At 42.0% G+C, this 141,635-nt stretch overlaps 6 protein-coding genes across 10 annotated transcripts; 2 read left to right on the forward strand and 4 right to left on the reverse strand.

Moving 5' to 3' along the window:
- Nucleotides 1–3,742: 3,742 nt before the first annotated feature.
- Nucleotides 3,743–8,275, reverse strand: cfl2 (cofilin 2 (muscle)). The gene is made up of 4 exons (XM_046367240.1): nucleotides 8,118–8,275; nucleotides 5,832–6,139; nucleotides 5,412–5,488; nucleotides 3,743–5,017 (listed from the first exon to the last, which is right to left on the reverse strand). Exons 1-4 carry the CDS (start codon nucleotides 8,118–8,120, stop codon nucleotides 4,905–4,907), a joined length of 501 nt encoding a protein of 166 aa, XP_046223196.1. The 5' UTR covers nucleotides 8,121–8,275; the 3' UTR covers nucleotides 3,743–4,904.
- A 257-nt stretch (nucleotides 8,276–8,532) lies between these two features.
- Nucleotides 8,533–50,556, reverse strand: LOC124046636 (bromodomain adjacent to zinc finger domain protein 1A-like). 5 transcript variants are annotated; one of them, XM_046367246.1, is made up of 26 exons: nucleotides 50,432–50,556; nucleotides 49,954–50,104; nucleotides 48,319–48,597; nucleotides 39,210–39,359; nucleotides 38,925–39,023; nucleotides 38,710–38,797; nucleotides 36,055–36,189; nucleotides 35,728–35,782; nucleotides 35,364–35,524; nucleotides 35,142–35,237; nucleotides 34,728–34,866; nucleotides 34,382–34,528; nucleotides 34,077–34,172; nucleotides 33,746–33,970; nucleotides 32,926–33,288; nucleotides 32,153–32,710; nucleotides 31,724–31,899; nucleotides 29,816–29,958; nucleotides 26,472–26,641; nucleotides 20,081–20,152; nucleotides 17,688–17,935; nucleotides 17,266–17,414; nucleotides 11,241–11,593; nucleotides 10,789–10,964; nucleotides 9,633–9,720; nucleotides 8,533–9,530 (listed from the first exon to the last, which is right to left on the reverse strand). In XM_046367246.1, the coding sequence occupies exons 2-26, from the start codon at nucleotides 50,064–50,066 to the stop codon at nucleotides 9,358–9,360; spliced, it is 4,452 nt and encodes a 1,483-aa protein (XP_046223202.1). In that variant the 5' UTR covers nucleotides 50,067–50,104; nucleotides 50,432–50,556; the 3' UTR covers nucleotides 8,533–9,357. The 5 variants fall into 5 exon arrangements, with proteins under 5 accessions (XP_046223202.1, XP_046223197.1, XP_046223201.1 ...); XM_046367241.1 differs by having other exon boundaries at nucleotides 10,789–10,967; XM_046367245.1 differs by having other exon boundaries at nucleotides 10,789–10,967; nucleotides 49,954–50,097; nucleotides 50,432–50,547.
- A 797-nt stretch (nucleotides 50,557–51,353) lies between these two features.
- Nucleotides 51,354–56,304, reverse strand: zgc:109986 (uncharacterized protein LOC553566 homolog). Its single transcript, XM_046364625.1, has 8 exons — nucleotides 56,138–56,304; nucleotides 55,902–56,023; nucleotides 55,133–55,271; nucleotides 53,248–53,369; nucleotides 52,989–53,099; nucleotides 52,773–52,879; nucleotides 52,104–52,194; nucleotides 51,354–51,978 (listed from the first exon to the last, which is right to left on the reverse strand). Exons 1-8 carry the CDS (start codon nucleotides 56,232–56,234, stop codon nucleotides 51,862–51,864), a joined length of 906 nt encoding a protein of 301 aa, XP_046220581.1. The 5' UTR covers nucleotides 56,235–56,304; the 3' UTR covers nucleotides 51,354–51,861.
- A 244-nt stretch (nucleotides 56,305–56,548) lies between these two features.
- Nucleotides 56,549–64,959, forward strand: LOC124046637 (signal recognition particle 54 kDa protein-like). Its single transcript, XM_046367247.1, has 17 exons — nucleotides 56,549–56,634; nucleotides 57,033–57,146; nucleotides 57,246–57,343; nucleotides 57,494–57,585; nucleotides 57,673–57,757; nucleotides 60,039–60,143; nucleotides 60,252–60,318; nucleotides 60,420–60,477; nucleotides 60,655–60,805; nucleotides 62,351–62,499; nucleotides 62,639–62,739; nucleotides 62,835–62,921; nucleotides 63,063–63,136; nucleotides 63,383–63,491; nucleotides 63,604–63,774; nucleotides 64,065–64,160; nucleotides 64,403–64,959. Exons 3-17 carry the CDS (start codon nucleotides 57,266–57,268, stop codon nucleotides 64,492–64,494), a joined length of 1,515 nt encoding a protein of 504 aa, XP_046223203.1. The 5' UTR covers nucleotides 56,549–56,634; nucleotides 57,033–57,146; nucleotides 57,246–57,265; the 3' UTR covers nucleotides 64,495–64,959.
- Nucleotides 64,960–65,100: 141 nt separating this feature from the next.
- On the forward strand, nucleotides 65,101–106,864 carry LOC124046639 (protein transport protein Sec23A). The gene is made up of 18 exons (XM_046367249.1): nucleotides 65,101–65,231; nucleotides 68,227–68,460; nucleotides 77,492–77,636; nucleotides 78,020–78,330; nucleotides 79,630–79,780; nucleotides 80,237–80,395; nucleotides 81,618–81,733; nucleotides 82,070–82,193; nucleotides 82,505–82,585; nucleotides 82,862–82,951; nucleotides 90,426–90,532; nucleotides 91,774–91,927; nucleotides 92,321–92,398; nucleotides 92,607–92,768; nucleotides 94,551–94,637; nucleotides 103,246–103,401; nucleotides 103,490–103,555; nucleotides 105,390–106,864. The coding sequence occupies exons 2-18, from the start codon at nucleotides 68,240–68,242 to the stop codon at nucleotides 105,477–105,479; spliced, it is 2,298 nt and encodes a 765-aa protein (XP_046223205.1). The 5' UTR covers nucleotides 65,101–65,231; nucleotides 68,227–68,239; the 3' UTR covers nucleotides 105,480–106,864.
- Nucleotides 83,211–90,687, reverse strand: LOC124046638 (adenosine receptor A3). The gene is made up of 2 exons (XM_046367248.1): nucleotides 88,398–90,687; nucleotides 83,211–84,187 (listed from the first exon to the last, which is right to left on the reverse strand). The coding sequence occupies exon 1, from the start codon at nucleotides 89,676–89,678 to the stop codon at nucleotides 88,959–88,961; it is 720 nt and encodes a 239-aa protein (XP_046223204.1). The 5' UTR covers nucleotides 89,679–90,687; the 3' UTR covers nucleotides 83,211–84,187; nucleotides 88,398–88,958.
- Nucleotides 106,865–141,635: the final 34,771 nt, after the last annotated feature.

A 141,635-nucleotide genomic window follows, 5' to 3' on the forward strand; every position in this document is an offset into this window, starting at 1 on the left:
GAAATTTCTCCCAAGGATGAACCAGACTTGTGAAGGTCTACAATTTTTCTCTGAGGTCTTGGCTGATTTATTTGTATTTTCCCATGATGTCAAGCACAGAGGCACTGAGTTTGAAGGTAGGCCTTGAAATATATCCACAGGTATACCTCCAATTGACTCAAATTATGTCAATTAGCCTATCAGAAGCTTCTAAATCCATGACATCATTTTCTGGAATTTTCCACGCTGTTTAAAGGCACAGTCAACTTAGTGTATGTAAACTTCTGACCCACTGGAATTGTGATAGGGTGAATTTTAAGTGAAATAATCTGTTTGCAAACAATTGTTGGAAAAATAACTTGTGTCATGCACAAAGTAGATGTCCTAATCGACTTGCCAAAACTATAGTTGTTAACAAGAAATTTGTGGAGTGGTTGAAAACTGAGTTTTAATGACTCCAACCTAAGTGTATGTAAACTTCCGACTTCAACTGTATATAGTTCCCATAAGCAGGGTTTACATCTTATAATTCTTCAAGGATGTTTTCAATGTTTTTCCATTCCTTTCTTTCCTCTCCTATTCTGTTCCTTGAGTGTGAAACACATTCTTGGTAGGGGCAGTGGGCGTGTGTACTCTAACTGCCTGCTCTCCTCCTCTAACAGGGCTTCCCTTTCATTGCTCTTTGGAAACTTGTCCGTTTTGCCATTTGTGGACAACGACACACAAAAGCATGTGTTGGCCATAAATAGCTCTGACCAGCAGAGGATTGCTCACTGCCTGCAGATCAAATTCTCCACAGGGAACAAGCAGCAGGCCTGGCCCCCAGCCCAGTTGCAGTAGAAGACACACCGGTCTGCTCTCTCTGCTAGAAACACTTGGCCCTGCTCAAATGAAGGGACCTGGAACAACCGGACTGGCTGTTCGTTGAAACTTAGAGCTTACGAAAAGCTGGCTACATTAATTCGGGAAGCTGCAGTACTATTAGTGTTAAGGTTGAAAGATCGCTGTATAAAATAAATTACAAATATGAGTTAATAGATGTTCAAATTACAGTTGGCTCCAGAGTGGCACAGCAGTCTAAGGCACTGCATCTAAGTGCTAGAGGCGTCAGTAGAGACCCTGGTTCAATTCCGGGCTGTATCACAACCGGCCATTATTGGGAGTCCCATAGGGCGGCGCACAATTTTCCCAGCGTTGTCCGGGTTAGGGGAGGGTTTGTCCGGGTTAAACCGTCATTGTAAAATAAGAATTTGTTCTTAATTGACTAGCTGGTCAGTTAAACAATATTTATTGGTCTGGTGTGATTAATGAGGAGCATCCAGACTCTGCACTTGATGAATTTATGAAATTGCTTCTTCCAATTATTGATAAACATGCACCTGTTAAGAAACTGTTAGAACTGTTAAGGCTCCATGGATTGATGAGGAGTTGAAAAACTGTATGGTTGAAAGAGATGGGGCGAAAGGAGTGGCTAATAAGTCTGGCTGTACATCTGACTGGCTTATTTACTGCAAATTGAGAAATGATGTGACTAAACTCAACAAAAGAAGAAGAAACTTTATTTTGAGGCCAAGATCAATGATATAAAGAATGATGTAAAAAATACTTTGGAGTACTTTCAATAACATTATGGGCAGAAAGACAAATTCAACTCCATCTTTCATCGAATCAGATGGCTTATTCATCACAAAACCATTTAATGTTGCCAATTATTTTTATGATTATTTCATTGGCAAAGTGGGCAAACTTATATTCATGCATAAAAAAACAAATCATGAAAGAAAAGCTGTGTAAATTTGAATTTTGTAAAGTTAGTGTGGGAGAGGTGGAAAAATAGCTAACAATCAATAATGACAAACCTCCTGGCATTGACAATTTAGATGTAAAGCTACTGAGGATGGTGGCCTACTCTACAGCCACTCCTATCTGTCATATTTTTAATCTGAGCCTAGAGGAGTCTTTGTCCTCAGGTCTGGAGGGAAGACAAAGTAATTCTGTCTCCAAGAGTGGTAAAGCAGCCTTTACTGGTTCTAACAGCAGACCTATAAGATTGTCAGCTCTTAGCAAACTGTTGGAAAAAATTGTGTTTGACCAAAAACAATGCTATTTCTCTGTAAACAAATTAACAAAAGATGTTCAGCATGCTTATAGAGAAGGGCACTCAACATGTACTGCACTGACACAAATGATGTCAGTGCAGTACAATCAATGATTGGTTGAAAGAAATTGATAATAATAAGATTGTGGGAGCTGTACTGTTATATTTCAGTGCAACCTTTGATATTATTGACCATAACCTGTTGTTGAAAAGACTTAAGTGCTATGGCTTTTCAACCTCTGTCATATCGTGGATTCAGAGCTATCTATCTAATAGAACTCAAATAGTTTCTTTAATGGAGGCATCTCTAATGTCAAACATGTAAAGTGTGGTGTACTGCAAGGCAGCTCTCTAGGCCCTCTACACTTTTCTATTTTTACCAATGACCTGCCACTGGCATTAAACAAAGAATGTGTGTCCATGTATGCTGATGATTCAACCATATACGCATCAACAACCACAGCTAAGGAAGTCACTGAAACCCTTAAAGAGTTGCACTCTGTTTTGCAATGGGTGGCCAGTAATACACTGGTCCTGAACATCTCTAAAACTAAGAGCATTGTATTTGGTACAAATCATTCCTTAAGTTCTAGACCTCAGCTGAATCTGGTAATGAATGGTGTGGCTGTTGAACAAGTTGAGGAGACTACATTATTTGGCATTACCTTAGACTGTAAACTGTCATGGTCAAAACATATAGATTCAATGGTTGCAAAGATGGGGAGAGGTCTAGCCATAATAAAGAGATGCTCTGCTTTTGACACCACATTCCAAAAAGTAAGTTCTGCAGGCTCTAGTTTTGTTGAATCTTGGTTATTGTCCAGTCGTGTGGTCCAGTGCAGCAAGGAAAGACCTAGTTAAGCTGCAGCTGGCCCAGAACAGAGCGGCACGTTTTGCTCTTATTGTAATGAGGGCTGATATAAATGCTATGCTGCCAGTCTTTCTTGGCTAAGAGTTGAGAGACTGACTGCATCACTTCTTTTTATAAGAAACGTTGGGTTGAAAGTCCCAAATTGTTTGCATAGTCAACTTACAGACAGCTCTGACACACACACATCCCACCAGACGTCTTTTCATAGTCTCCAAATCCAGAACAAATTCAATAAAATGTACAGTATTATATAGAGCCCTTATTGCATGGAACTTCCTACCATCTTATATTGCTCTAATAAACAGCAAACATGGTTTCAAAAAACATAAACACCTCGCGGCACCACGCCTCTCCCCTATTTGACCTAGATGATTTGTATGCATTGATATGTAGGCTACATGTGGTATTTAAAAAATGTATGTAGTTCTGTCCTTGAGCTGTTCTTGTCTAATGATGTTCTGTATTATGTTTCATATTTTGTGTGGACCCCAGGACGAGTAGCTGCTGCTTTTGCAATAATAAAATACCAAATGCCTAGTTAAATCAAATAAAAACAGTTGACAGTACTCCAATTCACCATGACATACAGTATGATCGGTCATGAATGATTTACTGTACTCCTACAGAAATAGCCTTAATAGCTTGGCTTCCCTTATAAGACTGTAGACATTACATATAAAAAGCATCAGAGAAACCACCTTACACAGAAATTATAGAACTGAAATGATTCCCTCTTTTTTTCCTGTAACATTGTACTGTTCTGAACTGAGCCAAGAAAATCGTCACCCACTGCAAAATCAAATCAAATCTATTTATATAGCCCTTCGTACATCAGCTGATATCTCAAAGTGCTGTACAGAAACCCAGCCTAAAACCCCAAACAGCAAACAATGCTGCATCCGGTTTAATTGAATAAAACATTAACCAATACATTGTAGCAGAACACAGCATGTAGACCAGATATTTTCTGTTAGAGTAAATCAGTCACGTATCTCTTTATTGTTGCCCAGCCCTCCTGACGAACAGATGCACACAGAACAAAAGACACTTATTTCTGTTATCTGCCACAAGGTTTTATTGTAAAGTGGCAACCTCCTCGCCCAATCTCAAAAACAATGTTCCACTTAAGGCTCCAAATGCACATATTGCCATCTTTATTGATATATTTGAAATATCTTTATTTTAGTGTTAAAAAAACTGCAAGCACCAACCCCCCTTTTTACTGTGGTGTCCTGTACATTCAAATGAAAGGCGGCAATTGAACAGTCAAATACTGATCTGTTCTTGTCCATATGCATAAAAGGAATGAAAACTGGTAACATCTCTATCTAGTTAACATAAATACAGATATTCTTTAGTTATTCTTGACCTTTTTGCCTCAACTTTTGTAGTGTATAAACAAAGTGCTTAGTATATGCATAGTCTATTACGTGTTTTGCCATGTCAAATAACATATTGGATAAAATAGAACATTGTAAATAAATAAGTCAGCCATATGAAAACCTCATGAGTGCAAAATACTTGCCATTAGCTGTAACCTAGGCAGTGAATATGACTGTCAAGGCATTATAGAAAGCATTCACATTTTCCTATACTACTGAGCATTTAGTCATCATTGTTTAAGTGGCGAAGAACGCAAAAACAGTGCTAATCTTAATGTTTTTATTGTGGGAGTGTTATTAATCTCAGGTAGTGTGGCGTTGCTGTTCCTATTTGTTTTGGAAAAACCTGTGATGTGTGATCATTCCTTGAAGGTAAAATGAAAAAAAAAGAAGTTGAAGTTTTCTGGCAAAATAACTTGTCGGCTTTCGCATATGTTAATGAGATCTCCTTCCATTGTGTGGAAAAAAATACAGACCAAAAAAGCCTAAAGCTATTCCTTTAGATTCAAATGCTATAGATACAGCTGCTAAGATGAAAGCGTCTGGAATCCAGATGGCACGTAGTATTTTCCATTTACAATGGTAACCCTTCGAGTGACACCACCACGTTTCCTCCCAACTTGTCAGCCAGGGTGGCGCGGTCCTGGATGTCGTCTAATCCGTTGACTTGCCATTCGTGTTTGATACCTGAAAAACAAAGGGGAGTATATCAAGTTAATTCCCATCTGTTTTATACTGTTGTGTTGAATACTAAGGAAGCACTATCAAAAATTACAGGGGTGTCTGGGGGAATTTCGTTTGATCCCACACATTCTTCTCTAAACTTTCAATGGATCAACGGGGTAGAAATTAAATGGTATTTTGAAAAATGTGAAACGCCAACACCGACATTCATGACACTTTCATAGAACATGAATACAAAAAGAAAATAACTTGTAGTTATTTATACTTGATAGTGTTGATACTATGCAAATTCTCTGACATCACCTGAATAAATTACTCAATATGATATTCAATAAATCATTGAATATCAGGTCAAACAGAACAGAAATAGTGATTGTATATAGCAATTTTCACTTACCTGTGAACTTCTTTTTAATGGCATCTTTAGAGCTAGCATAGATCATCTTGCTTTTCAAGGGCGCACCCTCAGGTGCCCTGGAATGAGGTGGGAAACTCAATGACTTTATAAGCCTAGCGAATAACGGCTTTATTCCATAGTAATCCATACCACACAAATGAAAGCAGCAGTAATGTTTCTGTTTCTCAAACTTTTTATAGCAGGGACCACCAAGCTATGGTCCTCCTGCACAACACTTAATATGAATTGACTAATTCAGTGTCAGATCCCAGCGATTGAACCAGTGGTTGACACAGCTACTGGTCTAGGGTACCTACCAAATGACACCCCAGCCAAGCTAGGGAATATAGGCTTTTAAGAAACATTATTGACAGCAGCTTTGCACCTTTCAAACTAACAAAGGGCAACGTACACACTTACCAAAATATGAATACCAGGTCTTCTTTCTTGGATTCTTTTGTTTCGTATGTGGCATCGTATAAGCCGTATCTGCAATCGTTGAGTGGTAAAAGCTTGACGAAACATGCGTATGGATCGTCCACCGACTCCCCGATGTCACCAACGAGGATCCACTTGCCCTCCTCTACGATGATCTTCTTCTTGTCATCGCTGAGGCAAAACAGCACAGCCTTTTTACGCTTTTTTACATCTTCGGTAGAGGATGACTTCCTGACCTTCATGTCATTGAAGACCTTGATGACTTCATCGTTGACAGTGACACCTGAGGCCTGTGGAAAGAGGGGAGGGTGATATACCAGGTTCATTCAAGGTGTGATTTAGAACTCAAATGTGAACCAGATGATATAGCAGCCTAGATTATTGTTGTTGCCTCTTCAATAGCTAGTAAACACAAAGACATACTGTTTATTTATGATGTAAACATTGAATCTAGGTAACAGCATAGAGATGGGAAATGCTTTCCTTCACAAGGCATTGGAAATTCAAACCTTCACACAAACAGTATGTAGCTAGCTATCAGTAGTCATGCAGACAGTGACTGCAGCATTGATCATAACCTTTCTTTCCTTTGACACACAATGAATCAACACCATTTCACTCTGACACTACCTACCGCCATGCAGTCATTTAGCATAGGCTGCAGGCTAAAGGCCGGCAGATGGCGTATTGATGGTTTCATTTTACCGTCCAAAAGCATTGTATGCAGCCGGCAATCCACTCATATCCCCCTCGGACCGGTTCGTACCTAAAACATTCTCGATTCAGGCTACAAAGGCATAGATTTTTTGTTATTTTTATATCACCCTTTTTCTTTTGTTCTGGAGTAGATTTAAAAAACGGAAAATATGCGTACTTTATTTACGAGACTCAAATTTCCACCACAATGCTAAAGTGCTAATGCGCCTAGAAATGCTGGTCCTGGATGTTGCGAATCGCGTTCAGCCAATTAGCTTGCAGCAGTCCATTGTTAACTCTGGCTGAAAGCAGGGCGCAACATCAGGATGTAACATTAGCATGGTGGTGGAAATGGTGTTTCATAAAGTACACATCTTTAACAGTCTTGTCGCCAGTAAATGTAGTTAAGGAGGAAATCGAAGACTTTTCAGCCTGAATGGAGAACGTATTACCGACTGCATACAAATGCGTTTGGATCAACAATATCGCCATCTACCGGCCTTTGGGCTACATAGGTTGCTATGTGAGTTGGCCAAAGTGTTCTCTCTATTAAAGATGACAATCGGACCAGAAAGCCAGGCTGTGGCAATAGAAGACATTCCAACAGTGGTGACTGCTGATTGGCCACCCTCAATATATCAAAAGAGTGCACGAAACTCGCTGACCAGTGACTAGTTAGTGACCACCACAGTGAATGAGACAGGTAACTCGCATGGTGTATAGCAACATGTGCATGTGTCAAAGCCCACGGTATCCGATTAAACTCAACGAGTTGTGTTGAGGTGCGATCAGTATGGGCAGACTGGAGCTTCGAAGTCACAAAATGACGTTTTCAAAAACGACTGATTTGAGCACGCAAAGCAAAGCCTGCAATTGCAGACTTATCTTTTGGGTCCTGAAATAATTGTGTGTGACTTCGGAGCTCCAGTGCGCACACACTAGTCGCCACTCAACTATATTGGTTAGGCCCACTACAGTAAACCAGTACCTATGGGAACAATATTGGCTTGCAAATGCTTGCTAGTTTCCACTGTCAAACAAGCGTGGAAATCCGCATGGGTGTATTGGCTCGAGTGCAATCAAACAAAAACAGGAGGCAGGCAAGACCATTACAAGTTGACGTTAGATAGTCCCAATCATTAAAGGTAGTTTGTCGTGTAGAAAACACAATTGCTATCAGGTAGCTAGCTATGTTATTAGCTAGCAAGCCAACTTGGCTAAACTTTCAGATCATGAAGGTAACTGTCAGTGGTAGAGTGAGAAACGTTAGATACCGGACTGCGCTATAATTAGGTTAAAATGGCCGCCTGGGGATGCAGGCCCTGTAACAATCCTAAATTGGAACTGATTTTACAAACGAAATCACGTATATATATATATATATATAAAAACGTAGCTATAGCGCACCACTGCGGAATGTAGAACTGTAACCAATCAAAACGTTGGTGCGAAAGCAAGCCAATGTCGAACACTGCCCAATGTTGCAACAAAGTTACTAAAAGTTAAAAATCATCACTCAACTAGAAACTACGAGTAGTTTCAGCACTCAACTAGAAGAGTAAATTATCCTACCATGTTGTAAGATCGTCGGTCCTGTGAGATTTGCTACTATGTGGGGAAATCTTTAGGGGTAAAGAGATATGGGAATGAAAGTCCTGACCGGGTGGGGGTGCGGGGCGCGCGAGTATGAGCCACTGCACTTGCGGCGGGCGGGATCAGCAGTGGGATTCGAAGGGGAATTTGTCCTGTGACTTACGGTTAACAATAAAGATAAATTCACTTGCGGATTTCTACACTTCACTCCGGCAAACCAACTTCCCCGCCGGGAAATTTAAGTTCTCTCTAACCATACAAAATATTGAGCCCATTTTATCTCAGTGAGGTGCAGAAAAAATATTAACCTAAAATATAGACGCCATTAATATATTCAGGAACATCATATTTATGAATCAGAGATTGGCAACACAAGTGAGAACTGACCAATAAATATTAAAACATTGAATTTATTTTTACATATAGAAAATATACACGATTGCAAATACAAAAGCAGAGGTGAGAAAGTTAGGGGGACAAAACACAGTATTTAAACCCTACCACAAAACAGTTTTCTATAGTTTGAACTAAAACCTATGCCAATAATTCTTCACAAAAACAAACATGTTCTATAAAAAAAATATAATTTAAAGCAAGTTCTTAGCTTAACTAAAATAAATAACCAATGAATTATAGGAAATAAGGAACAGTAAATCAGATTCCAGTGTAGTGTTTCCCTGAAAGATGGGAACCTGAAACAGTCCATGCAAAATGAGTTTTTACTGTTCAGTACTGTAAAACGAACAAATGCAAAACTGTCCATATTAAAGTTAATACTTAAGTCATCTAAATTAACTGAAATGGTCAAAGAAAAGTATGTGCACAAAGAAAGTCTAGAAATGCTCACAAGATACAAAATATAAAAATGCACCGTTAAAAAACTTATTTCCAACCACAATTCGTTTTCCCTGAGTGAATACGAATAGAAAAGAGTCGTTTTCAAATATTGAGTGCAAATACTTTCACAGCGAGTTAGTTGTTCCTGCATTATCTTGAGGGAATGATATTACACTGCACAATGCTTTGGGAATGTTCAGACTTTCCAATGAATTATGGTATTCACTAGAGAGAAAATGGATGAAAACAAAAGCGAAACAGGAAGGGACTACCTGAATTTGTCCAAGAAGAAATGTTTTTTTGTTGAAAAACAACCAGGTAAAAAACAAATTGCTACGGTGTGCATTAATGAATACGACCAAGTAGTTTCAGTCAGTCGGCTTTATATCCGGGACCGCTTCAGTGGAGGAGTGGTCCGGTCTGCCAGCCCCAGGTTAAAGATCTCTGAGTTGAAGAAGGCTTGGAGCCTTGTTCCTGCTTTAGCTTCATTTGTGTGCTGAGGGTTGTATTGTAAACAGTTGGCGAACATAAGCTCCACGTCCTCAACGTACGCCGCTGTGAGAAAAACATATAGAAAATGTCCCATCTGGTGAAGTACAGAAACATGACGGCATAAACATGTTTTAGTTAACACAAAAATGCAAAATCTCAACTTACTGGCTGTTTTATATGCACAGTTGTTAACCTTTTCTCGGATAGTGCTCAGCGCAATGGGCTTTTTGATAATGTCAAAGTAGTCTGGAACCTGCAGAAGAGAGGAGACAAAAATCAGGTCATTTAAAAAAGACAAAACAATCCGCAAATCTCAAAGCAGTACAACAAGTCAGTATTGAGGTTGACTAGTGAAGTAATTAAAACCTCTACAGGATTGGTGTCCCCCAGCGGGACGGTTGAGCTAACGTGCGCTAATGTGATTAGCATGAGGTTGTAAGTAACAAGAACATTTCCCAGGACATAGACATATCTGATATGGGCAGAAAGATTAACAAGAATTTAAGCTAACTGTACTGTCCGATTTACAGTAGCTATTACAGTGAAATAATAACATGCTATCGTTTGAGGAGAGTGCAGTTATGAACTTAAATGTATTAATAAACCAATTAGGCATATTTTGGCAGACTTGATACAACATTTTGAACAGAAATGCAATGGGTCATTGGATCAGTCAAAACTTTGAACATACACTGCCATCTAGGCCAAAGTGGCTTACCAATAAGACAGTGAAGGTTCCTGAGTGGCAGAGATACAAGCTGACTTAAATTTACAGCAAGACCTGAAAATGGTTGTCTGGCAATGATCAACCACCAATTTGACAGAGCTTGCAGAATTTTGAAAATATTAAATGGGTAAATGTTGCACAATCCAGGTGTGGAAAGCTCTTAGAGACTTACCCAGAAAGACTCACAGCTGTAATCACTGCCAAATGTGCTTTTACAAAAGTATTTACTCTCAGAGTTGTGAATTCTTATGTAAATAAGATATTTCTGGATTTAATTTTCAGTAAACGGGCAAACATTTCGAAAAACATGTTTTCACTTTATCATTATGTGGCAGATGGGTGAGAAATAAATAAATTGAATCCATTTTAAATTCAGGCTATAACAACAAAATGTGGAATAAGTCAAGGGGTATATGCATACCGTCTGAAGGCACTGTATGTGTGTCACTAGTGACGTAGCTAGTTATGTAATAGTATGGGAAAACGTATTCATAGAGGTGCTTGCATGTGTGTGTGCGTTTTTTATATTTTTAAACGCATGCATGTTTCTCTGCGTGCCTCTCATATCAGCCTTTAAATAAAGTCAGGTATTACCTGTGTCCTAGACACCAGTTTCATGAAGGGCCAGCTGTCTTCATGTCTGACTAGCTCTACAGTCAGCTGCTCGCAGGCAGACAGCTCATGGACTCCTAGGTTCCTCCCTGAGCTGCGACGATTGGAAGAAGCTGAGACTGAGGGAGTCAGGACCAGCCTGGGTTTGTGGGAGACCTCTGCTGGAGAAACAGCAGAAGGAGAATATAAATGCAAAGATGAGCAGTGAGTGAGAAAGCCTAGAAACTAGAGGGAAATTGTGTAATTGATACATGAGAAAATTAATATTCAACACTTCTATACAGACATACCTTTTTTTTTGCGTTACATCTTCAGCAATAAAGACCCTGGCACATCATGTTAACACACTACTTTACAAGAACACAATTTTGTATTTTTAATCACCCAACACAACCCTCTTCCATCTCCCCTCCCACTGTCTTTACTGGTCTTACCTGAGATTGGTCTTTTACGGGAGTCTGCCAGAGACTGAGATGGAGTGGGCTGGCTGCCTGGCCTGCTGGAGGTACCGTTGGTTGCCAATATCTCATGACTGAGCCGGGAGCTGACTCTGCTGCCTGGCCGTGGTGGAGGTCTGCCGTTGGAGACTGGGGTGGGCTTATTGGAGACTGGGGTGGGCTTCTTCCCTGAGGACCTGGAAGCAGCTCCCTTCCCAGCTGAGGGGGCCTGTTTGGGGGTGGTCTGCTGGCTCCGGGGAGTGGAATGACTTGAGTTGGTCTTGCTCGACCGACTTCCTTTGGTAGTAGGCACAGGAGGTTTCACAGCAGTCCGGACCTTTTTAGAGGCACTAAAGGAGAAGAGGGAGACAGAATTGTGGGAGGGAAACTTAAGATATCTGAATAAACTAAATGTGTTGGGTTGTTTTTATTGTTTTAAAGTATTCAATTTAATATAAACCATGGCTGTACAACAACAATATCTTGATTGACCGAGAGTCGTTTGTTCTTTCGACCAATCGATATAGACACCACCTATGCACTGAGCTTTTCTGATGCTTTCAGCGCACTGTTTGATGAAATAATGACACACAAATGGCTCAAAAGCAAACATAAAAAAATACAGCAAGTGTCTGTCTGGCGCATGTGGTCTCGCTCCTCCCTGCTGCATCTGACAGGCAGCACAACAGCATGCGTTTATCTCGCCGTCCGTGCTGAAGCTGCAACATAATTACAGCCATTTAGTTTGTCATTTCTGAACTGAAAAGTTCTGTTACCGAAATCCCTAATTTGTTTAGGAAAAACATTCCCGATTCCCTCAACTTTTGCTTGAAACGTGTGCATTGCATGCTCGTGACCAATAAGGCCTGACCTATAGCCTATCATAATCGCATCAATAAATTGGGTATTAACTCTATACGTGACAGCAAAATTGATGCAGTGGACATGAAAAATAAACTCGAAACAGGGCCATGTTTAATGGTTACTCAGGAGGGAAGTCAGATCTGTGTAAGACATTTCACTTAATTGTGGAGAGGTTATAGGAGCAAGCGCTGTCAGATTAAAAATCTAACCATTTGGAACAATGTAAACACAAAAAATGATAAGTACCATAGACTGTCCTAATTATATTTTTTATGAAGCCTTTATTACAGCAAAGACAAAAAAACATTTATTGTTTAGGCTAATTATTCAAAGCTCCCTTTGTTATTACATTTTAAAACAAAAATGCTTGATTGCATTTCAAAGCATGCATGCTGCGTGATTACATGAAGGAATAATTGATAGAGACAGTAGCCTATATTGAAATAGGCGTAAATTAAAGTATTAAGTCTAAACCGGACTCGCTCTTAGTGTCACGACTTCAGCAGAAGTTGGTCCCTCTCCTTGTTCGGGCGGCGTTCGACGTCACCGGCTTTCTTGTCACCACCGATCCATGTTTCATTTTAGTTTTGTCTTCATTATACACACACACCTGGTTTCCATTCCATAATCAATGTTCCTTATTTAACCCTCTGGCTTCCCTTTCTGTTTTGTGAGTGATTGTCATTGTCATGTGGGTTTGTTCCTTGTGCTCTGGATATTTGTATTTTTCCTTGTTGGAACATTGCTTACATTTGGAGTAAATTCAGATTAATACTCATACCTGTGTCCTGCGCCTGACTCCACTTATCCATTCACCCAATCGCTGACACTTAGGCATACAGATTATAATTATTGTAATAACAATAAGGAGATCAAGATGACATTTTTTTCTGACCACTTGGAACAGTGTAAACACGAAATCAATTATAATACCAGAGTTTGTTAAATTATTATATATATTTTTTAAAGCCTTTATTACAGCATAGCTAAGATATGACAAAACAGCCACATTTGTGAAATTGCTTTATCTGACATGTGGTTGTGAGGCTTGGTGCTCGCAGAATAAGTAGACTATTAAACACAAAACAGGATACGCCTTATTTCTGTAGATACCGTTGAAGTCGGAAGTTTACATACACTTTGTTGTAACTTTAATGTGTTTGAGTTAATGTTTAAGTTCATTCTTTGAGCTGAGATATTTGAGATAATTCTTTAGATTTATTTGCATATGTAATTGTATTGGGTTGTGTTGAATTCTGCTTTTTGACTGCAAGTCCCAGAATGCCTTGCGGGAGGAATGAGAGATAACGCGCCAATTATGTGCAGGTGATTGTGGCTGACTTTCCGACAGCATCTTACCTGCATTGCTCTGTACCAAAACCATTGTTGTTAAATGTAACGTAAACAAGTATTCTTACTAAAAGAAGCTTTCTTATCAAAACCGACGTCCCGAGTCATTACTAAGAAGTTAGCAAATCTAAAACACTTAGGGGTTGGAGTCATTAAAACTAGTTTTTCAACCACCCCACAAATGTATTTTTAACAAACTATAGTTTAGATAAGACGGTTAAGAAATCTACTTTGTGCATGACAAGTCATTTTTACAACAATTGTTTACAGACAGATGATTTCACTGTACCACAATTCCAATGGGTCAGAAGTTTCCATACACTAAGTTGAATGTGCCTGTAAAACAACTCGAAAAATTCCAGAAAATGATGTCATGGCTTTAGAAGCTTCTGACAGGCTAATTGACATCATTTGAGTCAATTGGAGGTGTACCTGTGGATGTATTTCAAGGCCTACCTTAAAACACAGTGCCTCTTTGCTTGACATGATTGGAAAATCGAATGAAAATTAGCAAAGATCTCAGATAAAAAAACAAACATTGTAGACCTCCACAAGTCTGCTTCATCCTTGGGAGCAATTTCCAAACACCTGAAGGTACCACGTTCATCTGTACAAACAATAGCACACAAGTATAAACACCATGGGACCACATAGCCGTCATACCACTCAGGAAGGAGAACAACAGCAAAGGACCCTGTGAAGATGCTGGAGGAAACAGGTACAAAAGTATCTATATCCACAGTAAAACGAGTCCTAAATCGACATAACTTGAAAGGCCACGTAGCAAGGAAGAAGCCACTGCTCCAAAACCGCCATAAAAAAGCTAGACTACGGTTTGCAACTGCACATGGGGACAAAGATCATACTTTGAGAAATGTCCTCTGGTCTGATGAAACAAAAATAGAACTGTTTGGCCATAATGACCATTTATGTTTCGAGGAAAAAGCGGAGGCTTGCAAGCTGAAAAACACCATCTCAACCATGAAGCACGGGGGTGGCAGCATCATGTTGTGGGGGTGCTTTGCTGCAGGAGGGACTGGTGCACTTCACAAAATAGATGGCATCATGAGGAAGGAAAAATTATGTGGATATATTGAAGCAACATCAGGACATCAGTTAAAGCTTGGTCGCAAATGGTTCTTCCAAATGGACAATTTTTTAAATAGATTTTTTTATTTAACCTTTATTTAACCAGGTAGGCTAATTGAGATCAAGTTCTCATTTGCAACTGCGACCTGGCCAAGATAAAGCATAGCAATTCGACACATTCAACAACAGAGTTACACATGGAATAAACAAAACAGTCAATAATACAGTAGAACAAAATAAAACAAAAAGTCTATATACAGTGAGTGCAAATGAGGTAAGATAAGGGAGTTAAGGCATTAGGCCATGGTGGTGAAGTAATTAGAATATAGCAATTAAACACTGGAATGGTAGATGTGCAGAAGATGAATGTGCAAGTAGAGATACTGGGGTGCAAAGGAGCAAGATAAATAAATACTGTATGGGGATGAAGTAGGTAGATAAATGGGCTGTTTACAGATGGGCTATGTACAGGTGCAGTGATCTGTGAGCTGCTCTGACAGCTAGTGCTTAAAGCTAGTGAGAGAGATATGAGTCTCCAGCTTCAGAGATTTTTGCAGTTCGTTCCAGTCATTGGCAGCAGAGAACTGGTAGGAAAGACGACCAAAGGAGGGTTTGGGGGTGACCAGTGAGATATACCTGCTGGAGCGACCTGACATGACCTGAGTGGGTGACTGCTTGGTGACCAGTGAGCTGAGATAAGGCCTGGGCCCTAGCCTCCCTACCACTGAGGAAGTCCACCTGGCCATGCTCCTGCTCCAGCCCAGTCAACTGACCTGAGCCCTAGGACCGTGCCCCAGGCCCCCATGGTGGAACAAACTCCCTCAGTTTCAACTGTTCTGCCTTAGGACCATGCTGGTCAATCACCACCTTTGAACATCTTGGACATTTTCTGTTATAACCCCACCTCTTTAAGGAATACCTAGGGATAGGATAAGCCCGGTTCCTCTCTAGGTTTCTTCCCCTTTCTAAGTTTTAGATGCACACCTATTGTTTGCTGTGAGGCTGTCCAGCACTGGATGTCATAAGGTGAATGCACGAAGGGCTTGTAAATAAATTTGATTTGATTTGATTTGGAGCGTCTGCTAAATGACTGCTAAATGTAATGTAAATGTAGATAAGGTGGGGCTTTACCTAGCAAAGACCTATAGATAACCTGTAGCCAGTGGGTTTGGCGACGAGTATGAAGCGAGGGCCAACCAACGAGAGCGTACAGGTCGCTATGGTGGGTAGTGTATGGGGCTTTGGTGACAAAACGGATGGCACTGTGATAGACTGCATCTAGTTTGCTGAGTAGAGTGTTGGAGGCTAGTTTATAGATTTAGATGACATCAGAGCGACTTACAAATTGGCATCACCGAGGATTGGTAGGATGGTCAGTTTTAGTATGTTTGGCAGCATGAGTGAAGGATGCTTTGTTGCGATATAGGAAGCCATTTCTAGATTTAATTTTGGATTGAGATGCTAAATGTGAATCTGGAGGGAGAGTTTACAGTCTAACCAGACACCTAGGTATTTGTAGTTGTCCATGTATTCTAAGTCAGAGCCGTCCAGAGTAGTGATGGTGGACGGGCGAGCAGGTGCGGGTAGTGATCGGTTGAATAGCATGCATTTAGTTTTACTTGCGTTTAAGAGCAGTTGCAGGCCACGGAAGGAGAGTTGTATGACAATGACCCCAAGCATACTTCCAAAGTTGTGGCAAAATGGCTTAAGGACAACAAAGTCAAGGAATTGGAGTGGCCATCACAAAGCCCTGACCTCAATCCTATAGAAAATCTGTGGGCAGAACTGAAAAAGTGTGTGCGAGCAAGGAGGCCTACAAACCTGACTCAGTTACAACAGCTCTGTCAGGAGGAATGGGCAAAAATTCACCCAACTTGTGGAAGGCTACCTGAAAAGTTTGACCCAAACCATTTAAAGGCAATGCTACCAAATACTAATTGAGTGTATGTAAACTTTGGGAATGTATTGAAATAAATAAAAGCTTAAATAAATCACTCTACTATTATCCTGACATTTCACATTCTTAAAAAAAAGTGGTGATCCTAACTGCCTTAAGACAGGGAACTTTTATTAGGATTCAATGTCAGGAATTGTGAAACACCTTAGACAAATACATTTAAACTCAGTTTATGTAAACTTCAGACTTCAACTGTGTATATGGATTTATAAAGCCAGACAAATTAAACAGTTAGTCTATTGGATTATAGACCTAATTAAATTGGGGTTTCTCTCCTAAATTTTCTTAGACAATTAAGGCAAGGCCCATTTCCTCACTTCATTGCTGCCACGCCGTATTGTTCTCAACACCAATACGCTGGTTAACTTCGCTATTATGCACATAGCAACATTTAGGTAAAGGCGCCAATTAACGGCACACTGAAGATTACATTTCAGAACCGTGGACTGCGACCACCAACGCAGGAGAAAGCGCATTTGTTATAGAATAAATATTTTTTATTTGTGTTGCACCATTGTTCTTAAGTAATGTCAACATATACAACTTCAGTAGCACGTCTTGGAGTGATGACTGTGACATCCCCACTACCTCCACAATGGATTAGTCCACTGAGAAAGGCGCAAATTAGACAGGTGTTTTGTACGACAAAAATATAATTTGTGACTACTTGACTAAAGAAGTCTCGGTCGACCAACAGCCTATGGACTAAACGGGGTCTGCCTACTTTCAACCCAATGAAGTACAGTAACGCTCAGAACACACCTCTTCTCTTCCTCCTCCGTCGTCTCCTCCCCAGAGTCTTCTTCCTCCAATTCCTCAGAGTTGACAGAGGACCGTTGGCGGGAGGGGAGGCGGTTGGCTCGCTGTTTGGGACGGCACTCCGGGCAGAACCAGTCCCCTTCTGGGACGGCCTGGACACAACACAGAACAAAGAAGAGGTTTAGATTACACCGGTACAGTAGACAGCAGAGTTACAGGCGACCGGGAACTACACTCATCAGGTTACTTTTGAAGACAACAGGGTCCTCAAATGAACCTCAAAAGGTTTCATACAAATATTATCGATCGAGTTCCAATTATTTTAGGGGAGGGGGGAGCAGAAGGTGCTTGCCCGCCATTAAAATTGTAGGGGAAACACGGGGTATCCATAGGCCATGTGTGAAGAAAAGCATCATCCATCCTACCTTCAGTTTTGGGCGGACACAGTGGATGTGGTGTCCTCGGTCGCAGCAGTCACACAGCAGCATGTTCTCTGCATCTCCCTTCCTGCGACAGACCTTACAGCGGGCGTTGAGCAGGGACTTGGCCCAAATGACACTGCGCTCCAGGGTGGAGAGGTGGAGGAAGACCTGGGACATGCTGGAACAACCCAGCAGAGACTCCCTCCAACGCTCCTGGACAGTCTTCACCAACCGACCACTGTCACTACCGTCTGGTCAGAGAGAGAAGAGATACAGTCAGACATTATTACAGTAGTATTCAGCACCCCGTCACTACCGTCTGGTCAGAGAGAAGAGACAGTCAGACATTATTACAGTAGTATTCAGCACCCCGTCACTACCGTCTGGTCAGAGAGAGAAGAGATAGTCAGACATTATTACAGTAGTATTCACCACCCCGTCACTGCCGTCTGGTCAGAGAGAGAAGAGACATACAGTCAGACATTATTACAGTAGTATTCACCACCCCGTCTCTACCGTCTGGTCAGAGAGAGAAGAGATACAGTCAGACATTATTACAGTAGTATTCACCACCCCGTCACTGCCGTCTGGTCAGAGAGAGAAGAGACAGTCAGACATTATTACAGTAGTATTCACCACCCCGTCACTACCGTCTGGTCAGAGAGAAGAGACATACAGTCAGACATTATTACAGTAGTATTCACCACCCCGAGAGAAGAGACATACAGTCAGACATTATTACAGTAGTATTCAGCACCCCGTCACTACCGTCTGGTCAGAGAGAGAAGAGACATACAGTCAGACATTACAGTAGTATTCACCACCCCATCACTACCGTCTGGTCAGAGAGAGACAGTCAGACATTATTACAGTAGTATTCACCACCCAAGGATGGGCATTTAAGATGCCACAACTTTTTTCAGATATCCGGATAGTCGAAATACATAGGTTTAAAATAAACGACTTTTCCTACTGCAATGGGGTCTTGCTCATGCAGAGGTGCACTTGTTTCAGCACAGATGGTGGAGAGGGGATCGAGATGAGCAGAGGCCAGTGTGTCTGACACGGAAAGAGAGAAAGTAGCCAAACCTATTTGCGCAAGTTAGACAAACTTGTTGCTGCGATAGGTTAAAGAAGCTAGCTAACTACACTAGCCAGTTAAGTTAGTTAATTAGCCTTGCTAGCTGGCTAAGGCAATTTTGCTGCACTCCTCACATCCATTCATATTAAAAAACAGCCTACGTGTTAGTTGATCATTGCAGCCTACTTCTTCTCATTTAGCCAACTTAATTCCGTAATTTGTATTCCTTTTTGCATCGATTAGAAATCATCCACTTCACTTGCTACACAAGGAGCCTCTGACAGTAGTGCTGCTTCGATCGTCCGACAAGCTACACGCACGAAAAGTGTGTTGTCTACCAGTACATCTTTCTTTATTGGGGCGCACTCAAAAAAACCTGCCAACTCGTTATATTGAAATGTCTAATGTCGTGATCTATCCTTATATGTAGCACTGTCACGTCAATAATAACATTTTCTTAAAAATATGCCTCTTATTAAAAATATATATATATTTTTTAAAGTATACTCTCGCAAGTAATCAAACACTAACGTCCATTTGGATATTCAAATATCCATGCCTATCCCTAGACCCGACCACCGTCCCTACCGTCTGAGGTTCAGAGAGAGAAGAGACCGTCTGGAAGGCCCAGAAAATCCAGCCCCCCAAGTCATAGACTGTCCTCTCTGCTTCCACATGGCTAGCGGTACATCAAGTCTGATACCAAGAGAGTCCTGAACAGCTTCTATCCCCAAGCCATAAGACTGCTAAATAACTACACTGACTGAGTTGACCCACCCATGTATTTTATTGTTACACACGACTCACACACGCCGCTGCTACTGTATCATATATTCTGATGCCTAGTCACCTTACCCCTATACATATCTATCGCCAACACTCCAGTATCCCTGCATATAGCGTCTTACCTTCCCATGGGTTTTTGTTCTACCTTGTTATTTTTAGTGCTGCATTGATTACTACATTATTATTGGGTTTAGAGTTTGCAAGAAAGACATTTCACTTTTCTTGTGCATGTGACACAAAAAAACATGTCACAGAATGCAACACTCCTCTCCATCATCTACAATATAAGCTAACATTCTTCACCACCCCACCACTGTCAAAGCACTCAGAGGGGAGACAAACTGAGATCAACAGCAATCACTCACCAATTCCCTTAAAATATATAATTAATTATTATATATTGTCATCTAATTTCAGGTTACCTTTATTGGGGTACAACCAGTCGTTTGAGTGAGACCATCAACTCGATTTTGCTAGAGGAAAAAGTGCAAGATTTCATTTAGCCTTTTTTGCTTCCTATCAACCTTACCTTCACTGTGTTGATCCTCATCTTTCTTCTCCTTCTTCTTTGCCTTCTGGTCCTTTTTAGAGTCTTCATCGCCTGTTGGGAGGGGGAATATTTTGCCATGAAAGTCAAAATATATCCATTTGAACGTCAAACATAATCAAAAGCCCTAAACGCGTGGACTGTTCGAATGACCAGTTTAGTGTGAAAAATATAGGTCACAGCAGACATTAAAACATAGGTAGCACTCATTCCCTGTCTGGCTGGCAGATAAGGTCTGTTGAAAGTAGTGCTGAGAGATTAACAAAAATGTCTTATTTTTCAGTTTTTAAAACAACCGACTGACATAGATTCAATTATTTGAATTAAAATATTTTCTGTGAGCTCAATGAGCGCATTCTCTAAAGATGAATCAGATCCAGAAGGGAGTTGTAGTTTCCAACAGGCCAATATTCTTTATTTTATGAGCTAAACTACCTACAATGACCATAAGTCATTGTGCATCTACTTGTCCAGTCTGTGTTCTTTTATGCCTGTATGTAAGAGGAAGAAAAATGTGTGATCGTGAGGGGATAGAGAGCAACTGTTCCTTCGTGAGATATCTCTCCATGAAAATACATGATCTAAGTGACTAATAGTTGGCATTCAGTCAAAAGTATGCCTTATTTACTTTGAAGTACTACAAAATAGTGATTCTGTCAGACAGCATAGGAAGCAGCTCTATAGAGATGACTAGTAATTAAATAAATTACTTTGAACGCTGAGGCTGTACCCACTTTAAGTTAGTTATAACAGTGGCCAAGTGGGCTACTGTGGCTATTTGATCATAATGTAGGCCTACCAGGGTGGCCTACCATCAAAAACAATGGAGAAAATGCCTTCCATAACATTTTAACATGGAAATAGCTGTTCTATCATTCAGCCTACAGTAGCAGCCAATGTGAAGTGCTCAATGTAGGCCTACATTCCATGAGACTTTTGAAAAAAAACATGGGCTTGACATTAACCTGTTAATCCACTTGTCCTTCAGACAAGGATGTGACAAAGTGTGGTTGTTTTGTTTGACGCAAGAAACCACTTTACAAAATTAAAAACGCACTATTACTCCCATACCATTATTACAAAGAAGCAGACAAATTATGCTAACTTCTGCCGACTTAGCATATTCAAGCCTGTCTCAAAATACAACACTGTCCCTTTAAGAATTTAAAAAGCAAGAAAATAACTTTACCTGACTTCATGCACACATTCATGTTGTTAATCCTATGAACAGACAAAGTGAAATATTGACTTTAAAAAAATACCCAAGACTATCAATACACTCCGCCAACCCTGATGTCCTAGCCGTGTCTGAATCCTGGCTAAGGAAAGCCACCAAAACTTCTGAGATTTCCATCCCTAACTACAACATTTTCCAACATGATAGAACTGCCAGGGGAGGAGTTACAATCTACTGCAGAGTTCTGTCATACTATCCAGGTCTGTGCCCAAACAATTTGAGCTTCTACTTTTACAAATCCAGCTTTCCAGAAACAAGTCTCTCACTGTTAACACTTGTTATAGACCCCCCTCAGCCCCCAGCTGTGCCCTGGACACCATATGTGAATAGATTGAAGATGTTTGGTGACCTAAACTGGGATATGCTTAACACCCCGGCCGTCCTACAATCTAAATTAGATGCCCTCAATCTCACACAAATTAACAAGGAACCTACCATGTACAATCCTAAATCCGTAAACACGGGCACCCTAATAGATATAATCCTGACCAATTTGCCCTCTAAATACACCTCTACAGTCTTCAACAAGGACATCAGCGATCACTGCCTCATTGCCCGAGTCCATAATGGGGCCGCGGTCAAACGACCATCACAGTCATACGCTCCCGAAAACACTTCAGCGAGCAAGCCTTTCTAATCGACCTGGCCCAGGTATATTGGAAGGATATTTACTTCATCCCATTAGTAGAGGATGCCTGGTTGCTCTTTAAAAGTACTTTCCTCACCATTGTAAATAAGCATGCCCCATTCAAAAAAAGTATATAAAACAAAGAACAGATATAGCCCTTGGTTCACCCCAGACCTGTCTGCCCTTGACCAGCATAAAAATATCCTGTGGCGTTCTGCATTAGCATTAGCATCGAATAGCCCCCACGATATGCAACTTTTCAGGGAAAGTTAGGAACCAATATACAGAGTCATTTAGGAAAGCTTAGGCTGGCTTTTTCAAACAGAAATTTGCATCCTCTAGCACTAATTCCAAAAAGTTCTGGGACACTGTAAAGTCCATGGAGAATAAGAGCACCTCCTCCCAGCTGCCCACTGCACTAGGAGAGGCTAGGAAACACAGTCACCACCGATAAATCCACAATAATAGAGAACTTCAATAAGCATTTCTCTACGGCTGGCCATGCTTTCCACCTGGCTACCCCTACCAACAGCTCTGTACCCCCCCGCTTCTCCTTCACCCAAATCAAGACAGAGGATGTTCTGAAAATCTGAATCCCTACAAATCAGCTGGGATAGAATCATCTGGACCCTCTAAAATTATCTGCCGAAATTGTTGCAACCCCTACTACTAGCCTGTTTAACCTCTCGTATCGTCTAAGATCTGACACGCTCATCCCCCTCTTCAAAGGGGAGACACTCTAGACCCGAACTGGTATAGACCTATATCCACCCTGCCCTGCCTTTCTAAAATCTTCGAAAGCCAAGTTAACAAAATCAGACCATTTTGAATTCCCCCGTACCTTCTCCACTATGCAATTTAGTTTCCGAGCTGGTCATGGGTGCACCTCAGCCACGCTCAAGGTCCTAAACGATATCATAACCGCCATTGATAACGAGACAATACTGTGCAGCTGTATTCATCGACCTGGCCAAGGCTTTCGACACGGTCAATCACCGTTCTCTTATCGGCAGACTCATTCGTTTCTCTAATGACTGCCTCGCCTGGTTCACTAACTACTTCTCAAATGGGGTTCGGTGTGTCAAATCGGAGGGCCTGTTGTCCAGACCTCTGGCAGTCTCTACGGGGGTACCACAGGGTTCAAATCTCGGGCCGACTCTTTTCTGTGTATCTGTGTGTGTGTGTATGCATGCATGTTAATGATGTCGCTCTTGCTGCTGGTGATTCTCTGATCCACCTCTACGCAGACGACACCATTCTGTATACATCTGGTCCTTCTTTGAACACTTAACACACCTCCAAACGAGCTTTAATGCCATACAACATTCCTTCCGTGGCCTCCTGCTTTTAAATGCATCTAAAACTAAATGCATGCTCTTCAACCGATCGCTGCCCGCACCCGCCTGACGAGCATCACTACTCTGGACAGTTCGGACTTAGAAAATGTGGACAACTACAAATACCTAGGTGTCTGGTTAGACTGTAAACTCTCCTTCCAGACTCACGTTAAGCATCTCCAATCCAAAATTAAATCTAGAATCAGCTTCCTATATCGCAACAAAGCATCCTTCACTCATGCTGCCAAACATACCCTCGTAAAACTGACCATCCTACCGATCCTCGACTTCGGTGATGTCAACTATAAAATAGCCTCCAACACTCTACTCAACAAACTGGATGCAGTCTATCACAGTGCCATCCGTTTTGTCACCAAAGCCCCATATACTACCCACCATTGCGACCTGTATGCTCTCGTTGGTTGGCCCTCGCTACATATTAGTCGCCAAACCCACTGGCTCCAGGTCATCTATAGGTCTTTGCTAGGTAAAGCCCGCCTTATCTCAGCTCACTGGTCACCATAGCAACACCCACCTGTGGCACACACTCTAGCAGGTATATTTCACTGGTCATCCCCAAAGCCAACACTCATTTGGCTGCCTTTCCTTCCAGTTCTCTACTGCCAGTGACTGGAACGAATTGAAAAAGTCGCTGAAGCTGGAGGCCTATATCTCCCTTTCTAACTTTAAGAATCAGCTGTCAGAGCAGCTTTCCGATCACTGTACCTGTACACAGCCCATCTGTAAATGGCCCGCCCAACTACCTCATCCCCTAATTGTTATTTATTTTTGCTCCCCAGTATCTCTACTTGCACATCAATCAGTTAATGCTAAATTGTAATTACTTCACCTCTATGGAAGATTTATTGCCTTACCTCCCTTATCTGACTACATTTGCACACACTGTACATATATTTTTCTATTGTGTTATTGACTGTACGTTTGTTTATCCCATGTGTAACTCTGTGCTGTTGTCACACTGCTTTGCTTTACCTTGGCCAGGTCGCAGTTGTAAATAAGAACTTATTCTCAACTGGCCTACCTGGTTAAATAAAGGCAAAATATTATTATATATATATATATTTTTTTAAACCTTCCTACTCATTCATTACTGCTGCAGTGCTTGTTGTAGCGTTTATAACTTAAACAAGAACTCACTCAAAAACAGCAGCTCTTTGCTCTATTCATCGATAGTCTCTAGTCATGGTTTTAAACATTTTGAAATCTCACAGTATCAACTTAGCTGGAGCTTTCTTTTATGCCTGCTACGTTACTGCAGACAAGGTCATCTAAGCCATCTAAGTGGCTAGTGGTAGGCCTCCCTGGGCCCGCCAGGAAGGCAGATTTTGTACCTTCTGACACATGAAATGGTTCAAAATGGCAACAGTTGGCCTCCCGGTGCGCAGGGCAGCTGAAGCGGGTGCACCTACCGTCAACAGCCCATGATGATTACAAAAAAAACAAAAAAATGGGAACGCAAGGCTTTATCATTGGGGTTTTTACAGAAATGTTTGGTGATGGACTAAGAATGCCTTGGAGATCACAGAGTTGGTGACCATTGCTCTAGAAAGTTGAGTAAAGAAGTTAAATCTCGTGCTTCTCTCGGTGGGCTGATATTTCTGCACAGCAGTCCCCCGGGGAGCTGCAGCTTAGCGGGAACATAGTCTGTAACTAGAAGCTTGGCCTAAAAAGCATTAAGAGATTCTCAATTACAATTTTTTTTAATCCAGGAAAAGTCTCAAAATTACTACAATTAGCATTATCTAAGTGTGCACACTATCATGACGTTGCCCTCTGAGTACAGTGAGCACCATCCCCCACTCTCTGCTTCTACAACCAGACTGCTGTGGGCAGAGTGAGGTCGTGAATTCCTAAGGAAGACCCTGCCTCATGGACACACAGTATTAGAGAGAGGGTAAACTTTCACAGAGGACAAAGGAAATCCTTCCACCTCACAGAACTTGAGGTACGAACACATTTCATGTTCCAGAGAAAGTGTAAAAGATTGGTGAAGAATCCAGCTACGAACTGGTGCGTTTGCCACAACTTGGGAAGCTCATGAGAGACGGTGGCCACATTAGCCTAACTAGACCATAAGGATATAAAGGCTTGTGGCCACATAACACTTTATATAATAGCCTCAGATATGAGGTGTTGTACTGTACTGTTTGTACAATGGTGTAATATGATTGTGGACTGTTTAATGAAGAAAATACAATTCCCTTTTGATTTGAACTAAATCAGAGGACCGCCCCTGAGCCCAGTTAGGGTCAGACATCCTGGGACAGCCCTCTTCTGCCATTCTGAATAAAAAAACAACTTTGAGAAATTATCACCAGACCATGTTTTTCTCCATTAGGGGAGGACTAAGGTTGAGGCAAAGCTTAACTCAATTATGAGAGGGCTAAAGGTGTAGACCATTGCTGAATCTTTTTAACCATACCACGTGGTTAAACTCTGAGACTATCGATACCGACAGAATGAGAACAAGTATTTGATACTAATTACTAGTCATAGATAGATAGATAGATAGATAGATAGATAGAGAGAGAATTTTAATTGTTATAATTAACTCTGTAGGGACTTTAGTCCACCCCCCCATTGCCCCTTTGTCTAACAAGCTGTCATGCCGGTTCAGCCCACTAGGGCACATTTTATCATTTCATGTAACCATATTTACTGTTTGTTTATGCATTTCTGTTAATTACTTAGCAATAAATAAATTATTTAAGACAATTGATGTATGGATGACTCATAGTTAAGACTGGATTCGTGCAGATAACCAACAATTTACAACATTTGGAATGAGACTAACGTGAGGTAAAATAAATAAATCATTAATCAGAAGACTATTGATCAGATATGAAAATATCTGAAAGTTTATAACTTTGTAATCGGAATACTCTCCTTGGTGCCCCAACTTCCTAGTTAAAGTTATATGATTATTCAGTTTAAATTGAGTAACTAATTACAGAGAATCTTTGATAAAAACAAAGTCTTCAGTTTAAATGATAGTAAAGACACAACAACACTGCGTCTCAGATGGCACCCTATTCCCTATGAGCCCTAGTCAAAGTAGTGCACTATAAAAGATATTAGGGTGCCAATTGGGACAATTCCTCTTCTTTGCAGGAAGGCGTTATGATGTGAGGGGGAGTTTTGCTGGCCTACCCAGTGGAGCCTTGAGGAACTTTCTCTCAATTCCCTGTTGGATGTGGGCCAGGGCCTGAGCCAGGTAGTGGACAGTGTTGTTGACCATCTGAGAGGTGTTGGGGCTGGTGGACGTTGTGCTCATACTATCCCCCTTCAGTTCCTGTAGCCTGAACAATGACACCTGTAACCTGAACAACATGGACAAGACCGAGAGAAATTGTGTTAAACTTTGACTCCTGGGGAAGCACAGTCTAAGATACTGTGGGGATAAAAAAAAAGGAAGGTATGTGGAATTTATGACCAATTGTACCAGATGTTGCTTGTTCTTGGGGTCATGAGTTTCCCCATTACAAACATTGACAAAAAGAGTTACACACCACATTTATACAAGTCTGTTACCTATAGTTAGCTAACACACTTTTGTACATTGCACTGTAACTTACAATTTACCTTATTTTAGCACCCCAAAAAACATAATACTTCCAGGTCAACTGTAATATGAATACTATTATAAAGCACAACTTCTCCCCTTTCCACAAAATCAATGAGACCTTCATGCTGCACATCTCCGCATGATTTGAAGGCAGTGAGCTCAGTCAGGTCTTTAATTAAAAAATAATAATAATAATGTCGGATGTGGAAACTGCTTTTATCACTGTCCAATTTAAATCACCTCTAAAATGTAAATAAAACACTATAAAAGAGTTTATATGTGTCATTAAATACCTATTTGAAGGCTTGTGTCGAATTTGAGTCTTTAGTTTTTAGGGCGGCGCTAAAGTTATCTTCAGAAGTAAACAGCGGCTGTCACGGCTTTTGAGAGTCATGATGGCTTGCAATGATGACGCAAAAAAATAATATTCAGTTAATTGACTAGGTAGCTGTCCTTACCCCGTCCCTTTCCTGTTTTTAATCCGAGAGAGAAGAGCGTCACCTGGTGGAGAGAGGCTGTACGACATCACAATTTAACGTACAGTGTCAGAGGTCCGTTTTCCCCTTACTTTTCTCCAATACTATCGTGCCATTCCAATGTCAATCAATGCTTGAATGACCACAGTCACTACAGTCCCATTAGTTTTCATTGCAGCCTCGTTTGAAAGCCGCAGTTGCGCAAATTTGTATGGACTGGTGTTAGTCAACAGAATGTTTTTTTCTCAACCAACTCACACTGTAACCATATATCTAGCTAACCTCTTGGTCTCAGCCTTCAGCTCCTGTAACCTGACCGGTGAAACCTGACCGGTGAAACCTGACCGGTGAAACCTGTAACCTGACCAGTGAAACCTGACCAGTGAAACCTGTAACCTGACCAGTGAAACCTGACCAGTGAAACCTGTAACCTGACCAGTGAAACCTGTAACCTGACCAGTGAAACCTGTAACCTGACCAGTGAAACCTGTAACCTGACCAGTGAAACCTGTAACCTGACCAGTGAAACCTGTAACCTGACCAGTGAAACCTGTAACCTGACCAGTGAAACCTGTAACCTGACCAGTGAAACCTGTAACCTGACCAGTGAAACCTGTAACCTGACCAGTGAAACCTGTAACCTGACCAGTGAAACCTGTAACCTGACCAGTGAAACCTGTAACCTGACCAGTGAAACCTGTAACCTGACCAGTGAAACCTGTAACCTGACCAGTGAAACCTGTAACCTGACCAGTGAAACCTGTAACCTGACCAGTGAAACCTGTAACCTGACCAGTGAAACCTGTAACCTGACCAGTGAAACCTGTAACCTGACCAGTGAAACCTGTAACATGAACAAACAAACAAACAAGGGGGGGAAAAAAATACTTTTTACTGATCCTGTGCAGTCTCAGCTCAGGGCGTCAATAAAGAAACACTGGGAATATATTTTTTTAGAACTTATTTAAGTGTCTGGTGGCTATGCCTTTTTCTCAGACGTAACCATAATTGATCTCAATGTAACAATATTAGGGATGTGACAAATGGACAACTTTTCTGAACGTTTAAACCGCCATTTTATGAGTTTTTGGTAAACTTAAAAAAAAAAAGATATATAATCATACCATTTTATGTCAATATTGACATGATTGATTGACGGTAGGTGGGGGCAGGAGGTGCTGTATAAACAAACTCACTTCCTTGATAACTTCCTCACACAACAGCTCTGCGAAGCCCAAGAAGTATGAATGCCCTGACTTCTCCAGAGGCCGTATCGCAGTAAATGCTGTACGGCCACTGCAGAGATTGGATTGACCATGCAGAGCCTTTAATGGTCCAATTACATTCGTATGACCACTAGGGCCGGGCAATGAAGTTCTCTCCCGCGAACCTTTAAAAACATAGAACGCAGCTGCAGTAACATGTTGGTAATGTATAACCTTCCAGACACTTAAAAGTGCTGCATCAGAAGCGTCGGTACCTTTGCAGTCAGTAAAATTCTGTGCCGGCATATAAATGTTATATTGTTTCCCTGACAACAATAAACGTCGCTGATTGATGTCCTGCTGTGTTGTTTTTTCATGGTAGGGTAGCTAGATGTGCTTTCAGTCTACTAAATGTCTTGGTAAGTCGATGATACTTTAAAGTACTTTAAGGAAAGAGCAGTCCGCGCACAAGGCAGCAGGCATGCTAGGATTGACAGTTCTGGTTGCCTAGTGATGGAAGAGAGTCCCGCTTTAGAAGCAGCGCTACTTTAAAGACTAGTAAAATACCGTTCGTATAAGAGAAGGTTTCGTGTCGACGTTTAGAAGCCGTAGTGTAGCCTAAAAGACATGCAGTAGCACTTTCAAAGGGCCACACACCATTCTATGTGAAAAGGGTAGGCCTAATCGATACAGGCTATACCAGTAGATACGGTCATTTCATATAATGAGGGAAACACACCTCCACCCACTCAACAACGAAGATTAGCCAACCCTGTGCTCGAAAGACTGACCTGAAGATACTGTACCTCCATCTCGGTCCCATGAATAGCCTAAGCTAGGATATTCTACATGCAGCATACCAAAGACTGAACACTCACCAGTAGCAAAGAGAAAGAGCAGGCAGGGCAGTGCGAGAGAGGCGGGGCAGGCATGAGCATGCGTCTTGGTAATCTACATCTCGCAATTGTTTTGCAAATTCACCTTGTTACCTAAAGTTCCTCTTCCTCTGGTTTTATTTAAATTACACAACTTTCCCCAAGCCTTTATAACCAAATGGTCTAGTTAGGCTATAACACAGAAAATAATGCTGTGACAACGGCACTGATTTTAATTGTGGGGGGAGGGTTCAGTTCAGTTCCCAACTTTGTTTTAACGTTTACACCCCTAAACCATATTGATTATAGCTAGCTAATGTCGGTGCACAAGATGACAGACTGGACTTTGATGTGGTGAGTGTACATTACTTACCTGTCTTTTTTCAAGTAATGTATTTCCATGTTCTCCACGTCACAGTTCTCTCTTTTAGTGACACCATTCTCCTTCAGCTCAGGGGTCAGTAGTTCATAGTGGCCTTCCTCCAGTGCTTTCCTCCATACACTCCTCTCCATCACCTACCATACAAGATATCAGACAATAAGCACCCATGTTTTTACTCACTGAAATTTACATTTGTATTTAAAGTTCTTTTTTTTTTTGCATTCAGAAGCAATTCATGACTCAACATACAGCACTTCTGCATACCAGCTCATTCCTCATCTTACCCAGGTATAATTACCTAATCATTACTATAAGAATGAACTGATTTGCACTAATGGAAGTCCCTCTGGATAAGATGGTATGCTAAATGACTCAAATGTAAAGCGGTTGCAGCAACTTTTTTTACTATGTGAAATAAAACAAATTATTAAAATCAGAAAGAGCATTTTTTTTTTAAAAAATTGATTTTACCTTTATTTAACTAAGCAAGTCAGTTAAGAACAAATTCTTATTTTCAATGACGGCCTAGGAACAGTGGGTTAACTGCCTGTTCAGGGGCAGAACGACAGATTTGTACCTTGTCAGCTCGGAGGTTTGAACTTGCAACCTTCCGGTTACTAGTCCAACGCTCTAACCACTAGGCTACCCTATTGCCCAACCAAAGCCTCGACTATTCCCAGTGTACCCTGGCAGATGTAGCCTAACCTCAACTATTCCCAGTGTACCCTGGCAGATGTAGCCTAACCTCGACTATTCCCAGTGTACCCTGGCAGATGTAGCCTAACCTCGACTATTCCCAGTGTACCCTGGCAGATGTACCGTAATTGCTGGACTATTAAGCGCACCTGAATATAAACCGCACCCGCTGAATTATTAAAAAATATGTATTTTGTACATAAGCCGCAGGTGCCTACCGGTACATTGAAACAAATGAACTTTACACAGCCTTTAAAGGAAACACGGCTTGTAACAAAATAAACAGTGACCTACCAAGAAAGTCATTGGTCACCATCTTCCTCCTCCTGTGCACTGAAACCACTGAAGCCATCTCCTTCGGTGTCGGAGTTGAATAGCCTCAGAATTGCTTCATCCGATGTTGGATCGTTTTCATTGTCGCTCTCGTCACTTTCATCCGGAGGCAAAGACCCCTCTGAGCTCATGCTGCCCCTTCAACACGCAGCAGTCCAGCCTTTCGAAACCCGTTGATGATAGTGGATTTTTTGACAATGCTCCACGCTGTCAGGACCCACTGGCAGACTTGACCATAAATTGCTCTTCGCATGCGGCCCATTTTAGTGAAGGATTTCTCCCCACGTGTCATCCAAGCCTCCCACTGAACAAGGAGCGCCACCTTAAATGCACGATTTACACTGATGTCAAGTGGCTGCAAATACTTTGGGCCATCTGCTTTTCTTCCCTCTGAAAGCTTTTGTTTTCATTTTGCACTGAGTCAGTTCCTCACGCTGCTGTTTCCAACGTCTTATCATCGACTCATTAAGGCCAAGCTCCCGTGCAGTAGCTCTATTTACTTTTCCAACAGCCAGATCGATCGCCTTCAACTTGAAAGCTGCATCATATGCATTTCTCTGTGTCTTTGCCATGAAGAGGGTGACAAAATGACTACCGTAATCAGAATGATGGGAAGTTTGAGCGCGCTCGATTTACGTCACATTATGTGACGGTGCTCAGTTTTTTGGCGGCATGAATCTTGTGAAAGCGGGAAAAATCCATAAATTAGCCGCGTCATTATATAAACCGCGAGGTTCAAAGCGTGGGAATAAAGTAGCGGCTTATAGTCCGGAAATTACGGTAGTCTAACCTCAATTTGCCCCTGTGAACCCTGGCAGATGTAGTCTAATCTCGACTATTCCCAGTGTACCCTGGTAGATGTAGTCTAACCTTGACTTGTCCCAGTGTACCCTGGTAGATGCGGTCCTCTATATCTAGCAGCAGATCTCTCAGCCTGTTGCACATGAAGTCCTCAGCAGGAGCCGCTGTGCCCTCTGGGAGAAGAGCAGAAGCAGCCTTGGACTTGGCTGAGACAGCTTTGTTAACACCAGCCTCTGGTTTAATATCTGGAGAGAAAAAAAGAGGCAAAACAATGAGTATCCCAAACATCCAGTAGTTTGGGATATTCCACTCTCTCATTCAGTCAATCATTTACTCCTGAAGCGATTGTCAGCTGAAGTGCAGTGAGACAAACCAACATAGCCGACTTGATGACAATTGATGTAAAATAATAAAAAAGTGATTAACAAATACATTTGATTGATTTGCCATTTGGATCAGGTTGCTCTAGTCTAGCCAGAGGCCTCTCCTAGTCAGTACCTGTCTGGTGGTAGCGGTCAGCGGTTGCTGTACAGAGGAGCTGTGCAATACGTTCCTTCTCCTGCACCAGGACCTCCTTCAGGGTGCTCTCCCTGTGACCCCGTGGATTCAGGGCCTCGATCAGTGCCTCCACCTCCTGGGGACTGCTGTAGAAGGCCCAGTGGTTAGGACGATTCACTGGGGGAGCAGAGCTGCTCTGGACGGGGGCTGGGATGATTGGTTTGGAGTCAGGGTCTGGGGTAGAGCCTGTCTGGGAGAGGTCCTCTGGTTGTCCGGCCTCGTTCTGAGACACCTCCATCTCCTCAGCTGGCTCCTGTTCAGAGGTCGGTTCCTGGGGATCCAGCATGTCCTCAGTCAGGCCAAAATAGTCATCTTCCACGAAGAGGGCAGATGTGGAGGGAAAGAGCCAGTAACGACGGTATAGACGGTCACGCCCCAGGGGGAGGATATAAGTGCAGGCTGCAACCTTCTGGATGCGCTCCTGGAGATCCTTCTCTCTCGGCTGCTGCTCAGCGCTCACCTCTTTAGGCTGCTTCTCCTGGAGATTGCTGCCCATCACTAGAGGTGAAATCAAAGGATTGTGTTAGAATGGCAATATGGTACTAACCAGAGGTGAAAATATTTAACAACACATAGAACTGGACTACAGAATATAGAACATTTCCATTGCAAAATGTGCATTCTAGTGTTATGCACAACAATTGATAGAGTCACACTATGTGGACGCTTTCTATGATTGCTAGCAGTATGCCAAGAGGACTGAAGGCTATTACTCTTCCTAGTCCTGTTGATCGCCTGCTCCTCCTCGTCTTCAGTCTGATGTTCCTCCTTCAGGCTCTCAGTGCTGGTGTTCATCTCTTCAGTTTTCATGTCGCCGTTTCTTCCTTCCATCAGCTTTTCATGTTTCTCTTTCAGTTCTTTCAATTTCATCTCCTGTTCTTTTAACTTCTCCTCCTTCCTCTTCCGTACTCTGATTGCAGCCTCTTCCCTCTCTCTGCGGTGCTGCTCAGCCTTCAGTTCCCTGAGCTCCTGCTTGGCCTGTCTCTGCTCGTCAGCGCTGTCCTCTATGAAGTCCCTGGTAGACACTAGAGTCAGCAGCTTACCACACAACGCATGGAGGATCTTCAGCTTCTCACCTGGGACAGAACACAAGACAAATTACACTCAATTCGATAAAAAGTACTTATTCCCAAGCATGGCTCAGAAGTGTGATAATTTTGGAGTGAGAACTGGAATTCTCATAAAAGCCAGATATGTTGTAATGATTAAGTGTCACTCTACCGTTGTTTCCAGGAACCCTAGAGAGAAAAAAAAAGCTTGCATAGCCGTTAACGCCGTGGCTGTACCATTACTACAGCTTAAATGGTGTGTTTCTAGACCAAACAGTTCACCAGATACGACCCATATTACTGGGAAACCTGTTTTCTTCCTGAGTCTGATTGACAGGCCTGATAACTTCACTAGTAGCCTACATCCGAACACTTGGGGGCACAGAAAGAAAAAGGGATAGCTTCTTCAGTTCTGCTTCTTTTCTTAAGCAATAACTTGAAGAGGCTGTCTGTGTGTGTGTGTGTGTGTGTGTGTCAGTGTCACCTGGCAGCAGGTCGTAGACAGCAGTGCAGGACAGCCTCTTGAGCAACCCAGGGTTGGCCAGCCTTAGCTCAACACAGGGGTCGTCTGTAGAGCCGAATCCTCCACGTTTCTGGTAGCGGAACTTGGCGTTGGCAGAGTTGCAGTCGGCCCCCGATGCCAGGATGTGCAGCCTCAGGATCTCTGACAGAGTACAGCTGTCCAGGTCCAACTGCTTCAGACTGCAGCCTACAGAGACATGCACTGTGTAGTCAGGCTCTCAGTACAAAATAAACAATTAGGCAAGTAGTTGTATATGAACAGACTATATTAAAGATTGTAGTCCTTCTCTCACCTTGGTAGAGCTGAGGCCAGGCAGCAGCCAGGGAAGCCACAGCACTGATGGCAGACTGTGTGGGATCCGCATCATCATCCAGAGCCTCACTCAGATCTGACAACAAGGAAGATTCACAGATTTTTCAATATGCTAAACTTTGTAATTAGTCAGTCAATCCTACAGCCTGGGTGAAATGTCACCATTGATAAATTTGTATTGCTCACTACCAAAGTATATTTGGTGACCAATTACGGATCGGTTAAGTAGACTAAACAGGGTGTTGACAGTAAACAAGCGTTGTCGAGGCCCGTTTCTGTCCCTACCTTTGGCGTCAACCTCTGCCACCTGGTCGCGGGCCACCTCCTCCTGCTCCTCAGCCAGGGCCTGGAAAATGGCCGACAGGAAGAAGAAGAGCAGCTCACAGAGTGGCCCCTCGGGGTCCGACCCCACCAGGGCCTCCTCCAGAACCTCTGGAACACACAGACAAGGCCCAACAGTCAGAAAACTCCTAACACACACACACACACACACACACACACACACACTAAACCAGACTGTCACTGAACTTTCACACAATTAACTATATTCTAATATCAAACAATGGGTGATAAACCTAAAGTTGTAGAACCAGTGACTGTATTTTTACAATGTTTTGCCAGTGTTTCTCACCGAGTGTGAGGCCTTCTGGGAACTCGTCCTTGAGGTCAAAGAGCTCTCCAAAGGCTTTGAGGAACTCCAGCACCATGAGAGCATCTCCGAACAGCTCTGTAGGCAGACGGGTCTCCACCGGCACTGGGGCTGGGAGATCCTGGACATGATTCCATAGAGGAGAGTCAGAGGCCTAAACATGCTAACTTTACTTACCAACTCAGAGATCCCATTTAGGACGTTTCACAACCTTACTGTCTTAAAACACAAAAGGCTAACATGGACGCAGATGAGTTTCTGCTGTATAGCCAACTCATATCGAACACAGAAGTTGCCTATACAGCACCAACTTTCTTGTACCAATGAGAAAAAGTAAGCATTTCAATTAGGGAGGACGAGGCCAAACAAAAACTAGCTAAGGTTGGGGCTGCTTACCTTCAGGTCGTCACACTCCATGTCTTCTCTGGGTTTGCTCCAGATCTTTAGTCTCTCTGCATATTTCTTCTTCTCCTCCTTCAGCTTCTCTCTCTCCTGCAATATAGTATTACGATCCATACAGTGTAATCTATATTAAGTGATCTGAGACATTGTATGGTGTACAAATGTAAATTAAAAGCCCAGTGACATCGATCAAAAATAACGTTAATCGTAACGTACTTTTTCCTTTTCCACTTTCATGCGTTCTTTCTCGTCTTTCCTCCTCTGCTTCTCCTCTTCAAACATCTTTTTCATCTCTTCCCTCTTCTTTTCTTTGTCCTCCTTCTCTTTCTTTTTGGCCCCCAGGTCATCTTCCCTCTCCCGATTGGCCTTTTCATGTGCTGAACATGACAGATTTGTTAAAACACATTGTCACCATTCTTGATATATAGATTAAATGTGGCAGCCAAACCATGGGATCATTCATACATCTTTTGGCACAGACTCATTAGCACTTACATGCTAACACTGCACTACTTTTTGCACTTACATGATAACATGCTAAGAATTATCTACTAATATCCAACTAATCTACTGGACTCACCCGTAGCTATCATCTCCTCTTTCTGCTGCATCAGACGAAGCTTTTCCTCTGCTGCCTACAGTAAAGGAAATAAATCATCTAAACGCTATCTTCTCTTAAAATGGTTCACATTTCGTCACTAGTCGTACTGAGCAAATTCATGGTGGAAGTCAAACAAAAAGTTAGCATTTACAATATAATAAGATTGTTATAACTTATTCGCTGAGTAATCATAACAAAGGGTGTACATATGGGATGTGTCCCAAATGGCACCCTATTCCCTATACAGTGTATGACTTGACCAGGACCTGTAGAGCCATTTGGGACAAGTACATTGCCAATCCTCACCTCTCGAGGAGAAGAATCATTCTTTGGCCTGCTCCGCCCTTTAGGAGGAGGACTGAAGACAAACACAGGCGGCTGGTCAGGGAAAAACTGGGAGAAGTGCTGTTCTGCCAACTTGTACTTAGCAACAGTTGATGCCTAAGCATGAAACACAAATAAGAAACTGTTGGCAACAACACTAGCGCAAAATGACAGTTCCTTGATTCTACGGCTGACCCAAATTAGTCGACAGGCTGTTGGTTAACAAAGATTTTTGTCGTCAAGCAGTAGCACACACACTTCGGGAAGTATTCAGACCCCTAGACTTTTCCCACATTGTTACATTACAGGCTTATTCTAAAATATGTTTTTTTTTATTCCCCTCAAACACACAACAACCCATAATAACAAAGCAAAAACAGGGTAAGAAATGTTTGCATATGTATTAAAAATAGACTGAAATATCACATTTACGTAAGTATTCAGACCTTTCCCTCAGTACTTTGTTGAAGCATCTTTGGCAGTGATTACAGCCTTGAGTCTTCTTGGGTAACCGCTACAAGCTTGGCACACCTGTATTTGGAGTTTCTCCCATTCTTCTCTGCAGAGCCTCTCAAGCTGTCAGGTTGGATGGGAAGAGTCGCAGCACAACTATTTCAGGTCTCGCCTGATGTTCGATCAGGGTCAAGTCCAGGCTCTGGCTGGGCCACTTAAGGACATTGAGTCTTCTCGCGAAGGCAGTCCTGCATTATCTTGGCTGTCTGCTTAGGGTCGTTGTCCTGTTAACCTGCTCAGGGCCTCCAACTGGGCTTCAGCAAGGATCTCTCTGTACTTCGCGCCGTTCATCTTTGCCTCAATCGCTCAGTCACTGCCACTGAAAAACATCCCCACAGCATGATGCTCCCACCACGATCCCCATAGGGATGGTGCCAGGTTTCCTCCAGATGTGATGTTTGGCATTCAGGCCAAAGAGATCAATATTGGTTTCATCAGACCAGAGGACCTTGTTTCTCATGGTCAGAGTCCTTTAGGTGCCTTTTGGAAGACTCCAAGCAGGCTGTCATGTGCCTTTTACTGAGGAGTGACTTCAGTCTGGCCACTCTGCCATAAAGGCCTGATTGGTGGAGTGCTGCAGAGAGATGGTTGTCCTTCTGGAAGGTTCTCCCATCTCCACAGATGAACTCTGGAGCTAAGTCAGAGTGACCATCGGGTTCTTGGTCACCTCCCTGACCAAGGCCCTTCTCCCCCGATTGCTCAGTGTGGCCGGGCGGGCAGCTCTAGGAAGAACCTTGGTGGTTCCAAACTTCTTCCATTTAAGAATGATGGAGGCCACTGTTTTCTTGGGGACCTTCAATGCTGCAGAAATGTTTTATTACCCTTTCCCAGATCTTTACCTGGACACAATCCTGTCTTGAAGCTCTACGGACAATTCCTTAGACCTCAGCTTGGTTTTTGCTCTGACATGCACTGTCAACTGTGGGACCTTATACAGACAGGTGTGTTCCTTTCCAAATCATGTCCAATCAACTGAATTTACCACAGGTGGACTCCAATCAAGTTGTAGAAACATCAAGGCTGATCAATGGAAACAGGATGTACCGGAGCTCAATTTCAAGTCTCATATTATAGGGTCTGAATACAGCCAACAGCTGTGTCTGTCCCAAGCTCACTGGTGCAGGAAACTTGATACAATGTTGCAAGTTCACTAGCACCTGCTTCAGACCTGAGCCAAGTTAATACAATGTTTCCAGTTCATTGCAGACAGGCCATGCTTAGACAAATGTGATTTAATGTTTAATTTGTTAGATTTAAGTAGGCTATTTTTACATAGTTGGCCATATTGATTCATTTATTTTATTGAACCTTTATTTTTTTAACCTTTATTTAACTAGGCAAGTCAGTTAAGAACAAATTCTTATTTTTAATGACGGCCTAGTGGGTTAACGGCTTGTTCAGGAGCAGAATGACAGATTTGTATCTCGTCAGCTCGGGGATTTCAACTTGCAACCTTCCGGTTACTAGTCCAACGCTCTAACCACTCGGCTACCCTGCCGACTAGGCAAGTAATTTAAGAACAAATTCTTATTTACAATGACGGCCTGCCAAGAGGCAAAAGATGTCCCACGGGGACGGCGATTAAATAGATGTTAAACCTAGAAAGTATACTGTAATTTTCTTTATTAAATGATTGAGATATGATGCTGATATGAAAAACATAACTCGCACGCAGATTGGTAGAATTGGTAAGAAATTGGTATTCCACATGAGTAAGGTTGCCGACTCCTCGTATAGCCTATTGTAAGCAACTTCAGGAGAGTAAAAGCCAGCAGGAGTTTGAAGAGAGTGGTTGGGTCTGGTTGAGTTTAGATCTGTGGCTCTTTCGAGTCATTTACGTGTTATTTTAACCGAACAGTAAGCTTAAAGCATCAGATAAGCTCAATGCATACAGTGGATTTTATTTAACAAAAGCATAGGGTCTGTCTATATGGAAAAATACACATTTAACATTTACAAATCGATTGGTCGAAAGAAAAGACACATTTTGGTTGACCACGGTTCTGTAGTCGGGGACGGCCCTACTTGATTCAAATGGCCACAAGATCATTAAGAGTTTTTGCTTAAAAAGGAACACACACCAACGTGCATATTTCATAATATTTTCAAGTTCAATCTTAATACCTTGATCATAACGACTCCGTTCTGTGGTTCACAGTGCTGTTTGAGCAGCAGCTTTAGTCTGTCTCGTGAAAACGTGTTCTTCTTACGGCTAAAATAAGCGAGCAAGAGACAGGAATAACGGTTAGTGGTTCCATTTAAAAAGTCTGAGGGGATTAACTGTTGAATAAGAACAATACAAGCTACCAGAACATTGTTAGTCAGTAGGTTAGTCTCACCTCATCTGACCAGCCTTGGCGAATATGGGAACACTGCCTTCCTTGATGGGCCGTACTTTGTACTTGAACACAGACGGGTTGACAGATTTCTTTGTCTTGCTTTAAACATGACAGGGGGGGGGGGTAAAGGTATTAATCCATGCTAACAAAGAAACTAGACAGGGGCAAAGACTTGGTGTGCATGTGCAATGGCACCCTAGTCCCTATAAAGTGCACTACTTTTGACCATAGGGATTAGGATGCATGTCCAGATGCAGCTCTAAATAGCTTGGCTTACAGACTGACCCATTGGCCTTTGATTTGGGGCTTTTAGGAGTGTCCTCCTCACTGTCACTGATGACGATGAAGTCCCCCTCCATCTGAAGTTTGGCATGCCCATTGACCGGCCCGTTGGAATGGTGGGGAGACTGCACATCCAAGATTTCACATAGCTGCCTGTAGGAAATATTCAAAACACATTTCAATTGATTGAAAAACACAGCTGCATGGTCAATCCGATACCTGTATTGGCCGTGCAGCACTTATGGCGATACAGCCTCTGCAGAAGTCAGGGCACTTATACTTCTTCCACTTCGTGTAGCAGAGCTGTTGAGAAGAGCTGTTGTGAAGGAAGTTGTCAAGGAAGTGAGCTTGTTTAAAAGGGACCATACCGCCCCCACCCAATCATGTCAATGTGGTGGAGGTATACGGAGCCCTCCGCTGACTTCCAGGTAAAATGAGCCGTGTGAAGCAGACGACTAGGGGGTTATGTCTCGACTGCCGCCTCTCCCGAGCCCATTGAGACAACGTCATAACCAGCAATTGGTTAAAAAAATAATGGGGGCAAAAACACATACACAGATAAAGTAGGAAGTTTACATACACCTTAGCCAAATACATTTCAACTCAGTTTCACAATTCCTGACATTTAATCTTTGTAAAGAAACCCTGTGTCAGGTCAGTTATGATCACCACTTTAAAGAATGTGAAATGTCAGAATAGAGAGAATTATTTCTTTCAGCTTTTATTTCTTTCATCACATTCCCAGTGGGTCAGAAGTTTACATGCACTCAATTAGTATTTGGTAGCACTGCCTTTAAATTGCTACACTTGGGTCAATTGTTTCAGGTAGCCTTCCACAAGCTCCCCACAATAAGTTGGGTGAATTTTGGTCCATTCCTCCTGACAGAGCTAGTGTAACTGAGTCAGGTTTGTAGGCCTCCTTGCTCGCATACGTTTTCAGTTATGGCCACAAATTTTCTATGGGATTGAGGTCAGGGCTTTGTGATGGCCACTCCAATTCCTTGACTTTCTTGTCCTTAAGCCATTTTGCCACAACTTTGGAAGTATGCTTGGGGTCATTGTCCATTTGGAAGACACATTTGCGACCAAGCTTTAAACTTCCTGACTGATGTCTTGAGATGTCGCTTCAATATATCCACAATTTCTCCCCCCTCATGATGCCATCTATTTTGTGAAGTTCACCAGTCCCTCCTGCAGCAAAGCACAACGTGATGCTGCCATCCCCGTGATCACGGTTGGGATGGTGTTCTTCGGCTTGCAATCGGGCCATTTTTCCTACAAAAACAACGATGGGCATTATGGCCAAACAGTTCTATTTTTGTCTCATCAGACCAGAGGACATTTCTCCAAAAGTACAATATTGTCCCCATGTGCAGTTGCAAACCGTAGTCTGTCTTTTATAGGGTAGTTTTAGAGCAGTGGCTTCTTCCTCGCTAAGCGGCCTTTCAGGTTATGTCGATATAGGACTCGTATTACTGTGGATATAGATACCTTTGTACCCGTTTCCTAAAGCATCTTCACAAGATCCTTTGCTGTTGTTCTGAAATTGATTTGCACTTTTTGCACCAAAGTACATTCATCTCTAGGAGATCGAACGAGTATCCTTCCTGAGCGGTATGACAGCTGCATGGTCCCATGGTGTTCATGCTTGCGTACTATTGTTTATACAGATGAACGTGGTACCTTCAGGCTTTTGGAAATTGCTCCCAAGGATGAACCAGACTGGTGGAGGTCTATAGAGTTTGAAGGTAGGCCTTGAAAGGCCTCCACCCTCTCCGAGTTGGGCATCTCCGGCGCGGCCCACGCTTGGATTGCGTCCTACCTGACAGGTCGCTCCTACCAGGTGGCGTGGCGAGAATCTGTCTCCTCACCACGCGCTCTCACCACTGGTGTCCCCCAGGGCTCTGTTCTAGGCCCTCTCCTATTCTCGCTATACACCAAGTCACTTGGCTCTGTCATAACCTCACATGGTCTCTCCTATCATTGCTATGCAGACGACACACAATTAATCTTCTCCTTTCCCCCTTCTGATGACCAGGTGGCGAATCGCATCTCTGCATGTCTGGCAGACATATCAGTGTGGATGACGGATCACCACCTCAAGCTGAACTTCGGCAAGACGGAGCTGCTCTTCCTCCCGGGGAAGGACTGCCCGTTCCATGATCTCGCCATCACGGTTGACAACTCCATTGTGTCCTCCTCCCAGAGCGCTAAGAACCTTGGCGTGATCCTGGACAACAAACTGTCGTTCTCAACTAACATCAAGGCGGTGGCCCGTTCCTGTAGGTTCATGCTCTACAACATCCGCAGAGTACGACCCTGCCTCACACAGGAAGCGGCGCAGGTCCTAATCCAGGCACTTGTCATCTCCCGTCTGGATTACTGCAACTCGCTGTTGGCTGGGCTCCCTGCCTGTGCCATTAAACCCCTACAACTCATCCAGAACGCCGCAGCCCATCTAGTGTTCAACCTTCCCAAGTTCTCTCACGTCACCCCGCTCCTCCGCTCTCTCCACTGGCTTCCAGTTGAAGCTCGCATCCGCTACAAGACCATGGTGCTTGCCTACGGAGCTGTGAGGGGAACGGCACCTCAGTACCTCCAGGCTCTGATCAGGCCCTACACCCAAATAAGGGCACTGCGTTCATCCACCTCTGGCCTGCTCGCCTCCCTACCACTGAGGAAGTACAGTTCCCGCTCAGCTCAGTCAAAACTGTTCGCTGCTCTGGCTCCCCAATGGTGGAACAAACTCCCTCACGACGCCAGGACAGCGGAGTCAATCACCACCTTCCGGAGACACCTGAAACCCCACCTCTTTAAGGAATACCTAGGATAGGATAAAGTAATCCTTCTCACCCCCCCCCTTTAAGATTTAGATGCACTATTGTAAAGTGGTTGTTCCACTGGATGTCATAAGGTGAATGCACCAATTTGTAAGTCGCTCTGGATAAGAGCGTCTGCTAAATGACTTAAATGTAATGTAAATGAAAGACATCCACAGGTACACCCCGAATTGACTCAAATGATGTCAATTGGCCTATCAGAAGCTTCAAAAGCCTCGACATCATTTTCAGGAATTTTCCAAGCGGTTTATAAGGCACAGTCAACTTAAGTGTATGTAAACTTCTGACCCACTGGAATTGTGATACAGTGAATTATAAGTGAAATAATCTGTCTGTAGACAATTGTTGGAAAAATGATGTGTTATGCACAAAGTAGATGTCCTAACCGATTTGCCAAAACTATAGTTTGTTAATAAGACATTTGTGGAGTGGTTGAAAAACGAGTTTGAATGACTCCAACCTAAGTGTATGTAAACTTTCGACTTCAACTGTGTGTAATATATACCTTTAATGAAAGTGTTTGTTTTGTTGCCCAATACATTGGTAAGTCACGTAGGAGATGGCAAATAGGAAACAACGCTAAATCACTGAAAACCCCTGTATTACAAGTCCATGGGGCTTCTAAGGTCCAGTTACAGCTCTGCCACCCCACCCCGGTAGGTCTCAACATTATACAGTGGGTTAGGGCCGGGTAGGGCCTGTTTTTCCATTAATAACTAAGGTACAGCTAGTACTCATGTATCATTAACATTCTGAAGCTGAGCTATTTGCTTGTGCACTGCTGCGTAGTACATATTCCATGTACATATAGCGTCAGAAGTGCTTTAACCTCTTTAAATAAGACTAGAACATTGTCTGTCTGACTCCACAGGAGAGATTATTTTACCGAAAATAAAATGTTCCTTGAGTGACGAAAAGTAGCTGGTTCACAGCTAACTGCTCTCGGTCTCGTCACCAAGCAGAGGTGTTGCTATGGATACTCACAAGTCATGCACAGAGTGTATGCAGCGCAAGACAGACAAGCAGCTAATGGAAGTTCTTTCTGATTTATGGCAGGACCAGGGCTTAAATTTCACATTCGAAAATTGGGCCTAGATAGGGTAGAGTCTGAACGTCACGAGCATGGATAGGGCTTAAAATTCATTCAGTGCAAGGCTCTAGGTCTAGTTCATTAACTTGTTTAAAATGAGATTAAATCTGCTCAATAACTGTACTTGTAACAAAAGTCATAGTAGCAGAATTGAAAGAATGGTCATTGTTGAGGCCCAGACTTAAAAATATTGGTAACAATACATGCTCGTACTAATACTTAAACCACTGGCCTACTCCCCCTTCCCTCTGCCCCCCCTGCTGTGGGTGCATGTTGCTTCTTGTCTGGCATTCTCTCGCTCAGCTACCTACTGCTAAGCTGTGATAATGTAATGTCTGGGACAACTCCTTTTGCTGGCTCAGCCAATCACAGAGAATGCCTTAGGTCCATCCACTCAGTCCCTCCCGTTGTGTTATTTTCAAAGTTCAGTTTATGATGGCTGACCGATGTCCTCTTGGCTCATTTATTTAGATCCATATGCCCAGTGGCTTCCATAATCTAGTAGCCACAGGATAAGGATGGTGAGGAGACAGCCTACAGAGGGGAGGTCTGAGACTTAGTGTGGTCCCAGGACAACAACCTCTCCTTCAACGTCAATAAAAAACAAGGAGCTGATCGTGGACGACAGGAGTAAGTGTACACTCCCATCCACCACCACGGAGCGCGACATCCACACTGCTCAAATCAAAAGGCCAAAGCATATTTCTTGTTGCCTAATAATGTTGGCAGAAGACTACCCTTAGTAGGACTGGTAACTATAGACTTAATGTTATGGGTAACTGGCTGCTCTACAGTAGCTAACAATAAATACATTTAAAAATGTACAATCAGGGCTCTCCCTAGGATTTTCTGAGATGATTGTGCTGATGTAGGCCTAAATGTTAGGTAGGGGGAGGTCCAAAAGGAGTCAGTCAACTTCCCACTCAGGAAGTTGAAGAAATTATATATAGTACCAGTTAAAAGTTTGGACACACACTCATTCAATGATTTCTTTATTTGTACTATTTTCTACATTGTAGAACAATAGTGAAGTCATCAGAACTATGAAATAACAAATAAGGAATCATGTAGTAACCAAACAAAAGTGTAGTAACCAAACAAATTATTCAATGTAGCCACCCTTTGCCTGGAAGACAGCTTTGGTCATTCTTGGCAATCTCTCAACCAGCTTCATGAGGTAGTCACCTGGAATATATTTCAATTAACCTCTTGCTCCTACCCGACACGCAGGCGTCCCATCTAGACATCTGGAAATGCAAATGCACTACGCTAAATGCTAATAGCACTCGTTAAAACTCAAACGTTCATTAAAATACACATGCAGGGTACTGAATCATAGCTACACTCGTTGTGAATCCAGGCAACAAGTCAGATTTTTAAAATGCTTTTCGGCGAAAGCATGAGAAGCTATTATCTGATAGCATGTAACACCCCAAAAGACCCGCAGGGGACGTAAACAAAATAATTAGCATAGTCGGCGCTACACAAAACGCACAAATAAAATATAAAACATTCATTACCTTTGACCATCTTTGTTGGCACTCCTAGATGTCCCATAAAAAAAAGACCCAATAGTGATGTTTTTTTTTTTTTTTTTTTTTTTAATCGGTCCATATATAGCCTAGATATCGATCTATGAAGACTGTGATCAAGGGGGAAAAAAAGTGTTTTATAACGTAACGTCATTTTTTTTAAATTAAAAAAGTTGATGATAAACTTTCACAAAACACTTCGAAATACTTTTGTAATGCAACTTTAGGTATTAGTAAGCAATCAAATTGATCACGAGGCAATGTATATTCTATAGCTGTACGTCTGGAAATAATGTCAGGGTAAATCTCAACCAAAATATCCGGTCGGAGACCGGAAGAAAGGCGCTACCTTGTGTCCGTTTGACCAAGAAACAAATCGTAGTCAAATGACAAGACTGTTGACATCGTGTGGAAGCTGTAGGTATTGCAACCTCGGCCCCATTTAATGTGGATCACATTCAACAATGGGTTCTAGTGGCGCATGGATATATTTTCCCATTTTCAGTGATCAGATTTTCCTGCGCTTTTCGATGAAACACACGTTCTGTTATAGTCACAGCCGTGATTTAACCAGTTTTATAAACGTCTGAGTGTTTTCTATCCACACATACTAATCATATGCATATACTATATTCCTGGCATGAGTAGCAGGGCGCTGAAATGTTGCGCGATTTTTAACAGAATGTTCGAAAAAGTAGGGGGTAGGAGTAACAGGTTAACAGGTGTGCCTTGTTTAAAGTTAATATGTGGCATTTATTTTCTTCTTAATGCATTTGAGCCAATCAGTTGTGTTGTGACAAGCTAGTGGTGGTATACAGAAGATAGCCCTATTTGGTAAAAGAACAAGTACATATTATGGCAAGAACAGCACAAGCAAGCAAAGAGAAACGAAAGTCCATAATTACTTTAAGACATTAAGGTCAGTCAATGTGGAAAATTAAGAACTTTGAACATTTCTTCAAGTGCAGTTACAAAAACCATCATGAGCTATGATGAAACTGACTCTCATGAGAACCGCCACAGGAAAGGAAGACCCAGTTACCTCAGCTGCAGAGGATACGTTTATTAGAGTTACCAGCCTCAAAGATTGCAGCCCAAATAAAGGTAACAGACACATAAATAACTGCTCGGAGAAGACAGCGTGAAATCAGGCCTTCATCGTCAAATTGCTGCAAAGACACCACTATTAAAAGGACACCAATAAGAAGAAGAGAAGCCAATGTGTTTGAAGATGGCGCCGGAGGGGATAGCTGCAGTCTTATCGGCTCTTAACCAAACATGATATTTTGTTTGTTTTTTCACGTTTTTCGTAACTTGTTTTGTACATAATATTGCCGCTTCCTTCTCTTATGACCAAAAAGAGCTTCTGGACTTCAGAACTGCGATTACTCACCACAAACTGGACGAAGAGTTCCTCAATGAGTTGGACGGGAGGGAGATACTACTGACACCCGACCAGACCCAGACTCCATCGGTAGGACAGAACAGCAGCCTCTGGTAAGACACAGGGCGGGGGTCTATGCATACATGTTAACAACAGCTGCTGCACGGTATCTACAGGAAGTCTCGAGGTTTTGCTCACTTGAGGTAGAGGATCTAATGATAAGCTGTAGACCACACAATCTACCCTATAGACCACATAATCTACATACCACCAGACCGATGCCGGCACTAAAACTGCACTCAATGAGCTGTATACCGCCATAAGCAAACAGGAAAACGCTGTTAATGCAGGGAAACTTAAATCATTTTTACCTAATTTCTATCAGCATGTTAAATGTGCAACCACAAAACTTCTAGACCACCTTTACTCCACACACTCGCCCTCCATTTGCCAAATCTGACCATAATCCTCAAAAAGGTTCCACAGCTGCACCATCGAGAGCATCTTGACGGGTTGCATCACTGCCTGGTATGGCAACTGCTCGGGCTCTGACCGCAAGAGGGTAGTGTGTACGGCTCACTACATCAGAGGTCAAGCTTCCTGCCATCCAGGATCGCTATACCAGGAGGTGTCAGAGGAAGGCCCTAAAAATGGTCAAGAACTCCAACCACCCTAGTCATAGACTGTTCTCTCTGCTCCCGCACGGCAAGCGGTACCGGAACGCCAAGTCTAGGTCCAAGAGTCTTCTAAACAGCTTCTACCCCCAAGCCATAAGACTCCTGAACAGCTAATCAAAATGGCAACCCAGACTATTTACATTGCGACCCCCCACCTACGCTGCTACTCTGTTATTATCTATGCATAGTCACTTTAATAACTCTACCTACATATACATACTACCTCAACTAACCGGTTCCCCCCCACATTGACTCTGTACCGTTAGCGCATGTATACCGCCCTGCTATTGTTATTTAGTGCTGCGCTTTAAGTAAGCACTTCACTGGAAGGTGAAATGTGACACAATTTGATTTGAGACTTGTCTGGGACAAGAAAAAGGATCAATGGACATTAGACTGAGATTTTTGGTTCCAATCGCCATTTCTTCATGAGACACAGAGAAGATGAACAGACAATCTCTGTATGTGCAGTTCCCACCATGAAGCATGGAGATTGTGCTTTGCTGGTGGCACAGATTTATTTAGAATTCAAGGCACACTTAACCAGAATTGCTACCACAGCATTCTACAGTGACAAGCCATCCCATCTGGTTTGCACTTAGTGGTACTATCATTTGTTTTTCAACAGGAAAATGACCCGACACACACAGGGCTATTTGACTAAGAAGGAGTGATGGAGTGCTGCATCAGATGACCTGGCCTCCACAATCTCAACCCAATTGAGATGGTTTGGGATGAGTTGGACCGCAGAGTGAAGGAAAAGCAGCCAACAAGTGCAAAGCTGTCATCAAGGCAAAGGGTGGCTACTTTGAAGAATCTCAAATATAGAAATAGATTGGTTTGTTTAACACTTTTTTTGGTTATTACACGATTCCATGTGTTATTTCGTAGTTTTGATATCGTCACTATTATTCTACAATGTAGAAAATAGTAAAAATAAAGAAATCCTTGAATGAGTGTCCACACTTGACTGGTACTGTACATATTACCTCAACTAACCTGTACCCCCTGCATATAGCCTCATTATTGTTATTAATGCTAGTTTATTTTTTTTACTTTGTAAGTAAGAATTTCACAGTAAGGTATACACACCTGTTGTATTTGGCGCATTGTGACAAATACAATTCTACATTAGAGCTCCTCTGGCACCCCTCTCCAAACAGGTCATAGCCAACTCTCAACCACATTGACAAAAATCCATGTATCGGTTTACTACAGAGAACATGAGTTCACTGTCAAAGAGCTGGGCTCTACTGAACATAAATAAACACAAGATGAATACTCCTTTGGCTAAATACGGGAACTATCAAAGCACCGAGAGTCATAGGGAGAGAACGTAAAAGGCATTGTAGTCCTTCAGGAAGCTGGTATAAAACCAAATGATATCAGACCCCTGGTTAGAACTGATGACACTAGATGAGGTCATATGTATAAAATAAAGTGAAACTGATGACTGTCGGGGAGGTCATCATATGGATAAAACCAACACATTACCCAACACTGGTGCGGCTCAGAACACCCAGATTACAGTAAAGTTGAGTACAACTGATGATGCTTGGTGAGGTCATGTGGTTAAATTAACACTTTACCTGGTACCGGAGCGGGTCACAACGTCCACAATCTCCCCAGGGAAGAACCTCTCCTTGACGTAAGAATACACATCATCACAGATCTCATGGAGCCGGGTACGGTAGGTGAGGGCTGTGAGGTGCAGCAGGGGGACCACCAGGGCTGAGGGGAAGCTCTGGAGGCTCTGACGACCTCTCTTCTCACAGTCCAGAGCTTCCAGGTAGGTCAGGCCAGGCTTGCCCGTCACCGCACAGCTCCACACCAGGCTGTTGCACAGGATGGTCCTCTCAAAGAAGTCACTTGTTGGGAGATGGTGTGATTCTAGTCAGTACAGATAATTGCATATCCCCTAGTGTAACGTCACTACTTTTGACAAGGGCCCTAATGTTTAAGGGCATGAAATTGCTCACTAATTTTGCATGTTGGGCTGGACACATGCAAAATATTGCTGCCCACATAATCATAGGAGAAAACGAAAACCAATGCTCACCCCAAATTGGCATTAAAAACATAACACAACCTAACTTGCACAACATATACCTTGCTCATCTGTGTACACTGTAAATATTGAGATGCTTTTCCAGTTTCTGCATTGATAGGGCCTCAAAGTTTTCCAAAGTCATGTTGATCAGTTGGTCACACATGCTAAATACAATTCCCAAAAAAGTATACCTTATACAAAACCAAATATAAAACAGTCCATCTTCAAAATAGTGCTAAAATAATGAACAGATGTATGTCACTGTCCCTCTACTAAATGTACAGTAACATGGGAACTTGCAGTCTATCTGGAATGAGGGCCAGGGTGAAAATTGTTTACCTTTCAAGAACCCCTTGAAACAAGTCAGTATTATTCGTAGGCAAGTCGGAATTAAAAAGTTTGTCTAGGCTATGGGTTACAAATTGCTCAAATATTTCACTATAAACACACTAGTTAACATGTTGCTTCCTAGTTAGCTAGCTATAAACAATCCCACAACAATGAGCCTGCCCACGTTCCACACGCGAACTGAGGCAAGACGAGTTGTGATGAGCGCGAACGGCTCTGCTCTCATTTTAGGACTATGTAAAAGTATCTAAGAGAACATCCGATAACTTCTAAGAATGGTTTGATTAACCAACTAGTTACTCCATGGATATGATAGTAAATTACGGCAATAATTATAAACTAGTCAAATAAAGTTGACTCAAGTTGGATATTTTGCAACGCTAGCTTCAAGCTGGCTAGCAGGCCCAAATACTTGGTTAACACGGCTGGTAACATTAAATGGTAGTCGCTCCAACACTACTAGCTAGCTATAGTAGCCGCTAAACTAGCGGTGATCAAGCTGGCTACACCTGCCAAACAAAGTTTGACAACTGGATAGAAATAACGGTTCTGACCCATTTCATCTGATGACTAGTTAAATAGGTGTCAACCAGACAATACATTGTTAATTATTTACCAACTAGTTTATAATAAGTAGTACTTTGTCCATCTTCCAAGCACTGCAGTGGATTTTAGCTTCTTAGCAAGCTAGCTAATGTTTGCTGTCACTATGGGTTAAACTTTCCTAATTTGAGTTGAGCCAAAATTGGATGGTCATTTAATAGTTAATAACTAACATTGATCATTATTTAATGTTAATGAATTTATCAATTTGGTCTTCACGTACTCGTATGTTCTGAAGATTTCATGTGTGACTTTGCAAAGAAACACTTCTTCATCTGGTTTGAGGTCCGCTGGGGGCTTCTGTCTGACAAACGGCTTTCTGTGGAGAAGCGGCATCTTTCTTTATCTTCGTCTCCGATTTGTCCTCTTTGAGACTCAAAAAGGAGGGAAAAGAAAGCCAGAAACCATGTAATTACAAAGTTTTAAATCAGTATTCATAGGCAATAAACTCAGACATGAGGACAGTGACCCAAACATTCAAAAGAAAATGGTCGTGATAATCTACAATTTTAAGAGGAAATCCAGCCTTTGTTAATGGCACACGCTTCCAGTAACACACAAAAGTGACGCTTTTCCAACCAACTCACATGAAAATGTGCTCAATGAATGGGAACCTGTCTGATATTAGCAATTAAAAACCTCGATGTTTAAACCACTTGAGAACATTTTCGCATACTAGAGGAAGAATTCAAGAGATTTACCGGATCGGTTATGTAACATTAAAACAGTAATCCGCGGGAGAAAAATACAAAAAGTCAACGGACTGCCCCACTTCACCAGCGGACGGACTGCGTGTTGACTATAAATTTGATCCGCTCTATTTCACAGATGAAAAGCGCGTAGGAGGGCGTAGCTTGAGTGAAGACTATATGATGTCCATTGGTTGTTTATACCGCCACTCGCATCATCACCTCCAATCATGTTTATCTTCATTGAACATCAGAGGAGTGTAGAAGCAATATGGGATTTGTTACTACTTGATTCAGAGCATCATACAAATTAATAGTAAAACATAGCATATCTGTTCTGGTAAAACATACTTTTTCAACTGATACACAACTTTTGTACAGGTTTAAGTGAGTGATCATAATCATAGCGCCTATACATATTATAGCGCCTAACATTTTCCACATGCATCCAACTTCCCGTCTGTCCGCCATGTGGGGTATGAATCACCAATATGTATGTGCTTTGTTCTTATGCTGCGTTTACTCAGGCAGCCTTATTCTGATATTTTGACCAATTATTTGCAAAAGAGCGTATCTGATTGGTAAAAAAAAAAATGTCAGCTTGTGTCATATTTCAATAAACAGAATATTGATGGTGACTGAAGGCCAATGTTCAACAATGGTGTCATGTTTACTATAACATGACTGCATTAAAAAACATTTTTTTACCTTTATTTAACTAGGCAAGTCAGTTAACAGTTAAGAACAAATTCTTATTTTCAATGACAGCCTAGTGGGTTAACTGCCTGTTTAGGGGCAGAATGACAGATTGGTACCTTGTCAGCTCAGGGGTTTGAACTTGCAACCTTCCGGTTACTAGTCCAACACTAACCACTAGGCTACCCTGCATGATGTATGTCTGGTGTAGTTAGAGAGCCTCATAACTAAGGTGCAAATCCATCAAAGAGGTTGTAATTACAATTGCCACAGAGTCCAAAATGAAACACTATTAAAGCGCTGCAAAAGAGATGTGATGACATGCTGTTGGTAAAGAAGGCAACACAGAAGTTCCTCAGAGCTGGTGCCATTTAATAGCCACTTTCTGCTGTAATTATGCTACCCTCCCATGCTTCCTGTTTCAGTAGTGTGGGTGAGCGGGGAACATACAAGAACCATCAGGCAAATGTTTTAACTACTCATTTACTACAGTATTTCAGACATTGGTCAAACATTTTCTGTAAAAAGGCTGACAAATCATTCACTGTACTGTAATGTACATAACATTATCAGAGTGATATTTGGGATTTCTTATCACAGATCACTCAGTCATCTTTATAGATTGTTATACCTTGAACATGATATGGTAGGGCACAGTCCTATAAGAGAATCCATCTGCAATTGCAGCAGAAAGTCAATATCCAAGGGACAGAAAGTCTGAGCGGATGTTTGGTCTTCACTCAGAGTCACAGTACCCTATACAGATGTATATTTTTGAATGCGTCCGGGTCACCATCCTTCCCCAGATAGACGTTGTAATCCAGAGGTAGTTCCTCTACCCACTTGCTGAGGTTGATCTCTCCCTGAAGGAGGAGCACAGTACATCAATAGAGAGGTGTGCATTATGCTTGAAGTTACACATCATAGAAACATTCAATTCTTAATATGTGGAAAACAGAAAGTTTTTACAGGCATTTTCAGTACTTACCTGATGTGAAGAAAGTGCTTCCTGGAGGCTTGGAACTGTAACCAATAGAGCACCTTTCTTGCGGAAATTGTGAACGATAAAATACCAGGCTCTACAAAAGCAAGAGGATAGAGACATTAGAGCAGGGTTTCCCAAACTCCGTCCTCGGGACCCCAAGAGGTGCACATGTTGGGTTTTGTCCTGGTACTACACAGCATCATTACCAGATACAATATATGAGGAAGATCTCAATTGCATCCTTACCCCTCTCTCCTCATCAAAACCCATTGGAGGAGAAGGTCAGAGGGGCGGGACCTCTGGCTTTCTCATCCAATTGGTTTTGAGAAGGAGACAGGACATGAGGAGTATGCAATTGAAATCTTCCAATGATCACTTACTGCATCCTATATTGCAGCGTTTCCCAAACTTGGTCCTTGGGAGCCCAAGGGGTGCACGTGTTGGTTTTTGTCCTGGTACTACACAGCTGATTCAGATAATCATCAAGCTTTGATCATTTGAATAAGCTGTGTAGTGTTAGGGCAAAAAACAAAATGTGCACCCCTTGGGTTCCTGAGGACCGAGTTTGGGAAACGCTGCATTATAGGATAATTATATTTTCTGTTGGAAAACTTTTTGAAACGATATGTCCTAATGAATACACCCCTGGTGTGGTGTCCAAGGTTTACCTACTTAATTTGGTCATTGGGCTGTAGAAAGTACTCAAACACATTGTTCATGATGAGAACATCTGCATTCTGTAACAGGGAATCCTGAGTACTTATATCTCCATGGATGACCTGCAGAAATGTGAGACAATGAGAGAAAGCTGTGGCACTTACATTCTTTAAAAACATAAAACAAAGATCAAGATAAATAAATGTAAAATTATACTAATGATTGCTTTACCTGTATTCGGTCACTGAAGCCATACTTCTCCACAGCCATATTCTGAAGCCTGACAAACTCTGCACTGATCTCTACCCCAATAAGCCGAACTGCAGAGCTGTACAGGTACCCCTGAAGCACAACAGATGACTAGAAGAGTAAATACTTTTTTGCCAAAGAATTCATGAAATTTTCCTGCAATATTTTCACATAACCTTTAACAATACATCTCAATGCCATAAATGGTTTCCCTTTCATTCCAAAACAAACTGTAATTTACCCCATAGAGTACTGCCCCTAGCCTGGAACCCACATCCACCACTAGTCTCCCAGTCAGGTCTGGTAGGACATGCTGGAATAGGAACTGGAGCTCCAATATCGAGAAGGAGTGAGAGATGAACTCTGAGAAAATAAACAATCAAATAAACATTCATTTGACACAATGCTACCATAAACCCACCCCCATCTTACACATCTATGCTGAACGAAAATATGAACTCAACTAGCAACAATTTCAAAGATTTTAGTGAGTTACAGTTCATAAGGAAATCAGTACAAATTTCACTTGACTGGGAATAAAGATATGCAACTGTTGGTCATAAATACCTTTAAAACATTTTTAAAATAATAATCTGGCCATTTTCTCCTTCGCATGATCAAGCTGTTGATTGTGGCCTGTGGAATGTTGTCTTACTCATCTTTAATGGCTGTGCAAAGTTGCTGGATACTGTCGGGATGTGGAACACTGTCGGGAAGTGAAACACGTCCATCCAGGGCATCCCAAACATGCTCAATGGGTGACATGTCTGATGAGTATGCAAGCCATGGAATAATTGGGACATTTTCAGCATTAGGAATTGTGTACAGATCCTTGTGACATGGGGCCGTGCATTTTCATGCTGAAACATGAGATGATGGCGGCGGATGAATGGCACGCTAATGGGCCTCAGGATCTCATCACGGTATCTCTGTGCATTCAAATTGCCATCCATAAAATGCAATTGTGTTCATTGTCCATAGCTTATGCCTACCCACACCATAACCCCACCACCACCATGGGGCACTGTTCAGAACATTAACATCATCAAACCGCTCAACCCACACAACATCATACATGAGGTAAAGGTTGTGAGGCCGGTTGGACATACTGCCAAATTCTCTAAAACTACGTTGGAGGCGGTTTATGATAGAGAAATGAACATTCAATTCTCTGGCAAAAGCTCAGGTGGACATTTCTGTATTCACCATGTCAATTGCATGCTCTCAAAATGTGCGACATCTGTGGCATTGTGTTGTGTGATAAAACTGCACATTTTGGAGTGGCCTTTTATTGTCCCAGCACAAGATGCACCTGTGTAATGATTATGCTGTTTAATACGCTTCCTGATATGCCACACCTGTCATGTTGATGGATTATCTTGGCAAAGGAGAAATGCTCACTAACAGGGATGTTAAACACATTTGTGCATAATATTTGGGAGAAATAATATTTTTGTGCTTATGGAACAGTTATGGGATATTTTATTTCAACTCATGAAACATGGGACCAATACTTTACATGCTGCGTTTATATTTTTGTTCAGTTTGATTATTGATGGGCTTTGGGTAATTGGATTGTTGGTGAGATGGCATGATCCCTCAGAACAAGTACAATGATTAACCAGGCAAGGCAAACCTTTTTTTTCTACTTTTTACACCTTTTTCTCCCCAATTTCGTGATATCCAATTGGTAGTTACAGTCTTGTCCTATCGCTGGAACTCCCGTACTGACTCGGGACAGGCGAAGGTCGAGAGCCATGCATCCTCCGAAATACAACCCTGCCAAACCTCTCTGCTTCTTGACACACTGCTTGCTTAACCAAGAAGCCATCCGCACCAACGTGTCGGAGGAAACACCGTAAAACTGGCGACCTAAGTCAGCGTGCATGTGCCTGGCCCACCACAAGGAGTCTCTAGAGCGCGGTGGGAAAAGGGCATCCTGGCCGGCCAAACCCTCCCCTAACCCAGACGACAGACGCTGGGCCAATTGTGCGCCGCCTCATGGGTCTCCGCTGGCTTCGACACAGCCTGGGATCAAACACGGGTCTGTAGTTACGCCTGAAGTACTGCTTTGCTGTGCATTAGAGCACTGCGTCACTCGGGAGGCCCATGCTAGGCAAACCTACCCAGGGGAGCTGTTCTGCGAGTGCCACAGTTCAGGCAGTAGTTGCGGCTCATCTTGCCCTCCTCACAGAGTGTATCCACGGTGTCCTCGTCATACAGGAAAGCATCCACATGCAGTGTGGGCTGGGGGTTCTGTTGGGTCTGAATAATCAATTGATGATGAACATAATTAGTTCATTTGTGATATGCAAAGCGATAGTACACCGAAATTACAAAATTACACTGGTTACTTACACTGTAAGCAGTCTCTGGACAACGTATGACAGCAATCCATGCTTTGGTTTAGTTTCCCTGGCAGTTTCCACATGCTAACAATTTAGCATTTGTGGCACAAATCCCATTCAAGCCATGGGACCGATAATACATTTTTCACACGTGTTCAAATCATCTGTGACTTTGTTCAGCTTCACAAGTTTAGATACTTTTGGATTATTGTGTGAGATGTGTGAAAAACAGCCCCATGACTTGATTGGGATTTGTACCACACACGATAGCATGTGGAAACAGTTCCAGGGAAACTAAACCAAAGCATGGATTGTTGTCATACCTTGTCCATAGACTGCTTAGAGCGTAAGGAAACCAACGTAATTTTGTAATTTGGGTGAAATACCCATTTAATTACATACGTCTATTTTTAAGTGTGAGTATTGTTTTTTTTTATTCCTCTCAGAAAATAAAATACACACACCTTGCACCAAATACAAGCACTCAGCAAGTAAATTTGGCCCGGAGTAAAGATGTTGAGGAATGAAAGCAATTACAGTAACCCACCTTCTGAATAGCCAAGGACTCGGAGGAGAGCACAGCCTCCAAAGGAAGACATGCCCTAAGATCCTCTGAAATACTTTGAAGTATAACCTTTTGATTGTCAATCAATCCATCATCCACTTCATCTGCAAGAAACAAAATGACTAGCTAATGTAATACAGTTAAAGCATCATAATTCAACATGAACATGGGATGGTTGGTTTAGTCTTAAAATAGCTAATGCCAGGGTTATTAAATACCAGAGTTTTTCATCCAGTCAATTAAACGTGGCAGGTCCTTGGAATTTACTCTGGAGAGTAATCGTACGATTTCTTTTTTTCCGTCTGAAAAGTTCATTTCAACAAATATTTTGCCACATACGATTGCTCATGCTTGAATGTATTGAACGCATGTGTAGAAAATACCGGATACGTATTTGAGATTTAAGGAGGCGCGATAATTGGAGCCCTATTAATAGTAGTGGTGAAATGGAGAGAATTTAGAATATATTATTACATTTAAAGTAACTGATATTGTATAAATATATTGAATATTGATTTTGGCAAATTAAATGGACACGTGTTGTATGAAATTACCGTTTACTCTAAGTAGAAAACATGACATTTCAGACGACCTTAAAATACAGGGGCTACAAAGAAGTAAACATAACCCCGGAAGTAGATAGGCATTCTGGGATATCTGATATTGAGATGACGTTCGTTTGGTTGCTTTTCTCAAGCCAGTTGGCAAGTTTTAGGTAACGATCTTCTTTATAATTATAATAATGGTAATTTAGTAGCTAGCTACTGTTTTATAAATGTCGTAATGTTAGCACGATAGCGATCCATCCATCGAATGAAATGATGATGCTTTCTTTATACGTATCATATTCTCGGAGAACCACGGCCTCACTCGAGTTGTCGATGCTAACTTTAACTAGCTAGAAATTTAGCTAGCTAGATAGTTTTATAAGCTGTGTGGATGCAGTCGGGTCAATATTATCTATTCTTTACATACACATCTTGTATTAGTTAACTACGGTATTTTTCTAGCTAATTCATGTCGAAAAGTTCTTGAAGAATTTCTGTCATGTTGTCCTGACTATATGCTAAACTATTCTCTAGATTTCACTCATTGTTTTCGTTCATTGCTCAGTTAAGGAAGTCAACAACGGACGTTTGATCACCAATAAGTGTCAGTGAAAGGTGTGGAGACAAGGGGGTTCCCTCAGCATTGAAGCCGAAGAGGCCGTATTTCTCAACTGATTTTGTAATTCACTTTCCATAACATTATTATCCAGCATTTAAGTGGTATAGTAGTTGGCAGTGGCTGCATAACCAAATTTGCCAATCTACATATTTTTTATAGGTTCAACAAGACCTGTCAACATGGTGTTAGCCGATTTGGGAAGAAAAATAACCTCGGCATTGCGATCACTGAGCAATGCCACCATCATCAATGAGGAGGTATATCTAGTACCAAATCAGACTTCTTATTTTTGTACAACTTTTGGCAAAGTGTGGTTGTTAACTAAATAATAGTTACATATGTTGCCAGGTTTCAATCAAGCAAGACCATATGATATTTCTCATTGATAATGTCTTCTCTTTCTCTAGGTATTAAATGCCATGCTGAAAGAAGTGTGTGCTGCCCTCCTGGAAGCTGATGTCAACATCAAGTTGGTAAAGCAGCTCAGAGAAAATGTAAAGTGAGTAGCATTATTCAGGAACACATTGTACTGTAGTAGACAAGCTGAATTCTGTATCCTACTAATGTAATATTTCTTTGACCACAGATCATCCATTGACCTGGAGGAGATGGCCTCTGGGCTGAACAAGAGGAGAATGATCCAGCATTCTGTGTTCAAGGAGCTCGTCAAGGTCAGTGTCGAACTATTCTTACTAGAGGTCGACCGATTTAATTAGGGCATATATATATATATATCAGATTACACCTTTATTTAACTAGGCAAGTCAGTTAAGAACACATTCTTATTTTCAATGATGGCCTAGGAAGGGTTAACTGCCTTGTTCAGGGGCAGAAAGAAAGATTTTTACCTTGTCAGCTCGGGGATGCAATCTTGCAACCTTACGGTTAACTAGTCCAACGCTCTAACCACCTGCCTCATGAGGAGCCTGCCTGTTACGTGAATGCAATAAGAAGCCACGATAAGTTGCTAGCTAGCATTAAACTTATCGTATAAAAATCAATCAATCATAATCACTAGTTATAACTACACATGGTTGATGATATTACTAGTTTATCTAGCGTGTCCTGCGTTGCATATAATCGATGCGGTGCGCATTCACGAAAAAGGACTGTCGTTGCTCCGTGTACCTAAACATCAATGCCTTTATTAAAGTCAGTACACAGAAGTATATATTTTTAAACCTGCATATTTAGCTAAAAGAAATCCAGGTTAGCAGGCAATATTAACCAGGTGAAATTGTGTCACTTCTCTTGCGTTCATTGCACGTAGAGTCAGGGTATATGCAACAGTTTGGGCCACCTGGCTCTTGGCGAACTGATTCGCCAGAATTCTACGTAATTAGGACATAACATTGAAGTTTGTGCAATGTAACAGCAATATTTAGACGTAGGGATGCCACCCGAACGGTTCCGTATTTCACTGAAAGAATCAACTTTTTGTTATTGTTTCCGGATTCGACCATATTAATGACCTATTTCTGTGTTATTATGTTATAATTAAGTCTATGATTTGATAGAGCAGTCTGACTGAGCGATGGTAGGCACCAGCAGGCTCATAAGCATTCATTCAAACAGCACTTTTGTGCGTTTTGCCAGCAGCTCTTCGCAATGCTTTAAGCATTGCGCTGTTTATGACTTCAAGCCTATCAACTCCAGAGATTAGGCTTGTGTAACCGTGAAATGGCTAGCTAGTTAGTGGGGTGCGCGCTAATAGCGTTTCAAACGTCACTCGCTCTGAGACTTGGCGTAGTTGTAACTCTTTCTCTACATGGGTAACGCTGCTTCGAGGGTGGCTGTTGTTGATGTGTTCCTGGTTCGAGCCCAGGTGGGAGCGAGGAGAGGGACGGAAGCTATACTGTTACACTGGCAATACTAAAGTGCCTATAAGAACATCCAATAGTCAAAGGTATATGAAATACAAATGGTATAGAGAGAAATAGTCCTATAATTCCTATAATAACTACAACCTAAAACTTCTTACCTGGGAATATTGAAGACTCATGTTAAAAGGAACCACCAGCTTTCATATGTTCTCATGTTCTGAGCAAGGAACTTAAACTTTAGCTTTCTTACATGGCACATATTGCACTTTTACTTCTCCAACACTTTGTTTTTGCATTCTTTAAACCAAATTGAACATGTTTCATGTATTTGAGGCTAAATTGATTTGATTGATGTATTATATTAAGTTAAAATAAGTGTTCATTCAGTATTGTTGTAATTGTCATTATTACAAATACATTTTTAAAATCGGCCAAGTAATCGGTATCGCCTATTTTTGGTCCTCAAATAATCTGTATCGTTGTCGGAAAATCATAAGCGGTCGACCTCTAATTCTTACTTCATTGTTTGTTAGTCAGTTGTTGTGGCGTGAAACTGAACGTATTGTAATACCTCCATACATTAGTATTAGTTTAATGATGGTCCAGTGTAAAGTAACCGAAGGAGTTAATTTTTGATTGAAAACTTGGGTAGATGATTGACAGTTGTTGGTGGGATTTCCTGGTTATTTTTCTATTAGTGGTTTTCAAAAGTAATTTGGTCTATTGATATTCCACTGTGTTTTGTAAACTGTTTCGGTAATGTACTATACCATCAAAACAGTCATTACCCTCAAAAAATTACCTTAATTGAAATAAGGGATCCAGTAGCTGTAGTCTACCTGTATTTAAAGGTTTTGATTGCTCAGCTCAATACATAATTAGTTTCACATTAGAAGGCATACCCTCGGACATGGATACTCAACTGATCAGTTTAGATTTAATGCGGGGAGAAGACTTTCCAAGTACTTTCAGATTGCTTGTTTACACATTAAAGAAGCTTGTGTGGTTTGGAGAGGCCTGTTTCTATGTTCTCACTTCACATATTTTACAAAGATGCCATGTTTCTGTGTTTGTTGCATTTGATGCGATGGGAGTGTGTCTAAGATTTAATGTTGTGGTTGTCGCTCAGCTGGTGGATCCAGGGGTCAAGGCTTGGACACCCACAAAGGGAAAGAACAATGTCATCATGTTTGTGGGTCTTCAGGGCAGTGGGAAAACCACAACCTGTTCCAAGGTGAGCCATTCCTGGCTTTCAGCCTAAAGATATTCACATTCAGGTGGTCATTTGTCCAAAATATATTATGCCATCACTAATGTTCTGTATTGAAAACCTTTTCCACAGCTGGCATACTACTACCAAAGAAAAGGGTGGAAAACCTGTTTGATTTGCGCTGACACTTTCAGAGCTGGTAGTTTCATTTTCAAAATGTATCTGTTTGATATTCCTTCTCAAATGACAGAAAATTAGCTAAAAGAAAATTAAGTCAACAACATATTTTTGTGTGTGCAGGTGCCTTTGATCAGTTGAAGCAAAATGCAACAAAAGCCAGAATTCCATTCTATGGAAGGTATGTATGCTTTGCATTTGGTTGCTTCTCATCTGTATGTGATGCATCTCAAGTGATTTTTTTTTTTGCTAATGTATATGGTAAGGAACCTTGATGTACAAGTACACCCCCTGGACAGGACGCAAGTCTATTACAGGGCCTTTGCTGCATACAATACACTAACGTTGTTAAATCCAGTTACACAGAGATGGACCCTGTCGTCATAGCTGCGGAAGGTGTGGAAAAGTTCAAAAATGAGAGCTTTGAAATAATCATTGTTGATACCAGTGGCCGACACAAGCAAGAAGATTCCCTTTTTGAGGAGATGTTGCAGGTTTCCAATGCAGTGGTAAGTAGTATTTTTGCACCACTGTGATCATCTCTCTTGTCAGTCTGAGCTTTTGTATCATCATTATAAAATGTGCTTTCGGAAATTATTCAGACCCTCTGACTGTTTCCAGATTTTGTTACGTTACAGCCTTGTTCTCAAATATATTTTTTTCCTCACATCAGTCTACACACAAAAGCCCATAATGACAAAGAGAAAAGTTATTTTGGGTTGGTTTGCAAAATTATTACAAATAAAAGCGGAAGTATCATGTTTACGTAAGTATTCAGGCCCTTTGCTATGAGACTCAAAATTGAGCTTAGGTGCATCCTGTTTCCATTGATCATCCTTGAGATGTTTCTACAACTTGATTAGAGTCCACCTGTGGTAAATTAAATTGATTGGACATGATTTGGTAAGGCACACACCTGTCTAAGTAAGGTCCCACGGTTGACAGTGGGTGTCAGAGCAAAAACCAAGCTATGAGGTCAATGGATTTGTCCTTAGCGCTCCGAGGCACAGATCTGGGGAATGGTACCAAAACATTTCTGCAGCATTGAAGGTCACCAAGAACACAGTGGCCTCCCTCATTCTTAATTGGAAGATGTTTGGAACCATCAAGGCTCTTCCTAGAGCTGGCAGCCAGGCCAAACTGAGCAATCGAGGGAGAAGGGCCTTGGTCAGGGAGGTGACCAATAACCCGATCACTCTGACAGAGCTGTAGAGTTCCTCTATGGTGGGAGAACCTTCCAGAAGGACAACCATCTCTGCAGCACTCCACCAATCAGGCCTTTATGTTGGAGTGATCAGATGGAAGCCACTGCTCTTAAAGGACTCTGACCATGAGAAACAAGATTCTCTCTTCGGATGAAACCAAAATGTAACTATTTGGCCTGAATGCCAAGCGCCACGTCTGGAGTAAACCTGGCACCATTCCTACGGTGAAGCATGGTGATGGCAGCATGCTGTGAGGATGTTTTTCAGCTGCATTTCCTGAGAGACTAGTCAAGATCGAGGAAAAGATGAACGGAGCAAAGTACAGAGATCATTGATGAAAAAACAGGACAATGACCATAACCACACAGCCAAGACAACACAGGAGTGGCTTCGGGACATGTCTCTGAATGTCCTTGAGTGGCCCAGCCAGAGACTGGTCTTGAACCAGATCGAACTGCTGGATGCTCCCCATCCAACCTGACAGAGCTTCATATGATCTACATTGAAGAGTGGGATAAACTCCCCAACTACAGGTGTGCCAAGCTTGTAGCGTCATACCCAAGAATATTCAAGGCTGTAATCGTTGCAAAAGGTGCTTCAACAAGGTACTGAGGATAGGGTCTGTATACTTATGTAAATGTGATATTTTTATGAAAACCTGTTTTTGCTTTTGCCATTATGGGCTATTGGGTGTAGATTGATTGGGGGGACGGGCGACAACTTAATACATTTTAGAAAGACTAACGTTACAAAATGTGGAAAAAGTCAAGGGGCCTGAATACTTTCTGAACGCACTGTAGAGAAAATGCATGTATGGTCTTACCCCAAGCATGTTTCTATTTCCTCCAGCAACCTGACAACATTGTGTACGTAATGGATGCCTCCATTGGCCAAGCTTGTGAAGCCCAGGCGAAGGCCTTCAAAGACAAAGTAGAAGTTGCGTCCGTCATAGTGACAAAGCTGGATGGTCATGCCAAAGGTGGTGGTGCTCTCAGTGCGTAAGTAAATGTCACTCTTTGTTTTGACAGTTTATCCAAGTTATGGTCAACTGAGTTTCCTTACTACTGCAGAATTCATTAACTCCATGATAATCCTGATGGTTAGGTAATGTTTCATACTCATGTTGCCTTTTTATAGAGTGGCTGCTACTAAGAGTCCCATCATTTTCATTGGTACTGGAGAACACATTGATGACTTAGAGCCATTTAAGACACAACCCTTCATCAGCAAGCTACTGGGTAAACTGTTTTCCCTTTTGAATAATGGATCATCATAACACGTTTTTCATTATGTACAACCTGTATTGATTGAGTTGTGTGTATTTTGTCCTCAGGCATGGGAGACATTGAAGGTTTGATAGACAAAGTCAATGAACTCAAGCTGGATGACAACGAGGAGTTAATTGACAAGCTGAAACATGGTGAGAATGAGATCATCAGCGAACATGCTTGTAAAACCAGCCCCATATCATAACTGACATGCAGTATGCATATGCTCTGCAGTCTATAACATAGTTATGCGGTATGGTTTAAGTTTCTTCTAATCACCATTTGCACCACAGGTCAGTTCACTCTTCGTGACATGTACGAGCAGTTTCAAAACATCATGAAGATGGGACCTTTCGGACAGATCATGGTAAGTAAGCGGCAACCAGAATACCCAATAGGGGAAAAATCTAAGTCCCCATAGGGGTACATACTATAGATGAAACAAGCAGATGGTCAACGTTTCAGCACAAAGACCTTTCGAAAACAATCTCAACTGTATACCCTTCCCCCTTGGTAAATAATGAATACCTAAGAATAGTTTATATTCTTCTGGTCATGTGTGGGATACATTTAAAGATGACAATGCTAATCTGACTTCTGTTAATGTCACAAGGGTATGATCCCAGGTTTCGGAACAGACTTCATGAGCAAAGGCAACGAGCAGGAGTCCATGGCTAGGTTGAAGAAACTCATGACAATTATGGACAGCATGAACGACCAAGGTAAAGATGCAATCCACTTTCATCAATAAACAACAGTAAGGGATAGAAACAAAAGGGTTATACAAAATGCGTACATGTTTTCTTCACTGGTTTCTTTCTTTGGTTTTTGCAGAACTTGACAACAAAGACGGTGCAAAGCTCTTCAGCAAGGGGCCGAACCGAATCGCCAGAGTGGCACGCGGTTCAGGGGTTGCCACCAGGGACGTCCAGGAGCTGCTCACCCAGTACACCAAGTTTGCCCAGATGGTGAAGAAGATGGGTGGCATCAAGGGCCTGTTCAAAGGTATGCACTTTTTGGGTCTTGAAACATTACTAGTTGTCATTCTTGCTTCCTCTGTCCATGTTTCCTCCATTTCCCTCTCAAATCGCATTGGAGGAGGTCTGAGGGAAGGACCTTGGAGCCTCTCCTTCAATGCACTCTGTGGGGGGAGGAAACAAGGACATGGGAAGCAAGGATTTCATGACTAGTCACGTTTCAACCCGGAAACAGAAGCACTGGTCCAATTACACAATTTTGCTTTCATCAAGCAGTACAATGTCTCTAAATTATATTACACTTTTACATGTTTGCAGGTGGTGATATGTCCAAGAATGTCAACCCCTCTCAGATGGCTAAGTTGAACCAACAGATGGCAAAGATGATGGACCCAAGGGTTCTCCACCATATGGGTAGGCTTGACTTTTACAATAAGTCATTTCACATTACCCAAACTTCCTTTGTTACTTTTGAGCATGGTTGGTCCAAACGTAATGACATAGATGTGATACAGACTGCAGAATCTCTGATCTACAAATCACCTTGCAACCCAAATAACCTTTATTTGATCATGTTTAGCGACTCTGCCTCTCTGCCTTGCTCAAGAGTTTAATTGATCCCCCTGAAACACTCTGATTATCATTTGTCTCTTCAGGTGGAATGTCTGGTCTCCAGTCCATGATGAGACAGTTCCAACAGGGTGCAGCTGGCAATGCGAAGGGAATGATGGGATTCAACAATATGTGAACCACTGAGCCTTAACCCGGTTAAATAAAAGGTTGTCATTTGGATTTAGCAAGAAGGAGATGAGAGAAGAGTTATTTTGCCTCTAATATAATTCATTAAGATGTTTGTGTATAAAATTATGCAGAGGCTTATTTACTTATCAGGATAAATCAAAAGAAGTTCTGTGATTTTTACACTAATTGTAAAATGGGCACAAAAGATGCATAAATAATGGGATTATGAAGCTTGTCTTGAGTTATGTTCATTAGGCACCAAACAGAAGAAAATAGACTTCAACCGGGAGTCACTATTGGACTTGTCCAATAAGATACCCTAATTTGTGTTTTTAATTGCAAAACAATTTAAAATGTTTTCCGGTGTACCCTAATGAACCCAACCAAGATTTGGAGATGTTGCAAAGGATATGCTGAAATTAGTTGGACATTTTATGTTGTCATAATGTAATAAAATTTGTATTGCAATGTTTTAAAATGCCAGTGTCTCCTTTTTCTCTGTTTGGTTGATCAATGATTGTCGTAATTGTCAATCATATTTGTTATCGCTCTATAAATGAAACTCTTGCCATAAAGATTAGACCACATCCTCAAAGGTGGGTGAGGGGCTATGATTGGACACCTCTTGACGTGGCATTACTCCTCGCAGCCATGTTGTTTGCTACGTTGTCAGCCAACGTTGTGCTTGGCGCTTTTCACTGTCACTACAGTACGTAGCAGAGTCAACCAGTCTGAGGACACCAGGTAAATATTCAAATGTGCTACTATTTGCTGTTATTATTGACTAAGACATATATTTGGGATATGTGTATTACGTAATGTATTTTGGATGTAATACTTATTAAGTTACAGTTGTGTGGCGGTTTAGCGAGCTGAGCAGGGTGAATAATTATTTTTTTACACATTTCATTCGCCGGTCGATCCGCTAACTGAAGCTAAATTAGATAGCTACCGTTAGCTGGTTGTTAACATGGCGAATGCAATAATTTATTATAGTTAGCCAACCCAAAAAGCAGACAAGCTAGCGATCTTTTTTTGTGATGTGATTTTTCTCTCCTGAAATCTATTGAACAATTGTAATTGTTTCTGGCGTGCCCTTGTTAGCTACTGTATCTAGCTAGCTAATGTTGTTGTACAGAGACTGTTCATTCAATCAAAATAGCTTTGCTTGTAATCCAGCATCCGTTTGTAAAGCCTTTTGAGTCACCATTTGTATTTATTAGGGATCCCCATTACAGGTATTCCTGCCAAGGCAGCAACTACTAGGTTCAAACACATTAAGGCACATAACACAAAATATAAAACAGTACATATCTACAATACAAAATGTGTAATGCCACCATACAATAATATTACAATGTACGTGTGTGTAGAGTGTTTGATTCAGGTCAGATACTTAACTAGCTAGATAAAAGCCCAATACAGTGAGTGTTTCCATTTTGAAAGCCCTTTAACTATTAAGGAATTATGAACATTTGCATCTCTGATAGAATCTCATCAGGTCAATATTGTGACTTCAGGAGACCGCAAAGGTTAGTGATAGTTCAATACAATGAACTTAATACTAGCTGGCACCACTATGGATTCACTAGCATTGAATGAGCTGCATCCACTAGCATTGAATGAGCTGTATTCCGCCATAAGCGAACAAGAAAACGCTCACCCAGACGCGGGGCTCCAAGTAGCTGGGGATTTTAATGCAGGGAAACTTAAATCAGTTTTACCAAATTTCTATCAGCATGTTAAATGTGCACCCAGAGGGAAAATAACTCTGGACCACCTATACTCCACACACAGAGATGCATACAAAGCTCTCCCTCATCCCTCCATTTGGCAAATCTGACCATAATTCCATCAGATTCCTGCTTACAAGGAAAAATTCAAGCAGGAAGCACCAGTGACTAGATCAATAAAAAAGTGGTCAGATGAAGCAGATGCTAAGCTACAGGACTGTTTTGCCAGCACAGACTGGAATATGTTCTGGGATTCCTTTAATGGCATTGAGGAGAACACCATATCTGTCATTGGCTTCATCAATAAGTGCATCAATGACATCGTCCCCACAGTGACTGTACGTTCATACCCCAACCAGAAGCCATGGATTACAGGCAGCATCCACACTGAGCTAAAGGCTAGAGCTGCCGCTTTCAAGGAGCGGGACTCTAACCCGGAAGCTTATAAGAAATCCCGCTATGCCCTCTGACGAACCATCAAACAAGCAAAGATCAAATCATACTACTCCGGCTCTGACGCTCGTCGGATGTGGCAGGGCCAGCAAACCATTACAGAGTACAAAGGGAAGCACAGCCGAGAGCTTCCCAGGGACAGGAGCCTACCGGACGAGCTAAACTATGCTCGCTTCAAGGCAAATAGCACTGAAACATGGATGAGAGCACCAGCTGTACTGGAAGACTGTGTGAGCATGCTCTCCACAGCCGATGTGAGTAAGACCTTTAAACAGGTCAACATTCACAAGGCCACAGAGCCAGACTGATTACCAGGACGTGTACTGCGAGCATGCGCTGACCAACTGGCAAGTGTCTTCACTGACATTTTCAACCTCTCCCTGTCCGAGTCTATAATACCACCATGTTTTAAAGGCTTGTCATGGACCACATAAACACCATCATTCCAGAAACCCTAGACCCACTCCAATTCGCATACTGCCCCAACATATCCACAGATGATGCAGTCTCTATTGCTCTCCACATTGCCCTTTCCCACCTGGACAAAAGGAACACCTATGTGAGAATGCTATTCATTGACTACAGCTCAGCGTTCAACACCATAGTGCCCTCATAGCTCATCAATAAGCTAAGGACCCTGGGACTAAACACCTCCCTCTGCAACTTCCCTCTGCAATAATTTTGCACAGCCAATTTTTCAGTTTTTGGTTTGTTAAAAAAGTTTGAAATATCCAATAAATGTTGTTCCACTTCATGATTGTGTCCCACTTGTTGTTGATTCTTCACAAAAAATACAGTTTTATATCTGTATGTTTGAAGCCTGAAATGTGGCAAAAGGTCGCAAAGTTCAAGGGGGCCGAATACTTTCGCAAGGCACTGTACATGTACATACTACCCCAACTAACCGGAAGCCCCCTGTATATATATATATATATTTATTATTATTATTATTTATTATTATTTTTTTTCTTTTTACCGCTGCTCTTTAATTACTTGTTACTTTTATTTCTTATTCTTATCCGTATTTTTGAAACTGCACTGTCGGTTAGGTGCTTCACTGTAAGGTCTACACCTGTTGATTGGACTTCTATTCAGATTCAGTGTGTTTTCAAAGTAAATTATTTTTAACATTTGATCAGACAGTGGGTGAAGAAGTGGGTCACAGTCAGGATCATATTCTGTACCTTAGCCAGGTTCTAGTCATGACTTTTAGACCCATTTTTTTTGCCCTATTTAGAAGTAAGCCAGAATTTCCCATAGCATAGGTTACATCATATTTGACTGCATTTCCTCTACCAGTGTATTGATATGACACATTCAAATTGGAAGTAAACATGCTGGAGTGTAACATTATGCTCAAAGTCCAAAAGGGTATCTCAGGACACTGCAATGGTAAAAAGCCAGGCAATTATAAAAAGATAATATTATGAGACTCCTTGCAGTGCAGTGGACTATTATATAATTAATGCTTGAAATATCAAATGGAATCATGACCATAAAATGTATAGCCTATATTTCTATAACACGCAGACACTCCTTTCTCTCCTTCTCAGTCTGTAGGGTGGAATGGCGACCTTCCCAGAGTTTATCGCCCAGAATGAGGAGCGTGATGGGGTGCGTTTCAGCTGGAACGTCTGGCCCTCCAGTCGTCTGGAGGCCACCCGCATGGTGGTCCCTGTGGCCTCTTTGTTCACCCCCCTGAAGGAGCGCCCAGACTTGCCGCCCATCCAGTATGAGCCTGTGCTGTGTAGCAGGGCGACCTGCCGCGCTGTCCTTAACCCGCTCTGGTGAGACAACAATACTTTTTCACTTTGTATTTTTCACGTTTCAAATAAAGCAGATATACACTACACTCGATGGCCCATTTATTAGGCACACCCATCTCGTACTGTGTCGGACCCCCCGTTTGCCTACAGGACAGCCTGAATTATTTGGGACATAGAAACGCTGCTCAACTGGTATCAAAGGATCTAACGTGTGCCAGGAAAACATTCCCCACACCATCCCACCAGCCTGTACCTTTGACACAAGGCAGAAGTGGCCATGGACTTATGATGCTTATGCTAAATCCTGGCTGCCATCAGCATGACACAATATGAACCGGGATTCGTCCGACCAGGCAATGTTTTTCCACTCATCAATTGTCAAGTTTTGGTGATTTCCTGCCCACTGTAGCCAATTATTCTTGTTTTAGCTGATTGGAGTGGAACCTGTTCTGATCGTCTCCTGCAATAGCCCATCCGTGACAAGGACCGACTAGTTGTGCGTTCTGAGATGCCGTTCTGCACACCCCTGTTGTACTGCGCTGTTTGTGGCCTGCCTGTTAGCTTGCACAATTCTTGCCATTCTCCTTCGACCTCTCTCATCAACGAGCTGTTTTCGCCCACAGGACTTAATAATAATAATAATAATAATAATAATATATGCCATTTAGCAGACGCTTTTATCCAAAGCGACTTACAGTCATGTGTGCATACATTCTCTGTAAACCCTAGACACTGTCGTGCGTAAAAAGCCCAGGAGGCCGGCCGTTTCTGAGATACTGGAACCGGCATGCCTGGTATTGACAATCATTCCACGCCCAGTCGCTTAGGTCACTCATTTTGCCCATTCTAACGTTCACTCAAACACTAACTGGATGCCTGTCTGCTTTATATAGCTCGGCCACATAACTCACTGTCTGTAGGAGTGAACCATTTTTGTGATCGGGGTGGTTTACCTAATAAACTGGCCACTGAGTGTATAAATGCCTGGTACATTTTGATAATTGTGTTCCAAATCTATTTTATTTTTCACTGGAACAAAGGAGCATTCCCTATTCCAGGGGTCAATTGCGAGCTACCAGTAGCTTGCCGACCACCTATGTGTAGCTTGCAAAACAATTCTGAAAGTACAAAAAATCTACCTTGTATCAGACACCGGAAACTCCCAGCTGCTATCTAACCAACGCAACATTGACATTATCCCACCCCTGGTTATGTAACAGTTTAACTTTAGTCCGTCCCCTCGCCCCTAACCGGCCTTCTGCACACAGACAACTGACACCCACGAAGCATCGTTACCCATCACGCCACAAAAGCCACAGCCCTTGCAGAGCAAGGGGAACAACTACTTCAGGTCTCAGGGCGAGTGACGTCACAGACTGAAACGCTATTAGCGCGCACTACCGCTAACTAGCTAGCCATTTCACATCGGTTACAGTTAGACACTACTGGCTTATAAAGCCAATATCTGCCAATTAATTTCCAGAAATATTGCCCATTTCTGTCTGTGTAGTGCGGGCTTTTGTCTAGCACTCCTTGTGTAGTCAGTCGTGATGGGTCGTTCGCAAACAAATGGCTCTTTTTGAACTGCTCTTTTTGGTGAAGTCGGTAACCGAATCGCAAATGTAATTTGGCTCCCTGATTTGCATGCTGTTTCTATTGCTTTTTGAGCTGCATATGTCAATTATTAAAACAATAAGTCCCGAGGGGGTGTGGTATATGGCCAATATACCACGGAAAAGGGCTGTTCTTATCCACAACGCATCGCGGAGTGCGTGGATACAGCCCTTAGCTGTGGTATATTGGCCGTATATCACAAACCCCCAAGGTTCCTTATTGCTATTATAAACTGGTTACCAATGTAATTAGAGCAGTACAAATACATGTTTTGTCATACTCGTGGTATACGGTCTGATACAAAAGCTGAACATACACACATCCAGGTACTTTCCGCAGGTGCTGGAGTTGTAGGAAAACTCATGGAAAACAGAAAGGAAAACGCCGCACACTGCTGCTCATGCAGGTGATGTTTATTTACATCAACGTTTCGACCCTTAGGTCTTCATCAGGCATCCATATCCCAGATGGGGGTGGAAGGTCCTATAAATCGGGGCAATACTCAGTGACAACACTTCCTGAAACAGGAGGTAAAAAAAAAATCACAGTATCAAAATATATCATCATACACAGGGAAAGTGATCAATATTTACAGTAATATACAGTTGAAGTCGGAAGATTACATACACTTTTGGTTGAAGTCATTAAAACTTGTTGTTCAACCACTCCACAAATTTCTTGTTAACTTGTTGATCCTACCCCCTACTTTTTCGAACATTCTGTTAAAAATCGCGCAACATTTCAGCACCCTGCTACTCATGCCAGGAATATAGTATATGCATATGATTAATATGTGTGGATATAAAACACTCAGACGTTTCTAAAACTGGTTAAATCACGGCTGTGACTATAACAGAACGTGCGTTTCATCGAAAAGCGCAGGAAAATCTGATCACTGAAAATGTGAAAATATATCAATGCGCCACTTGAATGTATTGTTGAATGGAAACCACATTACCTGGAGCCGAGATTGCAATTCCTACATCTTCCACACGATGTCACCAGTCTTGTCAATTGCCTAGGCTTTGTTTCTTGGTCAAACGAACAAGAGACAGCCCATTTCTTCCGGTCTCCGACCGGATGTTTTGGAGTAGAAATTTCTGAACATGATTTGAAGACGTGAAGCTATTGAATATACATCGCCCTGTGATCAATTTGATAGATTATTAACGTTTACTAATACCTAAAGTTGCATTACAAAATTATTTCGAAGTGTTTTGGGAAAGTTTATCGTCAACTTTTTTAATTAAAAAAAAATGACGTTACGTTATAAAACGCTGTTTTTTCCTTGCTCACACAGTCTTCATAGATCGATATCTAATAATAATAATATGCCATTTAGCAGACGCTTTTATCCAAAGCGACTTACAGTCATGTGTGCATACATTCTACGTATGGGTGGTCCTGGGAATCGAACATGGACCGATTTAATCGAAAAAAATACCCAATAGTGATGTTTATGGGACATCTAGGAGTGCCAACAAAGAAGATCGTCAAAGGTAATGAATGTTTTATATTTTATTTCTGCGTTTTATGTAGCGCCGACTATGCTAATTATTTTGTTTACGTCCCCTGCGGCTCTTTTGGGGTGTTGCATGCTATCAGATAATAGCTTCTCATGCTTTCGCCGAAAAGCATTTTAAAAATCTCACTTGTTGGCTGGATTCACAACGAGTGTAGCTTTAATTCAGTACCCTGCATGTGTGTTTTAATGAACGTTTGAGTTTTAACGAGTGCTATTAGCATTTAGCGTAGCGCATTTGCATTTCCAGATGTCTAGATGGGACGCATGCGTCCCGGGTCGACCTAAGAGGTTTTAACAAACTATAGTTTTGGCAAGTCGGTTAGGACATCTACTTTGTGCATGACATTTTTCCAACAGTTGTTTACAGACAGATTATTTCGATTATAATTCACTGTATCACAATTCCAGTGGGCCAGAGGTTTACATGCAGTAAGTTGACTGTGCCTTTAAACAGCTTGGAAAATTACATCATGGCTAATTGACATCATTTGAATCAATTGGAGGTGGACCCGTGGATGTATTTCAAGGCCTACTTTCAAACTCCGTGCCTCTTTGCTTGACATCATGGAAAAATCAAAAGAAATCAGCCAAGACCTCAGATAAAACATTGTAGACCTCCACAAGTCTGGTTCATCCTTGGGAGCAATTTCCAAACGCCTGAAGGTACCACGTTCATCTGTACAAACAATAGTACGCAAGTATAAACACCATGGGACCAAGCAGCCGTCATACCGCTGAGGAATCCTAGAGCTGAATGTACTTTGGTGCGAAAAGTGCAAATCAATCCCAGAACAACAGCAAAGGACAGTGTGAAGATGCTGGAGGAAACAGGTACAAAAGTATCTATATCCACAGTAAAACTAATCCTATATCGACATAACCTGAAAGGCCACTCAGCAAGGAAGAAGCCATTAGTCATCTGGTCCACAATAATTTCTTTAGTGTGTAAAATGTTGTCTTAATTTTTTTTGTAGGTCAGTAAGTAATTTGGTCAGGTAAACATTTATTTCAACTCACATTTCACAATCAGAGATAATGATAGGAAAGGTTTTAGTCTTTTATTTAAAGATGTACTATTTTTTTTCATGGTTTTAGTGGCAGGCTGACTACCTGTTATGCGAGTGCAGCAAGGAGCCACGGTGCTAGCTAGCATTAAGCATATCTTATGAAAAACAATCAATCTTAACATAATCACTAGTAAACTACACATGGTTGATGATATTACTAGTTTATCTAGCTTGTCCTGCGTTGCATATAATCGATGCGGTGCCTGTTAATTTATCATAATTTATCACCACGAAAAAAGCACTGTCGTTGCACCAATGTGTACCTAAGCATAAACATCAACACCTTTCTTAAAATCAATAAACAAGTATATATTTTTAAACCTGCATATTTAGGTAATATTGCCTGCTAACATTAATTTCTTTTAACTAGGGAATATGTGTCACTTCTCTTGCGTTCTGTGCAACAGAGTCAGGGTATATGCAGCAGTTTGGGCTGCCTGGCTCATTGCGAACTGGGAAGACTATTTCTTCCTAACAAAGACAGTCAACTTCGCCAAATGGGATGATTTATCGAAAGCGCATTTGCGAAAAAAGAATATTCGTTGCACAAATGTACCTAACCATAAACATCAATGCCTTTCTTAAAATCAATACACAGAAGTATATATTTTTAAACCTGCATATTTACTTAAAATAAATTCATGTTAGCAGGCAATATTAAACTAGGGAAATTGTGTCACTTTTCTTGCGTTCATTACACGCAGAGTCAGGGTATATGCAACAGCTTGAGCTGCCTGGCTCATTACGAACTAATTTGCCAGAATTTTACGTAATTATGACAACATTGAAGGTTGTGCAATGTAACAGAAATATTTAGACTTATGGATGCCACCCGTTAGATAAAATACGGAACGGTTCCGTATTTCACTGAAAGAATAAACGTTTTATTTTTGAAATTATAGTTTCCGGATTCAACCATATTAATGACCTAAGGCTTGTATTTCTGTGTGTTATTATGTTAAAATTAAGCCTATGATTTGATATTTGATAGAGCAGTCTGACTGAGCAGTGGTATGCAGCAGCAGGCTCGTAAGCATTCATTCAAACAGCACTTTTGTGCGTTTGCCAGCAGCTCTTCGCAATGCTTCAAGCATTGCGCTGTTTACGACTTCAAGCCTATCAACTCCCGAGATTAGGCTGGTGTAACCGATGTGAAATGGCTAGCTAGTTAGCGGGGTGCATGCTAATAGCGTTTCAAAAGTCACTCGCTCTGAGACTTGGAGTAGTTGTTCCCCTTGCAGAGGGGCTTTTGTGGAGCGATGGGTAACGATGCTTCGAGGGTGGCTGTTGTCGATGTGTTACTGGTTCGAGCCCAGGTAGGGGCGAGGAGAGGGACGGAAGCTATACTGTTACACTGGCAATACTAAAGTGCCTATAAGAACATCCAATAGTCAAAGGTACATGAAATATAAATGGTATAGAGCGAAATAGTCCTATAATTCCTATAATAACCTCAACCTAAAACTTCTTACCTGGGAATATTGAAGACTCTTGTTAAAAGGAACCACCAGCTTTCATATGTTCTCATGTTCTGAGCAAGGAACTTAAACATTAGCTTTTTTATTTGGCACATATTGCACTTTTACTTTCTTCTCCAACACTTTGTTTTTGCATTCTTTAAACCAAATTGAACATGTTTCATTATTTATTTGAGGCTAAATTGATTTGATTGATGTATTATATTAAGTTAAAATAAGTGTTAATTCAGTATTGTTGTAATTGTCATTATTATAAATGAATAAAAATCTGCCGATTTAATCGGTATCTGCTTTTTTTGGTCCTCCAATTATCGGTATCGGCGTTGAAAAATCATAATCGGTCAACCTCTACCGTCTTGTAAGTTGACAGAAATACTTTCCCCAAAACCTTCTCAATTAAATGTTAACTGCGCAGTAGGCTTACCTGGCAAAAGTATATTATTTGTATCTATTTGAAAACTTTGCCATGAAATGAGCAGCAGCAGTACAGAATCATCGCTAGACTGGCACATTAGATCACATTGCACACTAGATGTGCAATTGAAGGTCCCGATGCGCAATTAAAGGGGAATTACACAAATCTACATTTGTTCATTTTTTTCTGTACCTTCCCCCCCCAAAATGGTCTTCTGATGTGATTTAAACATTGACATCGAATCGGAACATCCAATTTCGTTGTTTCTCTATGAACCATTGTAATTTTTAGTGTGAAATGAATTAAAACCAGGAAAAATAAAACTAGGAACATAATTTTGGAAAATATTAAACAATTTGGGGAGAAAAAAACAGATTTTATAGGGCCCCTTTAGAGATTTTTTTATTAACCATTATTTTACCAGGTATCTTGACGGAAAACAGTGCATGTCTTTCTCTTTTACACTAAGGACCTGGAGCTGAGTTGCGTTGCAGCAGAGAGGAGAAGAATGTTCCTTTTCTTTTAAAGAAAAAACATCAGTAGCTCACAATGTTTCATTTTGTAAAAGTGGCACTGATGCTCAAAGGTTGGAGACCCCTGCCCTATTCTCTCCCTCCCTCATCCATGACTATTCCTCCATTTGTAGCCTAACTGTAAACAGGTGATTTACACATCCTCAGTCTTCAGAAGGTTCACATGTACTGTTTAAATAGTTGTGGTCTGGGAGCATTTCCATGTAAAAGGACAAATGACCACCAACATGTGAAGTTCATAGGACCATGTCAAATTGAGTGTCAAATGAAAGCTAAGAGTCTATATGTTTGAGAAATTAAGGCATATAAAAAATTTGGAGTAAGTAAAGGCTTTGGTTTCTGGTCAAACAGAGGGAAAAGGGGTCTTGAGACTTTCTGGTCGATGTTTTCTAAAAGAGAATGATATACATATCCATAATGCTGAATTTCTGTATAGTACAGATCAGGGAACCGTGATGTCATTCTGTTACCGTTATTCTGTTACCTGATTCTGTCTCCTACTGTATTTGAATAACCAAAATACTGTACAGTGCCTTGTGAAAGTATTCGGCCCCCTTGAACTTTGCGACCTTTTGCCACATTTCAGGCTTCAAACAAAGATATAAAACTGTATTTTTTTGTGAAGAATCAACAACAAGTGGGACACAATCATGAAGTGGAACGACATTTATTGGATATTTCAAACTTTAACAAATCAAAAACTGAAAAATTGGGCGTGCAAAATTATTCAGCCCCCTTAAGTTAATACTTTGTAGCGCCACCTTTTGCTGCGGTTACAGCTGTAAGTCGCTTGGGGTATGTCTATCAGTTTTGCACATCGAGAGACTGAAATTTTTTCCCATTCCTCCTTGCAAAACAGCTCGAGCTCAGTGAGGTTGGATGGAGAGCATTTGTGAACAGCAGTTTTCAGTTCTTTCCACAGATTCTCGATTGGATTCAGGTCTGGACTTTGACTTGGCCATTCTAACACCTGGATATGTTTATTTTTGAACCCTTCCATTGTAGATTTTGCTTTATGTTTTGGATCATTGTCTTGTTGGAAGACAAATCTCCGTCCCAGTCTCAGGTCTTTTGCAGACTCCATCAGGTTTTTTTCCAGAATGGTCCTGTATTTGGCGCCATCCATCTTCCCATAAATCTTCCCTGTCCCTGCTGAAGAAAGCAGGCCCAAACCATGATGCTGCCACCACCATGTTTGACAGTGGGGATGGTGTGTTCAGGGTGATGAGCTGTGTTGCTTTTACGCCAAACATAACGTTTTGCATTGTTGCCAAAAAGTTCAATTTTGGTTTCATCTGACCAGAGCACCTTCTTCCACATGTTTGGTGTGTCTCCCAGGTGGCTTGTGGCAAACTTTAAACAACACTTTTTATGGATATCTTTAAGAAATGGCTTTCTTCTTGCCACTCTTCCATAAAGGCCAGATTTATGCAATATACGACTTATTGTTGTTCTATGGACAGAGTCTCCCACTCAGCTGTAGATCTCTGCAGTTCATCCAGAGTAATCATGGGCCTTTTGGCTGCATCTCTGATCAGTCTTCTCCTTGTATGAGCTGAAGGTTTAGAGGGACGGCCAGGTCTTGGTAGATTTGCAGTGGTCTGATACTCCTTCCATTTCAATATTATCGCTTGCACAGTGCTCCTTGGGATGTTTAAAGCTTGGGAAATATTTTTGTATCCAAATCCGGCTTTAAACTTCTTCACAACAGTATCTCGGACCTGCCTGGTGTGTTTCTTGTTCTTCATGATGCTCTCTGAGCTTTTAACGGACCTCTGAGACTATCACAGTGCAGGTGCATTTATACAGAGACTTGATTACACACAGGTGGATTGTATGTATCATCATTAGTCATTTAGGTCAACATTGGATCATTCAGAGATCCTCACTGAACTTCTGGAGAGAGTTTGCTGCACTGAAAGTAAAGGGGCTGAATAATTTTGCACGCCCAATTTTTCCGTTTTTGATTTGTTTAAAAAGTTTGAAATATCCAATAAATGTCGTTCCACTTCATGATTGTGTCCCACTTGTTGTTGATTCTTCACAAAAAAATACAGTTTTATATCTTTATGTTTGAAGCCTGAAATGTGGCAAAAGGTCGCAAAGTTCAAGGGGGCCGAATACCTTCGCAAGGCACTGTATATATTTTTTTCAAACTCAATGTGTCATGCCACATCTTTGAATTGTAATTCAGAGCAGATTTTTAAGAGCTTTTGGAAAATGTGGTTGCATAAAAAACTGCGACATTTTACCGTAGTTCTGTTACCAAACTTTGCATCTGCACATTCTTCCAGTAAATGTTTATGTGAATTGTACATTATCTTTGTAATCCTTGTGCATAGAGTTGTATTGTTTACAACTACACTGTGTGGTCATTCTCTCTCAGATTTTTACCATAATCATTTTGTCTCTCAACCTAGCCAAGTGGATTACGGAGCCAAACTGTGGGCTTGCAACTTCTGCTATCAGAGAAATCAGTTTCCGCCTACCTATGCTGGGATATCAGAGGTGAACCAGCCAGCTGAGCTGCTGCCACAGTTCTCCACCATTGAATATGTTGTCCAGGTAATGTTTCTATTTGATCGATGCTGGATTCTCGAATTGTAATACAGTATTTTGTTTCCCCAAATCAAAATATTTTGATTTATCTCAATTTGATCCGTTTTATAATAGTTTTTAACAGCATTCAGATAAGATCTCATCTTTCCTACACGTATGTTATTTCATTTTCATCTAGTACATTAAAACAAGGCCTGTGATGGACCTCTCATACATCTTGATAATGTTACTTGAAAACCATTTTGTCATTGTTTTTATTAGTCCACCTTAAAATTAGTTTGCTGGCCCCCACAGAAAATGAAACTGTCAGTCATCTGTTGGATTCTAGCATCCTTTCACTGTTTTATGCAATAGTAAAGTTGACCAGGTTCTCTCTCTTTACCCCACAGAGAGGTCCCCAGATGCCTCTGGTCTTCCTGTACGTGGTGGACACCTGCATGGAGGATGAAGACCTGCAGGCTCTGAAGGAGTCCTTACAGATGTCCCTGTCGCTGTTGCCTCCTACAGCCCTGGTTGGCCTCATCACCTTCGGACGCATGATCCAGGTCCACGAACTGGGCTGCGATGGCATCTCAAAGAGCTACGTCTTCAGGGGAACTAAAGACCTTAACGCCAAGCAGCTGCAGGAGATGCTGGGCTTGACCAAACCCACTGCTGCACAGGCAGGACGGGGACCACAAGCTCCACAGCCCCCCCCCTCTCCAACAGGTAAACCACACTACAGTCTACAGCCTTGTTTTGACATTGTATACTGAACAAAAATATAAACGCACCATCTAAAGGTTGGTCCCATGTTTCATGAGCTGAAATAAAAGATCCCAGGCATTTTTCAGACCACAAAAAATTTCTCTCACATTTTTTTACATCCCTGTTAGTGAGCATTTCTCCTTTGCAAAGATAATCCATGCACCTGACGGGAGTGGCATATCAAGAAGCTGATTAAACAGCATAATCATTACACAGGTGCACCTTGTGCTGGGGAATCTAAAAGGCCACTCTAAAATGTGAAGTTATGTCAACCAACACAATGCCACAAATGTCTCATGTTTTGACAGAGCATGCAATTGGCATGCTGACTGCAGGAATGTCCACCAGAGCTGCTGCCAGATAATTTTATGTTAATATTTCTACCATAAGCCGCCTCCAACGCAGTTTTAGAGAATTTGGCAGTACGTCCAATCGGCCTCAACCTCAGACCATATGTAACCACGCCAGCCCAGGGACTCCACATCCGGCTTCTTCACCTGTGGGATCGTTTGAGACCAGCTACCTGGATAGCTGATGAAACTGAGGAGTATTTCTGTCTGTAATAAAGCCCTTTTGTGAGGAAAAACTCATTCTGATTGGCTGGGCCTGGCTCCCCAGTGGGTGGGCCTGGCTCCCAAGTGGGTGAGCCCATGACATCCCATGCCCACTCATGGCTGCGCCCCTACCCAGTCATGTGAAATCAATAGATTAAGGCCTAATTAATTCATTTTAACTGACTTATTTCCTGATATATAAACTCAGTAAAATCGTTGAAATTGTTACATTTTGCATTTATATTTTTGTTCAGTATAGTACCTTTTTGATTGTGGTCTGTAGATTGATTGAATTGACTGATTTTATTGATTTATTGAATGTATAAGAAAAAAATACACATACAGCCACACACCAATGCCATGGCAGTACATACAGTACCTGGCAAAAGTTTGGACACTCAGGGGTTTTTCTTTATTTTTACTATTTTCTACACTGTAAAATAATAGTGAAGACATCAAACCTATTAAATGTGTGTCATCAAGGCAAAGGGTGGCTACTTTGAAGAATATATTTTGATTTGTCTAACACTTTTTTGATTACTATGTGATTCCATATGTGTTATTTCATAGTTTTCTACATTGTAGAAATAAAGAGACTCTGGAATGAGTTGGTGTGTCCAAACATTTGACTGGTACTGTACATTAAAATAATTTAGCATGACACAAAATTAGACTAATCTTAGGACTTATTTTCTTTTGCCTAGATTCCTCCAGCCTGTCCAGAAGATTGACATGAACCTGACAGACCTGCTTGGAGAGCTCCAGAGGGACCCCTGGCCTGTCACTCAGGGAAAAAGGCCCCTCCGCTCGTTAGGGTCGGCCATGTCCATCGCTGTTGGCTTGCTGGAGGTTAGACCTAGACAGAAATATAAACTGCCTCAATGCAGTCCTGGGTTCAAATAGTATTTTAAATATTTAAAATACTTTGGTTTGATAGATTTTTCCTGACCTAATGGCACCAATAAAATAGTTATCTGGCTTCTCAGGCAGACTGAAGCAATTGTTTTCAAAGTGTTTGAAAGATTTTAAATAATATTAAAACCCAGGTCTGTTCATATGTCATTGGAATGTAATGGTACATATTTCAATGACACCATTTTCAATATTACCATTTTAGTCTGATCAGCCCCCGCACACTACTTCAAATTCATATTTCCCTGTATGAAGTAGGATTTGTAAGATGTATAAACCTATTATGCCGTGGGAATTGACCAGGATTACTAGCTTTAGTCTGTTTGGTTGCATTGTTTACTCCGCTTCATAGAAATGTTTTGTAATAAAATGTCCCCTTTTTCCACCACCCAGTGCACCTTCCCGAACACTGGGGCACGCATCATGACCTTCATCGGTGGACCAGCCACTCAGGGTCCAGGCATGGTGGTAGGAGATGAGCTAAAGACCCCTATTCGCTCCTGGCATGACATTGAGAAGGACAATGCCAAGTTCATGAAAAAGGGGACCAAAGTAAGTTTTGGCTCAACCTTTGACGGTTCACTTTTCCTGTTATTTAGACCTTTTTTCAGGTCTGTTGCCACTGTCTGTGAATGATGAAGTTGTGTGTTACACCACATTAAAGTGAGAATCAGTTAAATGGCTAGATGTGTTTTAGCATAACAAGTTAAACGGGTATTACCTTTTTCTGTCTATTATGGTATTTTTCTGCTATGGAAATCCTTGGGCGGGCCTCGTAAGTGTTTTAATGTATTTTTATAATATTTGACATCTAACAATCACCAGACAGTTAGGTAGAATAGAAAATTCCCCAAACAATGAATTTATCAGTTGTGGCAGATCAGGGGGTTTGGTCAAGACATTTACCAATATCAGACACGGACAGAGAAGGATCAAGGGTGTTTATTTAAATAATAGATCAAAAAGAAAATGATGGGTCTCCCCTACGAGATGCCATCTCCTGGTATTCCGGGTCTGGCGGTATCCTGTCGGGCACAAAACTGAACTCTCTCTTCTTACCTCTGGAACCGTCAACCATACCACGGGTGTCCTTTCTTCCCCCATTCCTCCTGTGTGCTGCCCTTCTGGCAGCTTTATGGGCCTTGCACAGCTGGTGAGCAATCTGCCCTTGATTACTCACCAGCTCCCAATCAGCCCCAATTAGTCCTGGCTGGAGAGCCCATCGAGACCTGGCATGTCCAGCAGATGGAGTCATCGCCTCGTGATGTATACTCCATCTGTTACCAGGCCTCGATGAGTCTCCCCCTGTTGGCTGACCTGCTGTGTGCCACACAGTATAGATTTGATTATGTTTGAGCAAAAGAACATAGCATTAGAATTGCCGGAAATTAGCTTTAAAAACTGATTGCTATCTCAGCTCCATGGCAGAATATGTAGATTTGATGTAAATTAGTTTTAAAACATTTTCTTTCAGATCCATGGCAAATTTGTAGAATTGCAGGAAATGTCCTTTACAGTTTTAAACATTTCTCTCAGCTCAATGAAGAAATGTGTAGAATTACTGGAAATTTACTTAATAATGCAAAAACATCTCTACACCACCAAGATGGGAGGCCTCTAAAATGTTCTCTGAAATTCAACCACGCCCAGTCAGCGTAGTGCCACGCCCTCTGCCACGCCCACCACCCCTTTTTGATCCAGAAAACAACCTGATATTGGATCCTCTTTTTATTCTGTATGAAGTTGGGGTAAAACCCTTTTTCTTCATTTTCAGCATTACGAGGCATTGGCGAGCCGTGCCTCCATCAACGGCCACATCATAGACATCTATGCCTGTGCTCTGGACCAGACCGGACTGCTGGAGATGAAGTGTTGTTCCAATCACACCGGGTGAGGACACTCTGTCTGGTGAACACACAGGCTGAGTACAAAATGGGTCCCTATATAGTTCACTACTTTTGACCAGGGCTTACAGGGCCCTGTCAAAAGTAGTGCGCTATATAGGGAATATAGTGCCATTTGATACGCTGAACACACACAAATATGTCAATAACACTGGCTCCTCCCATAGTAAGAGGAGAGTTTGTCCTCTGTTCTTCTTCTCCAATGCTCTCGTCTGATGCTTTGAGGAAGAGAAGGAGACGAGGAGAGAGGAGGCGGCGAAGAGAGACTTCTGAGATTCACCCCATGTATAGTTGAACTCCTATGAGTATATCTGTTTTGCAGAGGCTACATGGTGATGGCAGACTCTTTCAACACCTCACTATTCAAACAAACCTTCCAGAGGGTCTTTACGAAAGATGTGGCTGGAGCCTTCAAGATGGCCTTCGCTGGCACTCTGGAGATAAAGGTAGAGCCATTGCACAGACTGGCGGTGTCTGAAATGGTACCGTTTGACCTAATATAGTGTACTAGTAGTGCACTTTTAAGGAATAGGGTGTCATTTTAGAACATAGCCACTGTTCCAATATCTACGCATACCCAATACATTGCTTCTACGTAGTGTGGATATTGGAACAGAGCGACATGCTCTCTTGGATAGTTGATTCTATCCATAAAACTCTATGGGAAATATAGATTTCTTGACTTTGTATTTTACCAAATAGAATTCTGCGCAAACTGCTAATATCTTCTAATATCATCTGTCCTTCTTCATTTCAGACGTCTCGAGAGATCAAGATTTCAGGAGCCATCGGGCCATGTGTGTCATTAAATGCCAAAGGACCGTGTGTGTCTGAAAATGTGAGTCCATGTCAAATACATAGAACAGTAACCGAATACTCTACATCATCGATCAGCTGATATGCAAAACAGACTTGTAATAATAATAATAATAATAATAATATACTAATAATGTACTTTTGACCGGTCAACACTTTTGTAACTGTAGTTGTTAATCCAGAATATTGTGTGTCCTGAATCTCTGCCGAAGGAGATGTATCAACGTCGCTCTGTTTCTGATCCCTTCTAGAACAATGTTGTTCTGATACTGATCTCCTTCTGTTTGTTTCCTTAAAGGAAATTGGAACAGGGGGCACATCTCAATGGAAGATATGTGGTCTTGACCATAACACCACTCTGGCAGTGTACTTTGAGGTGGTCAATCAGGTATGCCTTCATATTACACACTCTGGATTGTGATCACTAAGCTACTTTTGGCAATAACTGCCATATTTTGTGTAATGTTACCATATTTTGTGTTAAACGCTTTATATTGGCAAGGTTTCTGAGTAGTCATTTTTATATCACAGTAATCTGAGATTAGGTGATCCACAGAGCAATGTTCCACTTGTGCCAAAGACTCAGTGAATTTGATTGCACCACCATAGAGGGTACTGTTCCATAATGATCTCTTCCACTGCTGTACTGGGCTGGTCAGAGGTACTAGATAGTGGTGCAACAGCATCACTATGCCACCAGATGGTGTGCTCATATATTAAACCACTATGGCCTCTTTATGAAACATACAGTAGTATAGGATGGATCTATAAATGTAATTGAGATGTTCACATTCATTTTAATCCAATACATCCCGTTATGATAAAATGAAAGATTACATTTCAATGATTTTAGATAGACAGTGTTGCCATAGGTATAATTATTGAGGAAGAACACATTTGGACAGACAGTAATGTCTGTATATGTACAGTTTAGTACAGTTTGCAATCTAGTTCAAACATTGTAGTTCAACATTGTAGTTCAAAAAGACAATGGTCCAATGTCCCTGATTGACTGTACAATGTGCATTGTAAGCTAACATTTTTAGTTAGAAACAGAACAAATAAGATCGCTGGTATGGCGGTCTTTGTGTATAGATCCACTTAAGACACAAGTGTCACAATCCCATTGGTCATACTAGAGACTGTCCGTCTGTTGCATCCTGTCGCCACAATGATCCTTCATATGGTCCTTCTCTGGTGTTTAGTCTCAACCTGTATTGTATTTCATTCATTCATTTTTTTGTTCACTCAGTAACAATTGCCACTTTTTTTTCAGGGAGTCCTGGGATTCATAAAATTAAGTCTGTAGTTGGTCTGTATTTTAGTCTGTAGTCAGGCTAGTTTTCCAGATGGCTCCACAGTGACAGAGTCTTGGCCTAGTGTAGTGTCCATAGTGTCTTCACCATCCTCCATAGTCACCTCTGACATGGATTTGGCCTCTGGTGACCCTGTTTTGGAGTTGGGTTCTGACAAGAGTGATGGGTTGGAGATGTTGTGATGGTGGTGATCTTGGCTCACTATCTCAAGTTGGATGGCGGTGCTCTGTGGGCAGGAGTTCTTCAGAGGGCGCTGGAACAGCCGTCGTATTTTATTCAGGCTTTTCCGCAGAGCCGCTCTGTAGCGCCTGAGAGGGAGAGGGAGGGAGAAAGGGATGGGAGAGGGAGTGAGTGAGTGAGTGAGATTGAATTTAGAGAGAGAGGGGTAGAGAAAATAACCAACAATGCAGTGTAGCCAGCCGCTCGGCCTCATCGGCTCTACATCTCTGCTCCAACACTGAGAAGCTCATTTCATAATCTCAAGCGCTCAGCTTTTCCCCCTCATAACAGTCATCATTTAGAAATGTTCTGGAGCTAGCTTCTCAATTCCATCAGGAGTTGTTTCAATTGGCTATTGAGGGGACTTCATATCACCTGTACGAGATTGAGCCTCATTCTTTATATTTCTTGAATGAGAGAGAGAACTACTCACTATATTATTGAAGGACTGTTTGGGATATTGATTGTAAGTGTTGTTGGAAAAAATCCTAGAGTTACATATTATTATTTTGGATGATTTTATCTCAATATTTTGACTCCCAAGTATCGATTTGTAGAAACATTATATATTATACAGTGCCATGAAAAAGTATTTGTCCCCCTTCTAATTCACTTTACTTTTGTGTATTTTTGATACTGAATGTTATCAGATCTTCAACCAAAACCTAATATTAGATCGAGGGAACCTGAGTGAACAAATAACAAAATTCCATATTTCATAAACAAAGTTGTGCAACACCCATGCCCCTGTGTGAAAAAGTAATTGCTCCCTTACACTCAATAACTGGTTGTGCCACCTTTAGCTGGCACAACGCTTTCTGTAGTTGTTGATCAGTCTCTCACAATGCTGTGGAGGAATTTTGCTGCTTGTTTCATGTCCTGCCACTACATCCCAATTGGGATTAGGTCTAGACTTTGACTAGGCGACTTTTTGAAAAAGTCGCAAAAAAAGGCATGCGCTGTTTCTTGATTTAATGCACACTATGGGCATCATTCACATGTGATAATAAATACATCATTCACAAGTGATAGTATTGTCATCCATCAGACTATTCTTAATGTAGTCTTGACTTTACATATAGGCCTACTAAATAATATACAGTGCCTTCAGAAAGTCTTCAGACCTCTTGACTTTTTCCACATTTTGTTACGTTACAGCCTTATTCTAAAATGGATTAAATTGTTTTTTTCCCCTCATCAATCTACACACAATACCCCATAATGACAAAGCAAAAACATGTTTTTAGAAATGTTAGCTAATTTATTACTTATAAAAACTGATATCACATTTACATAAGTAGACACTTTACTCAGTACTTTGTTGAAGCACCTTTGGCAGCGATTACGGCCTGGAGTCTTCTTGGGTATGACGCTACAAGCTTGGCACACCTGTATTTGGGGAGTTTCTCACATTATTCTCTGCAGATCCTCTCAAGTGCTGTCAGGTTGAATGGGGAGCTTTGCTGCACAGCTATTTTCAGGTCTCTCCAAAGATGTTCAATCGGATTCAAGTCCGGGCTCTGGCTGGGACACTCAAGGACATTCAGACTTATCCTGAAGCCACTTCTGCGTTGTCTTGGCTGTGTGCTTATGGTTGTTGTCCTGTTGGAAGGTGAACCTTCGCCCCAGTCAGGTCCTGAGCGCTCTGGATCAGGTTTTCATCAAGGATCTCTGTACTTTGCTCCGTTCATCTTTGCCTCAATCCTGACTGGTCTCCCAGTCCCTGCCGCTTAAAAACATCCACACAACATGACGCTGCCACCACCATGCTTCACCGTAGGGATGGTGCCAGGTTTCGTCCAGATGTGACACTTGGCATTCAGGCTAAAGAGTTTTCATCAGACCAGACAATCTTGTTTCTCATGGTCTGAGAATCTTTAGGTGCCTTTTGGTAAACTCCAAGCGGGCTGTCATGTACCTTTTACTGAGGAGTGGCTTTCGTCTGGCCAGTCTATCATAAAGGCCTGATTTGGTGGAGTGCTGCAGAGATGGAAGGTTCTCTGGAAGATTCTCCCATCTCCACAGAGGAAGTCTAGAACTCTGTCAGTTTGACCATTGGGTTCTTAGTCACCTCCCTGACCAAGGCCCTTCTCCCCCGATTGCTCAGTTTGGCCGGGCGGCCAGCTCTAGGAAGAGTCTTAGTGGTTCCAAACATCTTCCATTTTAGTGACGGAAGCCATTGTGTTCTTGGGGACCTTCAATGCTGCAGAAATGTTTTGGTACCCTTCCCAAGATCTGTGCCTAGACACAATCCTGTCTCTGAGCTCTACGGACAATTCCTTCGACCTCATAGCTTGGTTTTTGCTCTGACATGCACGGTCAATTGTGGGACCGTATATAGACAGGCTGTGCCTTTCCAAATAGTGTCCAATCAATTACATTTACCACAAGTGGACTACAATCAGATTGTAGAAACATCTCAAGGATGTCAATTACGAGTCTCATAGCAAAAGGGCTGAATACTTGTGTAAATAAGGTATTTCTGTTTTTAATAAATTTGCAAGAATTTCAAAACCTGTTTTTGCTTTGTTATGATGGGGTATTGTGTGTAGATTACTGAGGATTTGTTTTATATCATCCATTTTTGAATAAGGCAACGTAACAAAATGTGGAAAAAGTCAAGGGGTCTGAATACTTTCTGAAGGCACTGTGTGTGTGTGTGTGTGTGTGTGTGTGTGTGTGTGTGTGTGTGTGTGTGTGTGTGTGTGTGTGTGTGTGTGTGTGTGTGTGTGTGTGTGTGTGTGTGTGTGTGTGTGTGTGTGTGTGTGTGTGTGTGTGTGTGTGTGTGTGTGTACAGTTGAAGTCGGGAGTTTACATACACTTAGGTTGGAGTCATTAAAACTTGTTTTTCAACCACTCCACAAATCTCTTGTTTACAAACTATAGTTTTTGGCAAGTCGGTTAGGACATCTACTTTGTGCATGACACAAGTAATTTTTCCAACAATTGCTTACTATACAGATTATTTCACTTATAATTCACTGTATCACAATTCCAGTGGGTCAGAAGTTAACATACACTAAGTTGCCTTTAAACAGTTTGGAAAATTCCAGAAAATCATGTCATGGCTTTAGAAGCTTCTGATAGGCTAATTGATATAATTTGAGTCAATTGGAGGTGTACTTGTGGATGTGTTTCACGGCCTACCTTCAAACTCAGTGCCTCTTTGCTTGACATCATGAGAAAAATCAAAAGAAATCAGCCAAGAACTACGGTTTGCAACTGCACATGGGAACAAAAATCATACTTTTTTGAGAAATGTCCTCTTGTCTGATGAAACAAAAACACACACACACACACACACACACACACACACACACACACACACACACACACACACACACACACACACACACACACACACACACACACACACACACACACACACACACACACACACACACACACAAAACGAACCAAAAAAAGAGTTTCTATTTAAATCTCCATAGAAACAGCCCCTCTCAATGTTGATTGACTGAGGTTAGAGGAATGGAAACCCATGGATTTGTAGATAAAAATGAGGAGGGTATCAAGTTGATTTTGATTAGAGGTGTTTCTGTGTTTTGGACCAAATGTTACCACCTCCCAATACTAAAATATGGAAGAGATACAACAAAGAGCTTTGCGATCTAAACTAGCAGTGGTCACAGCAAACGTTCTTATTTCATCAACACGGTTAAGTACAAGCATATTAAATGTTGTAGAGAACAATCTGGTGATTTATTTTATGTACGGCTAAAGAAAGCCTCATTTAGTAGCACCCTCTTGAATTGACCTGTATTTCACTACATTCTAGAGCGTGAGTGAACGCCCTACACCATGTTTGGAACATCAAATCACAATAAAGTCGCAGTATCGAATCGCAATACATATTGTATTGGCACCTAAATATCTTGATAGTATTGTGAGGTCCCAGCCCTATTGCTTATCCCTTACGTCTGAATCATGGAGTTGATCACTTCTCAATTCCCTCTGATTTTGGTTTCATGTGGCCATTGATGGACCAAAAGGATATTGAGTGGCTTTATATTGAGGTATAACATCTTCATAAGATTGAGCCTTATTCTTCCTGAGACACAGCATTGAAATGACTTTATATTGTCTGAGTGACTGTTTGTTTGGGGCTATTAAGGGGAAGTTGAAAGGGGATACCTAGTCAGTTGGACAACTGAATGCCTTAAACTGAAATGTTTCTTCCGCATTTAACCCAACCCCTCTGAATTAGAGAGGTGCAAGGGGCTGCCTCAATCGACGTCCATGTTATCGGCGCCCAGCGAGCAGTTGTTGGCTATTGCTTACGTCTGCGTCATGGAGTTGATCCATGGGTTGAGAGCGGAGGTGAGGAGGATGAGCCAGGTAGCCACGGCTGAGGCTGCTGCTGGCGGGTCATGGCCACTGAACGTCTCATAGAAACAGGTGGTGATGTAAGGCAGCCAGCACACTAGCAGGCACACTTACAAGGGAGAGAATTAAGACAGGAGATTATCAGAGTAATTACGTTAGAAAAGTATATTTACCGGCAGTTATTTGACTAATTACGGGAACGTTACAAGAATTCTATTTGGTATATTTATGGGATCTTGCAAATATATAACAATTGTTATGTGTGTAATGTTATTGTAGCACATTAATATTAACAAATTCAAGAAGACTGAATTTCACCATCTATAAATGTAGCCAACAGAAAAATGTGAATAACAGCCACTGATGGACCTTGACATTTTGTTCCTTACATAAAAGGCTTTTATTATGTGTCTGTGCTCAGTGCTCAGAGTACATCAAAGGGTTATAATCAAAGGCTTATGCCTGGCTTTGTTTGAAATAAATGACATCAACAAATCAATAGCTTCACTCTACTATTCACAAAGTTAAGCACCAATGAGACTCACCCACAGTTGCCACCATCACTAAGGAGCTCCTGAAGTAGTTATTAGCAGGGACATAAAAACAGTGCTGGTCATTGCAAACAAATGTCCCTCGCCGCACCTGTTTCCTCACAATATACACAATGTACGCATACATGGAGCACATGATGAGTATGGGTGCTATGATCCCGACCACGATGAAGAGCAGACTGAAGCCCCTGTAGTCTGGCTGGAAGCTGGGGGCACACAGGAACCTGGTGCTGCTGTAGCTGTAGCGGCCGAAGCCCAGCAGTGGCAAGGCTGCGTTGATCAGGCCGTAGAGCCACACCAGGACCAGCACCACCCTGGTCCTCCTGGACGTGCAGATGGTGCTATAGCTCAGGGCGAAACAGATCTCCGTAAACTTGTCAATGGTGGCCCAGGTCAGGGAGTGGATGGAGGCCAGCTGAAGAAGCAGGTAGAGGAAGGCGCTGCCCTGGCAGAGGGGCCCGTCGCTGGGGTAGCCCTGCGTTCTGAACAGGCTGTTGTGGACTCCGAAGGGAATGATGGAGAGACCCAGGGCGAGGTCACTCAGGCAGAAGCTCAGGGTCAGGGCCCAGGTTTCGGTGCGGAGCTCCTTGTTAAGAAGAACCACCAGTAATAAAACCACATTACCACACACGGAGAACAGACTGGAGACCACCATCAGAGCTGCAAAGACCTGGGCCACCGGCATCCTCACGGCCTCCCTGGGTTGGCTGGCTGCTAACTCCTCTCGCCTGGTTCAGTCCATGAGCACTGACTGGCTGACTTGACTGACTTGCCTGGCTGACTGACTGGTGGACAGAGTCTGACGTGTAAAGTCACGTTATCCTGTGTGTGTCGATCCTCTGGGGCTCCAGGGAACCTGGAGCTTGTTCCTTCCTTCCTTAGCTTGTTCCTATACACTATCTATTAGAGTGTGGAAGGGAAAGAAAAACAGACCAGAACAACTTACTTTCAAGCACTAGATTTTTGAGGAGTGAGAGAGGGAGAGAGATGCTCTCTGTGTAAACAGAAGCTTGAGATCCAATATCCTCTCCTCCACTCTAATGGCTGCAGCACAGTTAATGAGCCATTTGGCTCTGGAGTGTTTTGGGGGTTATTGGTAAGGAGCTTGCCTCTAATTCGATCTAAGCTCCCAATCATGAATTATTAATGAATTATTATGAATTATTAAGCCCCCTCATATCACCCAATTATTTCAGTTGTTCTGAAAGTTGTCTAGAAGGCAGTAGCAGTTATGTGTGTTTGTACAGGGAAAACCATTTGAAAAAACTCACAGGCACCACCCACTTATATTAGCCTAGTTAGATGGGTAATTTACATTTATCATATCTTGGCGTTGTTTTATAACATGTGCATGTGTACATTTATAATCAGATAACTTGTTCTTAATTGTTTTCTAATGATCCTACCAACCGTTCTTGTCTCCTCTACACAGCATAATGCACCTATACCCCAGGGGGGCCGAGGCGCGGTCCAGTACGTCACCCAGTACCAACACTCCAGTGGACAGAAACGCATCCGAGTCACCACCACGGCCAGAAAGTAAATACACACATGCGCACACACACACACACACACAGATTGCGTATTTGACTCACTTCAAAACATAAAACTTATAAAAACACACAAACATATGAATCTGGATTTGATTCTTCATTCACATCTTCTTTTCAAAGTAACTACAGACATGAAGGTTTATCTACCACTTTTTATTCCACTATGGATCAGCATCTGCATATTGTTTCCATAGCAACGCGGTAGGGAAAGAGGGCAAAGTGTGTTTGTTGTCTTGTAATCAGAGGAGGAGATTATCTTGGTTGTTACTGTTAAATGTGTATTTATGTAGATACTAACTGAGCTGTGATGTAACTCTCAGTATGGCGTTTGATCAATGTTGACATTCATGTTAGTTATTGTATTTTATTGTATTTTACCTTATGAGATCTGTGTTTATACAATGCTCAACATGTGACAGGGCAGTGGCAAGTGGAAATTTGTATAGATAAGCAGAGTCCCAGACTGTTTTTAAAACATCAGTTCAATTTACTTGGGGTGGACTTACTCATTTAAAGAGCTTATTATGCTTAAAGGCTTTTCAATGTCAAAGCAACCTGAACAAAACATCTGACATCATATCCCTTATTATTTTATTTTTATTATATATTTGTTTTACCTCCTTTTTCTCCCCAATTTCATGGTATCCAATTGTTAGTAGTTACTGTCTTGTCTCATCGCTACAACTCCCGTACGGGCTTGGGAGAGACGAAGGTCGAGAGCCATGTGTCCGCCGATACACAACCCAACCAAGCTGCACTGCTTCTTAACACAGCGCGCATCCAACCCGGAAGCCATCCGCACCATTGTGTCGGAGGAAACACCATACACCTAGCGATCTGGTCAGCGCGCACTGCGCCCGGCCCGCCACAGGAGTCGCTAGTGCGCAATGAGACAAGGATATCCCTTCCCTGCCTAACCCGGACGACGCTAGGCCAATTGTGCGTCGCCCTATGGACCTCCCGGTCACGGCCACCTGCGACAGAGCCTGGGCTCAAACCCAGAGTCACTGGTGGCACAGCTAGCACTGCGATGCAGTGCCTTAGACCACTGCGCCACCCGGGAGGCCTTCATATCCCTTATTTAACTCATGTAACCATACTAACTATAGTAGAGATTTTTGTTGGTAGTATCACTTGCCTTATAAAGGAGAACCTTACAACGTCAAATGATATACAATGCTTATGTAGGTTGTTTCTCTCTCCTCTCTCTGTCTCTGCCTCTCTCAGCTGGGCAGATGCAGGGACCCAGATCCAGAGCATTGCAGCATCATTTGACCAGGAGGCCGCAGCCATCCTGATGGCCAGACTGGCTGTGTATCGCGCTGAGACGGAGGAGGGTCCCGACGTGCTACGCTGGCTGGATAGACAGCTCATCCGACTGGTAAGACCGTATTCTCACTACTATTCCTAGTGTCTGCATCCCAAATGGCACCCCATTCCCTTTATAGTGCACCACTTTTGGCCAGAGCCTTATAGGTAAGACAGAGCAACACATGACATGGAAGATTGGCAGGGGTCAAGGCAGAGGGCTGCTTTATTTTCCCCTCCACAGAGCCTTCATAAATGGACCAGGTTTTTAAAAAATGGAGATTTTGAAATGTAACAATATCATTATTTCCAACTGCTAGCCAGTGAAAGTAGCTATTTCCAAGCTATCAGGCATGCTCAAGTAGTGTGATGAAGTGTGAAGTCGCATTTTATTTTTAAGTGTAGACTCCGGAAGGACTTTCTGGTAGGTCTCCAGTTTCATTGCCTTTTTCTCTCTCCTTTCCAGTGTCAGAAGTTTGGAGATTATCATAAGGATGATCCCAACTCTTTCCGCTTCTCAGAAACCTTTTCTCTCTATCCCCAGGTAAGTCATCATGTGGTGAATGACTGATTGCCTCTTTAGTAGAACAACACAGTTATAGCTAGTACACAGATGTGTTATAAATAGCTTAACGGTAAAAATATATTTTTTAAAGTCATGTTTCAGTCTTTGAATAAAAATGGTTTTAAAATGCACATTATAGCTTGATGATGGAATGCATTTTAAAACCTGCTTCTCCTGCGTCCCTCAGTTTATGTTCCATCTGAGAAGGTCTCCCTTTCTGCAAGTGTTCAACAACAGTCCAGATGAGAGCTCGTACTACAGACACCAGTTCATGCGTCAGGACCTGACCCAGTCTCTCATCATGATACAACCCATTCTCTATGCCTACTCCTTCAACGGGCCCCCAGAGGTAAGGCCGACACACACAGACACAGACACGCATAAGCAGACACACACACAGACACTCACACACTTATTTTTCCATTGAAAAATGTGCTTTACTTCTTCTTTCTAAACATAAATCATGGATGCCTTATGAAGACCTCAATCTCTCTGACTCTCCCACCTCCCTCCCACTCACATTCTGCAAGCATAGCTGTGTTGCTCAGGTCAACAGAGAGAGAGTGCACAAATACCCCGTCCTTTTATAACAGATTACCTTGTGGTTAATTAGTGTAGTGTGTGTGAGTACAGTAATGTGTTCCAGACAAGCGTTTTTTTTCAGTGCAGATATCAACAGTGTGATTTTTAACACCTTACAGACAGACAGCGTAGTACACACCTCTCTGAAAAGGGTAAGTTATTTAACAGTGGTTATGTCACAAATGGCTCCTTAATCCCTACATAGTGCACTATTTGACTAGAACCCCGTAGTGCACTATGTTGAAAATGGGGTGCAATTTGGGACTTACATGCTGACCAAACCGGATGCGTGCGTGCACCTGCCTGCGCCTGTTGATTTTGTACCCTCACACCAGACACAATCACAACACGCAGGTTGTAACAAAAACTCTGAACCAATCTTAATTTGTGGACAGGTCGAAAAGCATTAAACATGTATGGCAATTTAGCTAGCTAGCTTACAGTTGCTAGCTAATTTATCCTGGGATATAAACATTGGTTGTTATTTTACCTGAAATGCACAAGGTCCTCTACTGCACAAGGTCTTTGACAATTAATCCACACATAAAAGGGTAAACCAAATTCCTTTCTCGTCATCTCTCCTCCTTCCTCTGGCATCTTTTTTACTTCTTTGGACTTTATATGGCGGTTGGCAACCAACTTTACGGTGCTTTACTACAACCGACTGGAGTGTGAATGTCAGTTAATCTTTCAATGACTCACGTGGGTATATGCTCCTAAAAACCAATGAGGAGATGGGAGAGGCCGGACTTGCAGCGCGTTGAGCGTCACAAATAGAACCTATTACTATTTTAGAGCCTGGCCAAGCAGATGCTCGCTGAGGCGCGCAGGCTGTGTGGGTGCAATGATTGAATAACATGTATGTGTGAATTTATTTTGCAACGCGAGCAGTGTGGTCAGCATGTTAGTCTTAGTCATTTAACCGTGAAACTCTTCTGGCACTTCAGGTGTTCCTTCTTTTTTTTTAGATTAGCAGAGACCTAGGCTACCTTTCAAATGACACCCTATTCCCTATATAGTGCACTAGTTTTGACCTTAGTGCACTATATAGGGGATAGGGTGCCATTTGGGATGCGGATGTAATGTTTCCACTGGCTCTGACTTTATATTCTGTCTACTCCTGCCTGTTGAACATTGAAAGAGTAATCTTCTTATCTCTGTGCTCCTTGTCAAACAGATGGCATCACGTATAAATAGAACCACTCTATCTGCGCTGTTTGTGTCCTTTAAAACGCCAACACACTATACAAGATATAGTACTTTTGTACCTGAGATGGGAGTTGGTGTGTTGTGACATTTGTTTTGGAAAACGCCGATATTGTGACATTGCTATCGGTGTCTGGGCTTAACCCCCCCCCCATACCTCAACCAACCTGGTTTAGTCATTAAACAGTATTATTGATTGGAGCTGTATTAGAAGGATGACATTTCATTTAGAGGGCAGTGGTTTAAGATGGTGTCATGTTTCTCTCCTCCTAGCCTGTGTTCAGTATCCTGCTATTAGTATTGTTTACATGTGGTTTAAATGTAGAACTTTTCCTTCTCCTAGCCTGTGTTGCTGGACAGTAGCAGTATCCTTCCTGATCGCATCCTTCTCATGGACACCTTCTTCCAGATCCTCATCTACCATGGCGAGGTATGTTCATCAGTCATCCAATCATAATCAACATACCTATTAACAGACTACATCAAATATCATATCAGTTTGGGCTTCTTGCGGTCAATTTGCAGTCTACAAGTTATTTTGTATTATGTTCCAGCCCCTCACCATCCACTCAAGAAAAAATCGTCACGCGGCTGTATCAAGTTGATGATCCCTGTTCTATCGTACACTAGACTGATTTCATTTCAGGTTGCAGCCAGATACTATTGTCCTTATTTGACATTTGTGAATAGATGAGGGAGCAGTGGGGACTGTAATGCCAGTGTTGCAGTAGTGCAGGGATCATCAACTAGATTCAGCCGCAGTGGATTGTCAGGGTGCCCGAATATAATTACACATCATTTGTAGACTGCAAATTTGACTGCAATATTTGACTAAAACATAATCATTTCAGTCCTTGCTTACATTTGTATATTATGCATTATGCATCAGCATACTTTGGGACAGATTTCCACAATTAAAAATCACTTGATTTGCTGGTGTTTTTACAGTCTATAAAAAAAATATATGTGTATATATACAGTACCGGTCAAAAGTTTGGACACACCTACTCATTCAAGGTTTTTTCTTTATTTTTACTATTTTCTACATTCTAGAATAATAGTAAAGACATCAACTATGAAATAACACGTGAAATCATGTAGTAACCAAAAAAGTTTTAAACAAATAAAAATGTATTTGAGGGACTTCACAGTAGCCACCCTTTACCATGATGACAGCTTTGTACACTCTTGGCATTCTCTCAACCAGCTTCACGAGGAATGCTTTTCCAAAGGTCTTGAAGGAGTTCCCACATATGCTGATCACTTGTTCGCTGCTTTTCTGTCACTCTGCGGTTAAACTCATCCCAAACCATGTCAATTGGGTTGAAGTCAGGGGATTGTGGTGGCCAGGTCATCTGATGCAGCACTCCATCACTCTCCTTCTTGGTCAACTAGCCCTTGCACAGCCTGGAGATGTGTTGGGTCATTGACCTGTTGAAAAACATATGTAAATGTTTGGGATATGGGATATGTGGGACGGTAGCGTCCTACCTCGCCAACAGCCAGTGAAATTGCAGGGTGCCAAATTCAAAACAACAGTCCCATAATTAAAATTCCTCAAACATACAAGTATTTTACACCATTTTAAAGATAAACTTGTTGTAATCCAACCACAGTGTCCGATTTCAAATAAGCTTTACAGCAAAAGCACACCAAACGATTATGGTATGTCAGCACCTAGTCACAGAAAACCATACAGCCATTTTCCAGCCAAGGAGAGGGCTCACAAAAATCAGAAATAGCGATTAAATGAATCACTAACCTTTGATGATCTTCATCAGGTGACACTCATGGGACTTCATGTTACACAATACATGTATGTTTTGTTCGATAAAGTTCATATTTATATTTAAAAAATCTCACTTTACATTGGCGCATTATGTTCAGTAGTTCCAAAACATCCGGTGATTTTGCAGAGAGCCACGTCAATTTACAGATATACTCATAATAAAAATTGATAAAAGATAACTGTTATGCATGGAATTTTAGATCCACTTCTCCTTAATGCAACCGCTGTGACAGATTTAAAAGAAACTTTACGGAAAAAGCACACCATGCAATAATCTGAGTACAGCGCTCAGACACAAAAACAAGCCATACAGTTACCCACCATGTTGTGGAGTCAACAGAAGTCAGAAATAGCATTATAAATATTCACTTACCTTTGATGATCTTCATCAGAATGCACTCCCAGGAATCCCAGTTCCACAATAAATGTTTGTTTTGTTCGATAAAGTCCATAATTTATGTCCAAATACCTACTTTTTGTTCACACATTTAGCCCACTAATCCAAATTCATGAGGCGCGAGTACTAGGTCCAGACGAAAAGTCAAAAAGTTCCGTTACAGTTCGTAGAAACATGTCAAACGAAGTATAGAATCAATCTTTAGGATGTTTTTAACATAAATCTCCAATAATGTTCCAACCAGAGAATTCCTTTGCAGTCGCTCTGGATAAGAGCGTCTGCTAAATTACTTAAATGTAAATGTAAATGTTTAGAAATGAAAGGGAACGCAGCTAACTCTCACGGGAGCGCGCGAGACTGAGCTCATGGTACTCTGCCAGACACCTGGTTGAAACAGCTCTCATTCCCTCCTCCTTCATAGTAGAAGCCTCAAACAAGGTTCCAAAGACTGTTGACATCTAGTGAAAGCCTTAGGAAGTGCATTATGACCCCATAGACACTATATTCAATAGTCAATTACTTGAAAAACTACAAACCTCAGATTTCCCACTTCCCGGTTGGATTTTTTCTCAGGTTCTTGCATTCCATGTGAGTTCTGTTATACTCACAGACATCATTCAAACAGTTTTAGAAACTTCAGTGTTTTCTAACCAAATATACTAATTATATGCATATTCTAGCAGGCAGTTTACTCTGGGCACCTTTTTATCCAAGCTACTCAATACTGCCCCCCAGTCCCAAAGAAGTTAATGTGTACATTAGGGGAATGATAATCTCATTCTCTGCACAAATTCAATCTGATTTAAAACATTTAAATATAAGAAAAATAAATTACTATTTTAGAAAAAGCCCATAAAAATATCTTGAATTTAAGCAGGAATATGATCTTTTACTTTGAAGAGAGCCAACAACTACAGGTGAAACTCAAATAAAGCATACTACTTCATGGGAAATAAACCTAGTAAATATCTCGCAGCCCTCACAAACGGATATATGCCAATCGAGTTATAATTTAAAAAGATAAATATACAAATGTTAATTAGAAACAACATAATTCAAAGCTTCTATGAAAATCTATATAAATCGGAATTAAACTAAAATTGGACTGATCCTACACCCTTCTTAAGGCATCTGCATGCTTCCCAGCCAAAAGAGGTTGGGAAGAGTTTGTGCATATATTATGACAATGTTTTGTGGCGTTTTTGTTTGTTTTTGACTTCGTTTTTTTCGGTTGTTCAGGCACACAAGCTGAAATCGGTAGCTGAAGTTACGCCCCTTCTTTGGTGATTGGTCAACAGTAGGGATTCTTCAATAAAGTCTTTGTTGTTATTCCACGAGAGACAACTTGTTTTCATGGTAATTTATTCATTAAGAAATACTTCACCAAACATCTTAATTAGATGTAAAATTGTGTGACTAAGATCTCTTCGGCAAAAACGTCAAAATCAATGACAGATTTATTGAGTTATCTTATATTCATTTGTACTATTTTTGGAAGTGTATACTGGCTACAGTCTCTCTAAATGGACAAACAGTACTATTGTCACTTTTCTGTTTTTTTCAAGCTAAATGTATTTTAAGGGACCATGCGAGCACACTAGTTCGGTTCGCCTAGCTGACTTGGCTTCCCCTTAATTTTATTTAACATTTTGGGATAAAGTAGCCACCCCTATTTACAGAAATGACAACATGCATCATTCAATTCAGTGCTTCCTAGTTCCATTTATCGAACAGTTATTTCAGTTATATTAAAACCAGGAGCATCTGGAGTGTCTCCTGCTGATTACAGACCCATAAGTTTAATAAATTGTGAAAATAAAATAATAACAAGGCTCATCAGCAATAGAATGGCAGAATTCGTACCAAACTTGATACATATCAATCAAACAGGGTTTTTAAAATCTAGACACTTAAACTGAAACATGATCATGTATTTCTTTCTAATACAATACACTAAAAAAACAAGATGTACACTGAGTGTACAAAATATTAGGAACACCTTCCTAATATTGAGTTACACCCCGTTTTTTGTTCAGAAGAGCCTTGGTTATTTGGGGCATGGACTCACTTACTTTTTACTCCGTAAAAATGTAAGCCGAGATCTACCGCTCAGATTTTCTTTGACATTACTTAAAAAACATAAGCCTATTATGCAACATGAACCTATTACAACCAGTTCTGTAGCAATGAGGTTTGTGCAGTAGGCTATAGGCCCAATACATTAAAACTGCATATTGGCTACACTTGAATTGCCCTGCCATTGTTCTTCTCAGAACATTTTGAAATGATATTTTCCTAATTTTAGCTATATGATCACACCGGTAATATATAATTTGTTTTATTACTTGTGAGACAGCTAAGTGAGCATAATAATTAGCTTTTTTTACTGGACAGATGGCCTGCATCTGATGGTCAGTCTGAGGGTAGGGAGGGAGCAGCGGTGAGGCTGCTGATCACCCGACTCACCGTCCCTCCTCTCTCCACTGAGAAAAAGAGACAAGTTTTGCCATCAGTTGGAAGACTTAAGTCGCATTGCATTATTTCTGCCTCATGCACCAATTCATGTTACTCCTATGACCAGACAAAGTAATGTATTTCTTGATACAAAAAAAAACAAGCCGCAAATAATAACAATGCAGGCTTATCGAAACGCAATAAAAGAGCTATACTCTTTTATTGCAGCTGGAAGTGCTGGTTGTAGCAGCAGTGGAAGTAGGGAGAACACGCATTTAACCTTTTGCGTGTAGGGGGCAGTATTTTCGTTTTTGGCTAAAAAATGTACCATTTGAAACTGCCTATTTCAGATTAGGATAGAAAACACTCTAAAGTTTCCAAAACTGTCAAAATATTGTCTGTGAGTATAACAGAACTGATATTGCAGGCGAAAACCTGAGGAAAATCCAATCAGGAAGTGCCTCTTATTTTGAAACCTCTCTGTTCCTATGCATGCCTATCCTCCATTTAAAGGGATATCAACCAGATTCATTTTTCTATGGCTTCACTAAGGTGTCAACAGTCTTTAGACATAGTTTCAGGCTTTTATTTTGAAAAATTAGCGAGAAAGATCACATTGCGTAAGTGGATAGTTGGGGGCTCTCAGAGTGAGTTTTGCATAACAGAGTAAAGTGGCCATTGTTTCTCCCGGTCCTATTGAAAAACCTACACTCATGGTTGATATATTATGGGATATACATTTTAAAAACAACCTGAGGATTGATTATAAAAAACGTTTGACATGTTTCTGTGGACATTATGGATATTATTTGGAATTTTCGTCAGCGTTGTCGTGACCGCTCTTTCCTGTGGATTTCTGAACATAACGCGACATAACGGTATTTGGATATAAAAATAATCTTTATGGAACAAAAGGAACATGTGTTGTGTAACTGGGAGTCTCGTGAGTGAAAACATCCGAAGATCATCAAAGGTAAACGATTAATTTGATTGCTTTTCTGATTTTCGTGACCTAGCTACTTAATGCTTTGTGTACATAATGATTTGCTATGCTATCGATACATTTACACAAACGCTTGAATTGCTTTCACTGTAAAGCATAATTTCAAAATCTGAGACTGTGATTTCATGAATGTGAATATATTTTAGTAATATTATTTGACTGTGGCGCTATATGCTATTCAGCGGTTGCTGATGACAATTATCCCGCTTAAGGGATGGGTAAGCGTCAAGAAGTTAATGGCTTATAAAACTGTTGAACAAAGTGTTGACGGCGCTGAATAACAACTTTAAATGAACTTACTCATAAAAACAGCAGGTCTTTGCTGTATTAGTTGAGTCTCTCTCTAGTTATGGTTTTAAAAGTTTTGAAAGTCACATTATCAACTTTTCTTTGTGTTAGAGGCTTCCTTTTACAGTCTATGGTGCGTGGAAACTGTGGAGAAAGACGCTGTCTGATTTGCCAGGAGTAGGCATTTAGGTGCCCTTGATTTGATCTCTGGGCCTGCCGAGTAGGAGGAGTTCAAACTTCAGACATGAAATGATTCAAAATGAGAACACTTTGCCTTCCCAGCACTAGGGCTGCAGAATCAAGTGCACCTACCGCCAACAATGCGAAACAAATCCAACATTTAGGAACACAAGGCTTTATTGTTGGGGTTTTTTCAGAAATGTTTGCTGAACGACTAAGAATGGCTTGGAAATCGACCAGTCGATCGCAAACGACCGGTTGGTGACCACTGATTGAAGTGGATTTAAGATTTAATGTGACGTCAATAAGGGATCATAGCTTTCACTTGGATTCACCTGGTCAGTCTGTCATGGAAAGAGCAAGTATTATTCCTAATGTTTTGTACACTCACTTTATCAATAATGGCTGTTGATACTAAAAGGCTTTCGACCATCTTGAATGGTCTTTTCTATTCAAATCTTTTGAAGCTTTCAACTTTCCAACTGAAATAATAAATTTAATACTAATATAATATAAATTACCTTAAGCAAAAATATACAGAAAAAATATACTGAACAAAAATATATAAATGCAACATGTAAACTGTTGGTCCCATGTTTCATGAGCTGAAATAAAAGATCCCAGACATGTTCCAAATGCACAAAAAGCTTATTTCTCTCAAATTTGGTGGACAAATTTGTTTACATCCCTGTTAGTGAGGCTTTCCCCTTTGCCAAGATATTCCATCCACATGACAGGTGGCTGTGTTTTTCTGTGACTAGGTACTGACCTAACATAATCGTTTGGTGTGCTTTCGTCGTAAACCCTTTTTGAAATCGGACACTGTGGCTGGATTTTCAACAAGTTTATCTTTAAAATGGTGTAAAATAGTTATGTTTGAGGAATTTTAATTATGGGATTTCTGTTGTTTTGAATTTGGCACCCTGCAATTTCACTGGCTGTTGGCGAGGTCGGACGCTACCGTCCCACATATCCCAGAGAGGTTAAGTACAACAAAGTCAAGGTATTAGAGTGGCCATCACAAAGCCCTGACCTCAATCCTATAGTAAATTTGTGGGCAGAACTGAAAAAGCGTGTTTGAGCAAGGAGGCCTACACACCAGCTCTGTCAGGAGGAATGGGCCAAAATTATCCCAACTTATTGTGGGAAGCTTGTGGAACGCTACCTGAAACATTTGACCCAAGTTAAGCAATTTAAAGGCAATGCTACGAAATACTAATTGAGTGTATGTAAGCTTCTGACCCACTGGGAATGTGATGAAAGAAATAAAAGCTGAAATAAATTATTCTCCTATTATTCTGACATTTCACATTCTTAAAATAAAGTGGTGATCCTAACTGACCTAAGACAGGGAATGTTTACTTGGATTAAATGTCTAGAATTGTGAAAAACTGAGTTTTAATATATTTGGCTAAGGTGTATGTAAACTTCCGACTACAACTGTATATACAGATGACTTAAGTAATCCCATTACTTACCCATATGAAAGCAAATCTTACAGGTAGAATAAACCTCTTCAAAATGGCATGGCTCCCAAATATTTAATATTTATTCTCAGTCATTCTAATTACCCCACCAAATACATTCTTTAAAAAACTATACTCCTTCATAACATACTTTTTTATGGGCAAAAAACACTCATAGAAATACAAATGTAAGTTTTAGAATTTTCTAAGTCTGAGGGGTGTTTTAACCTTCTAGACTTGGAATTGTATCAACTCTCCACCCAGGGCTTTTTACTTGCGACATATAGTTAAGTGCACTAAAGAGGAACAACGGGTACATATTGAAGATGCGCATATGCATCCCCAAAATCTTTTCACTTGTCTATTTTATAAGAACACTATAACTATAAGATAAGAACACTATAACAATATTGATGAAAATTATACGTTTTCTACCAGAACTATTATCACTCCCCAAAAACACAACCCTATGGAACAATCCTTGGATATCTTTTCATAATTCACCGATAATATGGTCCACATGGAAAACTAAAGGCATAGAAACCGTAAATGACTTGGTAATAGGAAATATATATATTTATTTATTTGCCAAAATTAAAAAGCAATTTTGGACTGACCAATCTAGATATTTTCAAATACATGCAACTTCATTCTTGGTCATCAGAGCAATCTTGAGGGAATCCTATTTAAGTCAGAAAAGGATGTTCATATGATAGGTAAGCTATACAGAACCTTGCAGAGAGCATATCCAACTGACAACCTCTTAGAAAAAATATAAACTATTGGAACCAAGACTTATATTAGCACAAGATGGAAGGAATGTTGGAGCATAACTAACAAAATTAGTAAACGAAAATGTACTCTTAATATTATACAAGAGTCCTGTCTTAAGTGTAAAACTAACAATGACTCAATTATCCATGTCTTCTGGTAATGCTATAAAGTCCAGACGTTATGGGCGGAGTTAGAAAGTTAGCTGTCAGAAGAGAAGTACTAATCTGTTTGCATATTTCAAGATATGGCATATGAGGGTGCATAGAGATACTTTTCTCAGTAATCATCTTTAAAAAATGTATACTTAAATTGGAAATCAACCAATACTCCATCGTTAACACAATGGAGATGTCAGATGCTTTATTATCTAAATATTGAAAATACGTGGATGACGGAGACAAACAAAATGGTGCAGTTTGAGGCCATGTGGTGCAGAGGGATGCGGCACTGGGGTGGGTGAGGTCGTTGATATTTGTATGTGTATGTTTTGTATTGTTTGAAAAAAAGAAATACATTATATCCAGTGTCATTGATTGCTATTGAAATAATGTCAATCAAAACCAATCTGCTCCTAGACAGACTTCTCTTAATTTCTTAGATCTGTAAACATCTACATGTAATTATTCATGTCTTCAGGACATCTCTAACTGGGCTCTCTCTAACCCTTTTTCTCTGTCTATCCATCAGACTGTGTCTCAGTGGCGTAAGGCAGGCTACCAGGAGATGCCCGAGTACGAGAACTTCCGCCACCTGCTGCAGGCTCCAGCGGACGACGCCCAGGAGATCCTGCACAGCCGCTTCCCTATGCCCCGCTACATAGACACAGAGTTTGGCGGATCACAGGTACATACACACACTCGCTCAAATGTATATGAATGTCAACTGTCAAGTCTATTCAACTTCCTGTATTGATGTTCTTGTTGTTTTCTAGGCTCGTTTCCTGCTATCTAAAGTTAACCCATCACAAACCCACAACAACATGTATGCATGGGGCCAGGTAAGACTTCTGCTAATTCTTATTATTTATGTTTTACCCAAGAACTAGAGAAGATACTATTAATAAAAAAGTACACACTGCTAAGGATGGTGTTTTTAGTATTTTATTTTGTAAAGGATAAGCACGTTGTCTCTTTCTGAATGGCATGTGTGTGCAATAATGACTGTTGATCCTGGAGGAGCATAGGGTCCACTGCGGTTCAGCCTGACTCGGCTTAATGTTGTATTGAAAGTCATCATGTAGCTGGAGAGAGAGTCCCAACTCTTACTTGTTGTCCGTTTCTTTTACACAAGCAGGTAAAGTCTACACAAATTAGTGTAGTCCTCTTACATTTTTTAGTGGATAATGAAAGTGTAACTTAGTGGCTGTCGGTGCCATTTAAGATGAGGGAGGATACTAATTTTTTTCATGAGCATGGCCTTATTTCTATTACAGCATATTGGATGACTGTCACTCATAATCCATTCACCCAACTCAATGTAACATCGATAGGTTTAGGCTACTACGTGATACTCAGATTTTTCCTGTACCAAATGATCATGAGGTTGCTACAATCTTGTTTATGAATGAAAGTTTACAACTTAAGTGCACAGGTCGAGAGAACATTTTGAGTAATCAAGGTGACAGACAGTGGCACATTCAATACCGCCTTGCACACTATTGCCTGCAGCTAGTTGGTCTAGGATGTAACCATTAGTCCAATAGTTGCAAACAAGAGTTTATATTGGACAGATTCAGGTATGTTTATCCCTGTTTCATTCAACAGAATCGGTGGAATGAATACACCTCTGATCATGTGCAAACACAATTTACTTTCATAGCTGCCACATTCAAACAGCATGATCACTTAGCGCGTTGTTTAATTCCTACTTATATATCTACTCACTCTCCTTCTCTCACCTTTTCCCTTCGCTTGTGGACTTCAGTGTACAACATATCAACTCTCTGTGACCATGCAAAAAAAACTTTCCAAGCCAAACCTTCATATCATTACCGCTAATCACTACAAACAGCATGCATCTTTGTAACCATATCAGCTAACGTCATAGTCAACATAGCTACTAGAACTAACGCATTAGTAAACTCGCTAGCTACAATCATGCAGTACAGTCAGCAAGCAGTTTAGCAGTTACACTGGTGGGCCCCAGTGGTAATACATTGATAAAGCCACCAGCTTACCTTGACTTGGAAGAGTTACCGTGTTGGATAGCCATAGCCAGCTAGCTAACATAGCATCCCTCTCTGTTTGAGCCGGGTGTTTGAGTAGGCTAAACTATCTAGCTGCATTCATTAGATAAGTAAGTGAAAGTGAATAAAATAAAACAAAATATTGCTCTCTTTCTCTCTTGCCTCCTTCATTTTTGAAGAAATTAGTTTGTTCAAATATTGTCTTTCTCTCTCTGTGTCAACTACTCACTACATTGTATGCACTGCAATGCTAGTTAGATGTAGCTTATTCTTTCAGTACGATTTATTCTCTGATCCTTTGATTGGGTGGACAACATGTCAGTTCATCCTACAAGAGCTCTGATAAGTTGGAGGTCGTACTCCGGAAATTGTCATAATTACTGTGTAAGTCTATGGAAGGGGGTGAGAACCGGTCCTCCTGCTACACCATGGTGCTACCCTACGGAGATACTGTAGACCTTTGCAAAACAGTGTGTTTTTTAATACATTATTTGGTGACGTGAATAGTTTAATTTAAAAATGATCACTTTTTTTAATGTTTAATTATTTTTATGAAATTCCCTTTCCTCCTCTGAGGAGCTTCCAGGGTGTAACCACTTTCCCAGATTATATAACTGAATTCCACTCTCGTCTTCTCTGTGTGTAGGAGTCAGGAGCCCCAATCCTGACAGATGACGTCAGTCTACAGGTATTCATGGACCACCTGAAGAAGCTGGCTGTGTCCAGTGCTGCCTGAGACTGAGACAGATCCCATAGTAACCACTGAACGTCAGCATCACAGACCATGGTTCCACCTCATCATCCACTCAACAGCAGACCTGGGTGCAGATTGTATTTGTTTTCTTTCAAGTACTTAATCTGTGCTTGATTGAGCTTGTCTGGCGCAATAAAGCCAATGGAATAGACCCAAAAGCAAACCCCTCCCATCTGGCACTCAAGACCGGCTCAAACACTTAAAGTATTTGGAAGAAAACAAATACTATATGAACCCAGGATTGCGCAACAGCAGTCAACTCATACTATACTTGGGAAAGTCAACAACCAGAAGAGGATATGTCTTCCCCTTTCTCCTTTTTAATATTAAATATGGCTATGTACAGGAAAGTGACGCAATACAGAAAATGATCTGCAGGACAGCCTTTTTATGTGACTAGTCGGTGGTCAATGATTGTAAAAAGAACAAACAAAAGAAAACATCAGTTGTTGACTACTCGCTTAAATGTTTGGTCCCGGATCAGTATATGAATCGTAAGATGAGTCTGATATTTATGTAGATGTACTTTCCCCTCAGAACACTAACTCACCCAACATCCAGTTGGAGACATTTTATTGGATGTTTTATTTTGATGCTTCAATGGCAATACGTCTAGTTTATCTAGAACAATACAGCATCCAGACTTACTTTATATTACATTTTCTGTCTGTGTTTCTATAAAAAAAAATATATCAAACAGAGAAAGGTATAATACTATCGTCCAGTCAATCAGAGCTGTCATAGCTGCAGGCTTACAGAAAGAGAAAAGGTGGGTGTTGTATCGTCAGTTGGTAAAGCTTGGGGAATCCAATACAATTTAATTGAATTTGTTTTCTGTTCTCCCTGCGTACGCCACAGAATAATAGGTTATTTTCAGACCTTTAGTGTGTGCTATCTAATTAATGTTCGTCAATCATATCAAACACTCATTGTGGTACAAAACCCTGCCTAGTACAGATGTTGGATCGTAATTTGATCACCTTGTTGTGGAATAACTTTCCTGCAATGCATTATATTTAACAGTTGTAGTTTATTTTAGGTTTAAAAAGGATTCGGAAGTTTGTCATGTCAAACTTTTCCTTTACAAAAAAATGTAACAACCCTGAGAAAAATGGCCATTAATTATAATCCACATAATTTACATTTTCTATTTCTGCAAGATTATTTTCCTGCTGTAGCAAACTGGTTCAAGTGAAGATCCTACATCTGTACTATACAGACAGTGGTACTAACATGCTCCACGATACAGACAGATTTGCAGAGTATTAAACCTGCCCTTGCTATTCTCCGGATCTCATATCATATCTGCCTTGTTACTAACAGTGTTAATTTCGACTTTTCTAATAAAATACCTCACTGTAAAAATATTTTTTGTTGACTATTAACACTTTCTATTTGATTTAGTTTGAGTGATGCTGTTTTCAACTAGATGTTTTATCAGATTTTATGAACTTTTACAGCTAACTTTCAATATAAAGTAAACTAGGGCTGTCCCCGACTAAAATAAATATTGGTCAACCAAGAGTCGTCCAATTGATTTGTACAAATTTTAAAAAAGTGTATTTTTCCATATATTGACACTGTGGTTTAATCAAATCAAATATATGCACTGAGCTTGCATGATGTTTTAAGCACACTGTCTGATTAAATCATGACTAAACACAAATTACTAGAGGAAGTCGGACTAGCGATTGAATGTGCCGGGCCGGGCTCAGACTTGCTACTCTGTGTTTTAAAAAAGAGACCGCGAGTGACTGTGACTAGCACCCGTTGTCACTCCTCCACCGACCACCACATGACATCAAAGTGTATCAAATCAAATTTTATTAGTCACATGCACCGAATACTTACAGTGAAATGCTTATTTACGAGCCACAACCAACAACGCAGTTTCAAGACATACGGACAAGAATAAGAGAAAAGTAACACGTAATTAAAGAGCAGCAGTAAAACAACAATAGCGAGACTATATACAGTCGTGGCCAAAAGTTTTGAGAATGACAAATATTAATTTTCACCAAGTCTGCTACCTCAGTTTGTATGATGGAAATTTGCATATACTCCAGAATGTTATGAAGAGTGATCAGATGAATTGCAATTAATTGCAAAGTCCCTCTTTGCCATGCAAATTAACTGAATCCCCAAAAAAACATTTCCACTGCATTTCAGCCCTGCCACAAAAGGACCAGCTGACATCATGTCAGTGATTCTCTCGTTGACACGGATGTGAGTGTTGACGAGGACAAGGCTGGAGATCACTCTGTCATGCTGTTTGAGTTCGAATAACAGACTGGAAGCTTCAAAAGGAGGTTGGTGCTTGGAATCATTGTTCTTCCTCTGTCAACGATGGTTACCTGCAAGGAAACACGTGCCGGCATCATTGCTTTACGCAAAAAGGGCTTCACAGGCAAGGATATTGCTGCCAGTAAGATTGCACCTAAATCAACCATTTATCGGATCATCAAGAACTTCAAGGAGAGTGGTTAAATTGTTGTGAAGAAGGATTCAGGGCGCCAAGAAAGTCCAGTAAGCGCCAAGTCCGTCTCCTAAAGTTGATTCGGCTGCTGGATCAGGGCACCACCAGTACAGAGCTTGCTCTGGAATGGCAGCAGGCAGGTGTGAGTGCATCTGCACGCACAGTGAGGCGAAGATTTTTGGAGCACGGCCTGGTGTCAAGAAGGGTAGAAAATAAGCCACTTCTCTCCAGGAAAAACATCAGGGACAGACTGATATTCTGCAAAAGGTACAGGGATTGGACTGCTGAGGACTGGGGTAAAGTCATTTTCTCTGATGAATCCCCTTTCAGATTGTTTGGGGCATCCGGAAAAAAGCTTGTCCGGAGAAGACCAGGTGAGCGCTACCATCAGTCCTGTGTCATGCCAAGAGTAAAGCATCCTGAGACCATTCATGTGTGGGGTTGCTTCTCAGGGCAACTTCTCCTGATCATGCCTACCACTGTTGTGTCAACTGCAAATTTAATGATGGTGTTGGAGTCGTGCCTGGCCATGCAGTCATGACTGAACAGGGAGTACAGGAGGAAGTGAGCACGCACCCCTGAGGGGCCCCTGTGCTGAGGATCAGCGTGGCAAATGTGTTGTTACCTACCCTTACCACCTGGGGGCGGCCCGTCAGGAAGTCCGGGGTCCAGTTGCAGAGGGAGGTGTTTAGTCCCAGGGTCCTTAGCTTATTGATGAGCTTTGAGAGCGCTATGGTGTTGAACGCTGAGCTGTAGTCAATGAATAGCATTCTCACATAGGTGTTCCTTTTGTCCAGGTGGGAAAAGGCAGTGTGGAGTGAAATAGAGACTGCATCATCTGTGGATCTGTTGGGGTGGTATGCAAATTGGAGTAGGTCTAGAGTTTCTGGGATAATGGTGATGCGAGCCATGACCAGCCTTTCAAAGCACTTCATGGCTACAGTAGTGAGTGCTATGGGTCAGTAGTCATTTAGGCAGGTTATCTTAATGTTCTTGGGCACAGACACTATGGTGGTCTGCTTGAAACATATTGGTATTACAGACTCGGACAGGGAGAGGTGGAAAATGTCAGTGAAGTCACTTGCCAGTTGGTCAGCGCATGTTCGCAGTACACGTCCTGGTAATCCATCTGGCCCCACAGCCTTGTGCATCAACTGAATGTTAAATGTGTTTCCTGTCAGGTATTGTAATTGTCTACTTGTTGAATGTTTGTGAAGTGTTGATTTGTAATTGTTTGTAAAGTCTTATTAATTGGTGTTGGACCCCAGTAAGATTAGCTAGAGTTACGGTGTTCGCTAATGGGGATCCTAATACAAATGACAAATTACAGCATAGTAAAGATTAAAAACAGTCGAATTTGTAAAATAGTTTACTTGACATGTCATTGAGTGAGGCTTGGTGGTTGCGGAATCAGTAGGCTATTATTAAACAAAAACTCAAAACAGGCAACAGAAGCAGGATCTGTCTTATTTCTGTAGATATATTCATTATTTATAAAACCAGGCACATTTATTAGTTAGGTTATTGATTATAGATCTAATTAAGTTGAGGTTTGCTCTCTCATCACTTTTCTTAGACAATAAGGCAAGGCCTGATTTCTCATCTCATTCTGCTGCTGCCTCCCCCACATTGTTCTTAACACCAATATGCTGGTTAACTGTGCTATTATGCACATAATAACATGGTCTAGGAAAAGGCACCAATTCAACAGCTCACTGATGTGCTTCTGAACCCCGGACCCCAACCACTATCCAACGCGGGAGAAAGCGCATTTGTTATAAATATAATTTTTATTAGTGTTGCACCATTGTTCTTATGTAATTTAACCATATACAACTTCAGTAGCATGTATTAGACTGATGGACTATGCCATCCCCATTGCCTCCACAATAGATTAGTCCACTCAGACAGGTGCCAATCACACCATGATGTTTTTTAAATCTATATCTTTTGCTACTACTCAACTAAAGAAATCTCAGTCGACAAACAACCTAACGACCAAACAATCGACAAGTCGACGAAATGGGGTCAGCACTAAAATAAACACCAACATAAAGTGTCTTAATAGGGCGTTGGGCCACCACGAGCCAGAACAGCTTCAATGCACCTTAGCATAGATTCTCCAAGTGTCTGGAACTCTTTTGGAGGGATGTGACACCATTGACCCATGAAAAATTCCATAATTTGGTGTATTGTTGATGGTGGTGAAAAACTCTGTCTCAGGCACTGTTCCAGAATCTCCCATAAGTGTTCAATTGGGTTGATATCTGGTGACTGTCTAAACCCCCTATGCTCCTTTCAGACCCCTCTTTCAAAGTCACTGAGATCTCGTCTAACCATGGTAGCCTAAATAATGGACATTTGGGCATTTTTATACATGACCCTAAGCCTGATGGGATGTTAATTGCTTAATTAACTCAGGAACCACACCTGTGTGGAAGCACCTGCTTCCAATATACTTTGTATTCCTAATTTCTCAGTTGTTTCCTTTATTTTGGCAGTTACCTGTATGTTCCTACATGCTGCCCTTCTCCTTGAAGTTGTAAGGCACAATCACATCCTGAACTGAAGAGAACCAGAGCAGTTAACTGAATTGGCACAAATGTTTTTTATTTAAATGATATGTCGGTTTGAAGGTCAGGCATTCAAAGAAAGCACGAAAGAACATCCATAGCACTGCAATGGATACAAAGCTATTCTCTGACATTCAGTACACACAATACCCAATAACAACAAAGCGAAAACTGTTTTTTGAGATTTTTCCAAATGTAAAATAGAAAAGAAAAAATAAATACCTTATTTACATAAGTATTCAGACCCTTTTTCTATGAGACTCGAAATTGAGCCCAAGTATATCCTGTTTTCATTGATCATGCTTGAGATGTTTCTACAACTTGGAGTCAACCTGTGGTAAATTCAATTGATTGGACATGATTTGGAAAGGCACACACCTGTCTATATAATGTCCCACAGTTGACAGTGCATGTCAGAGCAAAAACCAAGCTATGAGATCGAAGGAATTGTCTGTATACCTCCGAGACAGCATTGTGTCAAGGCACAGATCTGGGGAAGGGTACCAAAACATTTCTGCAGCATTGAAGGTCCCCAAGAACACAGTGGCCTCCATCATTCTTAAATGGAAGATGTTTGGAACCACCAAGACTCTTCCTAGAGCTGGCCGCCCGACCAAACTGAGCAATCGGGGGAACCCGATAGTCACTCTGACAGAGCTCCAGAGTTTCTCTGTGATGGGAGAACCTTCCAGAAGGACAACCATCTCTGCAGCATTCCACCAATCAGGTCTTTATGGTAGTCGCCAAAAGGAAGCCACTCCTCAGTAAAAGGCACATGTCAGCCGGCTTAGTGTTTGCCAAAAGGCACCTAAAGGAGACTCAGACCACGAGAAACAAGATTTCTGGTCTGAAAAAACAAAGATTGAACTCTTTGGCCTGAATGCCAAGCGTCACATCTGGAGGAAACCTGGCACCATCCCTACGTTGAAGCATGGTGGTGACAGCATCATGCCCTTGGGGAATATTTTTCAGCGGCAGGGACTGGGAGACTAATCAGGATCGAGGGCAAGATGAACAGAGCAAAGTACAGAGAGATCCTTGATGAAAACCTGCTTCAGAGAGCTCTGGACCTCAGACTTGGGCGAAGGTTCACCTTCCATCAGGACAACGACCTTAAGTACACAGCCAAGACAGCGCAGGAGTGGCTTTGGGATAAGTCTCTGAATGTCCTTGAGTGGCCCATCCAGAGCCCGGATTTTAACCTGATCGAACATCTATGGAGAGACCTGAAAATAGCTGTGCAGTTGACAGAGATTGAGAGGATATGCACAGAAGAATGGGTGAAACTCCCAAAATACAGGTGTGCCAAGCTTGTAGCGTCATACCCAAGAAGACTCGAGGCTGTAATTGCTGCCAAAGGATCTTCAACAAAGTACTGAGTAAAGGGTCTGAATACTTATGCAAATGTGATATTTCATTTTTTGAAATTAGCTAAAATGTCTAAACCTGTTTTTTCTTTGTCATTATGGGGTATTGTTTGTAGATTGATGAGGCAAAAATAATAATAATTCCATCATAGATCAAGGCTGTAGCGTAACAAAATGTGGAAAAAGTCAAGGGGTTTGAATACATTCCAAATGCACTGTATACCAGCAGAGTGCAGCAGATCTCACTGAACTTATCCATTTCCATTGAGAACGTTCACTGTGTGGCATTTCAGTTGTAGAATAGCACCACAGCCATTGTGCAAGCAGCTTTTTACTGGATCAGACCTTAAAATTTATCTATTGTTATTGTTACATTTACATTTTTAAAATGTGACCTTTATTTAACTAGGAACAAATTCGTATTTACATTGACAGACGACACTGGGCCAATTGTGCGCCGCCCGATAGGACTCCCAATCAGGGCTCAAAATTACACAACCTGAAATTACATTTGAAGAGAGATGAGTCAACTTTTGCATTTAGCAGCACATTGTCTTGGAACCTTACATGAGGCATTGTTGGTCACATGTTACAGGTTACAGGCAAATGACTCATCGTTCACTAATAAGCTGTACTATTTGTTCAAAGTAAGCAAAGCACCATTTTTTTCATGTCAGCCACTGATATAGTGTTATGAGCAAATGACAAGAGCATACGACAAAAGATACATGAAAAGATACAAGAGCATACAATTTGGTATTTTATTAAGGTTCCCCATTAGCTGTTGCAGAAGAAGCAGCTACTCTTCCTGGGGTCGGCACAAAACATGAACACATGACAAAATACACAACACCAATAGGCAAGATCAGCCACACAAATACTGTATATATATGAAATGTATATATAATACAAGAAAATAACAGAATAGACTAACAACAGCAGAGAGAATGGGTAGTCTGTTGATGAAAAAGACACTGAAATAGACTAATCAACGTGTTGTATGTACTGTATGTATGTTGCCCTGGAGACCAAGTGAGCCGACATTCTAAGTAAGGACCCTAGTCCAATTTGGATTTATTATGGATCCCCATTAGCTCTTCCTGAGGTCCAGCAAATTAAGGCAGTTATACAGTTTAAAAAAACATGACAATACATTTACAACAGATTTCACAACACACTGTGTGCCCTCAGGCCCCTACTCCACTATCACATATCTGCAACACAAAATCCATGTGACGTGTGTGTATATTGCGTATGTTATGTGTGTGCATATGCGACTGTGCCCATTTTGTGTTGCTTCACAGTCCCCGCTGTTCCATAAAGTGTATTTTTATCTGTTACTTAAATCTACTGTTCCATGTAGTCATCGCTCTATGTAGTACTGTGCGCCTCACATAGTCTGTTCTGGACTTGGGGATAGTGAAGAGACCTCTGGTGGCATGTCTTGTGGGGTATGCATGGGTGTCCGAGCTGTGTGCCAGAGGTTCAAACAACCAGCTCGGTGCATTCAACATGTCAATACCTCTCAAGTACAAGTGTAGTACACTGTAAAGGGAATAGGGTGCAATTTAACCTTTCTTTAGAAACCTCTTTTGTGAGGGACCTGGCAGCCCCCCCGTGCTGTAGAAGTACTTCGCATTTACAGTTGAAGTCGGAAGTTTACATACACTTAGGTTGGAGTCATTAAAACTCGTTTTTCAACCACTCCACAAATTTCTTGTTAAACAAACTATAGTTTTGGCAAGTCGGTTAGGACATATACTTTGTGCATGACACAAGTAATTTTTCCAACAATTATTTACAGACAGATTATTTCACTTATAATTCGCTGTATCACAATTCCAGTGGGTCAGTAGTTTACATGCACTAAATTGACTGTGCCTTTAAACAGCTTGGCAAATTCCAGAAAATGATGTCATGGCTTTAGAAGCTTCTGAGGCTAATTGACATCATTTGAGTCAATTGGAGGTGTAAATGTGGATGTATTTCAAGGCCTACCTTCAAACTCAGTGCCTCTTTGCTTGACATCATGGGAAAATCAAAAGAAATCAGCCAAGAACTCCACAAGTTTGGTGGTCTACAATTTCCACAAGTCTGGTTCATCCTTGGGAGCAATTTCTAAATGCCTGAAGGTATCATGTTCATCTGTACAAACAATAGAACGCAAATATAAACACCATGGGATCACGCAGCCATCATACCACTGGGACACTGTAAAGTCCATGGAGAATAAGAACACCTCCCAGCTGCCCACTGCACTGAAGATAGGAAACACTGTCACCACTGATAAATCCACTATAATCGAGACTTTCAAGAAGCATTTTTCTACGGCTGGCCATGCTTTCCACCTGGCTACCCCTACTCCGGTCAACAGCACTGCACCCCCCCCCACAGCAACTCGCCCAAGCCTTCCCCATTTCTCCTTCTCCCAAATCCAGTCAGCTGATGTTCTGAAAGAGCTGCAAAATCTGGACCCCGACAAATCAGCCGGGCTAGACAATCTGGACCCTTTCTTTCTAAAATGATCTGCCGAAATTGTTGCCACCCCTATTACTATCCTGTTCAACCTCTCTCATGTCGTCTGAGGTTCCCAAAGATTGGAAAGCAGCTGCAGTCATCCCCCTCTTTAAAGGGGGGGACACTCTTGACCCAAACTGCTACAGACCTATATCTATCCTACCCTGCCTTTCTAAGGTATTCGAAAGCAAAGTCAACAAACAGATTACTGACCATTTCAAATCTCACCATACCCCCACTGCTATGCAATCTGGTTTCAAAGCTGGTCATGGGTGCACCTCAGCCACGTTCAAGGTCCTAAACGATATCTTAACTGGCATCGATAAGAAACATTACTGTGCAGCCGTATTCATTGATCTGGCCAAGGCTTTCGACTCTGTCAATCACCACATCCTCATTGGCAAACTCGACAGCCTTGGTTTCTCAAATGATTGCCTCACCTGGTTCACCAACTACTTCTCTCATAGAGTTCAGTGTGTCAAATCGGAGGGTATGCTGTTCGGACCTCTGGCAGTCTCTATGGGAGTACCACAGGGTTCAATTATTGGACCGACTCTCTTCTCTGTATATATCAATGATGTCGCTCTTGCTGCTGGTGAGTCTCTGATCAACCTCTACGCAGACGACACCATTCTGTATACTTCTGGCCCTTCTTTGGACACTGTGTTAACAACCCTCCAGGCAAGCTTCAATGCCATACAACTCTCCTTCCGTGGCCTCCAATTGCTTTTAAATACAAGTAAAACTAAATTCATGCTCTTCAACCGATCGCTGCCTGCACCTGCCCGCCTGTCCAACATCACTACTCTGGACGGCTCTGGCTTAGAATACGTGGACAATTACAAATACCTAGGTGTCTGGTTAGAGTGTAAACTCTCCTTCCAGACCCACATCAAACATCTCCAATCCAAAATTAAATCTAGAATTGGCTTCCTATTTCGCAACAAAGCATCCTGCTGCCAAACATACCCTTGTAAAACTGACCATCCTACCAATCCTCGACTTCGGCGATGTCATTTACAAAATAGCCTCCAATACCCTTCTCAACAAATTGGATGCAGTCTATCACAGTGCCATCCGTTTTGTCACCAAAGCCCCATATACTACCCACCATGGTGACTTGTACGCTCTCGTTGGCTGGCCCTCGCTTCATACTCGTCGCTAAACCCACTGGCTTCATGTCATCTACTAGACCCTGCTAGGTAAAGTCCCCCCTTATCTCAGCTCGCTGGTCACCATATCATCATCCACCTGTAGCACGCGCTCCAGCAGGTATATATCTCTGGTCAACCCCAAAACCAATTCTTTCTTTGGCCGCCTCTCCTTCCAGTTCTCTGCTGCCAATTACTGGAACGAACTACAAAAATCTCTGAAAACTGGAAACACTTGTCTCCCTCACTAACTTTAAGTACCAGCTGTCAGAGCAGTTCACAGATTACTGCACCTGTACATAGCCCATCTATAATTTAACTTTCCTTACTGTATTTATTTGATTTATTTATTTATTTTGCTCCTTTGCACCCCATTATTTTTATTTCTACTTTGCACATTCTTCCACTGCAAATCTATCATTCCAGTGTTTTACTTGCTATATTGTATTTACTTTGCCACCATGGCGTTTTTTGCCTTTACCTCCCTTATCTCAACTCATTTGCATACATCGTATATATACTTGTTTCTACTGTATTATTGACTGTATGTTTGTTTTACTCCATGTGTAACTTTGTGTCGTTGTATGTGTCGAACTGCTTTGCTTTATCTTGGCCAGGTCGCAATTGTAAATGCGACTTGGTCGCAAATGGGTCTTCCAAATGGACAATGACCCCAAGCATACTTCCAAAGTTGTGGAAAAATTGCTTAAGGACAACAAAGTCAAGGTATTGGAGTGGCCATCACAAAGCCATGACCGCAATCCTATAGAAAATATGTGGGCAGAACTGAAAAACATGTGCGAGCAAGGAGGCCTACAAACCTGCCTCTGTTACACCAGCTGTGTTAGGAGGAATGGGACAAAATTCACCCAACTTATTGTGGGAAGCTTGTGGAAGGCTACCCAAAACATTAGACATATTTATTTCAGTTAGCTGAAATAAATAATTCTCTCTACAATTATTCTGACACTTCACATTCTTAAAATAAAGTGATGATCTTAACTGACCGAAGACAGGGATTTTTTACTAGGATTACATGTCAGGAATTGTGAAAACGGAGTTTAAATGTATTTGGCTAAGGTGTATGTAAACCTCCGACTTCAACTGTATATAGAGCCTTGATTTCACTACTCATCTATGGCTTCTGTACGGTGAGACAAGGAAGGTTCTCAGATTTGGTCCAGTTTACCCAAATGTCCAATGGAAATGTCTGTTTTATCAATTTCTGCCGTGTTCCTTCAAATAGGACCATCTCTGATGCTTTAAGGGCTCTGTTCAGTCTGGAAAGCTGAAGCGTTACAGATTCCACTATATACATTTTCGATTGAGCCGACATATGCAGCATTTACCGTGAATGCAGTCTCAGCTACAACGGGAACATTGCCTGTTAAATTTCAATCACAGTGTAAAGCAGAAGGTAATTTTTGATTCACTCTCCAACCTTAAACCTCCACCCTGTCTCACATAGAAGACACGCTGTAATGTAATATATGGAGACAAACAACCCTCCAGAGAGCTAGATAGGCGGCAACATCATTAGAGCGGATTGGCACACCAAAGAAAAATACATGTAATAAGCAGCTCCGGGCTGACTGACAATATATTCATTGTGCTGAACATGTATTTATGGTACAGCACTTGAAACCATATATTCAGATGAGAGAACACATATCTGCCCTATGACATCCATGATGCATGAAGCGTGACATTTGAGTTTGTTTTCATTTGATCTGGTCAGTGAAAGGGAACATGAAGTTATAAAGGCTTTTATACAACATGAATACATGAAGGGACCAATATAGTGATATAAATTGCAGTTGAGTTTCCATGGCAATTTTCGCTCGAATGAACATTTCACACATACGTATTTTATTTCAATGAATGGCTATTGATTGAACTAAAGTCTATATAGAGGTTTTAAGGTTCTATGGAGGTCGGCGGTACGCTGTGCTGAAGAGTCAATCAAACTCCATACATCATCACGTGATAATATCGTGCATGCACTCATCCTGGGTTTAATTGCTATTCAAGCAGGCAGCACACTTGTTTATTGATGATAGTAATACCAAGAGACTGTGACTAGATTTATGAGGCAATGCTGAACTTATCTCATAATCTGACTATACATAATGAATGAGCCATTCACTAACAGTCATCACAACCTACACAATAGTTCTGAAACATATATTTTATTTTCATACTAATTTGTACCTGTTTTCTAGTGCTTCAATTGGCTTCAATAGCCATGCTATTTTATTAGCTCATCACAGCAGGCTGGGGGTGTGTCCAGAGTTTGGATGAAACAACAGACCACTGATGTATGAACTGGCCATAGCAGTTAAATGACGTGTAGACTGAATCAAAGTATTTACCTTCTGTTCTTAGAGAAATCTCTGACCATTTAGCGGCCTCACAACACGCCAGCCCAGGACCTCCACATCTGGCATCCTCACCTGCGGGATCGTCTGAGACCAGTCACCCTGACAGCTGATGAAACTGAAGAGTATTTCTGTCTGTGATAAAGCCCTTCTGAGGGGTAAAAGTCATTTTGATCGGCTGGACCTGGCTCCCAAGTGGGATTCCCAGTCATGTGAAAACTTCATTAGGCCCTAATCTATGGATATGTCAATTGACTGATTTCCTTATATGAACTGTAACAGTAAAATCTTAGAAATTATTGCATGTTGCATTTATATTTTTGTTCAGTATAAAGAAAAATACATTTTGTGGAATTACAAAGAAAAGTTATGTGAAAAGAAAAGTTAACTCATTCCACTTTCAGAGAGTAGAAATATACTGTGCGAGTACACTGTGAGAGAGTGAGTCCATCAAGTCATACAGGGAATATTATGCAGGAGTTATATCTATCATATTTTGTACTAATATGCACCCTCCAGTTCTTCTCCAGTTCTCCAGGTTTATCTCAGGGCCATTCGGTCTCTATGGTAACGGCTGTGCATTCTAAGATACCTTTGACACCTTGAGTAATGAGCACTAACTGCACGAAACAAAGGCTATGTTTAATGATCACATCGATGAAAGCACACTGGTGATTTTACACAAAAGCTGCTTGCCCATATCACCCATTGACACAATGTCTAACCAAACAACAAGGCAGCCATTCTCCAGTTAACATACTGACGCTTCTAAACTCAGCAAAAAAAGAAATGTCCTCTCACTGTCAACTATGTTTATTTTCAGCAAACTATGTGTAAATAGACCCTCCACCTCCAAATCGATCCTGCTCCAGAGTACAGGCCTCGGTGTAACGCTCATTCTTTCAATGATAAATGTGAATCTGACCATCACCCCTGGTGAGACAAAACCGCGACTCGTCAGTGAGGAGGACTTTTTGCCAGTCCTGTCTGGTCCAGCGACGGTGAGTTTGTGCTCTTAGTTGTTGCCGGTGATGTCTGGTGAGGACCTGCCTTACAACAGGCTTACAAGCCCACAGTCCAGCCTTTCTCAGCCTATTGTGGACAGTCTGAGCCTCTGATGGAGGGATTGAGCGTTCCTGGGGTAACTTGGGAAGTTGTTGTTGCCATCCTGTACCTGTCCCACAGGTGTGATGTTTGGATGTACTGATTCTGTGCAGGTGTTGTTACACGTGGTCTGCCACTGCGAGGACGATCAGCTGTTCATCCTGTCTCCCTGTAGCGCTGTCTTAAGCGTCTCACTGTACGGACATTGCAATTTATTGCCCTGGCCACATCTGCAGTCCTCATGCCTCCTTGCAGCATGCCAAAGGCACGTTCACGCAGATGAGCAGGGACTCTGGGCATCTTTCTTTTGGTGTTTTTCAGAGTCAGTAGAAAGGCTTCTTTAGTGCCCTAAGTTTTAATAACTGTGACCTTAATTGCCTACCGTCTGTAAACTGTTAGTGTCTTAACGACTGTTCCACCGGTGCATGTTTATTAATTGTTTATAGTTCATTGAACAAGCATGGGAAACCGTGTTTAACCCCTTTACAATGAAGATCTGTGAAGTTATTAGTTTTTTTACTAATTATATTTGAAAGACATGGTCCAGAAAAAGGGACGTTTCTTTTTTTGCTGAGTTTATATTCTCGAGCTTCATTGATTACGATGCATGTTTATGGCGTACACGTGGGCACACATCTATGCACAAGAACTACAACTGATTAGATAGACACCTGAAAACAGAACTACAATAATTACAGACAGACACCTGAAAATAGAACTACAACTGATTAGACAGACATCTGAAAACAGAACATCTCAAATCACTGCATAGGAAAATGGTGTGCCACTGTCACATCTTTAGAGTTGTGCTGCATTTCGTTTACACTGAGTTAACACGGACTCTTCAACATATTACTGTTACTTAGTTTAGCAAAGTCCTGACTGTTGCTGTAAAGGGTGCGTGTTGGTGGCAGGGACATCAGGCGCAGGAGAACAAACTTGGTATAAATGGAGTCGTTTAATAAGTGCTAACAAAACTCCAAAAAACAAAATATACAAAATAACAAAAGTGGGTACAAAACCCGTCGCACACAAACACATAACTAGCACATCACATACAATCAAACAATCTCCGACAAGGACATGACGGGAAACAGAGGGCTAAATACAAAACATGTAATTGATGGGATTGGAACCTGGAAAATGAAAAATGGATCGGCGATGGCTAGACTGCCGAACACCGCCCGAACAAGGAAAGGGACCGACTTCGGCGGAAGTCGTGACAGAACCCCCCCCCCCCCCCCCCCCCCTCCCTGACGCGCGTCGGCACCGACCTCGGGGACGACCCAGAGGGAGAGGCACTGGGGGATCTGGATGGAGACGGTGGAAATATCACAGCATAGAAGGATCCAACACATCCACCACCAGAACCCAGCATCTCTCCTCCGGACCATACCCCTCCCAGTCCACGAGGTACCGAATCCAATATGGAACGAACGGAGTACGCCGGGGCCCCCTCGATGTCCAGAGGGGGCGGAGGAGCCTCACGCACCTCAGACTCCTGGAGCAGGCCAGCCACCACCGGCCTGAGGACAGACACGTGGAACGAGGGGTTAATGCGGTAATCGGGGGGGAAGCTGTAACCTGTAACATACCTCGTTCACTCTCCTCAGGACTTTAAATGGCCCCACAAACCGTGGACTCGGCTTCTTACAGGGAAGGGGATGGGGCAGGTTTAGGGTCGAGAGCCAGACCCGGTCCCCCGGTGCCGTCACCGAGGTGACGGTCTGCACCAACTTTCTGGCGCAGCGCGACACGCTGAAGGTGGACATGGGCGGCCTCCCATGTTTCCTCCGCACGCCGTACCAGTCGTCCATCGCAGGAGCCTCGGTCTGACTCTGATGCCAAGGAGCCAGAACCGGCTGATACCCCGATACACACAGGAAGGGAGAAAGGTTAGAGGAGGAGTGGCGGAGCAAGTTCTGGGCCATCTCTGCCCAGGGCACTAACGCTGCCCACTCCCCCAGCCGGTCCTGGCAATAAGACCTCAGAAACCTACCCACATCCTGATTTACTCTCTCCACCTGCCCTTTACTCTCGGGGTGAAAACTGGAGGCAAGGTTGACCGACCCTCGACGTGAACTGGGGACCCCGATCAGACACTATATCCTCAGGCACCCTGTAGTGCCAGAAGACGTGTGCAAATAGAGCCTCCGCAGTCTGTAGGGCCATAGGGAGACCGGGCAATGGGAGGAGATGACAGGACATAGAAAAACGATCCACAATGACCAGGATCGTGGTGTTACCCTGTGAAGGAGGAAGATCAGTCAGGAAATCCACCGACAGGTGCGACCATGGCCGTTGTGGAATGGGTAAGGGTTGTAACTTACCTCTGGGCAGGTGTCTAGGAGCCTTGCACTGGGTGCATACCGAGCAGGAGGAAACATAAACCCTCACGTCCTTAGCTAAAGTGGACCACTAGAACTTCCCAATAAGACAGCGCACCGTCCGACCGATACCAGGATGACCAGAGGAGGGTGGCGTATGGGCCCAATAGATCAGCCGGTCGCGGACAGCAGACGGAACGTACAGACGCCCAGCCGGACACTGAAGGGGAGCCCTGTACCCCTGATGCAGGGATTCAGAGACATATGTTTCCATAGCCTCCGTCTCCGCCTGTGAGAGGGGATACACATGACTCCTGGGAAGTGCAGCGTCTACCAGGAGATCTATCGCACAATCGCCCCGTCGATGAGGTGGTAATAGAGTTGCCTCCTCAAAAGAGAGCCAAATCGGCATATTCAGGGGGAATGCAACACGGTAGAGACCTGGTCTGGACTTTCCACCGTAGTAGCACCAACGGAAACCAATAAACACCTACCTGAGCACTCTCGCGACCACCCCGTGAGAGCCCTCTGTGGCCAAGAAACAGTGGGGTTATGACAGGTTAACCAGGGTAGGCCCAGCACCACGGGAAATGCAGGAGAGTCAAAAAGGAAGAGACTAATTCTCTCCGCATGACCCTCCTGCGTCACCATGCATAAAGGCGCGGTGACCTCCCTAATTAACCCTGACCCTATTGGTCGACTATCTAAGGCGTGAACGGGAAAGGGCACATCCACGGGAACAATAGGGATCCCTAAACTATAGGCTAAAGCACTATCAATAAAATTACCAGCCGCGAATGAATCGACGATCGCCCTATGCTGGGAATGAGGGGAAAATTCAGGGAACGTAACAGACACAAACATATGTATCCCTGCGCATCGCCCCTCCCAGCTCCATAGGTATCAGAGTGGGGGTGCGGGAGGATGTAACCACCAGACCCCGATCTGAACGTCCGCGAGTAGCCAGCAGGTTGTCCAGACGGATGGACAGGTCCACCAGCTGGTCAAACGTGCGGGTGGTGTCTCTTTAGGCCAGCTCCCGAAGCATGTCCTCACGCAGACTGCAGCATTAATGGTCTATCAGGGCCCTGTTGTTGCATCCCGCGCCAGCAGCCAGGGTCCTAAACTCCAGGAAAAACTCCTGGGTGCTTCTCGTCTCCTGCCTCAGATAGCTCTACCCTCGGGCGGGTGGTCGAAGACTGCCCGGAAATGGCAGGTGAACTCCTCAAACTGGTCCGAAGCTGCATCTCCCTCTCTCCACACGGCGTTGGCCCACTCCAGGGCTCTCCCGGTGAGGCATGAGATGAGGGCTGACACCCTCTCACAGTCCGATGGAGCTGGGTGGATGGTGGCCAAATAAAGGTCTAATTGTAACAAGAACCCCTGGCAGTTCGCAGCCCTCCCGTCGTACTCCTGGGGCAAGGAGAGACGGATCCCACTGGGTTCAGGTGGGAAAGGAGCGCTCAAGAGTGAATAGACACCAATCAGAATCCAGGATTAGACCCACCCGTTATATAATATGCTGTAATCATTGATGTGTTTTAATGTGGGTCCTGCTTCGTTGTGTTTGATGATGATACCAACTGCTGTGTAAACTGACGTTGGGGTTGTCTTGATGGCTTTTATACAAAGACACCCCTCATCCTAACCTGATGTGCATATGAAACAGTAATCACAATTCCTTTACATTCCTCATTAGTAACAGGTACACTATGGGTGAATATGTATCCACACTAGATACCCTGGGGACCTTTTACTTTAATATTTTATCTGCAATCGTCCTTTCATGCCAGCCTGTGAGCCAGCGAAATCACTGGCCCCTGAAGGACAGTTATGATAAATAGTATGAGGTGCTTCAAATGGGAAACGCAGGCAGTAATAAAGCTTTATCAGAGCAAATGGATCCTAAATAGACAATGAGGCCCGAGCTGATGATGTGATACATAGTGATGAATCTCTCTCTCTCTGCTGCCTGCCCAGCATTTGGCTTCTGACTTTGCCTTCTGTCTGTCCTCTAGAATGACCTTGTACAGGTGGATGGTCGGCTGCTGCCACTGTAGTTTGTAGTCACTGAAACTTTATCCCAAATAGCACCCTATTCCCTATATAGTGCACTACTTTTGACCGGAGCCTTACGGGAGCCCTATGGGCCCTGATCAAAAGTGGTGACTTAGGGCTGTGAAGTTAAAGACGCCTTCCGGTATCTTAAGCACAAATTGGATCTGTAACGTATCATACAAATTGCAAAAAACAAAACGTGCAGGGTCACTTTAATTGAATATAACAGGGCACAGGTAGCCAGGCTTGGATGGCAGCTGCATGCTGAGTCTGTCATCATTAAGGCTGACCTTGGGCCACAGGACACAGAGACGGCTGAGAGGGCTTTGACTGACTGAGAGAGGAGGAAGCACTGGGGAAGGCAGAGGCTGCGTCCCAAATGACTCCATATTCCAAAGAACCTGGTCAAAAGTAGCCAATTATATAGGGAATTAGTGCACTATATAGGGAATAGGGTGCCATTTGGGTTAAAGCAATAGTGTGAGGGGAATAGACTATTCTTTAAATGCTTTATAATAGTATTTTCTGTACTTCTGGAGGAAAGGGTGATGAAGGCTATAATGAGTGTGAGGGGAATAGACTTTATGATAGACTTTAATTCTGGAGGAAAGGGTGACGACATAAGGGTGTTGTTCATCATTGTTAGTATGAATAGCAATGATGTGAACTGAAAATATAATCTAGGCCATTGAGCAGATGCTTTTTTCCAAAGTGATTACAGTGATGTGGGCATACATTTTACATCTGGGTGGCCCCAGGAATCAAACCCACAACCCTGACGGTGCAAGCACCTTGCTCTACCAATTGAGCTACAGAGTCCTCCAGATGGGGATGTGCATTACCACCAACAGCAACATTGCTCCTTCTTCCTTCCTCTGTGGAATAATATGACCCATGGGTCTTGTTTTTGTTATTTGGATAAATGTTTTATATTATATGTGTATGAAATCCAAAACTTGAATTGCGTTATTTATTCATGTTGATAGCATCATTTTGTAAGTGCCTTTCTCTTTGATGTTACAACTGTTTTAGTGTATGACAAGCGTTCATAGTGTGACACTGAATATGTGGGAGATCGACCAGCCAATTACACACGCAAACACTGATTTCAATCAAATGTGATTATGCCAATGAGTGTGATATTAATCCACGTAATAGTGACTTTTCTCTTGGAAGACACGGACGTGTGCGTGTGTGTGAGAGAGAGAAAGATCAATCATCATTCTTTCTGCTGTACTCTATAACTCACATGGATGAGTTATATAGGAAGTAATAATAATAATATATGCCATTTAGCAGACGCTTTTATCCAAAGCGACTTACAGTCATGTGTGCATACATTCTACGTAGGCATTCAGTGACTTTATTCATGTGCTTTATACGGTATATAGCTATTGTGAAAAGTGATTTCTTTCAGTTGAAGTATGAGGAGCAGGTGAGGACAGAATCATTCACTCTCAGAAAGATGTTTAACTTTCCTATGATTCACTCTTTCTGAGAGTGGGTGATTCTGTCCTCATCTGCTCCTCATACTGAAAGAAATTACTTCAAATTGCGCCAAAATATGTAAAATCAGGATCGTTATCAAGAAAACCCACAGAAATCAAACCCCAAACATGGTATGAAATACAATCCAACTCGGATGGTTTGTTGATTTCGTTTTTGACCCCCTTTCGAACACATTGGCTCAATAAGAGAGATATGCAATTAGGCTTTGATGCGAACCCAATTAGCCAGAGAACATTACTTTATGACTGTCAGTCGGTGCTGAACCATTACGCTTCAAATATAGTGGCAGGTTAATGGATTAAAGACAGCACTACCAGCTAATGGACACTTTGGCAGTTTGTCCCAAAATTCATCATATTGTTTATATAATGTACCATAGAGGGCCCATAGAGCTTTGGTCAAAAGTAGTGCACTACCACCATGCAAAACAAACAAGAACCATCACAGTAACCAGGGTCACTATACTTAGGATTATATCAGTTATATTTTGTATGCATTGTTACAAGCATATCAAACAGCCATGTCACTTTAGAAACATTATGCATAATGTACATATCCAGTGAGCAGGCAAGAAACAGTACATTATTTAAAAAAAAACTAATTCTCTAGTGAGTAGTATTTCACACAATTTCAACTTCATATTCATCGTCTGTGCATCCCTTCGTGGCAGCAATGTCTCCATCTGTGAATGGATTTTTTCAGCAGGCTAATGCTATAAGTCTAGGATTGTCCAGAAATGGTTCCACAAACATGACGGTGAATTTAGTTTACTGCAGTGGCTTGACCAGTAACCAGATCTCAATCGAATTGAGCATCTGTGGGATGAGATGGAATGAGCTATTTGGAGTAGAGATCCACTACCAGCCAACTTGACACAACTGTGGGAAGCATTGGAGTCAACATGGGCCAGCATCCCTGTGGAACGCTTTTGACACCTTAGTAGAGTCCATGCCCCGACGAATTGAGCCTGTTCTGAGGGCAAAAGGGGGTGCAACTCAATATTAGGAAAGTGTTCTTAAACTGACAGCGTTTAAACTACTTTGCAGATATGAAACAAACAGAATCATAACATCAGTAAAACATATAAAATTCCCACTTTATGCTACAAAACCAACTTTATAAACTAACAGAAATGGAATAATGTGTCCCTGAACAAAGGGGAAGGGGTCAAAATCAAAAGTAACAGTCAGTATCTGGTGTGGCCACCAGCTGCATTAAGTACTGCAGTGCATCTCCTCCTCATGGACTGCACCAGATTTGCCAGTTCTTGCTGTAAGATGTTACCGCAATCTTCCACCAAGGCACCTGCAAGTTCCCAGACATTTCTGGGGGGAATGGCCCTTACCCTCACCCTCCGATCCAACAGTTCCCAGATGTGCTCAATTGGATTGAGATCCGGGTTCTTCGCTGGCCAAGGCAGAACACTAAAGTTCCTGTCTTGCAGGAAGTCACGCACAGAACGAGCAGTATGGCTGGAGGGTCATGTCAGGATGAGCCTGCAGGAAGGGTACCACATGAGGGGGGAGGATGCCTTCCCTGCAAAGCACAGCATTGAGATTGCCTGCAATGACAATAAGCTCAGTCCGATGATGCCACCCCAGACCATGACGGACCCTCCACCTCCAAATCGATCCCGCTCCAGAGTACAGGCCTCAGTGCAACGCTCATTCCTTCGACGATAAACGCGAATCCGACCATCACCCCTGATTAGACAAAACCGCAACTCGTCAGAGATGAACACTTTCTGCCCATAGTTGTTGCCGGTGATGTCTGGTGAGGACCTGCCTTACAACTGGCTTACAAGCCCTCAGTCCAGCCTCTCTCAGCCTATTGCAGACAGTCTGAGCCTCTGATGGAGGGATTGTGCGTTTGTGGTGTAACTCGGGCAGTTGTTGTTGCCATCCTGTACCTGTCCCACAGGTGTAATGTTTGGATGTACCGATCCTGTGCAGGTGTTTTTACACGTGGTCTGCCACTGCGAGGATGATCAGCTGTCCGTCCGGTCTCCCTGTAGCTCTGTCTTAGGCGTCTCACAGCATTGCAATTCATTGCCCTGGCCACATCTGCAGTCCTCATGCCTCCTTGCTGCATGCCAAAGGCACGTTCACGCAGATGAACAGGGGCCCTGGGCATCTTTCTTTTGGTGTTTTTCAGAATCAGTAGAAAGGCCTCTTTAGTGTCCTAAGTTTTAATAACTGTGACCTTAATTGCCTACCGTCTGTAAGCTGTTAGTGTCTTAACAACAATTCCACAACTTCATGTTCATTAATTGTTTATGGTTCATTGAACAAGCATGGGAAACCGTGTTTAAACCCTTTACAATGAAGATCTGTGAAGTTATTAAGATTTTTATGAATTATCTTTGAAAGACAGGGTCTTGAAAAAGGGATGTTTCTTTTTTTGCTGAGTTTATTTGACTCAACATTCCATGATGTATACCAAGGCATTGCTGGCAGAATAGATGGATGCAGTTTAATGATCTAATATAATTCACCAATACATTTCTTGGTAGTCCAAAAAATTAATATTGCTTTCAGGTTGTAAATCACATTGTTTGCTGCCTCCAATTGAAATGACTCAATATTTTGAACAAAAACGGACAGGTGTAACTAAGGCTGGGAATGTCAATTCAATCAAAAGTAAGTCATAACATGGCTAATAGGCTAGCATGCCTATTTTTGTAGCAAGCTAAAATCACAGAGCCTAACGTTAGATAGATAGCTTTTGGCGAATGCGTTCTAATGATCTAAAGTTGCGCTGTTGCAACTGCATGTAAACACACAGTCCAGTTCTAAGTGAATGATGGCAGGCCCAACTGCCTGTAAACACACAGTCCAGTTCAAAGTGAATGATGGCAGGCCCAACTGCCTGTAAACACACAGTCCAGTTCATAGTAAAGGATGGCAGGCCCAACTGCCTGTAAACACACAGTCCAGTTCATAGTAAATGATGGCAGGCCAACTGCCTGTAAACACACAGTCCAGTTCATAGTAAATGATGGCAGGCCAACTGCCTGTAAACACACAGTCCAGTTCATAGTAAAGGATGGCAGGCCCAACTGCCTGTAAACACACAGTCCAGTTCATAGTAAATGATGGCAGGCCAACTGCCTGTAAACACACAGTCCAGTTCAAAGTGAATGATGGCAGGCCCAACTGCCTGTAAACACACAGTCCAGTTCAAAGTGAATGATGGCAGGCCCTACTGCCTGTAAACACACAGTCCAGTTCAAAGTGAATGATGGCAGGCCCTATTGCCTGTAAACACACAGTCCAGTTCAAAGTGAATGATGGCAGGCCTGTGTGGCAAATGGCTTGCTTGCATAAAGGCATGCTGTAGCTCTGATTTGGCTATGGTGCAATGTTCTGGGTAAACACTTGGACGAGACAGATGTTTTATTAGGTTTTATTTACTGCAGTGTTTCTTAATTGTCCGGACCCATGGCGGCTTTCCCACTCTATATTGCTATAGAATTGTCAAAAATCCCTTAGTATACATACAGTGTATTCGGAAAGTATTCAGACCCCTTTTTCCACATTTTATTACGTTACAGCCTTATTCTAAACTTTTTTTTTAAATGCCCTCATTCATCTACAGACAATACCCCATAATAACAATGCCAAAACAGGTTTTTAGAAATGTTAACTAATTTATTAAAGCTAAAAAACATAAAATACCTTATTTACATAAGTATTCAACCACAAAACGAAAACAGGTTTTTTGAGATTTTTGCCCATAAATACCTTATTTACATAAATATTCAGACCCTTTTTCTATGATACTCAAAATTGAGTCCAGGTACATCCTGTTTCCATTGATCATCCTTGAGATGTTTCTACAACTTGATTGAAGTCCTCCTGTGGTAAATCCAATTGATTGGACATGATTTGAAAAGGCACACACCTGTCTATATAAGGTCCCACAGTTGACAGTGCATGTCAGAGAAAATACCAAGCCATGAGATTGAAGGAATTGTCTGTAGAGCTCCAAGACAGGATTTTGTCGAGGCACAGATCTGGGGAAGGGTACCAAAAAATGTCTGCAGCATTGAAGGTCCCCAAGAACACCGTTGCCTCCATCATTCTAAAATGGAAGAAGTTTGGAACCACCAAGACTCTTCCTAGAGCTGGCCACCCGGCCAAACTGAGCAATGGGGGAGAAGGGCATTGGTCAGGGAGATGACCAAGAACCTGATGGTCACTCTGACAGTGCTCCAGAGTTCCTCTGTGGAGATGGGAGAACCTTCCAGAAGGACAACCATCTCTCTGCAGCACTCCACCAATCAGGCCTTTATGGCAGAGTGGCCAGACTGAAGTCACTCCTCAGTAAAAGGCACATGACAGCCCGCTTGGAGTTTGCCAAAAGGCACCTAAAGGACTCTCAGACCATGAGAAACAAGACTCTCTGGTCTGACGAAACCAAGATTGAACTCCTTGGACTGAATGCCAAGCGTCACATCTGGAGGAAACCTGGCATCATCCCTACAGTGAAGCGTGGTGGTGGCAGCATCATGCTGTGGGGATGTTTTTCAGTGGCAAGGACTGGGAGACTAGTCAGGGGCAATGCTAAGATGTACAGAGCAAAGTACAGAGAGAGATCCTTGATGAAAACCATCTCCAGAGCACTCAGGACCTCAGACTGGGGTAAAGGTTCACCTTCCAACAGGACAACAACCATAAGCACACAGCCAAGACAATGCAGGAGTGGCTTCGGGACAAGTCTTCGGGACAAGTGAACCTGATCAAACATCTCTGGAGAGACCTGAAAATAGCTGTGCAGCGATGCTACCCATCCAACCTGACAGAGCTTGAGAGGATCTATAGAGAAGAATGGGAGAAACTCCCCAAATACAGGTGTGCCAAGCTTTTAGTGGCATAACCAAGAAGACTCAAGGCTGTAATCGCTGCCAATTTTTCTTCAACAAAGTACTGAGTAAAGGGTCTGAATACTTATGTAAATGTTATATTTCAGTTTTTATTTATATATACATTTGCACAAAAAAAATCTTGTTTTTGCTTTGTCATTTTGGGCTATTGAGTGTAGATTGATGAGGGAAAAATATTTTTAATCCATTTTAGAATAAGTCTGTAACATAACAAAATGTGTAAAAAGTCAAGGGGTCTGAATATTTTCTGAATGCATTGTAATTCCCAAACATTCTAAGAATGTATGAAAATGTGAAAATGACCAAGTCTAAGTGCTCGCTTGTCAGAAATGTTTTAAAAATGTGTAATTCTTCCTGAGGGTGTATATGAACAGATTTGAATACGATTTTATGTTGCTAAAATGCTGTCAGTTCCACTTTAATGTTTTGTACTATCAGTGTAGTATGCTATTGTGTGGCCCTCAAATTTGTCCTCTAACAGTTTATCTGCACGGTGCAATAGCTTTCTGGCAGATCAGAGAGAGAGAGATGCTTTGAATATGGGATAGCTTTTGGCTCGTCGGCCAACAAATCCCATATGCATTGTGCCAATGGCAATTAACACAAAACCTTGCAAGACCCACTCAATTAATCAAATGGCTGGTGGGAGTCAAAAAGCCATAAATCCGATCCTGCTGGCTGCATTGTCTGATGACACAACATACCCTCCTCTCTTAGACAGTCAGGCCTAGCTTAAATCAGCATAGCTGACATCCACATGGTACACAATTACATTTATTGCCATTGCAATAATGGACTGTATGGCATTCTGTCATGGATTACTGGCACAAAAGGGCCAAGAGTTTTATATATAAGGACATGGATAAATGGCAATGGAATAGTGGTTATGTCCTCAATGGCACCCTCATCCCTATATAGTGCAGGTATGTTGAGAAGAGCCCTATGGGTGCCATTGGGGATACCATTGGGGACACACAGGTGTCTTTCCTTGCCCCAGCAGGCTCTGAGAAGTGGTCACTAGCAAGGTCCATCATGGTTGCGACCCCAATAGCATCCAATTCCCTATATAGTGCACTACTTTGGACAAGGACCCGGGGTCTATAGGGGTCTGGTCAAAAGTAGTGCACTATATAGGGAATAGGGTGCCATTCGGGACAAAGGCATATTTACAAAGTATATTCCCTTCCTCTTGCAACCTACAAGGTGTCATTCATAAATAGGCATAAATATTCATGAGATGTCATCTTTTGATTTAATGTCTGGACACCAAAAAACTAGAAAACAAAATGCAAGGCAGCTGTGACCCCTCAGACTGGATGTCAGGTGTGTTTATGAAGGGGCCATGTTGATAATGAGGCCAATGCAGGGGTCAACCCCAATTAAACAGTGCAGGATGGAGAGTTACGGTTTGTCACTACACTGTGGTTTGATAAGGCCAAGGGGACAAACCTAGCCTCGGAAGCGCAAGCTTTGAGTCAACAAGACAAGAAGGATGGTCCTGCAAGACTAATGCACATCCATAGCAATTTTGTGCTTCTCAAGAGAGACACTCCTATTGCTATGATGTATGTACAGTTGAAGTCGGATGTTTAGATACACCTTAGCCAAACACATTTCAACTCAGTTGTCTTGAGGTGTTGCTTCAATATATCCACACAATTTTCCTCCAAACATAACAATGGTCATTATGGCCAAACAGTTACATTTACATTACATTTAAGTCATTTAGCAGACGCTCTTATCCAGAGCGACTTACAAATTGGTGCATTCACCTTATGACATCCAGTGGAACAGTCACTTTACAATAGTGCATCTAAATCTTAAAGGGGGGTGAGAGGGATTACTTATCCTATCCTAGGTATTCCTTAAAGAGGTGGGGTTTCAGGTGTCTCCGGAAGGTGGTGATTGACTCCGCTGTCCTGGCGTCGTGAGGGAGTTTGTTCCACCATTGGGGGCCAGAGCAGCGAACAGTTTTGACTGGGCTGAGCGGGAGCTGTACTTCCTCAGTGGTAGGGAGGCGAGCAGGCCAGAGGTGGATGAACGCAGTGCCCTTGTTTGGGTGTAGGGCCTGATCAGAGCCTGGAGGTACTGAGGTGCCGTTCCCCTCACAGCTCCGTAGGCAAGCACCATGGTCTTGTAGCGGATGCGAGCTTCAACTGGAAGCCAGTGGAGAGAACGGAAGAGCGGGGTGACGTGAGAGAACTTGGGAAGGTTGAACACCAGACGGGCTGCGGCGTTCTGGATGAGTTGAAGGGGTTTAATGGCACAGGCAGGGAGCCCAGCCAACAGCGAGTTGCAGTAATCCAGACGGGAGATGACAAGTGCCTGGATTAGGACCTGCGCCGCTTCCTGTGTGAGGCAGGGTCGTACTCTGCGGATGTTGTAGAGCATGAACCTACAGGAACGGGCCACCGCCTTGATGTTGGTTGAGAACGATAGGGTGTTGTCCAGGATCACGCCAAGGTTCTTAGCGCTCTGGGAGGAGGACACAATGGAGTTGTCAACCATGATGGCGAGATCATGGAACGGGCAGTCCTTCCCCGGGAGGAAGAGCAGCTCCGTCTTGCCGAGGTTCAGCTTGAGGTGGTGATCCGTCATCCACACTGATATGTCTGCCAGACATGCAGAGATGCGATTCGCCACCTGGTCATCAGAAGGGGGAAAGGAGAAGATTAATTGTGTGTCGTCTGCATAGCAATGATAGGAGAGACCATGTGAGGTTATGACAGAGCCAAGTGACTTGGTGTATAGCGAGAATAGGAGAGGGCCTAGAACAGAGCCCTGGGGGACGCCAGTGGTGAGAGCGCGTGGTGAGGAGACAGATTCTCGCCACGCCACCTGGTAGGAGCGACCTGTCAGGTAGGACGCAATCCAAGCGTGGGCCGCGCCGGAGATGCCCAACTCGGAGAGGGTGGAGAGGAGGATCTGATGGTTCACAGTATCGAAGGCAGCCGATAGATCTAGAAGGATGAGAGCAGAGGAGAGAGAGTTAGCTTTAGCAGTGCGGAGCGCCTCCGTGATACAGAGGAGAGCAGTCTCAGTTGAATGACTAGTCTTGAAACCTGACTGATTTGGATCAAGAAGGTCATTCAGAGAGAGATAGCGGGAGAGCTGGCCAAGGACGGCACGTTCAAGAGTTTTGGAGAGAAAAGAAAGAAGGGATACTGGTCTGTAATTGTTGACATCGGAGGGATCGAGTGTAGGTTTTTTCAGAAGGGGTGCAACTCTCGCTCTCTTGAAGACGGAAGGGACGTAGCCAGCGGTCAGTGATGAGTTGATGAGCGAGGTGAGGTAAGGGAGAAGGTCTCCGGAAATGGTCTGGAGAAGAGGGGAGGGGATAAGGTCAAGCAGGCAGGTTGTTGGGCGGCCGGCCGTCACAAGACGCGAGATTTCATCTGGAGAGAGAGGGGAGAAAGAGGTCAGAGCACAGGGTAGGGCAGTGTGAGCAGAACCAGCGGTGTCGTTTGACTTAGCAAACGAGGATCGGATGTCGTCGACCTTCTTTTCAAAATGGTTGACGAAGTCGTCTGCAGAGAGGGAGGGGGGGGGGAGGAGGATTCAGGAGGGAGGAGAAGGTGGCAAAGAGCTTCCTAGGGTTAGAGGCAGATGCTTGGAATTTAGCGTGGTAGAAAGTGGCTTTAGCAGCAGAGACAGAGGAGGAAAATGTAGAGAGGAGGGAGTGAAAGGATGCCAGGTCCGCAGGGAGGCGAGTTTTCCTCCATTTCCGCTCGGCTGCCCGGAGCCCTGTTCTGTGAGCTCGCAATGAGTCATCGAGCCACGGAGCGGGAGGGAGGACCGAGCCGGCCTGGAGGATAGGGGACATAGAGAGTCAAAGGATGCAGAGAGGGAGGAGAGGAGAGTTGAGGAGGCAGAATCAGGAGATAGGTTGGAGAAGGTTTGAGCGGAGGGAAGAGATGATAGGATGGAAGAGGAGAGAGTAGCGGGGGAGAGAGAGCGAAGGTTGGGACGGCGCGATACCATCCGAGTAGGGGCAGTGTGGGAGGTGTTGGATGAGAGCGAGAGGGAAAAGGATACAAGGTAGTGGTCGGAGACTTGGAGGGGAGTTGCAGTGAGGTTAGTGGAAGAACAGCATCTAGTAAAGATGAGGTCGAGCGTATTGCCTGCCTTGTGAGTAGGGGGGGAAGGTGAGAGGGTGAGGTCAAAAGAGGAGAGGAGTGGAAAGAAGGAGGCAGAGAGGAATGAGTCAAAGGTAGATGTGGGGAGATTAAAGTCGCCCAGAACTGTGAGAGGTGAGCCGTCCTCAGGAAAGGAGCTTATCAAGGCATCAAGCTCATTGATGAACTCTCCGAGGGAACCTGGAGGGCGATAAATGATAAGGATGTTAAGCTTGAAAGGGCTGGTAACTGTGACAGCATGGAATTCAAAGGAGGCGATAGACAGATGGGTAAGGGGAGAAAGAGAGAATGACCACTTGGGAGAGATGAGGATCCCGGTGCCACCACCAGTTCTATTTTTGATTCATCAGACCAGAGGATATTTCTCCAAAAAGTATGATATTTGTCCCCATGTGCAGTTGCAAACTGTAGTCTGGCTTTTTTATGTCGGTTTTGGAGCAGTGGCTTCTTCCTTGCTGAACGGCCGTTCAGGTTATGTCGATATAGGACTCGTTTTACTGTGGATATAGATACTTTTGCACCTGTTTCCTCCAGCATCTTCACGAGGTCCTTTGCTGTTGTTCTGGGATTGATTTGCACTTTTCGCACCAAAGTACGTTAATCTCTAGGAGACAGAACACGCCTCCTTCCTGAGCGGTATGATGGCTGCGTGGTCCCATGGGGTTTGTACTTGCACACTATTGTTTGTACAGATGAATGTGGTACCTTCAGGCATTTGGAAATTGCTCCCAAGGATGAACCAGACTTGTGGACGTCGACAATTTATTTTCTAAGGTCTTGGCTGATTTCTTAAGATTTTCTCATTATGTCAAGCAAAGAGGCACTGAGTTTGAAGGTAGGCCTTGAAATACATCCACATTTACACCTCCAATTGACTCAAATTATGTCAATTAGCCTATCAGAAGCTTCTAAAGCCATGACATCATTTTCTGGAATTTTCCAAGCTGTTGAAACGCATAGTCAATTTAGTGTATGTAATCTTCTGACCCACTGGAATTGTGACACAGTGAATTATAAGTGAAATAATCTGTCTGTAAACAATTGTTGGAAAAATGACTTGTGTCATGCACAAAGTAGACATCCTAACTTGCCAAAACTATAGTTTGTTAACAAGAAATATGTGGAGTGGTTGAAAAACAAGTTTTAATGACTCCAACTTAAGTGTATGTAAACTTCCGACTTCAAATGTATGTTGATTCACAATAGTGTAATGTTAAAAGCCTCAGAAGTGAGTGTAATGTTAAAAGCCCCCCAGTAATACTGTTTTTTGTCAGTTGGACTTGGTGCACTGCTCTGTGTTTGTTTAACATTGGTCTCTGGAGGCTACAGGGAAATATGTGGCATTCAGCATGTAGTCGCAAACAGCAGTACATCACACCAGCAGAGGGGGAACATTATCAGAACTGAAGTGAAATCAGACCTGCTTTCATATACTTTATGTGCAGAATCTATTATTTAATGATAACGGCCTTGAACCATCCCTTATACAGCAGTATTGATAAATCAACACACATATCATGATCTGTTTCACCTGTTCCTGTTATTGTCTCCGCCCCCTACAGGTGTTGCTTATTTTCCCCAGTGTATTTATCCCTGTGTTTCCAGTCTCTGTGCCAGTTTGTCTTGTATGTTTAGTTAAGTCAACCAGCGTGTTTTTCCCCAGTGTATTTATCCCTGTGTTTCCAGTCTCTCTGTGCCAGTTTGTCTTGTATGTTTAGTCAAGTCAACCAGTGTGTTTTTCCCTGTGTTTCCTGTCTCTATGTGCCAGTTTGTCTTGTATGTTTAGTCAAGTCAACCAGTGTGTTTATCCCTGTGTTTCCTGTCTCTCTGTGCCAGTTTGTCTTGTATGTTTAGTCAAGTCAACCAGTGTGTTTTTCCCCAGTGTATTTATCCCTGTGTTTCCTGTCTCTCTGTGCCAGTTTGTCTTGTATGTTTAGTCAAGTCAACCAGCGTGTTTTTCCCCAGTGTATTTATCCCTGTGTTTCCTGTCTCTCTGTGCCAGTTTGTCTTGTATGTTTAGTCAAGTCAACCAGTGTGTTTTTCCCTGTGTTTCCTGTCTCTGTGCCAGTTTGTCTTGTATGTTTAGTCAAGTCAACCAGTGTGTTTTTCCCCAGTGTATTTATCCCTGTGTTTCCTGTCTCTCTGTGCCAGTTTGTCTTGTATGTTTAGTCAAGTCAACCAGTGTGTTTTCCCCAGTGTATTTATCCCTGTGTTTCCAGTCTCTCTGTGCCAGTTTATCTTGTATGTTTAGTCAAGTCAACCAGTGTATTTATCCCTGTGTTTCCTGTCTCTCTGTGCCAGTTTGTCTTGTATGTTTAGTCAAGTCAACCAGTGTATTTATCCCTGTGTTTCCTGTCTCTCTGTGCCAGTTTGTCTTGTATGTTTAGTCAAGTCAACCAGCGTGTTTTTCCCCATACTCCTTTTTCTATTTTCCTTTTTCTAGTCCTCTTGGTTTTGACCTTTGCCTGTTTCTGGACTATGTACCTGCCTGCCTTGACCACGAGCCTGTCTGCCACTCTGTACCTCCTGGACTCTGATCTGGTTTTGAGCTTTTGCCTGTCCACTACCATTCTCTCTCCTACCCCTTTGGATTAATAAACATTGTAAGACTCCAACCATCTGCCTCCTGTGTCTGCATTTGGGTCTCACCTTGTGCCTTGCTACATCATCAATAGTTAAATAATAAATATTTGACATTTCTGCTGTAGCCTTGTATTGATGTCTTAATAAGGAATATTCACCAGGTCCTCCTGATTAAAGCAACAGGTTCTTTAAGCTACTTTTGTTCATACCACTACTAAGACTGCTGCACTTAGCTTTGCTCAACATGTGGGTCTTATCTTCAAGACAAAGAAGATGCCAAGAAAGATAATATGCTATTGGATTCAATGCTTTTTGAGTTGTTTACAAGAAGAAAAAAAACACTTTGGAGGGGCCACCAAGGACATTAGCGGTGACAAATCAATATGTTTTCTGAGTAGGCCTACATATAGAAGCTGACAAGGTAAAAATTCTGTCGTTAACCCACTGTTCCCCGGTAGGCAGTCATTGTAAATAAGAATTTGTTCTTAACTGACTTGCCTAGTTAAATAAATATATATTTTTAAAATAAATACAGGATGTTAATTTGATCACCCCATTGCAGGAGAACTTTCCTGCGATGCAGGAAATGTAAAATGTGTAGTGTATTTGAGATTTAAAAGGGCTTCTGAAGGTTGTAATTTCCATTTTGAAATGTCAGACTTAATTTTCCCTGACAAAAAAAAGGAATCAACCCTTACAAAAACGTCCATTAATTACATTCCACACAATAATTAAAAATGTCCAATTTCCCTGCTGTAGCAAACTGGCTGAAATTAAGATCCTACTTCTATACAGGGAAAATTACAACTACTTTGGTACTTTTAGAAGATCATAGTGAACTATTATGGGACAGATTGTTAGATTGACTGTTGACAGTAGAACATTATTTTCAATCATTGAGATAACTGTGCACAGTTTTCCAACAGTATTCAGGTTCAAGGAAAAATCTAGAAAATAATGTACCAGTCAACAATTTGGAGTGTAACAATCCCAGGAGTTTGGGTAGAACGTGCTCGTGGCAATGACTGGAATTGATGGGATGACATCCTAATACATCAACCAGTTTTACCCATCGCAAGACCCACTGGTTGATGCTTATTTATAAAACCCTCTTAGGCCTCACTACTCCCCCCTATCTGAGATGTCTACTGCAGCCCTCATCCTCCACATACAACACCCATTCTGCCAGTCACATTCTGTCCCCAAAGCGCACACATCCCTGGGTCGCTCCTGTTTTCAGTTCGCTGCAGCTAGCGACTGGAACAAGTCGCTAGCTTGTCTATCTTGCCGTGATGTGTGTTTGTCCCATATTTTTTATTTAATTTATTTTTAATCCCAGCCCCTGTCCCCGCAGGAGGTGTTTTGCCTTTTGGTAGGCCGTCATTGTAAATAAGAATTTGTTCTTAACTGACTTGCCTAGTTAAAGGTTAATACATTTTTTAAAATATATGTGTTTGATGTTATTATTATGAGCCATTCTCCCCTCAGCAGCCTCCTGTGATAACAATATAACAGCATAACCATTTCTCCCGTAGGGTGTTTTTCCTCTTGTTATCTACCATTTTGTAAATCCAGGAAAAAAGGATTTGTTGAAAACACTTCCAGTCAAGGATCAAATTAATTTTGCTGAAAAGCACCAGAGGACATCAGAAAGAGAGTAATTTTTCCACATGTATCAACTCTCAATGAAAACCACCTGACTGCCTTAAGCTTTCTACAAATTAAACTATTGCTCATTATGGCTCATTCAAACCTGCATTCCTTTGAAATACATAGTCACTAACAACAGGCAAGTGTTGAAATGTCTTTGAATCAAGTTGTATCATATCATTTGTGTAGATGTCTTGCCATGCTACGCTGTATCAACCCATAATGTCAGTAATGGTATAGGCAGGCACGTGCACCAATAGAGGTCTACCAGTGCCGGAGCACCTGCCCCTTTGGCCAATGGTATAAATGACAAATTAACAATTTGGTATACTATGTTTTTTTGTTGTTGTCATTGTTGTTCAGAACCCACAGCCCGCAAATGTTGCACCTACCCCTGTCTGCGCACAGCAGTGGGTATAGGGAGCAAAGCACCAAAATCTCCTCTGCTGCTGATGGGGATTGTGATTTCTCAGTGTTGATATTGACCTACAAAGAAATTATTGTTTGAGTGGTATCCAAGATGTATCAGATCTGGGATTTCAATGAAATTCAAGCCCTTTTCAAGATGATAGGAAACCAGGTGACATCAAACTCCATCATAGTCTATGAAATGACCTTGAGTAATGTGTACCTGTCATTTACCTGTTATTTACGTCATCCAGTCCGCTGTGCTGTCAAATCTCACTAGCTTTGGTTTACACAATTGTGCGACTGTCTACCAGAGAAACGGTTACACACGGGGACTAAAAAAGGCTTCTCTACAAATGTAGTACATTTTACATATGGCTTTTGAAGCCCTGTAATACTGTATGGCTATGCATCCTTGCCTTTCCTGCTGATCACCATCTTTCTTTGTGTTTTCCATGTACCCTTTCAAAGCTCTGGTGTTTGTCTGGCTGTTCACCTGCATACAGCATTGATATTGAATCACTGGAGAAATCCACGTCTGATAGTAATCTTCACTTTGGCGATGATCCAGAAAAACCGCTTAGGCAGAATACTCTCCAGGACAGTGGTCCTAGGAGCCCACAGGAGGTGCTGGCTTTTGTTCTTGCGTAGCACTAATACATGATTTTTGGTTAGTTGAATCAGGTGTGTTCGTACAAAGTTTCCAGGACCAGAATTGAAGAACATATGTTCTTAGAGCTAACATTATACAGGTTTTTAACCTCTCTAAATACCTTACTTTCATACGCAAGTAATTAGCATATGCCTGTCCAATGAGAGGGGAAGCGAATAATTCAAGTTTATTCTCAGCTGCGTATTCAATATTGCATCTCTGACATTCATTTCCCGTTTGAATGGTTTCCTAAAGATGAAATAAAAATAGATTTTCCTCTTGGATAAATTGCTCCCTCTTGGAATTTGGAAGGGGGGGGGGTGTTAATCAAAGTAAATATCAGGATCCTCTGTGCTGATGATAATGGTTTATAGTTTCTCCCCACTCCCTCTCTGTTCTCTCTCACCTTCCCCTCTCTCTCTCTCTCTTGCTCTCTCTGTCTCTCGCTGTCTCACTCTCCTTTCTCTCTCTCCCTCTCTCTCTCTCTCTTGCTCTCTCTGTCTCTCGCTGTCTCACTCTCCTTTCTCTCTCTCCCTCTCTCTCTCGCTCTATTTTCTCGCTCTCTCTCTTTTCTCTCACTGCCCCACAAACCACATAGCAGCTAGTGAGTAAGAGGACAACAGGGAGAGGCGGTAAACTGTAAGGAAATATCCAGGGCTAATCCGTATGGGATTGATGTGCTACACCTATAAATAGTCCTCCTGCCGCCTAGAAATTATGGTAAAATGTTGCTGTCGGCCTGAGCGGGATATGGCCAGGGTTTGACAGGCTGTGGTCTGTGTTAATGGTATTAATGGTATTAACACAGACCACAGCCTGTCAAACCCTGGCCATCCCACATCCTTCCCCCTCTGGGACCAGCCCAGGGAGACTCCTGGGAAAATATTAAACATTTCCTCTTCTCCCCAACATGTAATGATGTGGCTTTATTGAGAGAGGAGCAGAGAGAGGGGTCCTGTTGTTATTTCCTTTACAATTACAGACATGATGAAAAGAGGGCTAAGGGGCTATGATCAAACCCTATATCCCAACCCGATTACTCCGTTCTGCCACCTCTGGTCTCTGGGCCCTCCCATCCGCTCAGGCCAGTCAAAACTCTTCTCTGTACTGGCACCCCAATGGTGGAACTAGCTTTCCCCTAAAACCAGGACAGTGGAGTCCCTGTCCATCTTTCAAAAATGTCTGAAACCCTACCTCTTTGAAAAGTATCTTAAATAACTCTCATGGCACTCAGACTTAGAAAGTTGGCTGTCAGAAGTTGAACAGTGAAATTTTACTTGAATTAGTCTATCTGCATATTCAAGACATGGCATACAAGAGTGTGCTGAGATACCCAATGTGACCATACTATATGTACTGTATATATATTGAACAACCTTGTGTTACAGAGAGAAACAAACAAGTGCAATTTGAAGCCTTATGGCATAAAGTGTTCCAATCACTGGAGCCACAAGATGAAAAATGGGAAGGGATGTTATTGTGAGACGATGGGTATGAATACGGTGGGAGCATGTGGGTCTGAGCAAGTGTGATGGCATTCATGTTTGGTGACATGTATGTATGTCTGAGTTGGTGTTTTTGCCTTTATTTGTCTTTTGAGGTTGGGCATTAAGTCCCAGCCAACGTCATGTCTAGTTTAGTAGTCTGTAGAACGTTAATTTGTAATAATAATAATAATAATAATATAATATATGCCATTTAGCAGACGCTTTTATCCAAAGCGACTTACAGTCATGTGTGCATACATTCTACGTATGGGTGGTCCCGGGAATCAAACCCACTACCCTGGCATTACAAGCGCCATGCTCTACCAACTGAGCTACAGAAGGATATTGTATACATATATTTGTGTATTGTCTAAAAAACAAAATAAAATTATAATAATAATAAAAAAGTGGCTCTGGATAAGAGTGTCTACTAAATGACTCAAATGTGAAAGTAAAATGTAGAGAAAAGAGAAAGGAGTTTCAAACGGCCTTCTGGTCTGACCTTCAGGTCTGTCTGACTACCAGCTGTAGCCGGGGTCAGTTCATTTCCTGCACATTGTATTCGCCAAGAATCACTCCGTTCAAGTACTTTGTCGAGAACAAAGGGTGAATATGTGCCTCAGCTTGAAAGCATTTCCCACAGCACTTACCTGTATTGGATAAATGTGGTTGGACAGAGCTCGCAGGTCATCCCCAGGTCAGAGGCAAAAGCAAAGCACTGTGTTCTAACAAACAGAATACTGTTTGTACTACATGGATATAAACAGTCATTCAGCAGTCATGTCAGAGGGTAACTTGCCATGTTCAGTTAAGTTGAAAGAGGTTACTTTTTTAAAAGTTATGCCAATTTTCTTGTCGATATCTGTTGTCATCCTCG

Source organism: Oncorhynchus gorbuscha, linkage group LG10 (assembly GCF_021184085.1).
Source record: "Oncorhynchus gorbuscha isolate QuinsamMale2020 ecotype Even-year linkage group LG10, OgorEven_v1.0, whole genome shotgun sequence".
In the NCBI taxonomy this organism is placed as follows: domain Eukaryota; kingdom Metazoa; phylum Chordata; class Actinopteri; order Salmoniformes; family Salmonidae; genus Oncorhynchus; species Oncorhynchus gorbuscha.

Coding starts and splice junctions, on each gene's coding strand:
- cfl2 (XM_046367240.1), bottom strand. Junction 5,489..5,831: donor GACCTGGTATTCATATTTTG/GTAAGTGTGTAC, acceptor ACCTCATTCCAG/GGCACCTGAGGGTGCGCCCT. Junction 5,018..5,411: donor CATTAAAAAGAAGTTCACAG/GTAAGTGAAAAT, acceptor TTTGTTTTTCAG/GTATCAAACACGAATGGCAA.
- LOC124046636 (XM_046367241.1), bottom strand. CDS start 50,066: ATGCCGCTTCTCCACAGAAAGCCGTTTGTCAGACAGAAGCCCCCAGCG. Junction 31,900..32,152: donor TGACCGCTACCACCAGACAG/GTACTGACTAGG, acceptor TTTTCTCTCCAG/ATATTAAACCAGAGGCTGGT. Junction 26,642..29,815: donor CATTACTTGAAAAAAGACAG/GTAAGTAATGTA, acceptor CATGTTGTTCAG/GTTACAGGTGTCATTGTTCA.
- zgc:109986 (XM_046364625.1), bottom strand. CDS start 56,234: ATGAACTTTTCAGACGGAAAAAAAGAAATCGTACGATTACTCTCCAGA. Junction 53,100..53,247: donor TAGGGGCAGTACTCTATGGG/GTAAATTACAGT, acceptor GTTGTGCTTCAG/GGGTACCTGTACAGCTCTGC. Junction 51,979..52,103: donor AAGCACTTTCTTCACATCAG/GTAAGTACTGAA, acceptor CTCCTCCTTCAG/GGAGAGATCAACCTCAGCAA.
- LOC124046637 (XM_046367247.1), top strand. CDS start 57,266: ATGGTGTTAGCCGATTTGGGAAGAAAAATAACCTCGGCATTGCGATCA. Junction 60,144..60,251: donor AAACCACAACCTGTTCCAAG/GTGAGCCATTCC, acceptor CCTTTTCCACAG/CTGGCATACTACTACCAAAG. Junction 62,500..62,638: donor GGTGGTGGTGCTCTCAGTGC/GTAAGTAAATGT, acceptor GCCTTTTTATAG/AGTGGCTGCTACTAAGAGTC.
- LOC124046639 (XM_046367249.1), top strand. CDS start 68,240: ATGGCGACCTTCCCAGAGTTTATCGCCCAGAATGAGGAGCGTGATGGG. Junction 90,533..91,773: donor GTCACCACCACGGCCAGAAA/GTAAATACACAC, acceptor TGCCTCTCTCAG/CTGGGCAGATGCAGGGACCC. Junction 92,769..94,550: donor CCTTCAACGGGCCCCCAGAG/GTAAGGCCGACA, acceptor TCCTTCTCCTAG/CCTGTGTTGCTGGACAGTAG.
- LOC124046638 (XM_046367248.1), bottom strand. CDS start 89,678: ATGCCGGTGGCCCAGGTCTTTGCAGCTCTGATGGTGGTCTCCAGTCTG.